This window comes from Panthera tigris, chromosome D3 (assembly GCF_018350195.1).
Source record: "Panthera tigris isolate Pti1 chromosome D3, P.tigris_Pti1_mat1.1, whole genome shotgun sequence".
NCBI classification, from domain to species: Eukaryota; Metazoa; Chordata; class Mammalia; order Carnivora; family Felidae; genus Panthera; species Panthera tigris.
This window is the reverse complement of record NC_056671.1, coordinates 5,005,232-5,115,347: the sequence shown is the minus strand read 5'-3', so window position 1 is coordinate 5,115,347 and position 110,116 is coordinate 5,005,232. Positions and strand designations below refer to the sequence as shown.

Genomic DNA, 110,116 nt, shown 5'->3' with positions numbered 1-110,116 from the left:
GTATTTTTCTGTGTGCAGGCTCTACTTCAGTAAAACTTTTCTTAAAAAATAAGAACTTAAAATATATGGCCACTAAATACGTGAAAGCTTCATCAGGAATCCAGAGAAGTGTAAGTTCAAAAATAAAACACAATTTTTCACTCTTTGGATTGGCAAAGGTTAAGTTTAGTTTTCCTGGTTATCTCAGAAAAATGGTTGGACACCGTTTGCTTTAGGCCCTTGGGTTGCATTTGGCTATTATGGCTCATGGGTGTTTTAAAATCAATAATCCTCCTTCGCTTTGTGTACCATTTAATTTATTGAAGACACCGGGTCGCTTGCCCTGTACATTCTGGATTTGACTGACTGCTTCTGCTGCCTTCTCATTTTCTCCTCCATCCCCCATATTTCCTGTAAATTGTTGGTTAGCTGTAGAGGCCAGATCCGGTTAGGGTTCAAAGTGTTCGGGCAAGAATCCATCCCAGGTGGGGCAGGTACTTCCTGCTTCTAGGGTTTGTCCCGCGTCCAGGTCTGGACAACTCGGCGCCTCCATTTTCAAGTTCCCCACCCAGCATTCACCTCTTGGTTTCAGTCTCTTGATGACCATCGCCTGGATCCATCGTGCCCCTAAGGGGCAAAATGATTTTCTAGCTCCTTGGCTCCCTCCTCATTTACCAGCTGGACTTATGTTCAGAGAACGTTCCCTCCTCCCGTTTTGCGAGGCTGAAATAGTAGGTGAGGAAAGGCAGGAGGGATGCTTGGTGCTTTCCCTTTAATTCAAAATCTCAGCATGAATGAACGGGTGGAGGAACGGTTGCCCTTGCCGTCGCCAACGGTGGCCAAGTATTGGGGATCAGTAGAAATTCAGGGACATGCATGTATCTGGTTTTCCAATCAATCGCAGTCACCATCCTTGCTGAGGCCGTTGCAAGTTTTACCAGCACAGCCTCCTTTTTACAGAAAAGTTAAAAATAACAATTACTATTTTTTTGTAAAGGTCAACCGCTCCCCCACCCCCACCCCCACCCCGTTCCAGCTCGGTGGGGGCGGGGAGACCAGGCAGCCTCCAGCCGCACCGGCCCCTCGCGGGGTGGTCGGCCGGCTCCCGGCGTCCGGGGGGCGGGGCGAGGCGTGGGCGGGGCCGTCGCGGCTTTGCGCGCGGGGCGGGGCAGGTGGCGCTGCGACAGCGGCGGCGGCTGACAGAGGCGCGGCGCGCGGCCCCCGAGCGCGCTAACGCGGTCCCCGCCGGAGCCGCGGCGTCCCCGGTGCGGCCCTCGGCCCCGCTCCCGACCCCGCATCCCGCCGGCCCCAGGATGGGCGCGCGCGCCTCGGGCGGGCCCCGGGCCCGGCCCGGGCTCCTGCTGCTCCTGCCGCTGCTGCTGCTCGGGCTCCTGGCCCCGGGCGCGCAGGGGGCGCGGGGCCGCGGCGGCGCCGAGAAGAACAGCTACCGCCGCACGGTCAACACCTTCTCGCAGAGCGTCAGCAGCCTGTTCGGCGAGGACAACGTGCGCGCCGCTCACAAGGTGGGCGCCGGGCTCCAGCCTGCGGTCACCTTGCCCGGGCCCACGCGCACCTGGCTCCCGGGGCCGGCCTGGGCCGTGCGCGGCCTCCGGGGCCGCCGGGCGGCGGGGAGAGGGGAGGCCGGCCTGCGCCCCGGGGCCTCTGCGGCCTGCGGCCCCCCGCGCGCGGCCGGGGTCGGGCCCGGCGGCCGGTGGCGGCGCACGGCGGGGGGCGGGGGGCGGGGGGCGGGCGCGGGGCCTCGGGGCGCCCTCTGCCCGGCGCCGCACTTCTCCTTGGACCTTGCCCGCGGGCGCCGCGCGGCCCCTGGGCTGCGCCCACGCCGGCCGCGCCTCTCATTCATTCATTCAGCGCGTTTGAATGAGCACCTACTGTGAGCCAGGCGCCGCGCGCGCCGCCCAGGGGGCGCCCTGCCCTCTCCCCAGCACCCCCTGCGTTTCTGCCAGCCTCGCGCCGACCCACTTCCCCCGAGCACCTTAGGCCCTCCTCCTTCTGCTGCGAAGATATCTCGGCTTTTTTTTTTTTTTTTTTTTAACTTTACAAGAAAAGAAAGGGACTGAGGCAGTCTCCTCTGTTGCTTTGGCCCAGTAACCCTCCTGAGCTCCTACTGTGTGCCGTCCCTTGATTCGGAGCGTTCTTACTTTGGAGCTGCTGTGTCGAGCGCTCAGGAGGAGCGCGGGAACGTGTGTCCGCACCCTGCGCTGCCCTCTGGAGCCCGGTGGGACAGGCTTCATTCGGGCCCGAGAAAGGGGAAGTGAATGAAAGACAGTTGCATGTGGTAACCTGGTTCCCTGAGGACAGCCCTTGCTGGTCCTCCTGTTGAAGTCTCTGCTCCGGGCTAGCCCTGGGGTTTGGGAGCTCCGGTTCAGGCTACCACTTAACGGGCTGCTCCGCTTTGGGCCACGTGTGGCTTCATTTCCCTGAGCCTCAGTTTCTTTATCCTCTAAAAGGGGCTAATAATAATATCCCCTTCATTATGCGGTTGTAATTATGAATGCTTCCTGTAATTATGGTGCTTTCCTGGCCCCGAGTAATGACTGAATCTGTGTCAACTACATCGTTTTGCTGACATTCCGGCCAAGGCACAAATCCACTTTGCTTAGCCCTGCTGGAAGGACTTTCAGGATTTAAAAAAAAAAAAAAAAAAAAAGTTTTCTGGTGCTTGAGATAAAACAAAACCCAACTCAGACTGGCATTCTTCTTGGGTCGAGATCAGAACTCTTTCTGGGGTGACCAAGGTTTGTGCCTTCCACGGGGCTAATACAAATCTGTTATTTGCTTAAAATGTGCTGAGTGCTTTTAGAGATAGAGTCACTCAATTAATTCTCAGAAAAACCCTATGAGTAGGTACTGTTCATGTTTTCATTTTGTAGATAGGGAAACTGAGGCACAGAGTGGTGATGTGAGTGGCTTCAAGTCAAACTGAGTGGCAGGGCCGGGAATTAAACCCAGGCAGCGTGGGCCTGGGGTCCACACTGGTGCCTTCATGGGTCTTTATGCCTCATGACCCTTTGTGGTCCTCCCCTCCCCCCATCAACGCAGCATCTAGAACGAGACTGACCTGACATTTCCTGCCGAGCGTCGCCCAGACTGGCCGGGCTTGGGGGAGACTGTTTTGTTAACAAAAACTAGGTATGCTGGCGACGTCGTTTTCGGCCTGCCTGGGGTTACTAAGTCGGAGCCAGACCGGCTTGGTGGGTTGTGAGGTTTGAGGGTGTTTCAAGAAACACCCCATGGTCTAAGCTAGGCCTCGTCTAAAATAAACCTGCGGGGCTCTGGTTTGGAGCATGGGCCTTGCTGTCCAACAGACAAGGATTGGACTTCCTGGCCTTCGATCCTGGGCCAGTTGACTTGACCTCTCTGTCTCCTCCCCAGAGGAGATGAATTGGAGGGCCGAATGCGACTAGGTTGTATAATACCAGGTACTGAATGATTTTTTTAGTCAATGGTGGGAGATATTTATGTAAGAAAGGGACTCTGGTAGGAAAGCGATAGACTCATTTATTCAATTAAAAATTATGAAGCGGCTTGTACATGAGTGTTCGTCGGAGTGCTTTTCACGTTAGCCAAAGGGTGGAAACAGCCCAAATGTCTATCTGCTGATGAATGAATAAACTGTGGCCTGTCCAAGCATGGAATATTATCCAGCCATAAAGAGGAGTGGAGCACTGATAGGTGATGCGCGGGTGAACCTTGAAAACAGGTGAAAGAAGCCAGACACAAAAGGCCACGTATTGTACAATGGCATTTGTGTGAAATGTTCCAGGACAAGCAAATCCGTAGAGACTGAAAGCAGATGAGTGGTTGCTAAGGGGAGGGGGTGGGGTGGGGTGGAAAGTGACTGTTTCATCGACCGGGGGTTTCTTTTCCGGGCAGAAAATGTTCCAGAACTAGGCAGAGGTGACTTGCACAGCATTGTGAATGTACCATATGGCACTGAATCGTACACTTTAAAATGGTTCAACCGGTTAATTTTGTGCTATGTGTATTTTACAACAATTTTCTTTTTTTTTTAAATATTACTTTTTTTTTTAATTTTTTTTTTAAACGTTTTATTTATTTTTGAGACAGGGAGAGACAGAGCATGAACAGGCAGGGGAGGGTCAGAGAGAGGGAGACCCAGAATCTGAAACAGGCTCCAGGCTCTGAGCTGTCAGCACAGAGCCCGACGCGGGGCTTGAACTCACGGACCGCGAGATCATGACCTGAGCCGAAGCCGGCCGCTTAACCGACTGAGCCACCCAGGCGCCCCTTTACAACAATTTTCAAAAATGTCTTAAGCACCTGCCATATGAGCACAAGCCAGACAAAATTGTCCCCTCCCGAGGACCTTTCATAGGACAGGCAATAGATAACTCAGACACTTAAAACAACATTATTTCAGAGTAGTAAGTGCCGTTACAGAGGTAAGAGAAGATGATGTGCTAATGATGATGGGTAATCTTTGTTTAAGCTTAGGATGTGCCTCGCGCTGTTCTGAGAGCCTCTCTTATCAGCCCTGTTTTACGGAGAAGGAAAGTAAGGCAATGGAAAGGTTGAACCTCTCGCCCCCAGTTCCACTAATCAGTTGGAGGGAGGACTGGGAGTGCCCACACTCGTCACCTCTGCAGAATTGGAAATGACTGGAACAGAGTGGCCAGGGAAGTGAGCTGAAACAGAAGGAGCTGGAGGGACAGAACATCCCAGGCAAAGGCAACAGTGTGAGCAAAGGCCCTGTGGTAGGAACAGGTTTGGTGTGTGAGGGCCAGAGAGGGTCCGTAGTAGGGCTGTGGCAGAGTGAACAAGGGACAGAGGGAGATCGAGACCTAGGTCACACAGGACCTAGGGTTTAACAAGACATCAATAGTGATGCCAGAAAGGCCTTGTGGAGAGCCAGGAGGAAGAGATCTGGTGCCCTGCCTGGAGGCATTGGGCAGGGGGTGGAGGAAGGGGTGTGAGTTGGGTCTGGGAAGATGGGTTGGCAGGGGAGGGAAGGGCTGAGACAAGGTTGGGGTCCGGTTCACAGGCGGCTGCGTTGGGGTGTGGATCTTGGGGAGCACAGGGGAGAAAATACAGCTGGACCCACGTGGTGGGAACATTTGAATGAGAAGCTGAGAGTTGGTGTTCTTATTAGTCCTTTGTTCCTTAGTTGTTTTGTTTTTAAGAAGATTAACATTTTTTTTTTTTTTAATAAGGCCGTAGCTGCATGCAATGCCATTTCACATAGTTCAAGAGTAAAAAAAAAATAAATCTGCTTGCCCAGTCTGACCCCATCTCCCATTTCCCTTCCTAGAGTAGCCTGGTGTTCTGAGCATCCGTACAGATCCTGCCCCTTTGTGGGTTTTCTGTTTTTCATTACGCAGGCTGTTCCACTCCCCACCTCCTCCTCCCCCTCCCCCTCCTCCCCCTCTTCCTCCTCTTCTCCTTCTTCTTCTCCTTCTTGACAAATTTTGGCAACCACATCTTATTGGTACATAAAGCTTTGCTTCCTTCCTTTTGGAGGAGTGCAGAAAGCAAACCATCATTCAGGATGTACCATAATTGAACCCACGCCTAATAGTTGACATTTTGTTAGCGTCCCCTCTTGTGCCCTCCAAATCTGGCTGCAGTAAAGGTCTTTCTATGGAGATTTTTGTGTGCAGGTTGTTAGAAATGGAGTCGCTGAGTCAAAGGGTCTGTGCGTTCACACGTGTTTATTTTTAATTTTTTTCTTTAAGTTTATTTATTTCGAGAGGGGGGTGGGGCGGACGAAGAGAGAAGCCCAAGCAGGCTCTGTGTTGTCCACGCAGAGCCCTCCCCGTGGGACTCGAGACCACACACGCGAGATCGTGACCTGAGCTGAAATCAAGAGTCGGACGCTCAAGGCAACCGCTCTCCTGACTTTTGGCAACATAAGTTAGTTTTGTGTTTACACCCTTCCCTATACGCTTTCAATACTGTGAAAGACGACCGAATTGTTTTCCAAAAATTCTGCCGGTTTCCACTCCTACCGAACGTGTGAGCTCTACCTTCCACACCTTGTCCGACGAAGTGTATCATTAAGTTTCTTATTACGTGTTTTATTGGTTTTATTACATCTTTTCACATACGCAGACTCCATCAGCCTTTTCTTGTCTGGAGACTGCCTTCTGTTTTCTTTGCCATTTTCTTTTATTGAGCTCTTTCTTTGTCTTTTGTTTTTGATTTTTTGAGATGCTGGCCCGTTTCGCTGTTTGCCGGCGAGCTTGTGGGGCAAAAATAACTCTGACGCTTTCCAGCCTTTTTTTCCCCGGCCCGTCTTAGCGGCTTTTTGGAGGTGTGACTGGCATTACGCTTCGATAGACAGCGCATATTTAAAGTGGGACAAATGTGTCCGAAAGCGTACAAGTTGATAAATTTCGATGTGTGTGCACACCCGTGTAAACACCACCACAATCAAAACGTTTCTCGTTTTCATTATGAGAAGTTTGGAAGTACGGAACAGATGAAAGTCTGGAATGAAGAACAGCTAGAAACTTTCCCACTGAACCCACATTTTCCCCAAACTGGTTTCTCCCTTTTTCTTTACACGCGCACACACACACACACACACACACACACACACACACACACACACACTGTTTTCTTCCCGGAACCATTTGAAAGTAAGTCGCACGGGTGCCTGGGTGGTTAAGTCAGTCAGTTAAGCGTCTGACTCTTGATTTTGGCTCAGGTCATGATCTCACGGTTTGTGGTCCGTGGTTTGTGAGATCGAGCCCCGTGTCAGGCTCTGATCGCACAGCACGGAGCCTCTCTCTGCCCCTCCCCTGCTCATGTGCGCACGCGCTCTCTCTCAAAATAAATAAACGTTAAAAAAAGAGTAAGTCGCAAACATCATGACACTTTCTCCTACAGAACCACAATACCATGGTCCCTCCATCCCCCCAAATTACATTTAGTACAGTAAAAACTTGTCACATACAGTCTGTATTCACATTTCCTTCATAGCTTTAAAAAAAAAAATCTAACACTTTATGAACCATGGCTCATTGCATTTGGTTTTCATGTCTCTTTAATGTCCTTTAGTCTGTCAGAGTCCCCTCACTTTTTGGGTGTGGGTGTGGAGAGCTTTTCTGACATTGACATTTTGGAATAGTGCAGACCAATTGTCTTTTTTGCTTTTCTTGTTTTGGTAACAGCTTTATTGAAAGTTCAGTAGTTTTGAGTATATTCAGACAGCTGCCCGGCCCTCACCACAGTCAATTTTATTTTTATTTGTTGATTGATTGATTGATTTAAAATATTTATTTATTTTTGAGAGAGAGAGAGCGCGCACAAGCTGAGGAGGGGCAGAGAAAGGGAGACACAGAATCTGAAACAGGCTCCAGGCTCTGAGCTGTCAGCACAGAGCCCGACTTGGGGCTTGAACTCACAAACCATGAGATCGTGACCTGAGCCGAAGTCGGACACTTAGCTGACTGAGCCACCCAGGCACCCCATTATTTGTTTTTGAGGGAGAGAGAGCAGGGGAGGGGCAGAGAGAGAATCCCAAGCAGGCTCTGTGCTGTCAGCACAGAGCCCAATGCGAGGCTCAATCTCACGAACTGTGAGATCATGATGTAAACCGAAATTGAGTCAGATGCTTAACCCACTGAGCCACCCAGTCGTCCCATCGTTGTCTTTTTGATTATAGCCCACAGGATAAGGCTGGAATGGTATCTCACTGTGGTTTTGACAGACCAATTCTTTCCTTCCTTCCTTCCTTCCTTCCTTCCTTCCTTCCTTTCTTCCTTCCTTCCTTCCTTCCTTCCTTCCTCTCTTCCTTCCTTCCTCTCTTTCTCTCTTTCTTTCTTTCTTTCTTTCTATCTTTCTATCTTTCTATCTTTCTATCTTTCTTTCTGATTTTATTTTTAAGTAATCTCTACACCCAACATAGGACTCAAACTCACAACCCCAAGACCAAGAGTCACATGCTCCGCCGACCCAGCCAGCCAGTCGCCCGCAGACCAGTCATTTCTTGAAATGTCCCATGGTGTGGTCGGATTGTTTCCTCGCGGTTAGGATGAGGGCACACGTCCGGATCTGGCAAGAATTCCCCCGAAGGGGTCTTGTGTCCCTGCCTTGTGCCCTGGAGGTGCCTTTCCCTTTTGTGACCCATTTGTGATCCGGGCGTCGGTTCCAGTATTTCCTGTTCGTGCAATCTTTGCATTTCTGGGTGTTCTTCACATGCTTGGGCAAACTCGAAACGGCAGAAACCCCACTCCTCCTCTGACTCGCTCGTCAGGACACATTTGCTGATTTTCCCTGGAGCCGATTTGCACAAGCCAGGGGGTGACGGGCGGAGGGAAGGTTGGGGCGGAGGCAGGTGCCCTCAGGAGGTGGACGTCCAGGCTTCTCTGCTACAAGAGAAGGGATAACGAAATCCAGGCTTCAGTAATTTTGTCCCTCCCACCGTGACGGCCGCCGGCCTCGAGTTAATTCACCTGAATCTCCCTTGTTTTCATATTTCATACTGAACATTGTCCAACAGGTTCAAAGGCAGAGAGAATCCTGTAATGAACCCTGGACCCACCAGCCACTGCTTCCGCTAATCAACCTTCTGCCGTTCTTTTTAAAGCTTATTTATTTATTTTGGGGGGGGGGCAGACAGAGAATCCCAAGCAGGTTCCCCGCTGTCAGCGCAGAGCCCGACACGGGGCTCCATTTTCTGAACCGTGAGATCAGGACCTGAGCCGAGATCAAGAGTCACACGCTCTATACCCACTGAGCCACCCGGGCTCCCCTCTTCCTCTGCTCTTTATGTCCACAGCGGCTTCTGTGGAGAAGTTGGGCCTTGCCCTGGAGGCAAGGCCACGTTCACGTTTGGCTGGGTGTGTTTCTCGACCCCCGCGGGCCGGTGGTGGGAGAACCGTTCCAGGCTCCGGGCCGTGTTGTGACCCCCTGTTAGTGGCTGGGGCCGCCCTCCCAGTGCCACATACTGGGCAGCTCGAACAGTAGGAATTTACTAGAAAACTGAGACCCTGGTGTCTCTCCATGGTGTGCGGGCAGCTGTCTTCTCCCTGCGTCCTCGCGGGGTCCTTCCTCTGTATGTGTCTGTGTCCCCGTCTCCTCCCCAACAGGTCCCGTTGGCTTAGGGCTCAGCCTGGTGACCCCGTTTTACATTTCTTGCCTCTCCAAAGGCTCTGTCATCAATTCCAGTCACATTCGGAGGGCCTGGCGATTAGGGCTTCGACATAGGAAATCTGCAGGCACAAGGTTCATCCCCCTGAGGGCTCCCGGATGCCCTTCACAGGGTGAAGTGGGCCAGGGTGTCACAGGGCCGTATCCAAAGCAACAGCACCAGCCCCCAGGGCCCAGGGCGAGTCTGTCCTGCTCCTGGCTAGAAGGCCAGCAGTGGGCCCTTCTCTGCTCTCAACCTCTCCTGCCCAGACCAGTTTCCGGGACGGGTCTGTTCTTTCTCCTGAGCAATGCCAGTCATGTTTGGGCCTGAGGGTTTCCCAAGGATAGCAGGTCTCCGAGCACCTACCTGGAGACCAGTGTGGGTAGGCGCTGAGACAGAAGCGTCCTTAGCCTTCTGCCGCCCGGGCTCCCGGTCTGTGCCAGCACCACGCGGAGGCCTTTACAGGTCGGAACGTCCAATCCTGTCTTTGCCCCGTTTGACAGCTGACAAAGCTGAGGCACAGAGAGGTTCAGCAACGTTGAGCGGCCGTGTCTCTTCCTTCCAAAATAGCTGTTGCCTCGCACCCCTCCTGGGGGGCTCAGTGCCATCTGAAGGACCCGATACCCTTTTCTCACAAAAGCCTTGGCGTTCCTTCCTTCTTCCTCCTTCTGAACAAATGGTAAAGCCTGCTACCTGGTTTTACTGACAAACACGCACAGATCGAACATACTTTCTGTGAGAGGACACACAGAACAGGGGTGCCCGTCAAGTGGAACGCTATCGGCCACCATAAAAAGGAATGAACTACTGAGTCCTGGTACAACAAGGGAAATGTTATTTTGAGAGAAAGAAGCCAGACGCAAGCGGTCACCTGCCGTATGATTCCGTTTGTACGGAAAGTCCAGGAAAGGCAAATCCGTGGAGACAGACAGATTAGCGGTTGCCTAGGTTGGGGAGGAGGGATGGGGGTTGGCTGCTGATGAGTACGGGTTTCTTTCTTTCTTTCTTTCTTTCTTTCTTTCTTTCTTTCTTTCTTTCTCTTTTTTTTAAGACTATTTATTTATTTTGGGAGAGAGCCATCGAGCAGGGGAGGGGCAGAGAGAGGGAGAGAGAGAATCCCAAGCAGGCTCCGCGCTGTCAGCACAGAGCCCAACGTGGGGCCCGATCCCACAAACCGTGAGATCGTGACCTGAGCCGAATTCAAGAGTCAGACGCTTAAATGACTGAGCCAGCCAGGCACCCCCTTTTTAAAAAAATTTTATTTTATTTTACTTTTTCTTTTAAGCAGGCTCCACTCGGAACGTGGGGCTCGAACTCATGACCCCAAGATCAAGAGTCGCATGCTCTACCGACTGAGCCAGCCAGACACCCTGTTGTCTTTTTGTTGTTTTTTGTTAGTTTTTTGTTTTTTTTAATTTTTTAATTTGCATCAAAGTTAGCATATAGTGCAACAATGATTTCAAGAATAGATTCCTTAATGCCTCTTACTCATTTAGCCCATTCCCCGCCCCCCCCACAACCCCTCCAGCAACCCTCTGTTTGTTCTCATGAGTGAAGTTATATGATTTTTGTCTTTCTCTGACTAATTTCACTTAGCATAATACCCCCCAGTTCCATCCACGTAGTTGCAAATGGCAAGATTTCATTCTCTTTGATTGCCGAGTAATACTCCATTGTATATATATCACATTTTTATCCATTCATCCATCGGTGGACATTTGGGCTCTTTGCATACTTTGGCTATCGTCGATAGTGCTGCTATAAACACGGGGGTGCATGTGTCCCTTCAAAACAGCACATCTGTTTCCCTTGGATAGATACCTAGTAGTGCGATTGCTGGGTCGTAGAGTGGTTCTATTTTTAATTTTTTGAGGACACTCCTCACTGTTTTCTAGAGTGGCTGCACCAGTTTGCATTCCCATCCCTGTTTTTGTTTTTGTTTTTGTTTTTAATGCCAGCTCTTCCATTGTATATGTTTTTACCCTCCCATTTCAAAATAGCTTCATCGAGGTATAATTCACGTGTTCTACAATCCACCCCCTTAAAGTGTACCGTTCGGTCCTCGTTAGTCCGACCACAGAGCTGTGCAATCACTACCACAGTCGATGTTAGGACATTTCCTCACTGCTAAAAGAAATTTTAGCTATCACAGCCCCTGGCAACCAGCAGTCGACTTTCTGCCTCTGTGGGTTTGCCTCCTCTGGACTTTTCATACAGATGGAATCGTACGATATGTGGTCTTTTGCGTCCGGCTTCTTTCCCTTAGCATCGTGTTTCAAGGTTCACTGATGTGGAAGCTCATGGTAACTCATTCCGTTTTATGGCCAAACAACATCCCACTGTGTGGATGGACCAGGCTTTGTTTCTCCACCCGTCAGCTGATGGCCACGTGGGCTTTACGTGTACAAATCCCTTTAGTGTGATGACCTAAGGAGAAAAGGATGATTCCTTGCAGGACGTGCTCTGGGGTCAGGGCTCAGTGCGAGTATGGGATGTCGGTGGGAATTTTGACCATTTACCATGTGCTCGAGGCATTTCATATGAGTATCCCGCTTAATGCTAAAATAACCAGTTGGGGTAGATACTAATACATGGATTTAGTTAGCGGGAGCTCTGATACGTATTATATATGTGTATACACACACACACGCACACACACACACACACGCAACCGTGGCTACGTAGCTAGCAGTAAGAAGCAGAGCTGGGATTTGAACCCAGGCCCTTAAACTCAGCCACACGCGCTCTCAGCCAAGCCACAGAACTAGCACGGAGGTTACTGGAGTCCTGTCTCTCCCGGTGGCTGATTCAACCCTGCTCTCTTTCCCCTTGCGCCCTGGAGCGGTGATCCAGCCCTAAGGTCTGATTCAAAATGCTGTAGCCAGGGCTCCTGGGTGGCTCAGTCGGTTAAGTGTCTGACTCTTGATTTCGGCACAGGTCACGATCCCATGGTTCGTGGGTTCGAGCCCCACGAGATTCTCTCTCTCCCTCTCTGACCCTCCCCCACTTGTGCCCTCTGTCTCTAAATAAATAAATAACTTAAAAACAATAGCCATTTCACTCCAAGGCATTGATCGAGCCAAAGTGCACAAGTACAGGGCTCCCCTGTGTCACTCCCCTTTGCTGCAATAGCGTGGGTGGGAATAGGCTAGGTGTCCATGGGTAGGGGATCGCTCAAACATCTCTAAGGAGAACAAGGCAGCTCTGTACGGTCTGAGGCAGAGTGTCACGTGAGAAAACCGTGCATAGTCACTGGCGGTTGGAGGAAGAATGTTTGTCTGCTGCTACTCCCCCGGCACATCAAAGGGAAGCCACAGAATAACGACAGAGCCTCCAGAAGGAGATTTGCATTATGGGGAGTGAGATGGGAGGGTTAGTTTTCACTGACTTCCCGTTTGCAACTTTGAGTTTTATACCATGTGTACAGAATAGCACTTATTAAAAATAATAACCGGATGGATGAGACTACACCTCATTGAGCTGTTCCTCCAGCCTGGTGTTTCTCTGGAATCCCCTGTAGAGATCAGGAAGCCCTCTGAGGACCCGGGTCCTTAAAGCCAGGTGGACGTGGGTCTCTAGGGTTTCCCTCATGCCCAGGAGATGTGATACAGCTCACATGTGAGAGCCACCGCCCTCCCACCCTTCCTGTCCCAGGAGGCAGCACCCAACGTCCAGGCGGAATGGGAGGGGGCGGAAACTCCCACCATTTAAAAATGAGAAACCAGGGGCGCCTGGGTGGCTCAGTCGGTTAAGCGTCTGCCTTCGGCTCAGGTCATGATCTCGCGGTTTGTGAGTTCGAGCCCCACACCAGGCTCTGTGCTGACGGCTCAGAGCCTGGAGCCCGCTTCCGATTCTGTGTCTCCCTCTCTCTGCCCCTCCCCCATTCGTGCTCACACACACACTCTCTCTCTCTCTCTCTCTTTCAAAAATAAACATTAAAAAAATAAATAAAAGATAAAGGTGAGAAATCAGGCAGAGAAAAGAAGGAGACCTTGAGCTTGATGTGGGCAAGAGGGCTTCAGGAGAAGTCAGAGGTGGAGTGGATCAGCTTTGTGGGGACCTCCTGTCTCCCCCTTGGCCCGTGGAGGAGGAGGCCTGACCAGATTTCGCCCAGCTCCTGGCCTACCAAGCTCATGTCTGTGCCCAGGCTACTCGGCCACTCCTGCTGTGTCCTTCATCACTGGCCGCCTCTGTTTTCCCACTAACGCGTAAACCAATGGGCCTGGCTGGACCAGGAGAAGGGCGCGTTGTCCCAGTCAGTGGTAGTGACCACTCTCTTGTTTTTGCAGTTCCTGACCAGGCTGACCGAGAGGTTCGTGCTGGGGGTGGACATGTTCATCGAAACGCTGTGGAAAGTTTGGATGGAGCTCTTGGATGTTCTTGGACTTGATGGTACGTGGTGCTGGGGGGAAGGCATTCATTGAAGGTGCTGTTTTATTCGAGTGGTTATCAAAGTGTGGACGCAGTACCCATGATGGGTGGCACACAGGACCCCTTGGTGGGAGGGTGGTAGTGAGGACACAAATGAACACTTAAAAAAATTTTTTTAAGGTTTGCTAATTTCTTTACAGACAGACAGAGACAGTGTGAGCGGGGGAGGGCCAGAGAGAGAGGGAGAGAATCCCAAGCCAGCTCTGCACTGTCAGCACAGAGCCCGATGTGGGGCTTGAACTCACGAACCGTGAGAACGTCACCTGAGCCAAAATCAAGAGTCGGATGCTTCCCTGACTGAGCCCCCCAGGTGCCCCACAAATGAACATTTTTTATTGTGATAGTTGCATAAAGAAATGGCCCGTCAAAACTGAGATTCACAGATGCTGTTTAGGGTAAGGTACGTGTGGGTAGGGCTGATTCGTCGGCCCCCAGGCAAACTGCAAAGACCAGAGGTGGGGCCTCCGGGGTGTTGGGACCCATCACAAACTCCTACCTACAGTTATTTAGGCACAAAGGGATTTCATACAGAGCTTGAGGCGGTCCCAGAGCCGTGCCTAGAACGCTGCCGAACTGGCCTGCCGTGGGAGTTGCTGCTCTGTGCGGAATCAGGAGGCTATTGCTGGAACGGTTGAATTCAAGGACTCGGCCCTGGTCCAGGCTGCCACCTCTCCCGCCAGGAAGTCTGCAGCCGCCTGTGTTGAGGCCCCAAGACCACCCCCAGGTTCGGTGAATCACCAGGAGGACTCAGGACTCAGTGTTATCGTCATGCTCACGGCTGTGATTTATTCCAGTGCAAGGACACAAAGCACCCTCAGCAAAAGGGGACAGGCCGGTGGGACCCCACAGGAAACCCTAATTCCACCAGCAGCAATTTGTGGTGACGCGTGTAAAGTCGTCATCCACCAGGGAAGCCTGTTAGAGACGCTGCGCCCAGGGTGTTTCTTAGGGGCTGGTCATGTGGGCACCTTCTGCCCGGCACCTGCCAAAATTCCCGACACCCCGCGGGAAAGCAGGTGGTCAGCATAAACCACAGAATGTGTGCAAATAGTCCAGGCACAGGGAGCCCCCGTTATCAGGGAATGGAGGGAAGCCCCCTCCACTACCTGTGTTCTTTCCACCCCCCAAGCAGATAACTCAACTCTCCGTGAGTTGACCAGGCGTCCCACGCATTGAACTGAATTCTGAGCCCGGCTACCTGGAGGTATAATGTCAGAGCGAGCCCACGGGGTCAGGGCTCATCCCGCAGGACTGCCCCTCCTCCTCTTCAGATGCCAGTTGCAAGCCCCCCCGTGCTTCTGACCAAGCAAGTGGCTCTAGATCGGAGGTTCCCCCTCCTTGGGTTTGATTAATTTGCCAGAGCGGCTCACGGAACTCCAGAACACCACTTACTAGCTTAGCAGTTTATTGCAGGAGGATGTAACTCAGGAACAGCCCGATGGAGGAGATGTTCGGGTGCGTTCTGTAGGAAGACGCACGGAGCTTTGGTGTTCCCTGAGCTCCCCATCCCAGAAGCTCCTGTCGGGTTTTTGTGGTGGCTCTGTCACACGGGCACGATTGATGAAGCCATTGGCCGTCGGTGACTGACTCAGCCTCCAGCCGCTCTCCCCTCCCTGGAGGTCAGGGGATGGGTCTGAAATTCCAACCTGCTCCTCACGATGGGTTCTCCTGGTCCCCCATCCTCAGGGCCTGTCCAGAGGTCACTGTGTCAACACATACTCAGGTGTGGCCGAAAGGACCCTGTTAAGAATTAATCCAAAGGTTCTAGGAGGAGCTCTGTGCCAGGAATGGGGACAAAGACCAAATATATATATATATATATATATATATATATATATATATATATATACACACATACACACACATACATATACTTCTTATAAATCACTGTATCACACTCCAGAAACCCAAGTTCCCAGATGTCAGCCAAGGGCCATATTAATCCTTTCTGGCACCTCTTTCTAGAGAGCAGACTCGGGCCTGCCGTGTTAACCCGTTCCTGCACACTTCCTAATTCCGTGTCCTCTCTTGGCCCCTTGTGGTTCCTTCTCAACAAACCAGCCAGGGTGATTTTAGTTTTTATTAGTTCTTTTGTTGCACAGAGTGATTAAAAAAAAAAAAAAGGATCAGTCAGGTTAAGTCGTTCACCTTAAAACTGCCCAGTGACTTCTGTTGCTCTTGGAATTGACACAGGGCTCCCACGGGGACCGTCGGCTCCAAGGATCTGCCCAGCCTCCCCACCCAGCCCCGGCCTCCGTCCTGTCCTCGGACACATGTTTGTTTCCTTTAGGTGTTCCCCACTGGGAGCAGGCCCTCAGCCCTTTGTCTGCTCAGGTCTTTCCCATCCTTGGGTCTCTGGTACATGACACCTCCTCCAGGGAGCCCATCCTGACTACCCCATGTACAGGGACCCTGTTCTCACGCCTACAATCCCTTGTCAGCTGTAATGTTCCGCAGCTTGCACACGCGTGTATATATGTTTATTGCCCACATTTCTTCCAGAATCAGCTCCTGTGAGCAGGGTTTTGCCCATCTCCCCCAGGCTGCACCCTCCACCTCACTCTGCCTCTGGTGGACAGGGTCCCGTCATTAATAAAAGTTGGAGGACTCTTGGCCCCTCTGCTTCGCTGCTGGTGGGAGTTCACTTGCGTCCCCCCAAAAGTACCCCAAAAGCTCCGGTATCTATGAATGTGACCTTATTTGGGAATGGAGTCTTTGCAGATGTGATCAAGTTAAGATGGGGTCTATCCTGGATTAGAGTGGCTCCTAAATCCCACCAGACAGTGTCTGGTGTCCTTGTAAGAAGAGGGAAATTGGGACACAGAGACAAACACACAGAGAGGAGATGGCCCTATGGACACGGAGGCAGAGACTGGAGGGACGTGGCCACAAGCCAAGGGTGCCTGGAGCCCCCAGGAGCCGCAAGAGGCAGGAGGGACTCCCTCTGAGCGCTCAGGGAGCACGGCCCTGCCCACACCTTGATTTCAGAATTCTGGCCCCCAGCGGGCAAGACGACACAGTCCCAATGCTCTAGCAATGCCATTTGCAGCCTCCTGGGAGTCGGGCTGAGCCAACACACAACCCAGATACGGCAACTGTGTGCAATCCCGCTCGGAATCCGTATTCGCCACTCGCCCAGATTGTTAAACTCTCGGTATTCCCATCCCTGGCCAACAAGGAGCCCCGGAGAAGCAAACCTGATTGCAAAAAGTTGCATGCAGCTTGGACCGGAAAGCTGCGGTAGAGACAGCCTCCTGATTACCTGGGAGGGGACCAGAGCAGAGTCATCCCGCAGAGGCCCCACATGCTTGCGTTCGTGGGGAGGGCAGCTGACACGTTCCGGAGGTGAAAGAACCCCTCCCACGTCATGTTCTCCCCTTGTGTTTGGCGCATAAACTTCAAAGCAACCAGAGGCCTTTGGGATTTTCAGCTTCTGCTTAGAAGTCTGAGCACGCAGGAGGCTTTACGGGAAATAGCGTTCCGAAGTTGGATGTTCTGGTGCAAAAGGTCTCCATGAGCACAATCCTCTAATTCCTGTCTCCAGAATCTCTTGGGGTACCGGTTAAAGTGGAGCCTCCTTAGCCAGAGCCGTCCGGTAGAAAGAGAGCGCCAGATGATGTCACATGCTCTAGTTACCATGTTAAAAAAAGTAAAAAACCGGCGACACTAACTTAATAAGGTATTTCGGTTAACCCGAGAGATTCAAACTCCTGTCATCTCAACGTGTGGGAAGCGTGTGGCATTATTAATGAGGCGTCTTTACATTTTGGGGGGGGGTGTGAGGCCTTCGTGATCCAGCCGTGTTTGACACAGCACATCCCAGTTCAGACCTGCCACGTTTCAAGCGCTCAGTGGCCACACGTGGCCGATGGCTCCCATAACGGACACCGTGGCGTTGGCCTGCTCTAGACCCGGCGGCTCAAGTCACTCTTCCGGGAAGGAGTTGGAAGGATGGACTTAAAGCCTCGTCCCTGCATCAGGCGGTTTACTCTGTCTGAAGCCTTGGGAGCCGCTTCTGACACACACACGCTCGTGAGACGCGTCAGGGTAGCGCAGTCCGAAAACCAGACTCCCTGCCTCGAGATCCCAGCTCCGCCCTGTCCTCGCTGCGGGACCCGGGGCAAGTCACGCTGTGTGCCTGAGGCCCCCCCCCCCCCCCCCGCCGCCCTCCATGTGGAAAACGCTACGTATCATCAGCACGTCGTGCGGACCAGATGACAATTTGTGCGGAGCCATCAGAGCAGCGCGTGGGCCCGCGGTAAACACCTTGTGACCCCTTCACGGCTTACGGAGGGGATCCGCTGCGAAAAGTCATTGTCAGGCCGCTGTGGGACCCACCCAGGCTCGATTCCCCACGCCGAGGGCCGTCTGTGTCCGGCTGCACACACAGCCGGCTTTCCCCTGGCTCTGAATCGGGGTGGACCCCTAATCCGGTAGGACCGGTGACCTCGCGGGGAGCTCGGACCCAGCGGCCCCGGGGAGAAGGCCACCTGAAGACCAAGGTAGAGTCAGGGGGATGCTCCCACGAGTCAAGAAGACCACGGATCGCCCACCCACCCACCCCCCCCCCCCGAGGCTGGGGAGGGGCCTGGGACGGGCCGTCCCCCGGCGGCCTCAGAAGGCGCCAGGGTCCTGCCGACGCCTTGACCTCAGACTGTGTGCGAATACGTACGTTCCCGTCGCCTAAGCCGCTCGGCCTGTGCTGCTTTGTTGTGGCAGCTCCGGGAAGCGGATTCAGGCAGGAGTGATGAGTTGCTCATGTTCTAGGTGCGATTTTTAGGGCGTCTGGCGAGGCACACTGCTCCTTACCCCCCTCGCTGGATTGCAGCGCGGGTTTCAGCGAGGTCGTGCCTGTGTCAACATTCTCGGCCCTAGTCCTAGATCCACCCCCACCGAGGGTCCTTGTCCTCGCTGGTCACCTAACTCAGCCCCTTGTTACCCTGATAATAACACGTGGTATGTAGCTTCAGATATACATAGGCTAGTCCGGTGGTTCTCAAAGTATGCTCTGAGGAACCCTGGAGGGGGTTCCTGAGGCCCCTCAGGGGAACCGTGAGGTCCCCCCTTCTCCAGCAACCTGTGTGAGGCCAGGCATTCAAGGGATCCTTCGATATATCAATTCCACGTTGATAATATGTTGCATATGTTGGGCTAAATATCTTTTTTTTTTTTTTAAGTTTATTCATTTATTTTGAGAGAGAGAGAGAGAGAGAGAGATCACACCAAGTGTGCATGTAAGTGGGGGAGGGGCAGAGAGAGAGGAGAGGCAGAATCCCAAGCAGGCTCCTCGCTGACAGCAGAAAGCCCCATGCCGGGGCTCAAAGCCACCAACTGTGAGATCGTGACCTGAGTCGAAATCAAGAGTCAGACACTTAACCAACTGAGCCACCCAGGCGCCCCTGTTGGGCTAAATATCTTAATGTTAATTTTGCCTATTTCTTTTTTGCCCTTTTTAATGTGGCTACTAGAAATATTTGTTTGTTTTGTTATTCATTCATTTATTTATTTAAAGTAGGTATTTTAAGCGTGCCTGGGTGGCTCAGTCAGTTAAGCGTCTGACTTCGGCTCAGGTCATGATCTCACTGTTCGTGAGTTCGAGCCCCGCATCAAGCTCTGTGCTGATGGTGTGACGTCGGCTTGGGATTCTGTCTCTCCTTCTCTCTGACCGTCCCCGACCTGTGCTCGCTGTCTCTCTCAAAATAAATAAATGAACTTTAAAAATAAAATAAAACAAAGATTTTATTCTTAAGTAATCTCTACACCCAACACAGGGCTCAAACTCACAGCCCCAAGATCAAGAGTTGCATACTCTATGGACTGAGCCAGCCAGGCGCCCCGAGAAATGTTTAAAATCTATCCGTGGCCCACGTTTGTGGCTGACATTCTGTTTCTGTGAATTCAAAACCAGATCTGAGGATCAAGCTCTCTCCTAACAGCCCAGATATTAAAAAAAAAAAAAAAAAAAACCAACACAAGAGTTGTAAAAATGCAGAACATCTCACTGTTTCCATCATCGGGATTTTTTGGTTCTGTTTTGGAGATCAGTTATTCTTCTCGAAAAATATATTATTTGTGTTAGCCTGTAATGGGTCCCTTGTTATTTTTTTTCCAAATTTTTATTTAAATTCTAGTTAGTTAACATATAGTCTGTAATACTGGTTTCAGGAGTAGAATTTAGTGATTCATCACGTATTATACCCAGTGCTCATTATAACAAGTACCCTCCTGGGACGCCTGGGTGGCTCAGTCGGTTGAGCCACCGACTTCGGCTCAGGTCAGGATCTCGCGGTCTGTGAGTTCAAGCCCTGTGTCGGGCTCTGTGCTGACAGCTTGGAGCCTGGAGCTGCTTCGGATTCTGTGTCTCCCTCTCTTCTGCCCCTCCCCCACTCACGCTCTGTCTCTCTCTCTCTCTGTCAAAAATAAATAAACATTGAAAAAAAATTAAAAACAAAAACAAAAACCAAGTACCCTCCTTAGTACCAATCACCCATTTAGCCCACCCCCCACCCACTTCCCTGGGTTCATTGCTATTTCTAAACGAATTAATAATAACAATGTTTAAAAATTAATTTATATTGGGGCGCCTGGGGGGCTCAGTTGGTTAAGGGTACAACTCGTGAATTTGACTCAGGTCATGATCCCAGGGTCTGGGATCAAGCCCTAAGTCGGACCCCATGCTGAGTATGGAGCTTGTCTAAGATTCTCACTCTCTCTCTCTCTCTCTCTCTCTGCCCCTCCCCCTGCACACAATGCTCTCTCTCTCTAAAATAAAAAAATAAATAAAAATAAATTAATTAATTAATTTATATCTTTCGCTTAATTTTTCCGTGAACCCAAAACCCCTCTGAAAAATTGAGACTACTTAAAAAAAGAAAATGTTTGGGGCGCCTGGGTGGCTCAGTTGGTCAGGCGACTGACTTCGGCTCAGGTCATGATCTCGCAGTTCACGAGTTCGAGCCCCGTGTCGGGTTCTGTGCTGACAGCTGAGAGCCTGGAGCCTGCTTCAGATTCTGTGTCTCCCTCTCTCTCTCTGCCCCTCCCCTGCTCACACTCTGTGTCTCTCTGTCTCTCAATAATAAATAAACATTAAAAATAATTTATAAAAAAAATTTGTTTAAGAAAAATTAGCCTGGAAGTATGAGGTATAGTTAAGTAGAAAATCATAATGAAATTTGTTGTTGTTGTTTTAATTTTTTTTTTTAGCATTTATTTATTATTGAGAGACAGAGCATGAGCAGGGGATGGGCAGAGAGAGAGGGAGACACAGAATCTAAGGCAGGCTCCAGGCTCTGAGCTGTCGGCACAGAGCCCGACGTGGGGCCCGAACTCATAAACTGTGAGATCATGACCTGAGCCAAAGTCGGACGCTTAACCGACTGAGCCACCCAGGTGCCCCATTGTTGTTTTTTTAACATTTTTAACATTTGAGAGACAGAATATGAGTGGGGGAGGGGCAGAGGGAGAGGGAGAAACAGAATCCTAAGCAGGCTCCAGGCTCCCAGCTGTCGGCACAGAGCCCGACGTGGGGCTCGAACTCATCAACTGCAAGATCACGGACTGAGCCGAAGTCGGACGCTTAACTGACTGAGCCACCCAGGCGCCCCATAGTGTTGTGACTTTGAGAAGAATGTTTATTCTTAAAACACGAGAGCCATCAGAATTGGAAAAGAAGACGTAAAATTATCTGTTTGCAGGTGGCATGATTTATCCATAGAAAATCCTAGAGACTCCACGAAAACACTGTTAGTTCTGATCAATGAATTCAGTAAAGTTGCAGGGTGCAACATTAACATACAAAAATCAGCAGTATTGTTATACCCTAACGATGAATGTATCTGAAAAAGAAATAAAATGATCCCATTTACCATAGCATCAAAAACAATAAAATACTTAGGAATAACCTTAATCAAGGAGGTGAAAGATAAATCGTAAGACATCGACGAAAGGCATCGGAGACAGCGTGAATAAATGGAAAACTATCCCATGTTCATGGATTGGAAGAATTAATGTCAAAATGTCTGTTATTTACCCAAAGCCATCTACAGATTCAGTGCAATCCCTATCAAGGTTCCAATGGCTTTTTTTTTTACAGATGTGGGGAAAAAAAATCCTAAAATTTACAGGAAACTGCAGAAGCCAAAGGAACAGCCAAAGGAATCCTGAGAAAAGAACATCACACCTCCTGATTTCAAGTTGTATTATAAGCCTTACGAACCAAAATAGTAACCAAAACAGTAACCAAAACACTATAGTGCCAGCATAAAAACTGACACGCAGACCAATGGAAGAGAATTGAGAGCCCAGAAATAAACCCCAGGGATACGTGGTCAACTAAAATTTGACAAGGGAGCCAAGAATACTCAATGGAGAAAAGACGGTCACTTTAGTAGATGGTGCTGGGAAAATTGGATATGCACGCGTAAAAGAATGAAACGAGGCCCCCTACCTTATACCACTCACAAAAATTAACTCAAAATGTATGAAAGACTTATTAAATGTAAGGCCAGAAACCATAAAACTCCATAAAGCTCTTTGACATCAGTCTTGGCAATGATTTGCTGGGTTTGACACCAAAAGCAAAAATAAACAAGTAGTACTACTCAAACCCAGAAACTTCTGCACAGCAGAAGAAACCATCACAAAATGAAAAGTACCAGGGCGCCTGGGCGGCTCAGTCGGTTACGTGTCCGACTTCAGCTCAGGTCACGATCTCGCGGTCCGTGAGTTCGAGCCCCGTGTCAGGCTCTGTGCTGACAGCTCGGAGCCCGGAGCCTGCTTCGGATTCTGGGTCTCCCTCTCCCTCTGCCCCTCCCCCACTCATGCTCTGCCTGTCTCTCTCTGTCAAAAATAAAAATAAAGTTAAAAAAAAAAAACAGCAACAACAACAACTCATGGAAAAAGAGATCAGATTTGTAGTCAGAGGTGGGTGATAGTGGGTGCGGGAACTGGAATAAGAGGGTCAAGGTACAAATTTCTAGTGATAAGATAAGTAAGCACCGGGGGTGTAATTTAGAAAGTGAGGACTGCAGTTAACTCTGCTCTATGGTATATATGAAAGTTATTAAGAGAGTAGTAGATCCTAAGAGTTCTCAGGACAAGAAAAAAAGCATTTTTTTCTCTCTCTTTTTTTTTTTGTATCCATATGAGGTGATGGATGTTCATTAAATTTATTGTGCTAATAATTTCACAATCTATGTAATGAGTCATGCTCTTGAACTTATACAGTGCTTTTTGGCAGTTATATCTCAATAAAGCTGTGTCAGTGTTCACAGGTAGGTGGTTAGGCAGGGAGGTGGCTTTGCAGCACGAGGGCCTCAGGACCGAGGCACCGTCCGTCTTATGGCTTAGGTGACTTCCCTTACCTCATGGCCCAATATAGCCGCTCCCACTCCCGCCATCGCATCTCCATCGCAGCAGGCAGAAGAAGAGAGAAAGGGCACATTCCTGCTACTTTTAGGAAAGACCCCACAAAGCCACCACAAAGTATCTCCTTGCCCAGAGCTTAGTCTCGGAGCTTCAAGGGAGGCTGGAAACGCCTTCCTCCTAGGCAGCCACGCACCCGGCCTACGCCTGGGCGTTTGCTACCATGGGAGACAGGAAGGAAGGAGATAGAGGACGGGCTTGTAAGCTCTGCCCTGCCACGAAAGGTGTTTTCAACTCAGGATGCGGCGGGTGGCCTCGGAGGGTGCCCTGCCTTCCCCCAGGGCTTCGCGTGAAGGATAAAGAGGCCGCGGACTTTACACGCGTAGGGCGGAGACCCAGCGCACCCCCGCGCCCCACTTGCAGAGAAGCCCCCGGCTCGTGCTGACCCGCCGCTGTCCCTCTTTTCTGTTCCGCAGTGTCGAACCTGTCCCAGTATTTCAGCCCGGCCTCGGTGGCCAACAGCCCGGCCCGCGCCCTCCTGCTGGTGGGCGTCGTCCTCCTGGCCTACTGGTTCCTGTCTCTGACGCTGGGCTTCACCTTCAGCCTCCTGCACGTGGTGTTCGGCCGCTTCTTCTGGATCGCCCGGGTCATCCTGTTTTCCATGTCCTGCGTCTACGTCCTGCACAAGTACGAGGGGGAGCCGGAGAACGCGGTCCTGCCCCTGTGCTTCGTGGTGGCCATCTACTTCATGACCGGGCCCATGGGCTTCTACTGGCGCAGCAGCCCCAGTGGCCCCAGCGTGGAGGAGAAGCTGGAGCACCTAGAGAACCAGGTCAGACTGCTCAACATCCGCCTCAACAAAGTGCTGGAGAGCCTCGACCGCACCAACGGCAAGTGACAATCAGCCGGCCGGCCGGGGCCCCCCGTACCAGCGCCCTGCCTCAGGAAGCAAAAAAGAAGAAGGAAGAAAAGAACAGCAAACCCCAAGCAGTCCTAATAAACATTCCCGAGCAGGAACCGGGGGCGCTTTGCGAGGGTATTTCCGGCCACGTGTCAACCCCTAGGACACGTTCCCAGAGGAATGACAGGATCGTGTATGCGGAACTACCCGCCGAGGGTCGTTAGTGGGGGAAGAGATATTTTTTAAAACAAAGGATATAACCATATTAGCTGTATGGTAAGAGTTTATCTGTGCATAGTGCATAAAGTTAATTTTTTCAAGCACTTAAATACATCTTTTGTAAGGTTTTTTAATAAAGGCAGATCGAGTCAAGTTTAATAAAACTTTACACTGAGGGGAAGAATATGCTAATCGGACATTTTAGACGAAGAGTTCCAGCGTCACTGTTTGTTGTCACGGCATAGGGATTGGTGGGTGAGGTCTGTGTGCGTTCTTCTCATGTTCCAAAACCGTGAACTTCGTTTTATGTCATTTTTGGTTGACGGTGACTTAGCTGATAGATGTCGTTGTTTCTGGATGTGGGTGGTTGGGGTCCAGGACGAAACTAAACATCTTCTGGGTCCTCGTGACCCCAGCCAGGCCCCCGTCAATTATATTTCTAAATGGAGAAAGAGATCGTTATTCATAGCAACCCTGAGATCGTTTGTTTTTGTTTTTGTTTTTGTTTTCCCTTTCTGAACTTTGATGTATTTTAACCTCCGCGTTTTGTAAGGGAAGATCCAAGGACCAAGCAAAGAAATGTCTTTGGAGTTCGATGCCGAGAGCTACCTGGGTGAGTGCCAAAACTCCCCCTGTCCGGAGTCTATCTGATGCCCCGGTATCACCATTTGCCAGCTAGACCTGTAGAGAAAAGGTACGCTCTCAAGGGTTTTTATTTGTGTCACTGTAGTGTGGGTTGACTCAGGACCTCGGAATTAAAACAAACTCTAGCAGCTAATAACATTTTCAAGTCTCTTGCTGCTTATCAGGCATTCTCAGGAGCAGTAAGCAGCAATAAACACGCCTTGGAGAAGATCCGAATTCTTTTTCCAGAAATTTTTACGACACACGTGTTATGTGCTTTCTGTGTGAAGTCTGTGGTGCCCTCATTTTCGGCGGTGCCTAGGGGCAGAGAGGGACATACCGGGCACACAGCGATGGGGGTCCTCGACAGGGGCGCCTTGCGAGGCTGGATCAGGGGTCGATGCACACGGCCCAGTGTAGGCACCCCCCCCCCCCCCAGGCCTGTTGGTAAGCATCAGGCAACACATGAACAAGGAAAGGGAGGTCTGGCCGCCACAATCCTTCCCTGCCACCTACGTGCCCCGGCGGCCCCCCGACAGAGCCTCTGTACGCAGATTTGCAGAGACCCCCCCACCCCCAGTTGGATCAGGTAGAACCAAGACTCCACGGTCCACCCATCGTTCCGGAGAAACACTCAGCTGTCTGCTAACTCCTGTGCGGTTTCCGTGAAGTTTTACTGCTGGATGCAAGTATCCGGAAAACCGGAGCGGATGTTTCTGAGAATGTTTACGAAACCTCTCTGTGTGAGGTGCACGTAACGGGACCCAACCTTTGCAGCATTCGGTTCGCTTCCTGAAACGCATACGTGTTTTCCGAGGTCTGCCCCGGGGCAAACCTTTCTCCAGGGGCATTTGGAGCCCGAAGCCGTTGCAGTCAGAATCTTGGAGGCAAATCTCTTTTAGCACAAGGGGTATAAGAAATAGCCCCCGGGGAGGCCATCCCGGCCTGCCTTCCTCTTGTGCGTTTGGCTCTCGTGCATCGGGCGTGTTGAGATCCCAAAGCATTGCTTTGCTTGTGCTGGCCAGGGCAGAACTGGCATTCTCTGCACACAGCTTGTTTAAGTCCTAAACTGTCACTGGAATATCCCCTCTGTTCCCCCGGCCGCCTTCCCCCGCGAACCCTGAAAGGCACCGTGCTGTGTTGGGGTCAAACCGTTTTCACTTCCGGTAAACCAAGGGAGGCGCATGCACCTGGGCACTGGCGCGCGGAGGCTGTAAGCAGCAGGTAGAAATCGCTGTTGGTCACATGCGCTGTTTCCACCCCATTAGCCAAGGGTTGGGCTCTCTGAGCCCAACCTTGCAGTTTCATGCACTGCGATGAAAGATGGCTTTATTTGTAATGAAAGCACCTACAGTTAAAAAGGAGCATCACTTCAGAGCAGAACATTCTTTGGAATTCTGGTAGAAACCGTGGACGTTCGGTCTGAACAACGCCTGCTTTTTAACGCATCCGTTTGACTTTTGTTTTGGGGCCTCGTCTTAACCCCGAATAGTTGGGGATTTCGTTTCCTCTCTCTCCGCTCCACGGAAGCTTGTTAGGGTACTTGGCCTTTCCCACTACTCCCCGTGTCTTTCTTTTTTCTCTCTTTTGTACATGGGAAAAAAAAAATGTATTTTTGTACCACATCTCATACCTGGAAGAGAAACCTTTTTTTAATGTCTTCCGGGTTGTAGGACCTATTAGCGCGACACTTCATATTCAGTGTGATCTAGAAAACCCTGACAGAAACGACCGTGGATGGGTTCGAATTAAGACTCTGTTTTCTAGAGATCTTAAACTCGACTAGTTTTTATTTTCCAGTGCCTCAGTAACAACCAACGCCAAGGACAGAAAAGGAAAAGACCATCTCAAAATTGCTGGACTTGAGTGGATCTTCTGGGGTCTGTGTCCAGAGGGACCTGTTCCCTGACGTGCTGGCGAAGATGCTTCCGTGGTACATCAGCCCTCCACAAAGGCATTCCCCGTACCGGTCAAGATCAGCATCCCCTGGCTTCCAGGGGTGGGGGGTGTCTTGGCCTCATGTTTCTGTGATAACCCACATCACTTCTGGGGGCAAAACACAGCAACAGAATTTCTTGAAAGCTGCTCTTGTGAATTGTGCCGGGGTCTTCATTTACGAAGGTGACCTGGGTGACAGCACGGGGGCCAATCCCATTGAGAGAAGGTTCTCGGCACGGTTCCCTAAAGCACCTGGCCGCAGCATGCCTTGCAGGGCCTCGCGAAGCCTCACACGGGGTCGGGACGCGGAGTGGGTGTGTGTCTGGACTCCGTCACCGCGGTGGGAGGAAGCAACGGGTTTGAACATGCCCTACCGGGTGCCAGGCGCGGACGTGCAGGTTGGGGGGCAGTGGTCGGGAGGGTTGTGATGTGACTTTGCACGCCCGTGAGGGCTGGCTCGGGGGGGAAGGCGTAAACCACCTTGATTGCCGGTCTGCCTCCGATTCAGCGGCCTCACGGAGAGCTTAGGAAAAACACGCCAAAGCCAACGCATCAAAAACACGGTTAATACGCCTTGTCGTTAGCGGAAATTCTGAACCGTTTCATTTCTGTGCTTCCTGGTACTCCCCAAGATGCTTTAGGTGAAGGACGTCTGGTAACTTCTCCCTGACGGGGTTCGAATTGCCCGACTGAACCCAAAAGCCAGCTCCGGCCATCCAGCTGGCTTGTGTTAGCAGGAATTCCTAAGGCCCTGAGGTGTCACCCCCTCGTCCCCAAATCAAAATAGTAATGATAATAGATCTCCATTCCGCAAAGTTTTGTTTACGGTCCTTTGAGTCTTGGACTTTTTGCCCCTCACTTGTGAGTGGTGAGCGATAGAATTATCTATTTTTTGCAGGGTCTAGCATAGTACCCTTAAAATGAGTAACGGACAGCCGTCGATATGATATACAGTCTCTGGGAGAAGCAGGCTTTGTTCAGCGTCCTGAGTTTTTTGCAGGAGACACGGCAGGACCAGTTTTTTCCCCTGTGGTGGCATAAAAAGCTGATGGTCATTTGCATCGTTTACGGGAAACCTGTGGCAGCTAACGGTGTCATCGACCCTATGTCCCCACGTCTTTTCGCAGATTTCAAGGTTTTATTGTGGTGTCAGCTTAACATTCGCATGTGTGTTCAATCTCTGGGTACCGTGCAATTCAACTGATTTCTTGTGATGGTGACGGTGATTTGTGCTCACTTAAAATCCAGCGAAGCAATCCTTTATTTCCCTCCTAACTGGAAATCATACTAGTGAGGTAACCGTGTCCATTATCGACCAGTGCGTTCGTGATTGAGTTCATCCTGTGTGTATCTGGTTATAAATTTTATGCAGCATTTGATTTCACGCTTAATCTAAACCCATCTGATTTGAATACGCTGGTGTGTGTGTGTGTCTGTGCTGTGTGCGCATTTCAGTTGCCTAAAGCCTTGGGAAACTGATTCTGTGCATGTCAAATGGAGATCTGAATGTATGAGGCTTCTTTTATTTGCAAAATGCTAAATACATTCCTCTTATTTATTAAATCACTGGCTTTAGTGTTCTGTAGAGATATTTGTAGACCGATTTCAGAACAGAATGAAAATATTGTGAAAATTGCGGCTCAATAAACGTTTATTGTAATTTCGTTGTACGGGCTTCCTAAATATATGTCATCACTCCTAACCGAGCATTTGTGGAATTTCCCCGACTTTGTGTTGGTTGATTCTGTGATTCTGTTCCCCGGTCTGGGAAATCAAATAATCTTAACGTGTTGGAGGTAGGTAGGGCCACCAGATAAAACATGGGATGCCCAGTTAAATTTGAGTTTCAGATAAACAACAAATACTTTTTAAGTATACATATATCCCAATCACTGTATGGGATATATATATATACTAAAAATTTTTTTTAATGTTTTTTTATTTTTGAGAGAGAGAGAGAGAGAGAGACAAGGCATGAGTTGGGGAGGGGCAGAGAGAGAGATGAAGACACAAACTCAGAAGCGGGCTCCAGGCTCTGAGCTGTCAGCACAGAGCCCGATGCGGGGCTCGAACCCATGAGCCATGAGATCATGACCTGAGCCGAAGTCGGACGCTTAACCACCTGAGCCACCCAGGAATATACATATACAAAAAACGTATATTTCAAATTTAACCAGGAAAACTATTTTTATTTGCTAACTGGGGCAACCCCAGGAGGGTTTTGCAACACATGTAGACCCTTCCCCCCCACCCCGAACTGAGATGCTCTCCTGGGTGCTAAAAATTATTTCCTTAGCAAATATTCAGGAGCAAATGTAACATCAGAAGAGTCCGATGAAACACACTTATGACCCAAAAGTACTGCTCCTGGGCGTGTGAGTTATTTGGAGGCCACCTGGGTGACCGGCCCCTGGGAGAGGGAGCAGGTTAAAGGTAGGGAACCCACACCACGGGGGACAGAACAGCAAGTTAGCCACAACAGCCGCGTCGGGTCAGAAAATAGGAACCACGCTGAGACAGGAAAGCCTTGTCCCTTTGAGTGAATTAAATATAAGCCATTAATCATTTTGTGAGAGCACATTAAAAAAAAACAAACAAAAAAAAACATCTCGGTGAAAAACAGCAGGTGGAAAAGGAGGGTGGAAGCAGGTCCCGGGACCAAGAAAGTGTTAAACGAAATGGGAGTGAGGCCTCGCCCGGTGAGGCTGCACCAGGCTGAGGAGTGTGACTGACAGAGCAGAGGGCACAAATACACGTCCCTGCCCCCGACCCAGCCTCCATTTACCATCTTCGCTTTCGCTGCCCTCTCTGCCAAAGCCGCCAGCTGCTTCCAGCCAGCAGGTGGTTTACCTAACACCCAGGGCAGCTACGTGGTGCATGGGCACCTCGGCACCTGTCCCCAGTCCGGACTGAGCTGTGCTGTTGGCCGCTTTTTTTTTAAATATTTTTTAAATTGTTTAATGTTTATTTATTTCGAGAGAGAGAGAGCGAGTGCACACAAGCTGGGGAAGGGCAGAGAGAGGGAGACACAGAATCCCAAGCAGGCTCCAGGCTCCGAGCTGTCAGCACAGAGCCCGACACGGGGCTCGAACCCACAAACCGCGAGATCACGACCTGAGCCAAAGTCGGACGCTCAACCAACCCGGTCACCCAGGTGCCCCCCGCTTGTTTCATTTTTAACGCCAGCTTTCCCGAAGTATAACTGACATACGGTGAACCATGCGTGTTTCAGGTGGACGGGGAACACATTGGCCGCTTCCCAAACCCTCCGTGTGCTGGCCTCTTGACCTCCCTGCTCTCCTGCTTCCAGGCAACCTCTCATCTGTACTCTGTCCCTACACATTAGACTGCGTTTTCTAGCATTTCACACAAACGGAATCAAACAGCGTGTGCTTGCTTTTCTACCGTTCCGTTGGGCTCGGCGTAATTATGCTGAAATTCACCCAGGTTGGGTGTGTCCGTAGCTCCCTCCTTTCTGTTGCCGGGTCGTGGTCCACTGCCTGAATATACCTCCCTTTGCGTATGCATTCACCTGCCGGCGGGTTGGGGCTGTTCCCAGTCTGGGGCTCTTACAAATAAAGCCACACGTAGGCACGGATCTTTGTATCCACATTGTGTTTCGTTTGTCTTACGTGAATACTTGGGAGTGCAACGGCTAGATCGTGTAACAGGCGTACGTTCAGTTTCCCGAAAAATTGTTTTCTGAGGTGGTTGTACCCACGCTTTCACCAGCTCTGTATGAGAACCCCAGTTCCTCCACGACCCCACTGACACTTCGTATGGGTGGTATTTTCTTTTTTTTTTTTTTTTAATTTTTTTAACGTTTATTTATTTTTGGGAGAGAGAGAGACAGTGTGAGCAGGAGAGGGGCAGAGAGAGGGAGACACAGAATCCCAAGCAGGCTCCAAGCTGTCAGCACAGAGCCCGACGCGGGGCTCGAACCCACAAACGGCGAGATCATGACCTGAGCTGAAATCAAGAGCCAGACACTTAACCGATGGAGCCACCCAGGCACCCTGGAAGCTGGCCATCACTAATTAAAGCATAGTCAACCAGTAATAGTAAATAGTGTTTCCCTGAGTTCGGTGAGCCTGATTCTAGCAATTTATTGACTCCAAGGAGGCAGTCATGAACCTGATTTGTCACCACGTCGGACAGAAGTGAGGGCAACCCTGGGCGGGGGGGCGAACTTGGGATTGACATCTGAAGGCCGGGGATGGTTTCGTGGGACTCAGCTCTTAACCTGTGGGGTCTGCACTGGTTCTGGGTAACTGGTCTCAGAATTGCTTAGTGAGAGGGAAAACTGTTTGCTGTCAGAGCGTTGGGAGCAGAGAAACAATTTTCCTTTAGATGAGTTTTCAGGACCAAGAGTGCCGCAGGTTGACGTGGGAGGTGAGGAGGGAGGGGTGGTGGCCGTAAGCCCCCATAAATGACAGCCATCAGTGTGAGCTAAGAGCCTTCAGTGGGTCAGCTCCCCTGTACCTGCCCCAGCTTGTTGGAATTACACAGCCACTCTGCTAAGAAGGGATTATGTGGGTCATAAAACGAGAACACCTAGGCTCGGAGAAGTTAAAGAACATCTCCCAAGGTCAAATGCTTACAGCTCGGGGAACCTGGGTGGGCGCCCAGCCTTGCAGGCTATGTCCCTTGCGTCAGAAGTCCCGTCACCCGCTTCGGGATCTCCCTGCTGGGAAGCTGTACCTCTCATGGGTATTTTTATTATTATTATTATTTTTTGAACCTGTATCAACAGAGCTATTGACGACCCTAATGAGATAATGACTACAAAGCCTGGCAATCAAAAAACTGAAATAACCACCTTTTCTATTCCAAAGGGTGACAGCCGGGAACAAGGATAAATAATATTTGTTTTACGGCTTATTGAGGTTTAAAAAAGTTAAGCCTTATGGGGCACCTGGGTGGCTCAGTTGGTTAAGTGACCGACGTCAACTCAGGTCATGATTCGCAGTTTGTGACATTGAGCCCTGCATTGGGCTCTGTGCTGACGGCTTAGAGCCTGGAGCCTGCTTCGGATTCTGTGTCTCCCTCTCTCTCTGTCCCTCCCCAGCGTGCGTTCTCTCCCTCTCTCTCTCTCTCAAAAATAAACATTATAAACAATTAATTAAGAATCTTGCTATCTTGGGGCGCCTGAGTGGCTCAGTTGCTTAAGTGTCGGACTTCAGCTCAGGTCACGATCTCGTGATTTATGAGTTTGAGCCCTACGTCGGGCTCTGTGCTGACAGCTCAGAGCCTGGAGCCTGCTTCGGATTCTGTGTGTGTGTCTCTCTCTACCCCTCCCCTGCTTGCGCTCTGTCTGTCTGTCTCTCTCTCTCAAAAATAAATAAACTAAAAAAAAAAAAAGACTGCAAAATTACCTTCCTTTGTGTTCAGATCCTTTCCCCGTATTGCTGTGTGAATTGTGTACAATTATTTGAATGTTACCCCCACATGCATATATAGATAAAGATACATCTATATAATTTTTTTTTTTTTTTTTTTTTTTTGCATGAAGGAACCCTTGGAGGCTTAGAAATGTTCTTCATTCATTTGGATAGTCCTGTGGCTCTCACGTTGTGGTCTGGGTTCCTCCAGCTACATAAAATACTATTAATAATTAGTCGTTTGCATTCTCCACTTTATTTTTCACGACTGTGCAACGGGGTTTTCCAGAGACTATGAGATACGACTTCACAACTGATGGACGGCGACACGGGCAGGAGGAACCCAGTGGTCCTTAAGTCAGATATTACAGATTAGGAGGCGCGTGGAACGCTGCCACTCTTCTCGCTAGATGTTCCCGTTTTCTGGGGCGCCTGGGTGGCTCAGTCGGTTGGGCATCTGACTTAGGCTCAGGTCGTGATCTCGCGGTTCATGGGTCTGAGTCCCGCATCAGGCCCGTTGCTGTCAGCCTCTCAGCCCAGGCCCCGTTTCCTGGTTCATGGATGACAGCCGTCTCTCTGTTTGGTGAACACCAAACCTCGCCCCTGCCCCATCTCCCCACCACCGCGGTTTCCTCCCCTAAGGGGACACCTGTGACCAGTTTCTTGTGACTCCTGCTAGGGGTAGCCAGTGTCTGCACGAAGATATATAAATACACCATTCTTTAACACAAATCACAGCATATTGTCTGAGCATTTCTGGAACCTGGTATTTGTGTGCATATAGCTGAGCCAGCTGCCCCATTCTGTGGCTATGAAAGGCCATTTTGTGGATAGGCCATAATTTATTAAACCGTTTCCGTATTGACCAACAGCCACACTTCCTAAATTGACTGACTTAGCCTAAGTCCCCATGTGTTTCTATGACTTTTTTTTTTTTGATGTTTTTTATAGTTATTTCTGAGACAGAGAGGGACAGAGCATGAGCAGGGGAGGGGCAGAGAGAGAGGGAGACACAGAATCTGAAGCAGGCTCCGGGCTCTGAGTTGTTGGCACAGAGCCCGACGCGGGGCTTGAACTCATGAGCTGTGAGATCATGACCTGAGCTGAAGTCGGACGCCCAACCGACTGAGCCACCAGGGGCCCCGTGTTTCTATGACTTTGATGCAAGTTGTTGTACTCGGCGCAAATATGATGCTATATAACATCATTATACAACACAATGTAACATATAATATCGCAGAACCTAATTACACAACATGGCACAATATAACATTATTATATAATGATACAACCTAACATCATCGTATAACATGATTATGTGATAAGACAACATAGCATTATTATGTAATAACAGTACGGCATTATTGTACAAATGACCCAGTATAACTTATAACACAAAGTAACATTATACAATGTAACATGGTATATACAATATGACATTAAGCAATCAGTTTTGCCTCTAGCTTTTTGCCTAGGAACTGGGCTACGAATTTCATTCCATCTTTCCATTAGTGTTGAAAATGTAAAACCAAACTTGTGGCGACTGAATGAAAATGGGCATTAGTCTAATGGATAAGCTCGTTTTGTCTTTTTCTTTTAATGTTTATTTTATTTTTGAGACAGAGAGAGACAGAGCATGAACGGGGGAGGGGCAGAGGGAGACAGAATCGGAAGCAGGCTCCAGGCTCTGAACCGTCAGCCCAGAGCCCGATGCGGGGCTCGAACTCACAGACCGCGAGATCATGACCTGAGCCGAAGTCGGACGCTTACCCCACTGAGCCACCCAGGTGCCCCTGTCTTTTGTTTTCCAAACACATTCTTTGTCCTAGCTGGTATTCAATCCTATGGCTCCTTAAGGGGGGGCAATTTCCTTCCGGCCTAGGGATTTGGGCTACCCTTCAGAAAGATTTTGTCTGTCTTGCGGCAAAGGTGTGTGGCCCTATTCGCTCTCAGCCAGCTACGACATGTATCCTCACCGTCTCTAAAAACGTAACGTCCAATACTTACTCCCGATCACTGCTGAATTACATTTTCGTTCTTAAATCCACACTTCAGTATTGGAAGTCTGCTATTGAGTCGACTGGAACTTGATTAAATCATAAAACATACTCCTTGGGAAACTGTAAATTATGGCCCACGGAACTGGATACTCACGGAATTAGCAAAGGAAACAGTTACGAAGTGGTTAGCTCATGATACAATGTGTGCTCCGCATCCAAACGTCAAACCAGTTGGAGTGAGACGTGGAGCCTAAAGAAAGAATCACACCGGCCTCCAGCCTAGATAAAAGTCAGAGAAACTCCCATCAGTGCCGACATGACGTTTTCATCGCCAGTGCTAAGATGTTACCTACATTATGACATTATGACAATGAATTCTGAACTCTCTCTCTCTTTTTTTTTATTTTTTCCTGTGTCAAAGTTTTTCTCAAAGTGTTTTAGTTCAATGATTGGGATGAGGGAGTGTGGGGTGGGCTGAGGGCAAAGTGCAGGCTAACAGCCCCCCGCCCCCAGCTGGGACGTGTGTGATGTTCCTCAGACACTCCTGGCTACCCAAGGACAAAGGGAAGGGGGGTACGTCCCGGCCATGGTGATGTGGGAAACTAAGGCAAATGAGAAATTACATCCCCTTACGGCCTGCAGCCCACTGACGAGTCCTGGAAACCGGCAGACTGACCTCCCTCTGGGAGCTCAGCGGTCCTGATGAGGACGCCTTGCTGGGGGCAAAGGAGAATCTTGGCTTAACATCGTCCTGACCCCCCGGGAACCCGTAAGTCTACTCTCACAGATAAAAAGTCCTTTGGAAACTTCCTTTATCTCAACGGCCCCAAGACATACGCGGACAATCATCCTCCAAGCTCATGGCCCCTGATACACATCGGAAGGGTCTCGTGACTGAGGTTTTACTAAACGACAATCATTGGCATTTGTGTAGCAACAGCTGGCCCCTCAAGGTCCTGGAAACCTTGCTTCCAAAATTCCTTAGAGACTTACTCTACCCCTGACCCCCTCCCAACCTGAGGGTACGTGATCAGTTACCCATCACGACCCCAGTCCTGCCCATGGGTCCTGTCCCCGTGCTTTCATAAAATCATGAAATCATTTGTTTTTGCACCAAACACATCTTCAAGAATTCTTTCCTGGCCATTGTCTCCAGACCACCCTGCCATCACCCCAAAACTTCATCAATTGCAGATCCCCATTGATAGGGATCGTGGGAAAATAATACCATCATTAAAAAGAGTTGGTTTGGGGGGCACCTGGCTGCCTCAGTCAGTAGAGCATGCCACTTTTGATCTCAGGGTTGTAAGTTCAAGCCCCACATTGGGAGGAAAGATTACTTAAAAATAAAAATTTATGGGGTGTCTGAGTGGCTCCATTGGTTGAGGGCCAGACTCTTGATTGCAGCTCAGGTCATGATCCCAGGCTAGTGGGATCAAGCCCTGGGTCAGGCTCCACGCTGAGGATGGAACCTGCTTGGGATTCTCTCTCTCTACCTCTGCCCCTCCCCCGCTCGCACTCTTTCTCTCTAAAACAAAACAAAAATTAAAAAATAAAAAGACTAAAACAAATCTTAATAGAGCTGTTTTTTGACAGCTGAGAATTCATACATGAACTGTACCTATTACTCTAGACACGGCTGTATGTTGAGAAAACATCTGGGTGAATAGAACGGAGAAAGTAACGTCAAAGGAAATGTAGCATTTATGCGGCCTATCCACAACCTGAAGGTTGTGATTGAACCGCAGGTTCAACTACATTTTCATTTCTAGGGTTATCTGATTGGAGCCTCCCATTCCTCTCCCGTTCTATTTTAGGGTTTCCAGTCGTAGTTAGATACTTCTTAATATTTATTTCACTTGGCTCTGGCTCCCACCCTTACAAATGTTTCAAGTGAGACGTTCAGAACTCAAGAGACTCTAAGAATGATGATCTCCCTCTCTCCATAGTTTTGAGAGATTGCACCCACCGTTCTGGGGGTTCACCATACCCATCACCCAACTTGACAACTTGAACCCTACACCCTCTGCGGTTAAGTGTGCAGTGAATTAAAACCTTTGAGAAGTCCTGAAATTTCCCTTTGCGTTTGCACAAAGCAAGGCACTGTGTACTGATTGCAACACTGTACATATTGAAATAATTGGCGTTAACTGAAAGCTTTGCCTTAGCGAATGCGAGCATTTAAAAGAAGCATTTAGAGTGCAAGCGAGTATTAGGCACGTGAGTTATCCGAGGATTTGGTTCGCCTTTCCCCATAGATTTGGTCCGGTTCCCTCCGATCCCCCACGTGCCCGAGTCTCGCAGGCTGGCGCCCCAGCACACACATCGGAATACGGCCATGCGAACATAAACGTGTGCCAGACGCTTCGCACGCGAATCTCCCGTCGGCCCCACGGCAGCGGAGCCGGAGGCTGTGAGTCGGGGGCCACTTGCGGGCCGGAGGGGAGACAAGCCGGCGGACCCCACGGACTCGCCCGGGGACCCGCCGGGTTGTCAAGGTGACAGCGGTCGGCCTTCACGGTCGAAGGGTGACTCCGCCCACCTGCCCGGCTCCGATTGGGCGCGCCCTTTTCCGGCTCTCCTTTTGGATTGGCTGAGAGGAGCAACCCATGCACCGGAGCGTCTTGCGATTGGCTGGCGCCCAGGCCGCCCCGCTGCCGCGCGGCCGCCTGGGCTGATGTGAGGCCAGCTCTCCGCCAGCCAATCAGAGTGCGTGCCGTGTGTGGTGAGGCCGGTGGCCCGGATCCTTCCGCGGGCGGGCGCGAGCCGCTGGCGCGCTGGGGGAGCGGGGCGGGGCCGGGGGCGCGCCAAGTGGGAGGGGACCGAGCAGCGCGGGGCAGCCTCGTCCGCCGGGGTTTTTCCCTTGCTTCCCGAGACCCCTCCCGTAAATACTCACTCTCCCGTGACATCCTAAAGAATACACTAAGAAGAGGGGCGCCTGGGTGGCTCCGTCGGTTAAGCGTCGGACTTCGGCTCCGGTCCTGAGCTCCAGGGTTCGAGCCCCACGTGTTGCTCTGTGCTGACAGCACAGGGCCTGGAGCCCGTTTCGGATTCTGTGTGTGTCTCTCTCTCTCTCTTTCTGCCCCTCCTCTGCTCGTGCTCGCGCTCTCTCTCTCTCAAAAAAAAAAAAAAAAAAAAAGAGAGAGAGAGAGAGAGAGAGAAAGAGCTCGAGCAGAGGAGGGGCAGAGAGAGGAAGAGAGAATCCCAAGCAGGTTCCGCGCTGTCAGTGCAGAGCCCCTTGTGGGGCTCGAACTCCCCAAGGATGAGATCACGACCTGAGCTGAAATCAAGAGTCAAACGCTTAACAGACTGAGCCCCCCCAGGCGCCCCAAAGGCAGAGCTTTTGAGTAAACTCTATGAGCTTTTGAGTAAACTCTATGCCCAACATGGGGCTTAGAACTCACGACCCTGAGATCAAGAGTTGGCCAGTTCCACCAACTGAGCCAGCCCGGTGCCCCCAAAGCTACTAAGTGTTAACACTGCCAGGAAGTCATCCCCCTTACAGAAAAATGGAGACACGACAGACAGGACCACAGGGTCCCGCTTTCCCTCCCCAGAGGTAACCACTGTTTGTAGGGTAATGAACGTCTGTATCAGTCTCCTGGGGCTGCCCTAAAAAATTACTACAAGCCTGGTAGCTGACTTGAACCCACAAACACTTATTCTCGTGCAGTTCTGGAAGCTGTGGGCAGGGCTGTGCTCCCCCTGAAGTCTCCAGGGAAGATGTCCTCCTTGGCTTGTCCGGCTCCTGGGGCTGCTAGCATTCCTTGGCTTGTGGCTAGGTCCCTCCAGTTTCCCTCCATTGTCACATGACCTCCTCCCTCGTGTCTCCTCTGTGTGTTTGTTATAAAGACACTTGTCCTTAGATTTGGGGGCTATGAGGGTAATCTAGAATGATCTCATCTCGAGATCTTTGCCTTAATTACATCTGCAAGGATGCTTTTTCCAAATAAGGTCATGTTTACAGGTTTCAGGTGGACCTTGTGGGGGGGGAGGGAGGGCATCACTCAACCCCCTACAATATCTTTCCAGTTTTTTTTTCCTACATGTACATTAATGGGTAGAAAATATATATTATTAAGTATGCCAAAGAAGAAATTTTTTTTAACACAAATGGTATTTTACATGTATTGTTCTACAGCTGTCGATATTATTCTCCAACTTGCTTTTCCTCCTGAACAATGTCTTCGAGAATGATGCTCTTTGTGGGTCAATCCTACTGCTTTTCGCTGATGTATACAGTATTGCAAGATGTGGACTGGACTGCACTTTACTGGCCTTTTTCCTGCTGACAGATTCTGAGTTTGTTTACAATTTTTCCATCCAGGCTTGGCGAAGTAAAACAGTCATTGATGTTATCAAGGTTTTAAGGCCCTGCTTTTATTTTACTTAAAAAAAAAAAACCCAATTTTTGACATTAATTTATTTTTGAGAGAGAGAGAGAGAGAGAGAGAGAGAGAGAGAGCGCATGAGCGGGGGAGGGGCAGAGAGCGAGGGAGACACAGAATCTGAAGCAGGCTCCAGGCTCTGAGCTGTCAGCACAGAGCCCGATGCGGGGCTCGAACTCACAAACCGTGAGACCGTGACCTGAGCTGAAGTCGGATGCTTAACTAACTGGGCCACCCAGGCACCCCTATTTTACTTTTTTTTTTCAGTGTCCTGGCTTTTGTTGCAAACTCGGGTAGCCCTATTTTGCTTTTAATTGGGACAAGTATGAGCGTACAAGAAGACTGAATATAGTGTGTGTGTGCAGTTTGAAGAATACTAAGTGTGCACCGTGTTCCTATGACCCAGTGTCTTGGGAGCCTCTCCCCAAATTCATCTTCTTCTCTTGGAAGAAACCAGTGCCCTGAATGTCGTACAGCCTTTCTTTGCCTTTCCTTATGTTTCTCTAACAGGTATGTGTTCCTCAGCCAGACGTTTTGGGTTTTGCTGCTTTTCCCCTTCCTGTAAAAGTCTATACGCTTCTCAGCCTTGATCTTTTTGCTCAACGTCATGTTTCGAGGTTTATTGTGCTGGCGTTTCTGTAGATCATGCCTTTTCACTGCTGCGTAGTATTCACTGGGTGACTGCCCCACCGCCTGTGTATCCCTTCTCTTGGGTTGTGGCCACCTTCCCCCCCCTCTGCTTTCTCCTGTGGCTGGAGAGGAGGCGGAGAGGTTGAACTTTGGGACACCACTTCAGGCACATTTGGCCCTTGGTAGCTGGCATCCGTCCGATTTCCACAGCCCTGTGGGTGGAGGGGGATGTTTGAGGCAACCTCACGACAGACGCCAGAAAAATAAATCCTCTAACAACCCTTTTGCCTGATGAACCCAAGGAACTCGGCTGAGTCTCCGTTTGGACTCACCCTTCACTTTTCTCCTGGACCAGCCTGGGAGAGGCTATGCTAGGGGCTGCAGGCGATGGAAATAGGTCAGCTTCTGGTCCCTTCTGGCCTTCTCTCCATCAAGTCCTACACCTCACTCCTTTGGCCACGACTTGGGGAGAGTTAATTCTATGCGACAAGTTGTTCTCAAATCGTCTGGCCCCCACGCCCTGCCACCTGATGTCTACTCCAGCACCCTATGCCCTTGGTGTATCTTCCAAAGTATCTCTATGTATCGATAAATATTTAAAGATGTATCTCAGGGTGCCCGGGTGGTGCAGTCAGTTAAACACCCAACTTCTGATTCTGGCTCGGGTCATGATCTCGGTTGTGGGATCGAGCCTCACGTTGGGCTCCGTGCTGAGTGTAGAGTCTGCTTTAGATTCTCTCTCTCTGCTTCTCCCCCTTCTTGAAAAAATGTATCTCTATCTAAGCTTATATTCACAAACAGGTATATTAACACCTCTCTCTCTCTCTCAATATATATATCTCCCCTTCTTATTATCCCCCACGCTTCCACCCTAGTTAAACCACCATGATATCCCATGTGAACCTTTGCAATATTTCCCTCTATCCCACTCCAAACTCAGCCCCACTCACTCTATTACCACACAGCAGCTAGAATAATGCTTTCAAAATATATGTCTTATCACCCTCCTACTCAAAACTTTCCAAAAGGCTTCTAATCACACTTTAAATAAAGCCCATAGTCCTCACCCTGCGGACTCCCAAGGTCCTGCATTAGTCATTCCCATTTGTGCCAAACGTGCCTCAGGGCCTTTGCACTTGCTATATCCTGTCTCTCGAAGGTTCCTCCCAAAGATCGGCCCTGGGTTGGATGCTTCACTTTTGTTTCCCTAAGGTGGGACATCTTCAGGTTGTGATAGAGGGATACTACCTTGGGGATCCGACCCATCCTAGTTGTTACTGATGGCTGCCCATCTTTGCGTCAGGCGTTCTAGGCCATCCCACGCGGGTACTGAATGTACCAAAGTGAGCAGGAACCCCTCCGGGGGGAGAGGGCAAGGGGAGTGACTTTTGGCGATCGTTAAGGTAGAATGCTTCTGGCAGCAAGCTGCGATGACTCCACTCCCCCGGGGATTAATCCGTGAGGACAGTTACTATTGATTCAGCCAGACGCCCAGGGCTAGCCACGGGCTTGCCCTGCAGCTCAGAGAGAGAACTTGGCTTTCCCCCTTTCTCTCTGCCGTCCTCTGTTAGCGGGTTTTCTTGCACCCTGGCCCTGTTTCTTGGGGTTGTGAAACACCTGTCGCAGCCCCCTGCAGAGGGACCTCGCTCCTCCCCAGGAAACTGTGTGGGAGGGCACTCCCACCCCCCCATATATGCCCCTTTGGTCTCACTGGAAGCCGGTCATATGCCTGCCCGTGAGCCAATCCGGCAAAGGAGCAGAAGGATCTCTGGGATTGGCTTAGCCGTGTGGGCACTGATGCCTGGGGGTAGACATTTACCGGGGGTGGTGGCCAGCTTCTTCTGTACAAGGAGCTGACGGATATTCAACCGCATACTTACTCAGAGAAAGTATCCGTTCTCGTAATCTCCCTAAACCCACTGGTGGTTTAGGTGACAGATGCTCACCATGAACTCATCCCAGTTCCTACCGTGGTGTCTTGCCCTGGGGAATAAACAGTAACGCGACGGCAAAACCTCCTTTAGCGAGTAAGCACCGTCCTTCCCTCTTTCTCTGGCTTAGGCTGGTCTCCCGAGGGTGAAGTTTGGCTTGGGTTGAAAGGTACTGATTGTAGAATAACCAAAGCAGTGAGATTTGTCGGCACTGATTAACTTTTTACTTTCAGATGTGTTTTTTAAATTGTTTTTGTTTATTAATTTTGAGAGAGAGAGAGAGAGAATGTGTGCTGCCTGCGTGTGGGGGAGGGGTAGCGAGAAAGGGAGGAAGAGCGAAGGCCAAGCAGGCTCCTCGGTGGACGTCGGTGCAGAGCCCCACAGCTCGATCCGACGAACTGCGAGATCATGACCTGAGCCGAAGTTGGACCCTCCACCGTCCGAGCCACCCAGGCGCCTCGTGCCCATGATGAAACTTTCTAACGTCAGCTTAGGTCAGGATTCAACCCCTTGGCTTGGGCACAGTCCTCCCAGGAGAGACTCGGGAGTTGGATTTTGTGACCTTCCCGGTAGGTGGGTAGCTGTCTGTGTCCCTGTCACGTTATTGCCCAGCTGTCCCTCTGAGGACGGACCTTTTGGGCTCTTTACCAGCTGCACCTCATCATGGCATTCTGTGTGTACAAAGAAATTTGCTTTGAGAAGAGAGGAGAAAACTGAGATCCATATCGTCAAAAGCATGTGGACGTTCGGATAAGCCTGACTTGTACCCCAGCTGTGGGGACCACTCCTCTTTTGGGAAAACTCTTTGCTAGTTCCGAATACTCACGCTTTTTCCCTTGAAGCTGCTTTCAACATATTCCAGAGGGCTCGGTGTGTTTTCATAACTTCCTACGTTAGTTAATGGTCATCTTATAATAGTGACAGTTTTGAAAGATGGAAAGCCTAACTTACTGCACAGCAGTGTGGGAGAAATAGACAGGAACTCCGACGGGCTTGTACGTGAGGGAGCAGCAGGGTCGTGGATTCGAAATATGTGGTGGGGAGGTCAGCCCTCTGATGCATCTGGCCTGGTAGGTTTCTGGATTCCGTTACAAAGCTTTGAAGAACCTAGACTAGGATGGGGAAGCACAGATCGGAAGTGTGGTGTGTGCGCAGTCCCAATCTAGATCCTTGAATCCAAAACAAGCAAAGGTACAAGGGGACGTGGGGAAGGTTACACACAGACAACAGTTTAAGGTTCTCGGTCAAGAAGCGTCCTTCTAGCCATGTGCCCATTTTAAGTGGGAAGAACTTTCTGGAACCTCTTCTTTGTCCCCCTCTCTGATTTTGTCCAGAAGGATAAGGCACAGCAAGGTGAGGCCCGAAAAGGCACCTCCAGATGTTCGTATGTCTGGAAGAATGACAAAGGGGGGACAACAAGGCACTGGTTATTTTGGCTGTACTTTACCTCTTCCTTGGGTTCCCCTACAGGTGCTGTGTCTGGTTGGGTGGGCCAGGCTGAAGGGATTAAGAATGAATCAAGTGGTTGGGGAGCCTGGGGGGGGGGTGCTCAGTCGGTTGAGCATCCGACTTGGGCTCAGGTCATGATCTCACTGCTCGTGAGTTCGAGCCCCGCGTCGGGCTCTGTGCAGACAGCTCGGAGCCTGGAGCCTGCTTTGGATTCTGTGTCCATCTCTCTGCCCCTCTCCTGCTCTCGCTCTCTCTAATTAAAAAAAAAAAAAAAGGAAAGGATGAATCAGGCAGCTGTCAGGTGTAGAAATCCAACCGTCTGCCTGCTCCGCGAGAATTGGCCAGTCCCCTGGTCAAACTCCGATTTGCATGCCCCATGAAGGTGAGTGAGGTCTTCCATAGCAGAACCCTCTTGCCTAGCCCACAGCACACACCAGGCATTTCTGAACGACTGTTTCTTGAGCCACTACTATGGATCAGGCTCCGGGACCCCAGGGAACCCCGGGGAACCAGTGAAACAAAGATTTTGCTTCTGTGGGATTTGCATTCCAGTGTCAAAGGAAAGCAACATGAATTATAGGAATCCTTCAAAGATTAACCTCCTTCGGGGTCAAGATGAACTCACGCCTTCACAAAGGGGATAATGCAAAGAGCCAGAGCTGGCCCTACAACTTGGAGGTCAGGGGAGGTGGCTAGTCCGGAAGTCATGTTTCTATAGCAAGCATCCTGTTTTATTATTATTCTTAAATGTTTATTTTTAAGAGAGAGAGACAGGGAGGGCGGGAGGGGCCGAGGGGGTGGGACAGAGGGTCTGAAGCAGGCTCCATGCTGACAGCACAGAAGCTGATATGCCGGCTTAAAACCACGAACCGCGAGATCATGACCTGAGCCAAAGCCGACGCTTAACCGACCGAGCCACCCAGGCGCCCCCGTGCACCCTGTTTTAAATTAGAACCTATGTTTCTTTGCGGTGCTTGAGAGATGCAAGCTGTTTATGATTTAGTGGTGCGGCTGCTTCATCAAGCTGCAACACTGCAAAAAAATTGTGCCCGGGGGAGGCTGACTGGGTTGCTGCGAGAATAAATTACAAGGAGTATGGTGAGGTCCCTCGCACCGTGCTAACCAGCATACAGGAAGGAGTCCAAGAAATAAACCTTCAAAGTATGTCCCAGGTCCCATCTGTCTCTCCATTTCCACACCTGCCACCTGGCTCAGTCACCATCATCTGTCTCAGCATCATCCTAACTGGTTTCCTGCCTATATACTTGCTCCCTGAAGACTAGTCTCAGCTCAGCAGCCCCTCAGCTCAACATGTCCCTCTTCCCAGCGGTCTCGTCTCACCCGTGGTAAAAGCCAGGCCTCAGTGGTCCCCAGGAGCCACCTGTGCTGCCCCCTCTCCATTGACTTTGTCTCCTACCCCAGATCTCTCAAGTCAAAGAAAAACACCGGGCACTCGAGTAGCTCTCTAACCCCACCCGGCACTCCTACCTCAGGGCCTTAGCACGTGCTGTCATCGCTGCCTGGAAACTTTCCCCCAGAGACTGAATAGCTCATTACTCCCTCACCTGCTTCAAGTCAACGGTAGTGGTCACGTTTTCAAGGGGCCCTTCCCTGACAACCCTATTTATTTATTTATTTGTTTACTTGGAGACAGAGAGCGTGATTCGGGGTGGGGCAGAGGCAGAGAGGGAGACGGAGAGAATCCCAAGCAGGCTCCACGCTGCCAGCGCAGAGCCCCACGTGGGACTCGAACCCATGAAACCGCCAGATCACGACCTGAGCGGAACCAAGAGTCCGATGCTCAACCTACCGAGCCGCCCAGGGACCCCCTGACAACCCCATTGAAATAGAAACACTCCTCCACCAGTGCTCTCCAGCCTTCCCTGCTTTGTTTCTTTCCATAGTACTTAATACTTTGTATTATACGAATAACCGTATACTTATCATCTAGATGACACTCATTGGTACACTATGTGTTCTACCGTCTACAGTATGTTATGTTTGACGTAATGTGATATATTCCCCGCCCCCCCTTCTGTTGACACAGGGCAGGAACTTTGCTCCATTCGCTGCTGTAACCGCAAAGCCCCGCTCCGTGCCTGGTGCCCAGCGGGCGCTCGGTCAATATCTGCAGGAGGAACAAATCAATAGCGACCGAACACAGAACGAGCCAGCGGCCCACGACCTCTGCCCTCCCGCGCGGCTTCAACCCCTTCCCGCCGCAGGTGAGGACTAGGAGCCCGGGGGCAACGCGCCTGCGCAGCCCCACCCACAGCACGCGCGGGTTCGAGACCCGGAGGCCGCTGGGCGTGGCGGCGCGTACTCCTTTGCGAGGCTCGGCGCCCGCGGAGGGTTACACGCGGGGGGGCGTGGCCTGCGAGGGGCGGGCCCTCCGGGGGGCGGGGCCGGCCGGGGATCCCGCAGGCGGCGGCCGCGCCGCCCTCAGTCTCGCCGCGCTCGCCGTCCTCGCCGCCGCCCGGCAGCTGCCTTCGGACCCCGCCGCCGCGCCTGCAGACCCCCCCCCCCCCCCGGCCCGGTCCCGGTGCCGCTCCGCGTCCCCGTGCCCGTCCCCGCGCAGCCCCCGCCGCAGCCATGTCCAAGCAGCCGCGAGCCGGCGGGGAGGAGATCCTGGAGTGCCAGGTGATGTGGGAGCCTGACGGCAAGAAGAACACGCAGATGGACCGCTTCCGGGCGGCCGTGGGCGCTGCCTGCGGCCTGGCGCTGGGTGAGTGCGGGCGCGCGGCCCGGGGGCTCCCCGGCCACCCCGTCCCCGGGGCCAGGGCCCTCCAGAAACCCGGCTCCCCCTCGGAGAGGGGCCCGCTCCTGGGGACCGGGGCGCCCCCTTCTCCCGGGCGTTCCTGGCAGGGCCCCTCCTAGCTGTTGGAGGGGTCTCCTGATTTCCAGTCTCCTTCTTGGGGGGCGTGGAGGAGCCCCTGGAAGTGGGGACCCCCTTTCCGGGGGGGGGGGGTGGGACTCCTGACTGTGGCATCTGCGTCCCTGGGAGGGTCCCCCAGCCCCCCGGCCTTGGAACCTGGGGGCACTGAGAGATCCCTCGTTAGGCCAGGCGCTCCCTGGGGTCTTGCACTCTGGCCTGGTGGGGGGGGGGGGGGCTTCCTTCCAGACGTAGGATGTAGGGTCTTTCTGACTTGTGGCTCTTCTCCTGGGTGTGTGGGGGTCACTCACCAGCCAGTAGCACCTGCTGTCTCGTCCTAACCCCCCCCCCACCCCCCTTACTAAAAGGCCAGTGTGGCTGGCATTCAGGCTCCTGGGAGAAGGATGGTCAGGGAGGAACCTTTGGGGTTAGGGCGGGACTCCTTCTCCGCCTGTTGGCATTCCCAGGCCCCAGCAGAACCCAGTCCCAGGCCTGCCATCCAGGCGCCACCCCGGCTCTCAGAAACCACCTGGCTGGGTTTGGGCTGGGCGCACCAGGCCCTTTTCCTGGGTCGGAAGCACTCTGGCCTGGGCCTCCCTGCAGCTCAGCTGGCTTCTGAGGCTCCTGTGTTTTTGCTGGTGGCATCACATCCGTGTTCTCAGTCCTTGTCACAGACACAGAGGCCTGCTCTGCCTAGGGGAGTCGCTGCCTCCTTACGTGCCCCCCTTTTCCTGGGGCCCTTGTTCCCTCTGCCCTGAACGTTGGCTGGGTTTCCTGCTTCCTGCTTTTCCTCCCTCCTCCCTTCGGTGCACCCTGCTTGCTTTCCCGGAGCACAGGTCTGACTTTTCACTCCTTGGCTGCGAGTTCACAACGGCCCCTTGTTGACCATGGAATTGCACACAGGGCCGCCTGGCAGCTTCGTGTCCCCCACAGCGCGATGGGTGTCCTAGCTTCCGCTGAGCCCCTGTCCTTGGCAGACCCAGCCCTGTCGCGCCCCTCTCTCCTGCACACTAGACAGGGAGCACCTTGGAGACAGATGTGGCTTATTCCTCCGGGGCCTTTCAGGGCGTAGCTGGTAAGTGACCGTGTGTCGGGCTGGGGCGAACAGACGAGGCTCCAAAGAGCTGGGGGTGGAACCTCGTTCTGCGTTCTCGCCTCCATCCCGTCGGCGTCTCCTCTGCCAGCAGTAACAAACTCTCCCGTGGCGAGCCAGCCCTGCCACCCTAGGAAACCGCCGCACATGGGTTGTGCGTGGGTGAGACCCATCTAACCTGACGGCCTGGATTCTGAACTGGCTCCACCATTTACCGGCTGCGTGATTAAGAGAAACTCACTTGATCTTCCCAAGCCTCTTTACAGACTTTCCCCGTCTGTAGAATGGGCACGATGAGAGGGCCGGCGTCAGTGGGTGGTGGTGCGAGGGTGGCAGGAGGTGATCCGGCCCCGTGGTCACTTGCACCTGGCCTGCGGGTTGCTGTGTAAACACCACCGGGCACTGGCAGCTCCCAGTTGGCCTGCTCCGGGCTGGTGGGGGGGGGGAGGGGGGTGCCCGGGGCCAGATTGGCGCCGTGGACTTAGGACTTCACTTGGGCGGCTCACACACTGGGAGACACGCAGGAAAAGCGAAATTTCCATCTTCTTTTGAAAACCTAAAGGCCTGTGTTGCCGGGCCTGTATCCCCACGTGGTGGCAACGAGCTGGCCCCGGTGGGGTTCGTCTCTTGGTCTGGGGGTGGTTTAGAGCTTGGCGTCTGTCTTTTTGTCCTCTTCTGCTCCTGATGGCTAAGCCAGCCTGCTCTTCTCGCCCTTCCAGAGGCCTGGCCCTGGACTTCTGGGCTTTAAGATTCGTCTCAGATGTTTCCTCCTCTTTGATTACTGTCATCGAGTATTTTCTCCTTCTCCGCTCTCCAGGCGCGTGTAATTTGGACTTTCATCCTGCCTCACTTTTTCATTAACTTGTGAGCATTCTAATCGCTTTAAGGACTATAGCCTTGAATTTGTATCTTCTGCGCCCCCAGTGTTTTGTGTGTAGCTGGCACGCGGTGTTGAGCAGAGTGCTGTGCCCACATGTGCAGGGAGAGCAAGGGACACATCCTCGTGGGTGGCTGCAGCTGTGCTCAGTCCCCGAGGAGGGGTGGGCGGGAGGGCGGCCTTCTCCAGCCTGGCCGCCTCTCCACGAGCCCAGCCCAGGGCTGGCGTGAGGTTGGGCGGGGCCTTGGCGGGGTCCCGTATTCTTTCCGACTCCCAGGGCCGCGGGTCGGTTGGTTCCTGTGACTGCTCCCAGCCGACCTCACCTGAGGACTCCGCACACGCCCGCGTGGACCTCGGGGTGGGGGGGGGGGTTGTAGACGTCCTGTGGACAGCCTGCGGCTGCAGCCCAGCATGTGTGCGTGTGAGAGACCCCAGGAGGCACGCCGCGGGTACCGGCCCTCCGGAAGCAGGGGAGCGACACCCGCTTTCAAGTGCGCGCTCCTTCGGTGGACCGTGCCGAGTGCCTTTCTGTGTGCCACAAGCCGCAGATCACGGCAGCCTTCGGGCGGCCGGGATGGCCTTTGCCCGCAAATGGAAGGCTTGGTCCCGACTCTCAAACCGCTCACGGGCGGCTGGGGGAGAGAGCTCGTGCAGAACGGGCGTGCCAAGGGAGCGTCAGAGTAGGGACGGCCCGCCGTCGGCTCCCGAGCGGTTCACTGTGTGCTGGGCTGTCCGGTCGTGAGCGGAGACTCGGAGGTGCAGGCTGGTCCGAGTTCTCCTGGGTGGACGGGAAGAGGGGGTGACTTTCAGAGCCGATGCCTACGCAGGGAAGGGTGATAGTCGGCTCTCAGTGGGCGTGCATCCCCTGACCTAACCCGCGGAGCCCTGGCCCGGCGGGTGCTGGTACCCATTTCCCGGGTGGGCAAACACAGGTCTTGGTCGGGATGCTGCAGCCGTGAGTGGCGGGCCTGTTGTCTGTTTCCAGAGTCATGACCATCCGCCGGGTGACGTTGCCTCTCGCGTGTGGGTGAGGGCGGGGGGTGGGGGTGGGGGGGGCAGCTGTCACCCGGCTCTGTAGCTGCTTGTCGCTATGTGGCGTGACGGTGCCTTAGGTTAGGGGCCCAGGAGAGCCAGGCAGGAGCTGCAGTGGCTGTTAGGACCCAGTCTCAGAAGTCACTCTTGGTCATTTGCATAATATCCTGTTGGTGACACAGGCCCCTGCCCCTCGTGGGGCGGGGACAGCATGGGGATGTGAGTGCCGGAGGCGGGAGCCCCTGGCCAGCCACAGCCAGCCGTTCTCGTTTCTCAGGAGAAGGCGCAAACCCCGCATTTCGTTTGAAAACTGGGATTTTAGTACGTTGGCAGCTACTTCGGCCTCTTTGTGAACGTCGTGCAGACTGAACCAGACGTGCCTGTGGTAGGCGATCTGGGCCTCGGGAGCACAGGCTGCGAGTGGGGTGTGGGTAGAAGCCACAGGGCCCGGCCTGGCTGACGACTCGTCCCTCAGGACTTGGCTGGGTCGTCCACGAGGACGAGCTCCCCCCGAGAGGCACGCATCCCCCTGCTGTCCTCTGGGGCCCTCGTCATGTTAGGGTGCCGTCGAGACCACTCGTCCCCCGCATCGGCAGGCGGGTGGCATCTTCCTCCCTCCGGATGCTGCCAGAGCCTCGCTTGCCGACGGGCTCGCTTTCGGTGCAGGCCCCGGGGTCGGGCCTCCGTCCGTCTCTTGTGTCGGCCTGGGGGAGCTCTCGGAGCTGGGAGCCTCGGCCACTGGTGAGGGCAGGCGTGACATCGAACAGAAAGGCCCGGGAGGAAATGGAACCGGGGGCCCTGCGGACTAGCCCAGCTTCCCTGCTGAGGGCAGGCGGAGGCTCCCTCTGCCAGAACCTCCCTGGGCCCGCGCTGCCCTCCTCCTGGCCCGCGAGCCCGGCGTCTCCTACTCATGAACGCGTCCCTGTGCTGGCATGGCCCTGTCCCGACATCCTAGCCCGTCCCACGCTGCCGGGTAGCCTGCCGCGTGTCCTGCTCCTGCGAGGTGACGGGCAGGGACGACGATGGCTGGCGCACCAGGTCCTTTCCCTCTGCCAAGCTGTGGTCTCTCAGTGCTTTGTGTGTTTTGACTCATTCGGTCTTCGCAGTGACCGTGACAAGTCACGGAGGACGACTTATGGAGGGGACGGTGAGGCCCAGAGAGGGTTGTTCACTTGTCTGAGCTCACACGGAAAGCGGCAGGACCTGGACCCGGATGGTTGAGCTCCGGAGCCTGTGTCTTGAAGCCAGGCTCTGTTGGTCCTCGGGGGTCATTGTTGTTATCCCCATTTTGCAGGTGAGAATGCCGAGGCTCAGAGAGGTGGCACAGCTTGCCCAGGGTCCCTGTGCAGTAAGTGGCGGGGCCGAGACTCGGACGCAGCCGTCCAGCCCAGCCCGGAGCGCAGGGTTAACTCCCCACTGTCACGGGAGGATCCGTGCTCTTCTTCAGTCAATTTCCAGGTGACCTGTAAGGACACTGAGCCCAGAGAGGCACAGTGGCCTCCCTCAGGTCCCCACGCATGGTCTCCAGAGTCAGGGCCGGCCCCAGAGTTCCAGACAGGCCATCCCTGCTGCTTTTCCCCCCACATGCCTGGTTGACCTGGTCTGTGGCCCCCGGCTTGACTCGATGGGGCGGGACTGGAGGGCAGGCCTCCCGGGGCTTGGAGGCAGGGGGCGGGTGGTGGGGGGGGGGAGGCCTCACTGCCACGAACCCGGACTGCTCTAAAGCCCCTGGTCCCTGCTCGCTGTGTGGTCTCTGTGCTGACTCTCCCCCCCTCATCCGGGGGATCCTTCTCCGCTCCGCTGCAGAGGGGACGCTGTACCACTCACTCCCTGTTCTTCGCCTGGGCTCTAGGCTTCCCCCCGGCGTCCCCAGCCTGCCCTTGCTGCCAGGGCCGCCCCCGCCTCCCGCAGCCTGCCCTGCTCTCCGGACACGTCTCTTCCTCCTGCTCCAGAGTCCCGCGTGCCCGAGGACAGTTCTGGACGCCTCAGTGGGAAGGGGCGTTGCCGACGGGCGGGGATCATTGTGTCCCCCCCTCCGTGCCCCCCCGGACTGGGAGCAGTGAAGACCCTTAGGCCTTGATGGCACTGAGAGATTTCAGCCTGGCCATTGCCTCATATGCCCCGTTTTCCTCTTCCTGATGCCTGCTGGGCACCTCTCTGTCCCAGGAGCACCAGCATGGGGACGTGTAGCCTGCTGGGAATACGTGGAGATTGAAAACGCCCAGTGAGGGCAAGGGACTTGCCCAGGGTCTCAGGATCAGAACCTGGTGGGAAGAACCTGCTTCCGTTTGCGTAGAAAAGAGAGAGGGGGATGTATCTACTCACGTACGGAGTCTCTGTTCAGACGCACACGCTTCGCCTGTTCCAAAGTCACTGTTACCCGCATGTGAGGTCATCACCGAGCTTCTGGTCGCATTTCTGGGACCTGAAATCTGTCAGATGGGGCTTTCCTCATTTCGTGTGGTATAATAGCAGGCTTAACGTAGCTCCGGCTACGTCCAAGGCCCCGTTCTAGCATCTCGTGCCTGGGTTCGTTGGAGTTCTCCCAACAGCCCCACGAAGAGGGGGTGCCGTGAACCGTCTCCACTTGACAGATGGGGAGACCGAGATACGGCGTGCTTAAGTAGCTTCCACAGGGTCGCACGGCTAGCACGTGGCCAAGGCGGGATTTGAAGTCAGGCCTTCTGGCTCCGGAGCCCATGTTCTCAGGCACTGCCAGTCAGGGTATGAAGTCAGCGCCTCATGCTTTTGTTCGTGTTAGGGGCCAGCGGTGGTAGGTTTGCTCTGGTGAAAATTAGGATACGCCGCCGCCCCCAGACCGTTTCCCATCAGCTGCCTCTGACAAACCTGTGACTCCTTAGGTGTGGCCATCTCCTTGCTGAACTGCTAAGGCTTTCGAAGCGTTACTTGAGCTATGTGCCGTTTTGTTTTCTTTTTAGAAAATTATGATGACTTATACCACTGGTCGGTTGAATCCTATTCAGACTTTTGGGCCAAGTTCTGGAAATTCAGTGGAATCATCTCCTCCCGCATGTATGATGAGGTGAGTAGACACTTTGCACACACACTGTCTTCTTGTGGTTGTGGTCCAAAATGAAGTGTTTGTTTTTGGGGACACTGAGTCCTATCTTCTTTCCAAGCCTCACACCAATGGGGAGAAAATCATTGTTCTAGAGAGTTGGCAGAAAGTTGGGTTGAGGTCACAGATGCCACGGAGAGCGTGCGTTCTAGACTCCGTGATGCGTGGACCCCAGGCCCCGTCCTGGGAACGCGGGCCACCCTACGTGGCAGGACATCGTTTCGTTTTTATTTTATTAAAAAATTTTTAACCGTGGTAAGATACACGCCACAAAATTTACCACCTTCACCATTTTAGTGCCCAGTTCGTGGTGCTATTAAATCCATTTACGCCATGAGGTTTATCGTTTCTTAAGCCTGGAGTTTAGGGACCTTTACGACTCCTTATGCTGTCAGTCAGTGAATATCTGGGGAAAGGGGGTCTCCTGTTCCTCAAAGTTTAATTTATCGGGTTTGATGGTGGGGTGAACCATCCTGAAAGATTCATCTGTCGGCACTTGGGGAGGAAAGTCGAGGTTTGAGCCCTTCGAGGAAGGAGGTGAGGGACCCAGGTCGGGGAAATTGTGGGAGGGGCAGGCGCATGCCATCGCCATCTCCTGGTTTTCCGTGTGTCTGCTCGGAGCCTGGGACATTCGGCAGGTGCCACATCTGTCTTATTCCCTTTTTGTCAGCGGCTCTCATAAAGTAGGTGCTTCGTAAGTATTTGTTGAAAGAGTACGTTACTGGGGATGCTGTTTTCCCTTTGGCATGAATTTCCTAAAAATTTTTTTTTAATGTTTATTTATTTTTGAGGGAGACAGAGTGCAAGCAGGGGAGGGGCAGAGAGAGAGGGAGATGCAGAATCTGAAGCAGGCTCCAGGCTCCGAGCCGTCAGCACAGAGCCCGACGCGGGGCTCGAACTCACAAACTGTGAGATCATGACCTGAGCCGAAGTCGGATGCTTGACCTGACTGTCCCTCTTTTTTTTTCCAACTTTATTGAGGAATAATTAACAATGAAACTGTATATATTTAAAGCATCCAGCGTGATGATTTGCTGTACGGATACATTGTGGAAATTAACACGCCCACCATCTCGCCTGCTTTCTCTTTGTGGTGAGAACGCTTAAGATTACCTCTCTTGGCAACTTTGGTGTGTAACTTCTTCCCAGTTACTTAGAGGGCGCTGATCTCTTTTCAGTTTCAAGTCTGTAGGCCAGTTCGGTGTTCAGTCCACGGAACGATTTGATGATGCTTTGGGCCGGGTTAGCGGGCTTCCTGGGAAGCAGAGTGTCTTTTGTTTATTCCCGTGTGGATCTCATCGTGCGCGTTTGCCGTCCTCTCCTGTAGGTTGTGGACACCTCAAAAGGGATCGCGGACGTCCCTGAGTGGTTCAGAGGCAGCCGGCTAAACTATGCGGAAAACCTCCTGCGCCACGAGGAGAACGACAAAGTCGCCCTCTATGCTGCGAGTGAGTCCCGACAGCGACTTGGGTTTTCCTCCTTTATTTATTTACTTATTTTAACCTATTTTATTTTTGTTTTTATTTTTATTTTTTTTTTCAATATATGAAGTTGACTGTCAAATTGGTTTCCAGGATTTTCCTCCTTTAGTGCCCTCGGGGCCACCCACCCAGAGGGCTGCGTGGTGAGAGACGCTCTGAAACATTCACAGACTGCAGCGTGTGTCTCCAGTGTCTTGGCACCTTTTTTCCTCCTCCCTTTTTTATTGTGGCAAAAAAACGCGTAACGTTAAGTGTACCATTTTAACCATTTTTAAAGAAGGATTCAGATTTATTTTTTCGTTTTGAGATAGAGAGCAGGGGAGGGGCAGAGAGAGAGCGAGAGAGAATCCTAAGCTCAAAGTCCAGCCAGGTAGTCAGGTGTGATGGGATTTCCTTCTTCTTTACGGCTGCATAATATTTCCTTGTAGGGATGCCTCACATTTTGTTTGTCCGTTGCTCTGTGAGTGGGCTCTTGGGGTGCTCCCACGTCCTGGCTGTCGGGAGGAAGGCTACAATGAACATGGGTGTGTAAATAGCTCCCCGAGGTCCCGCTTTGGATTCTCTTGGATATACATCCAGAAGTGGATCATGTGGTGATTCGGTGTTTAATTTTCTTTTTTTTAATTAAAAAATACTTTTTTAAATCTTTATTTTTGAGAAAGAGTGAGAGAGACAGAGGATGAACGGGGGAGGGTCAGAGAGAGAGAGGGAGACACAGAATCCGAAACAGGCTCCAGGCTCCGAGCCGTCAGCACAGAGCCCGACGCGGGGCTCGAACTCACAAACCGTGAGATCATGACCCGAGCCAAAGTCAGACACTTAACCGACTGAGCCACCCAGGTACAGCCCCTCCCCGCTTTTTTAAATTTTTTATGTTTATTTATTTACTTTGAGAGAGCAAGAGAGAGAGAGCACAAGTGGGAGACACAGGGACAGAGGGAAGGAGAGACAGAATCCCAGGCAGGTGCAGAGCCCGTTGCCGGGCTTGAACCCATGAGCTGTGAGATCATGACCCGAGCCGCGATCAAGAGTCAGATGCTTAACCGACCGAGCTACGCGGGCGCCCCCTATGTTTAATTTTCTGAGGAACCTCCATACTGTCTTCTGCAGTGGCCACTCTTGGCACCTTTCCGACGTCATTAAGACTTCTGTTGAGGGGCGCCTGGGTGGCCCAGTTGGTTAAGTGTCTGACTCTTGATTTTGGCCCAGGTCATGACCCAGGGACGTGGGATTGAGCCCCACGGCGGGCTCCGTGCTGAGTGTGGAGCCTGCTTGGGATTCTCTGTCTCCCCCTCTCCCCCATGTCCCCCACTTGTGTGCTCTCTCTTTAAAAAAAAAAAAAAAGACCTTTATTGACTTTTTCTTATCCCTGGGAAGGGGAGGGGACGGTCGTGTGATGATGTTTTAGGGGAGAAATTGAGACACGTAATACTAAGTAACCAGCTCAGAGTCACCTGGACAGTTGGTGAGGGAACTACAGCTACAATCTTTTTCTTTTAAAATAAAGTTAAAAAAATTTTTTTTTAATGTTTTTATTTATTTTTGAGACAGAGAGAGACAGAGCATGAACGGGGGAGGGTCAGAGAGAGGGAGACACAGAATCCGAAACAGGCTCCAGGCTCCGAGCTGTCAGCCCAGAGCCCGACGCGGGGCTCGAACTCACGGACTGTGAGATCATGACCTGAGCCGAAGTCGGACGCTCAACTGACTGAGCCACCCAGGTGCCCCACTAGGGGTTTTCTTAGTAAGGAGACACTGCGGTTAGTCTTCTAATTAATTAGGTTTTTGGTAAATCTGAATTTTGGTAAAAAGTGACATTGAATTATGTGCTATTGGTAGGGTTTGAGGTGTTTTACATAACGAATTTTCCAGGTGACTACATTTGTCTCCTTTGAGTAATTAAGCTTTATTTACCCATTTTATTTATTTTTTAAAGTTTATTTATCTTGAGAGAAAGAGAGCGTACTCATGGGGGCGAGAGAGAGTGCCAAAGCCCAGTGTGGGGCTCGAACCCACCAACCATCAGGGCCTGAGCTGAAATCAAGGGTCAAACGCTTAACTGACCGAGCCCCCCGGACGGCCCTTATTTACCCATTTTCCACACGTGTGCTGCCGTGTCGTGAGGAAATAGGGCTTCCGCACAGACTAAACGCCATTGGCCCTTTGGTGTTGGTGACTCACGGCTTCGGTTTCGAGACGGCACCGAAACCCGCTGCTCTCGAGCTGTCCGTGTGTGTGGGACGCTCGGCCCATGCCTGGGGGGGGGGGCCGGAGAGCTGCGCCCTCTGCCACCACCTGCCCCAGCCTCGTGTCCTGCTGCCTGCTCTCAGTCCCTGCGGATGCCGGCGCCCTGGCCTGTAGCAGCGTTCCTTGTTTGTAGTCAGCGGTGGTGCCCAAAGTCCGATAACCGTGCTCTGTCCGCCGTTTCAGTGCCCGAAGTAGGGGTGGGTGAGGTCTAGTGGCTGTGCGACCTTGGGCCCGCCTCTTAGCGTGTCTGGGTCTGTTTCTGCCTCTGTCATGTGGAGAGGCTGATAGCACGGCCTTCAGGAATATCGTAGGGTTGAAGCGAGCGAACACGATGCGTGGGCATACGGCAGACCTTGCCACAGGAAGCGTCAGTGGCTCTCAGTGGAGGTTGTACCTCTGAAATCCCCCCCCGCGTGGCTTTTAAAATCCTGGCTGTCCAGGGGCACCTGGGTGGCTCAGTCGGTTAAGCGTCCGACTTTGGCTCCGGTCAAGGTCTCACGGTTTGTGAGTTCGAGCCCCGCGTCGGGCTCTGTGCTGACAGCTGGGAGCCCGGAGCCTGCTTCGGATTCTGCCTCGCCTTCTCTCTGTGCCCCTCCCCCGCTTACACTCTGTCTCTCAAAAATAAATGAAAAAAAAAAATTAAAAAAAAAATTAGAATCCTGGCTGTTCCGTTCCTGCTGTGGCTTCTTAAGCACATCTCCCAGGGACGGTACCCAGGCTTCCATATGACTTTAAGCCCCCTGTCGCTTCTGATGCACGTTGTTGGATAAGAACCACAGAGCCTTGTCTTTATGTCGTCTTCGGGCTGTGCCTTTTACTCTGCTCCCTGCTCAGCCCGGATGCACTTTGGGCCGAGTGCATAGTGGCCTCAGGGAAGCTACACCAGGCCTGGCATCTCTCCCTTCGTCTTCCGGGAGGTGTTTGCGTGTCCATCCGTTCATTCTCTCGCTTGTTCTCACCTCGGTCTCAAATGTCTCCTCAGCGCAAGGTGCTGCGGACGTGGTGTTGAACGGGATGGACAGGGTCCCCTGCTCTCGAGGGGCTGACTTTCCGGGGAGGCAAACAAGAAATAAAAAACGTATAGGCGATCCCTGACAGGATGGTTCAGCTTGATAGTGTCCGACTTTGCGACGGGGTGGAAGCAGTGTACCTTCAGCAGGAATCGTGCTTGGAATATTGCCTTCGCCGTGTCCCGGGCCAGCCGTCTGTGTCCCCGTCCTCTCTCGTGATGCTGGGCAGCGGCTGCAGCTCCCGGACCGCCGCCTGCACCCACGCGGCCGTCCTGTTTGTCACTGGCGGTACAGGATTCAGTCAATTACACGCGACTGTCAACACCTCGTTATAAAACAGGCTTGGCTTTGTGGTGGGTGACTGTGCCCACCCGGAGGCTCCCGTCCGTGTTCGGAGCACGTCTAAGGCGGGCCGGGCCAGGCTGCGGTGTTCCCTAGGGTAGGCGTGTTGGACGCAGGCGGGCTCTGATAGAAAGCGGCCCGCCGGGTCCTCGCTTTCTACAAGGAATGAGGGAGGGGGCGCCTGGGTGGCTCAGTTGGTTAAACATCTGACTTCAGCTCAGGTTGTGATCTCGCGGTCCGTGGGTTCGAGCCCCGCGTCGAGCTCTATGCTGACAGCTCAGAGCCTGGAGCCTGTTTCAGATTCTGTGTGTCCCCCTCTCTCTGGCCCTACCCTGTTCATGCTCTGTCTCTCTCTGTCTCAAAAATAAATAAACATTGGGGCGCCTGGGTGGCGCAGTCGGTTGGGCGTCCGACTTCAGCCAGGTCACGATCTCGCAGTCCGTGAGTTCGAGCCCCGCGTCAGGCTCTGGGCTGATGGCTCAGAGCCTGGAGCCTGTTTCCGATTCTGTGTCTCCCTCTCTCTCTCTGCCCCTCCCCCGTTCATGCTCTGTCTCTCTCTGTCCCAAAAATAAATAAATGTTGAAAAAAAAATTAAAAAAAAAAAAATAAATAAACATTAAAAAAAAAAAAAAAAAGGAATGAGGGAGGGCGTTTGCCTGGGCCCCTTACCCTCGAGGGGAAACAGGATGTCGGTAGCGAGCCACTCGTGCGATGCGTCACAGCAGAACGCCACAGGGTTGCTGGAGGCGCTCGGTGCAGAGGGCAGCGGAGGCGGGGGGAGAGGACCTTCCTCAGGCGGGACACGAGCCACGCAAGCCGTCCCCGCCCTCACCCTCACGCCGCACGCGTTGTGGCGTTGAGCTATGCACTGCGTTGTCAGCCACCAGCCCTGTCTGAGTCCGTCCGCCCTGTCACCCCGAGGGAACCCCCGACCCAGCCCCTGGCACCCTTGGCTCTCTCCCGTGTCCACGGGTTTGCCCGTCTGGACGCTTCGCGGAGGCGGGGGTCACACACGGCGTGGCCTTTCGGGTCTGGCCTCTCCCTCGGCCTCGAGGTTTCAAAGCCCATCCTCACCGCGGCTGGCGTCAGCGACCCTTTCTCTGTCCCAGAACATTCCACCGAGCGGAGACTTCGCGTCCTGTGTGTCCTAAGAGACCCTTCGAGGGCTGTCCTGCCCCGGGTGCCGGGGTCCCTTTGTAAACACCGCTCAGCGCCTCTTACGAGCCTGAAGCCTGAGGAGTGGGAACCTGGGTCTCTCATCTTCTTTTCCTGCTCTCATTGGGTGTGTCTGTACTTTCACCCAAGGTCTCGGGCACCGCACGAGGTCCTGGTTTCCCCCTCTGGAAAGCGGGAAAGGTCAGACGTGAATCTTTTGGAAAAACAGAACCGAAGAGCAGTGAAGGTGGTGGTGAAACACGCCAGTCTTCTGGGTGGCTGGGTTTGACTGAACTGGCCGTGCACTTTCGTTCGCTCTCTCTTCCCAGCCCCCCCCCCCCCCCACGCCCCGCTCCTCTCGTGTGCACTGGCTGAACCCAGCCCCTTTTTTCTTAAGCCTAGCTCCGTGTTGAGGTGGGTTAGGGAGGCATGGTTGTAATTTTGGGTGTGCTGTGTCCGTTTCACCCTCTCCCCCACTCCCCTCTCCTGCCCACCCCCACCCCCCTCTCCTGCCCACCCCTTCCCTTTAAATACGTGAACGTCTTCCATTAAGGAGCTCCCTCTTGTATTTGCGGGGCAAACAAATGCCCTCAAGCCAGGGATCATATTTAGTTTATAAATAGGGTACCTTTGGTTTTTTTTAAGTTTATTTATCTTGAGAGAGAGAGAGACCCGCATTCGCGGGAGGGAGGGGCAAAGAGAGGGAGAGAATCCCCAGCAGGCTCTGCACCATCAGTGTGGAACCCGACGTCGGGCTCGATCCCATGAACCGTGAGCTCATGACCCGAGCTGAAACCAAGAATCAGACGCTTAACGGACGGAGCCACGCCGGCCCCCCAGTGGGGTACTTTCTTAAGCAGGGTCCTAGATCGGCTGGTTATTGGCTTGGGGATTTCAAGACAACTGTGTTTCACTTTCTGCGTGTTTTCCTGGTTTGTTCCTCCTCTGCCGGCTGCGTGCGGCTGCTCCGTGCGGGGTGGAGTTTGCTCCGGCATTCTCCGCCGAGTCCGTCCCTCCCAGGGATGGTCCCTGCCGAGGCCAGGAGGTGCCACCAAAGGCGGGCGTGCGCCGGGCCCTTGGCGCTCCAGCGAGCAGAGCGCAACAGCGTGCGTCCGTTCCGTCCGTGTTGGAGTTCCGAGAACAGCCGCGGGTGCAGCACGCTGTGTCTCCAAACAGTGGGTTTCAGGTTGCTGAGTATTTTTACAGGCTCAGAAATGATCTGGGAGGGGGGAGGGGAGCACGGGGGAGGGACTTCGAAGGGCGCCTGGCGAGGGGGGAGAAGAACCAGGGGCGGGCGTAGGTAACTTTAAGGAGATGGCAGAAGCCAGGTCGACACCAGACAGAAGTCAGGACATTTCTTCACTTTGGAAGGGAGATGCCCCGTGCGGCAGAATCGAACAGCAGTTGGCAGTCAGGAGTAACGTGTCTGCGTCAAAGATAACGGCCGGGATTCACCTCTTCCACGTGGAAAGTACAGCCAGATAGTTTTCCCACAGCCACGCAACATCGACTGTCGGCTGTGTTCATTTCCTGTCGCCGTGGAGCAAATTTCCCGAAAACCGCGGCCGCAGATGGCGAACAGAGCATCTCACGGTTTCTGTGGGTTGCACGTTCAGAAGTGGCTTCGCTGGGGGGTTCTGGCTCGGGAGCCTCTCACGAAGTTGCGGCAAGGACGTTGGCGGGTGCTGCGTCATCCGAAGGACTGACCGAGGCGGGCGGGTCCAGGTCCAAGATGGGGCACTGCCGTGGCTGCCGGCGGGAGGCCTCAGTTTCCCCCCGCGTGGGCCTCTCGGGGGCTGCCTGAGTGTCCTCACAACACGGCAGCTGGATTCCCCCAGAGGGAGCGGGGTGGGAGCGGCCGTGTCTTCTGTGACCAAGGCTCACAGGTCCCCGTTGTCTCCAGTGCCCTGTCGCTCACCCGGCTCGGAGCCCCTTCGGTGTGGGGGGACCCGCATGAGAGCACCAGCACGGGGGGCGGGGCTCACTGGGGGCCGCCGCGGAGGCCGGCGAGCACACCGTCTTCCTGTCATCACCGTCTGTTAGGTGGAAATTCATATCTCACCCTTGTCACGGACCTGTCTTCCACAGTGAGCTTGATCATTTTTCTGTCCTCCGCTGACTGCCACATGCACGTCCCGGGAAGTTGAGTAAACCTGTGTCCGTGCGACTTTTTTTTTTTTTTAAACATGATTTAAAAAAACATTTTTTTAAAATTTTAAATGCAAATTTATGTAGTTTGAGAGAAAACATTTTTTTTTTTTTAATGTTTATTTTTGAGAAAGAGAGAGCGTGTGAGCAGAAGAGGGGCAGAGAGAGAGGGAGGCACAGAATCCGAAGCAGGCTCCAGGCTCTGAGCTGTCAGCACAGAGCCCGACGCGGGGCTCGAACTCACAGACCGTGAGATCATGACCTGAGCCTAAGTCGGACGCTTGACCGACTGAGCCCCCCAGGCGCCCTGATGTGTGACACATTTCTAACCTATGTTTGGACGAGTCTACGACTCAGAACTTTTCTGTTCGGCTCGTCTCCACTGTGTGTCCCTGTTCTCTTCCCAGGGGAAGGCAAAGAGGAAATTGTGAAGGTGACTTTTGAAGAGTTGCGGCAGCAGGTGGCTTTGTTTGCAGCAGCAATGAGGAAAATGGGTGTGAAACAAGGAGACCGGGTCGTTGGTAAGTGTTTTGGGCTCTTGTGGTTTGGGGGAGAGACGAGGTGGAGTGACCAGCTTGGAAGGTTGAGGCGACTTTTGGACAATGGCAGATTGCGAGCAACCCTGTAGGACCTCAGCGATCCACGCTTGGTGGAGGACAGATGGCCAAGGAAGGTCATGGTGCCCCGAGAGGGCAGGGACAGCCTGTGCAAAGGCCCGGAGGTTCATGAGGCAGGGCACCTGCAGGGGTGACAGGAGCACGGTGGGCTGGGCGTGCACCACAGGTGGTAGGGCAGGCAGGGGCCCTCCTTCCAGAAGGAACCAAGGTTGGTGTCTCCAGAGGGCAAAGGGGGGCCTGGCTCCCTCTCCCTCCCCGGCCCCCTCCCCAGTTCCTGCCTTCCTTTGTTCTCTCTGCATCTGGCAGTGAGTCTTGATTTCCCACCGAGCACATTCAGGTGTTTTCTTACAGTTTTCCTTTCACCTTGACTCCTGGGGAAGGTTTCCGGGCCTGTATGTGGACCTGTTCTCCGCCCCAAGGACCTTTAGTTAATTTAGATGTGGGTGGGCGTGCCCCCAGGGCAAACAGGGGGAGATAAGAGGACTTATCCTCGAGCCGGCGGGGTGTCCGGGGTGCTGGTCTGCCTCCCCACCCCCATGGCCGTGGGACAGGGCCACAGGGCAGGTGGCAGTGGGAGAAGCCGCCTCTCCTGGGGGAACTCACCGCAAGTGGGCATTCAGCGTGTTTGCTAAGAGGGCGGCCTTATCATTGTAAACCGAGTAAGGGCTGTACCCCGTGTCTCCTCCCATGGCAGCTGGGCACGGAGGCCCTGCTCGCGTGTCAGTTGACTGGGAAGGAAGCAGACGGGGGCCACCGCAGCCATCGCCCCCTGTCTCGGCCCTGGATGGGCTGTACTGACCTCCGGGGTTCGCACGCTTCAGCGAGGTCCCTGCTGTCCCACGGGAAACCGTCGGCCCTTCCTGCACGCAGCCTGCTTTATGTTCCTTTGTGGTCCTCATCACCCATCTGAAATCTTGGGATCGTTTGCGTGCGTGTGCGTGTGTCCGTCTATCTGTCCTCCCGCTGGAGGACAGGGGCTGTGTCCTCTGTGCACGGCCGCGTCTCTGTCCGCAGGGCGGCCGGGGCACGGTGGGTGTGTGACGGGCTCTTGTGGGTGAGTGTGTGTGAGCGTGGGGCCCTAGTCGTAGCAGGGACGTGTGCTTGAAGCCTCCATATCTGTGGCTCTTCCCCCGGTGTAAAGCCACCCTTTCGAGGTCTAGAAAAGGAATTCGGAAGGTTCTTATTGCCTCTGGTTTTTTCTTCCCTCTAAGTGTTCCCTTTCCTCCCATTTTCGTTAAAACAAGTCTCTTTTTGAAGCAAACATTTTCCGAGAGAAGGAGAAGTGGAGACCAGGGTGTGTTGGGGAAGACGGTCGAGACCCCCTCCGGGCCGTGCTTTCGTGGGCGATGTCCCGACTGTGCAAACTCATGCGGGTGCCTGGTGACCCATGCTCGTGAGGGTCTCAGCCTGGCCACTAACTTGACCCGACCACAGTTCCAGGACTGGGGGCTGTGGTTCCCGGAAGAGGGCACCAGGGAATGACTCCTGACGGGGGAGGAGGACGCGGGAAGATGCTTGAGGGGCTTCAGACACCCGTCGGGGCTGCTCTCGTGGGTTTCTCTTGTCCGTGACGCGTGCTCACTGCCGTGGCACCAAGCCTGGGTGTGCGGCCCCCCCCGGGCGTGGGTCCTGCCCTGCCCCGGGGACATTGCAGTTTACATGGTAAACTCAGGAGACCGCAGGCCTGCCTGTGCCAGATGCTGGGCGCATCCCCGGCTGAGCCTCGCCCTTTGGGGGCGCTCCTGGCTGGCTGCCAGGGAGGTACAGCGAACTTGAAGAAGGGGAGAGTGGAGCACCTTGGGGGAGGAAGCAGGGAGAGAGCTGTACAGGCTCAGAGCCCCGGGTGCCGGGACTGCGGGGCTTCTGTGGTCGCCTGGGGGCCGTGCGGGGGCGGCATTGGGCCACGGCCCCTGCTCCCCAGTGCCTTGTGTGTCTGCTCCTTTCCTCCAGGACATTTAGGACCATCTGTCTAATTGACCGGAGTCCCTGTGGCCCCAAAGTTGCTCTGCGTCTGTTGTCATTACAGCCCAGCCTCTTGCCTCTGCTGTGTTCCTTCCAGGCTTTTCCGGGTCTCTTGACTCCTGCTCGATTCCCTTATTGCCTCTCCTTCCCCCTTCCGTCTGTCCACCTGTCTGTCTATTTATCCGTCCATCCACCAGCCAGCGCACCCATATCTCAGGGCCTTGATATGCAGGGCATGGTAAAAGGCGTTTGGTAAAGGAAAGGACAAGACAGGCAAAGTCCCTGCCCTCCTGTGGGAACCAGCTGTGAAATTGACAGTTATATTATCAGATGCAGGTGATTATCATGGTAAATTTGGTGACGGAAAAATAGAGTGTGCTTTGTGGGGACCGGCCAGGGAATCTGAGTTTATCGGGGGGCCTCGGAGAAGGCGTCTCTGAGAAAGTCTCATTTACATTAAGAGTTAAATAATGAATTTGCAGAGTCAGGAAGGCTGCTGTGTGTGAAAGAGTATTGAGGCAGAACGGACATCCTGTGCAAAGGCTCCGGGGCAGGAGGAGTTTAGAACAACTGGTGTGTGTGGAAGAGTGTTCAGGCAGACCAGAGAGCCTGTGCAAAGGCCCTGGGGCAGGAGGAGCTTAGAACAACTGGAAAACTGGAGAAGGAGGCAGAGCGGCGGAAGAGGAGGCCAGGGCCGGATCATGCAGGGCTGTGGGGATCATTCTGGTTAGTATGGGTTGGAGGGGGTGGCTGTAAGGAGTGGACAGGCTGGGGGTAAGCGGTGGGGCCGTCTGAACGGGGATGTCAGGGCAGCTGGGATGGGGTGGGGCTGGCCATGCTCCTTGGGCTGGTCAAAGCCAGCTGCTCTCCCCACTGCTTGCCTGGCTCTCAGAGGTCCCTTTTGGTAGTCCACTGCATCGCACGTACCCTGAACCCGAGGCTTTCTCCCTGTGCCCGATGACAGGTTATTTACCCAATGGTGTGCATGCCGTGGAGGCCATGCTGGCTGCAGCGAGCATCGGTGCCATCTGGAGCTCCACGTCCCCAGACTTCGGTGTGAACGTGAGTTGGGGTCCCCAGTGAGGGGCGCCCGTGTGCCCCTGAGTGCCCTGGGGGGTGCGGCCACTGGCCACGGAAACATTCCTGTGTGATTTCCCAAGGGGAGGGCTCTGCCCACCCGGCGTCTTGGGCAGGGGCGTGGGCAGCTGTGGCCCAGGACTGGCAGGCCGGGAAGGAGACGATGTCACGACGGCCTCCTGTCTCACTGGCCGGTGACACCGGAACGATGGGAGAGAAGGATCCAGAGTGAGCCGAGCCTTGGTTTTAAATCTACACACCAACGAACCCTCCTCTTTTCTGGCGTTGCTAATGTCCCGTCCTCGTGTGGCAGATGGCGCTGGGGATCTCACGGGAGGTGTCTGGTCATCTCTGCACTCGTGACCGCAGGAGACTTTCTGATGTTTCTGTTCTGCAGACCGCCATCTGGGTTTGCTCACAGAGGCTCCCCCGAGGTCTCCTGGCGCTTGGGTCTTTCCCTGCCGTTTCTGATCTCTTACTTTGGATCTGTGCTCTGCGCGGGAAGAGGGTGGGCCTCTTTATCTCTGCGGAGCCGAGGGGACCAAGGACCCAGGGTGCAAGCCGCCAGAGGGGCCCAGGCAGGGGCAGGAGGCGCGTGCTCAGCCCCGCTGTGGAGAAGGAAGTGGCGGCAGAACAGGACTTCCCCGGGGCCTCCCCTCGCCGGCCCGGGGCCTTTCCTGCTTGCAGAGCCTCGGCGATGTGGGTCCCTTGGGAGCCATGAGGACACACCCCAGTTAGGGGACACGGTGGGCATCCGGGACCCCGGCCACTCTCCATGGCATCAGGTGCTTCGCTCCTGGCCCGGCCCCTGTTCCGGGCACCGGCCAGCACAGCTTAGCGGCTGAGGCTGTCCCGACTTTGCCGACCCTGCACCCCTGGGCGAGCAGTTTACCCTCCTGTGCGAAACAGGGACGGTGGGAAGAGAGGGCCGTGGAATGAGCACAGGAGGCTGGGCCCGCGAGGCGACATTGGCGCACCTCGGCTCCGGCTTCAGCCGCTGGTGACGTTCGAGCTCGGCGCCCTGTGGTCGGGCTGGTCTCGGCCGCAGGGCTGGTTTTCGGGTACGAGCTTGGGACTCGCGTCTACCTCGAGGCCTGCTGTTCTGGTAAAGGTGGTCCAAGTAGGTCTCCTCTGCCCCATGCTGTGCGGAGGCGCGGGGGCAGTGAAGTGGCCGGCTGGGGCTGCGGCGAGGACCGGGCTCTGCCGAGTTCGGGAAGCAGGTGGCCGCCTGGACCTCCCGGCTTGGCGGTCGTTTTCCTCCTGGGGCTTTCCTGTGCCTGTGCCCGGTCGCCCCACGGGGACCGCAGAATGGATGCTTGCGTGGGGTTGGGGCCACGCTCGGCTCACCGCCCCCCGAAATCACCGCGTGTCAGCCTTTAAAAGTGATGTGGGTGTTTTGAGCCGGTCACGAAGGTGTTGGGAGAGCTGGGCGTGGCACAGGGCAGTGGTCGTGGCCTTCTGGGGCTGGAAGGAAGCCCCAGCCCGGAGACCTCACGGAGAGCAGAGCTCCTGGTGGCACCAGGCGGGTGCATTGTGCCTCCGGGTACAGGGTGGGAGGCTGGGACGCGGGCCAGCGTCCAGCCGCCTCCCACTCTGCTGTTGCCACGTCCCGTGCCACGTGTCCCCAGCAGATGGCTCTCCAGCCTGCGCTGCTGACCCTGCTGCACGCTAGATGGCAGCGTGGCTCTGCCGTCTCCGGGCTTCGGCTCGCGGCTTCTGGGAGTTCTCTCTGGCCTTGTGGCCTGAGTCTCGGGGGAGAGCCCTCCGGGGGGTCGGAAAGCGACAGGGCCAACGGCTTCCCCTGGGGCCTCTGGGTCTGTCCGTGGCCGGACCCAGACCTCTGATTCTGAAACACTGTGGTCTTCGCTGTCTGTTGGCCGTCACCGTGGCCGGGAGCTCTGTGACATGTGAGGCCCGGGTCCCTGGCGGGCTGGGTCCTTCCATCCTGAGTGTTGCGCCTCGCGCAGGGGAGAGCAGGGGAGGCGCGGGGTGTCACGGAGATGTCTCTGCTGCCTTCCGGGGCGCCCGCAGCCCGACTCCGGCAGCCCCTCCCCGACCGGAGGCCCTCCCGCGGGCCTTCCGTTCCCTGAGCGTCTCCCGAGGTGCCCTCTGCCTGGGGACAGCCTCTCCCCTCCCGCCCCGCTGTGGAACCTGCTCCTGCGGCCGCCCCCGAGGGGACCGCCTCCCGCTCCGTGGCTCCAGCCCCCGCTGCCTCTTCCTGGTCCTGCTTCAGTCGGCCCGGGACCCGGCCCTGTTCTCTGCTGCTGCCCTTTGGTTTCCTTGTCGCTCAGGCTAGTCTCTCCCAGAGGCCGCGCGTGGTTAAGAGCACCGGCCTGCAGCCCCGGCTCTGCCATTGGCCGCTCGTTACTGTGGCCCCGTTGCTCAACCTGCTTGCGCTTCCGCCAGGACATGGGCGAACAGTACTGCCTTGCTCCCGGGGCTGCGCAGGCCAGATGCGCGCATGCCTGGAGCAGGCCGGAGCGGCACCTGGCACGGTGAGCGCTCAGTGCGTGTTGGGATTTTTATTGGCAAAGCTTTTCTTCCCACATAAAGCGGCAACTCTCAGCCCCGCTTAGAATCCTGAGCTTTGAGGGGCGCCTGGGTGGCTCAGTCGGTTGAGCGTCCGACCTCGGCTCGGGTCATGATCTCACGGTTCACCGGTTCGAGCCCCGCGTCGGGCTCTGTGCCGAGAGCTCAGGGCCTGGAGCTGCTTCGGATTCTGTGTCTCCCTCTCTCTCTGCCCCTCCCCTACTTGTGCTCTGTCTCTCTCTCAAAAAAATAAACACTAAAAAAAATTTAAAAAAAGAATCCTGAGGTTTAAGAACACTCTGTATCTTGCTCTATCGAGTTTCTACATCACCACTATGCCTGTCGTCAGCCGAACGGTTTTCCTGGTGATTCTCCCGAATTCTCTGCATCACTCTTGCCGTTGCCTGTGCTGACGAACCTCCTGGCCCTTGTGCCTTTCCCTTCTGGTTCCCGCCGCCCAGCGGTGTCAGAGACCGGGATGTTCTTGGGAAATCCTGGCGTCACTGCCTGTGCCCTGGGAGTGACCCGGGTGCCGATCGTGGGGCTCTGGCCCTGGGCGGAAGCGCCGTTCCGGGCGGTGCCTCCCCAGGTGCCGTGCTTGTGGATGAAGAGGGCTCCACCGAGGTCTGGACCCGGGAGCGCTTCCCTGTCGCCCCTGGGCTCACACTCCGGTTGTAGTGAGCGTGTCTGTCCACGTCAGTGTCCCAAACGAGTCATTACCCACACGGAGGCGTGCTGCTTTCAGAGAAAGAGGTGTGCTTGCCAGGACCCGACTCCGTGCGTGGTGGGCCTGCCTTGGAAATGGGGCTTATTTACGAGGATACACGTTTGTAGGGGCGTGCGTTTGGTTGGCAGAAAGTGCCTTTTGGAGGATTCGCGCACCTCGTAACTGAAGATCAGGAGGGACCAAGGTACGGACACGCCGGCGAAGCTCGTTTCGTGTGCGCCAGGTGCCGGAGGGGCTGTATTCAGGGCTCTTTCCGCAAAGTGGGGCGTCTCCCTGGGGGTGCAGATACTCCCCCCGAAGGTTCCCCGTCTCCTACACTTGTGCTGTGCTGTCTCAGCGCGTCTGTAAGTCTACGTTGACCCTTTCCTCAAAGTGACGTTCATTTCTCAGGGGCCAGTCGTGGCTTGCTCGGTTTTCTGTATGGGCCACGGGTTGGCGGGGTCGCAGGAACGCGCCTGGTGCCCCGACGTCGCACGGTTCCTTTCCCTCGAGGCGGTCGCGTGGGTTGCTTAAGGTTTTTGCCTTTGGCGTGACTGATGGCGACGACCTTCCCTTCCCCTTCCAGGGTGTTCTGGACCGCTTCTCTCAGATCCAGCCCAAGCTCATCTTCTCCGTGGAGGCGGTCAGGTACAACGGCAAGGAGTTCAGCCACACGGAGAAGCTGCAGCAGGTGGTCAGAGGTGCGTGGCTCGGCCGAGTGGGGGCCGGCAGGGCTGGGGCGGGGTGCGGAGAGGGGAGGCACGAGGGCCCCTGGACCGCGAGCGGCCAAACCCCGGGAAGCCCCCATCTCTCGGTTGTGTCACGCTGGGCGGGAAGCACATCCGCGGCGTGTGTCGTTCAGCGAGCCTGCGCTCCCCCCCGCCCCCCGCCTCCTCCAGGACTCCCAGACTTGGAAAGGGTGGTGCTGATTCCATACCTCGCCTCAAGAGAGAAGATAGACATTTCCAAGATTCCAAATAGGTAAGCCAGCGGATCGCTGCGTCCGTGTGGAGCCTACTGGGAGTCCCCCCGGGAAGTCGATTCTGTGACTCATTCATTTTAGCAGTGCAGGTTTCAGTTAAAAATCACTTCTCGTAGGGGCATCTGGGGGGCTCTCAACTTCAAAATTAAAAAGAAAAATCACTCCTGTAGAGGGGCACCTGAGGCCCCAGAGTGAATTCCCCAAGCCACAGAGCCACGTAGGATCAGAACAGCCCCAGGAATACTTTCTCTCTGCCGTCCCTTCCCAGTGGGAGGTCAAGCCCCGCTCCCCGACTCAATGGACATGAACGTACGCGCGTGCCCGCAGGTGCATGCACACGTATATGTATGTGACTGCATCTGTACGCACACCTGAATGTGCACACATACGTAAATTTCCCTTCCGGAACCGATTTTTGTCCTTATCGCTAGGAGTGTCTTCCTCTGTTCCTCTGACATTTATAAGCTGGTGCAACACGCACCCTAAGTAGCAAATGGTATTGTGAGCGGGTTAGTTTGGACTAGGAGTTAGGAAGGGGGTCATGGGTTGTCTCCAGATTCTTGGTGCTGTACCCCTTTCCTCCTCCTTGAAACAGCTGTGGGGAGAGTTCAGCCGCCAGGTGTGTTTACCTGTATGGGCGGACCTCTCCCTCTAGCCCCGTGTGGGGCCCTGGCAGGAGCCTGGAGGGCGGCCCCTTGAGGCTGCGTGGGAAGCGTCACACAGGTGCACAGTGGGGTCCTTGTGTCCCGTGGCGGGGGACAGGGAGGGCTTTTCTTTAGAGGGGAATGAGGGGCGGAGGAGGAGGGAGAGAGAGAGAGAGACAGAGAGAGGCTCCAAGCCCAGCGCAGAGTCTGACGTGGGGCTTGATCTCATGACCCTGGGATCATGACCTGAGCAAAATCAAGAGTTGGACGCTCACCCGCCTGAAACACCTAGGCGCCCCCTGCAGGCAGGCAGATGGGCCACACCTGCAGGGAGGGTGAGCCATGACCATCGGGCCCAGTAGACATAGCCCGCTCCTTGAATGTGGGGGGGGGGGGGGGTGGGCAGGAAGTGCCCAGGGCCTGGGAGAAGGGTGTGGGATCTGGGGGAGGCGGCACCCAAGGCGACCTTGAGAGACGGGCAGGGTGCTTGTCAGCAGGGTGCCTCTTCCCTGCGGGCTGTGGTCTCAGGCCGGACCGCTCAGGTCCAGACGTCCGCTGTGTGACCCTGGGTGAGGGATTCACCTGTGTGGGCCCTGGGTTCCCCGCCTGTAGAATGAGCAGAACAGCACCTTCGTCCCGGACTTGCGAGCGTCAGATGAGTGAGTGCTGGACAGGCACGCTTGGTTGTTAGCCCTCAGCAGTGCTGTCTGTCGTGGGGAGCAGGCGACAGCCACAGGCCGCGGGGGGCTCTGTTCCGTGGAGCATCCAGGTCAGAGTGTGCAGGGCCTTACGGGCCGGCCCGGGGCTTGCACTTGTCCCTTGTGCCGCGGGAACCCTACCCGCCAGGATACATCACAGCTCGATGACAGAGCCCTGGTCCCCGTTCACACGGCAGACACAGCTCCCTGCTTTATGTTGGGGGCCATCGCGCCCAGAGGCCGGAGGAGAGCCTGGCAGGCTTTCTGGCCCCACGGTGGCCCAGCTTTTATCCCTCTGAACGTGTTCGGCAGCGATTGGTGTGAAACGAGAGCGCCCTGCAGCATCACAGCCCCCCGCCCCACCCTGGGAATCGCACCTCCCCTGCTACCCGGCTCTCGATTCCGGATCCCGCAGATAAACTGAGCACACGGACGTGCCTGTGTCGGAGACCGGGCCGGTGGGGGGCCCGCCCTGCGGGGTTTTTCATTTTTAGAAGAGCGACACAAGTAACTGCTATTTACTGTGATTTATAGACCGTTCGGAAGAAAAGGCTTTGTGCGCGGTATCCGATTAGATTGAGCGCTTTGTGTAAATGGGGTTGGGAAGGGAGGTGGAGGAGGAGTGGGGCTTTCATTGGCTGGAAAGTTCCACAGCGAATAATTTCCCGGACACCGAGGAGCAGAAGGCTTTGTTTGTTTACCGCTCAGAGTGGAATTATTCTGGATGCCCTTTGTAAACCTCCATGCCGCCCCCAGGAGACGTGCTTGTCCTCAAAGACCGCTTTAGAGTGTGTGCATTTGTGTTTCTCAGTAATTATTCTTAGCAAATCGCTGCGGGCTGAGTGTAGCTGGTTCTCCCCCTTCCCTGAAAGAGAGAAAGTTCCATCTGTCAAAACAGCGGGTTTGTTCCCCCCTCCCTTCTCCCTTTCGAGCCAGTGGAAGGATGGGCCAGGATCAATGTTCCTGCTGGTCTCAAAGTAGAGAAGGCACCTCTCCCAAGATGGCTTTGCAGCTTCAACAGCCCTGTTTCTGCTCAGAACACAGGTCTGTGCTTCCTTTGCTGGTTTTTGGCCACGTGCATTGGTTCTTTATGTCAGCTTTGGGGGTGGATTTCTTAGGCAGTAGTCAAGAGCTGGGCTTTTTTTTTTTTTTAAATTTACGTCCAAGTTAGTTAGCGTAGAGTGCAATCATGATTTCAGAAGTAGATTCCAGTCATTCATCCCCTACGTGTAACATCCAGTGCTCATCCCAGCAAGTGTCTTCCTCAATGCCCCTTGCCCATTTAGCCCATCCCCCCCCTCCCACAACCCCTCCGGCAACCCTTAATTTGTTCTCTGTATTTAAGAGTCTCTTATGTTTTGCCCCCGCCTCCCCGTTTTTATTTTATTTTTGATCACCTTCCCCATGTTCATCTGTGTTTTTTTTCATTTTTTTTCACATTTATTTATTTTTGAGAGACGGAGAGAGAGCACAAGTGGGGGAGGGTCAGAGAGAGAGGGCGACACAGAATCCGAAGCAGGCTCCAGGCTCCGAGCTGTCGCCACAGAGCCTGACGCGGGGCTCGAACCCATGAACCGCGAGATCATGACCTGAGCCGAAGTCAGATGTCCAATGGACTAAGCCCCAGGCACCCCTATGTTCATCTGTTTTGTATCTTAAATTCTACATATGAGTGAAGTCATAATATTTGTCTTTCTCTGACTAATTTCGCTTAGCATAATACTCTGTAGTTCCATGCACGTAGTTGCAAATGGCAAGATTTCATTCTTTTTGATTGCCGAGTAATACTCCATTTGCGTGTGTGTGTGTGTGTGTGTGTGTGTGTGTGTGTGTATGTGTGTATACACACATACATACCACATCTTCTTTATTCATTCATCCATCGGCGGACATTTGGGATACTTTGGGTATTGTTGATAGCGCTGCTGTGAACGTTGGGGTGCGTGTGCCCCTTCGAAACAGCACAACTGTATCCCTTGGATAAATGCCTGGTAGTGCAATTGCTGAGTCGTAGGGCAGTTTGGGATTCTTTTTTTTTTTTTTAAGTTTATTTATTTTGAGAGAGAAAGAAAGAGGGAAGGAACCAGGGGAGGGGCGGAGAAAGAGGGAGAGAGAGAGGATCCCAGGCAGGTTCCGTGTTGTCAGCCCAGAGCCCGAGGCGGGGCTCGAACCCACGAACTGCGAGATCATGACCTGAGCCGAAGTCAGATGCTTAACCGACTGAGCCCCCCCGGGCGCCCCTGCCTAAAAGTGTTTCTGTCTCAGAAACTGTAGTTTTCAGATCTTGGCCCCACCTTCTTGCTCTTGACCGTCTGTGGAGAAGCTCGGGAATCTGGTGTCTCCTCTCCCTGCTCCTTGCTGGGGCGGCCGGGTGTCAGAGTCACTTCCCCTGAGTTTGCACATAGACAGGATGCGTTAATTGTGAGTGGTCCTTCTCCACATGCTTGCTAAAGCACTTAGCAGGTTCTCAGACGAGACCCCCCTGGGCCCTGGGAGTGTGCTGATAAAGCAACGTGGAATTTTCACTCTGTCAGCTTTCCTTCAATTAGCGTGGATCCCTCAGGTGGGTGGGACTTCTGCAAACAAGGTTAGTTTTCCCAGGAAATCCTTCCCGGAAGCAGTAGAGGGCAGCGAGCGGCCAGGTCTAGCCTGGGAGGCCTCGGGATACAACCCAGCGTTCTGGAACGTTCACCGTTTGCGTCTGTGTGTTTTGCCCCCAGTGTGTTTCTGGACGATTTTCTTGCCACCGGGAGGGGCGAGCAGGCCCCACAGCTGGAGTTCGAGCAGCTGCCCTTCGGCCACCCACTCTTCATCATGTTTTCGTCGGGCACGACCGGAGCGCCCAAGTGCATGGTGCATTCCGCGGGGGTACGTCTCTCCAACCGTCTCTGCTCTCCCGGGGGCTCGGCTGGCGGAGGTGGGCGTCCGGCTCTGCGCCCCGCACCGCCGCCCCAGCCAGACGGCGCCCCCTCCCCAGAGGCTGCGGCACGCGGCCCCCCTTCGAGTTGGGGGGCGGCGTGGAGATCGGAGCTGCTGCCCCAGGCGCTGCCGTGGCGCCCGTCACCACAGTGACCGGTGCGGAGGCCCCGCGGTGCGTCCGAGGCAGGGCGTGCCCCGGGTGAGCCCTGACTTCCGCGCCGTGGGCCCGTTTCAGGAGGGGCGAAGCAGCGCAGGGGAGAAGAGCGCGCGCGTGCGTGTGCTCGGTGGTGTGGTGAAACAGCGCCGACCGCGGGCTGTGGTCCGGCACGGAGAGCCGCTGGGTTAGGTCCTGAAGTGCACTTAGGAAGCTGTCCCAGCACGGCTCCAGCACTGTGGTCGTCGTCTCGGGCTGCCGTGACCGAGGACCACGGGCCGGGGGCTCGAGCAGGAGACATGCCCTTCTTTCTCACAGTTCCGGGGCTGGAGTCAGATCGAGGGGTCCGCGGTTGGACCCGAGGCCTGTCGCCTTGGCTTGCAGAGGCCGCCGTCTCACTCGGAAGTCCTCCCTCGGTCTTCCCCCTGTGCAGGCGTCCCTGGGGGCTCGCTTTTGCCCACATTTCCTCTTTTTGTAAAAAAAAAAAAATCCACCAGACTGCGTTAGGACCCGCTGCGGTGGTCTCTCTACCTTCTCCACCGATTCCAAGGCCCCGTCTCCAGATGGAGTCACCCTCCAAGGTCCTGGGCCCTAGGGCCTCACAGTGTGGCTCTGGGGACACACAGTTCAGCCCAGAACACATACTTCTCGTCTTCCTGTTTATTTCATCGAAAGTCCAACCACATTCAAGCACCTGAAATGACGCTTTCCCACTAAGCGTGAGATTTTATCCATAGACGTTAGTGACTTCAACCGTTCACTCTTGGAACAGTTCCAAGCCCGTGGAACAGGTGCAGGGGTAGGGAGCGCAGCGGGCACGTCAGCGAGACTCCGCCATCGTTAACGTCCTCAGCGTCCGTTCTTAATGTTTCCTTGAAAGACTCTTCCTTTGCTTCTCTCTCTCTGAACACACACACACACACACACGTTGTTATTCTTTAGCTTTTTGCTGACCCCTCGAGGACAAATTGGGGAGTCCCGGCCCTTCTCCCTGAGTGCTTCAGTGCATACCTCCCGAGAACGAGAACGTTCTCTCACAAAACCCTGGTGTCGTCGTGGCGTTCAGGAAAGTCCGTGTGGATGTGATACCATCACCACTCGGGTGCTTCCACTCTCCGCATGACATCCTTCGCAGCCGCCTGCTGTCGCGCCTCTGGTGTCCTTCCCCTGCCTTCACCTTTCACGACCTTGGCATTTTTGGATTCCCAGCCTCTGGTCCGGCAGAATGGCTGTCTGGGTTCGGTCGATGTTTCCTGCGGGTTAGATTGGGGCGATGCCTTTTGGAAGTGATGTTCAGGAGGCCCCTGATGTCAGTTTATTTCATGATGGTCATCTAAATGGGTCACTCTCCCGAGGTACAGTTCCTTGTCTGTGACTGTGAGCCCTCCTGGCCTCATCTCCTCCTGCCCCGCCTCTGGCCTTGATGGGAGAGCTTCTTTTTGACTCTGGCACAGTCGGTCCCCTCCTGGAACTCAGACCCCTCCTGGGCTGGTCTCGGGGGGCACAGGGGCTCCGTGCCTGGTGCTCCTTCCCGCAGCCTGGGCTTCTTGCCTGGTCCGTTCCACAGCTTGTCTCTGGACCCTCTTCCTGGCTTCTCCCTCAGTTGGCTTGGCCTGTAGGGAGGAGAAGAGCCTGCGGTCTCTTGGTCAAACCTTGTTGTGGCCGCCTCTTCTCCTGCTGCTCAGAAGAAGGGGGTTATTCGAGAGGACAAACGTCCTGTTCGCAGACCGCTTTCCAGCCTTTGCTCGACAAGATGGTGCTATTTGAAAATTAAATATAAAGTTTCTCTTCTAGCGCATTTGGCTTTTACAGATGTTCCCCCTGCCTCGAAGCAGTTTGAATCCCTTCTGTACAAAGGGAACATTTACATTTGAATCATTTTAAAGCCTTCTGCAGCTTTTCACAGAGTGCTTTCATCAGAATGGGGAAAGGAGTTAGCAGTGGCTTCATTATTACCTGGTTTTGGATTCGCTGGAGGTCTGATCGCAGGTTATGACGTAGAGCCTCCAGATAAACACCGAGAGCCCCTGGTGACTTCGCAGGAAACCACAGGGCAGGAGGGAGGGGGGAGTCCGGGGGCCCAAGGCTTTATTTCTAGAAGTGACGCTGGCCAGAGTTGAGTCGCGTTTTTGTGAGAGTGAGTTGACCCTGTTGTTCAAACCTTCCTAGTTTATTAAATCAAGTCGGGAGATGTCATTTGCTGTGGTTGCTGGAATCACATCCTCCCTGGAGAGGAGAGCCCTGGTCCGCCTGGTCACGGGCCCGTTAACGAGCTATAGAGGGGAGCATTTTTAGAAACCTTGTAGACAAGGGTGGGGTCTGCGTGGCAAAACAGCAGACACTTAAGGAAAAACCAAAATGTCTCACTGTGCTTTTATTTTTAGTGCTTTTTGCATGGCGAATGTCACTTTTTTAGGAGAGGAACATAAAAATGTATTTGATATAATGTAGCTTGCTCATAAAATCATCACGCCTGGTATATTTAGAGTGTGGAAAAGTCAGGAAAAATTACACTCCTTCTCTCTCCACCGGGCTGTCGCATCTCCAGAGAAGTGACGAGGCGTCTTGCCTGTTGTCAGCGTTGTCTCCGCTGGGGGCTTGGAGGCAGCCGGGCGGAGGGCCGCGGCGTGGGGACCGCTGGCCGTGCCCCGGGCGCGCGGCGGTGCCGGGCCATGCGGGGTCTGCAGGCTGTGTTTTCTACGTCCGCAAGAGGTGTCAGAAAGCAGCTTCCCTCTTCTTCCTGTGATATGTTGTTTGTCCTCCCCCTCAGACTCACCCATAAATATTTAAAAATTAAGAGCAGAACCGTTGCTGTGAATTAAGATTCATTCAGAGAGATTCTCGAGTGGGAAGCAAAGCCTGGCGTGTTTTGTGCCACCTGAGAGGAGGACGAGGCCCCGGCAAGCCCGTGTGGGGTTATACACAGGCCAGGCTTGGAGCAGACCGCGGGGCGAACATACAGGTCTGAACTGAACGCCGGTTTTGTTTTGTTTTGTTTTATTTTATTTTATTAAAAAATTTTTTTTTTTAACGTTTATTTATTTTTGAGACAGAGAGAGACAGAGCATGAACAGGGGAGGGGCAGAGAGAGAGAGGGAGACACAGAATCCGAAGCAGGCTCCAGGCTCCAGGCTCCGAGCGGTCAGCACAGAGCCCCATGCGGGGCTCGAACCCACGGACCGCGAGATCGTGACCTGAGCCGAAGTCGGCCGCTTAACCGACTGAGCCACCCAGGCGCCCCTATTTTATTTTTTGAAAAGAATTTTTTTTAACTTTTTTTTTTTTTTTGAAAGAGAGGGAGCACGAGTGGGGGAGGGACAGAACGAGAGAGAGGGAGACACGGAATCCGAAGCAGGCTCCAGGCTCCGAGCTGTTAGCACAGAGCCCGACGCGGGGCTCGAACTCACGAACTGTGAGATCATGACCTGAACTGAAATCAAGAGTCGGATGCTCAACTGACAGCCACCTAGGTGCCCCTAAATGCCCATTTTAAGTAAATGGGAGGGGGATTTGCCACAGGCTGCTGTTGTCAGGGAGCCCCTGGCCCTGTCTGTGGATTTGCCGTGGGGATGTTTTGTGCTGACTGAGAGAGTTCTGAAGTGATTGTTGTCCCCTAGTAGGTGCCCACCCACTCTGAGGGAGAACAGTGCACAGAACTTTGCACAGAAGCTCCTGACCCCGGGGTAGGGGGCTGTCCCCGAGCCCCGTGATGCATGCTCGATAAAGCCATGGGAGGCCCACTCCAGGAATCTGCAGGTGGCCTTGGGGACCTTCAGAAAGGACCTGTCCCCCCCCACCCAGCGGAAGTCCTTGTGCTGCGGTCTGCCCGGCCCCCAAGTGGCTCAGGTCCCTGCTGCTCGTCAAGGGCCTGGCGAAGGGCGCCTCTCTGGACACGCTCTGGAATGGGAGCTCTGACTCTTGAGCTGGAGAACTTGTTGGGCAGGAGGGTTTCCGTTGAGCTTCGAGAGGGATCTTCTTTCCCTCCTGGCTCGTTTTTACTTCTCTTGGATACAAAGAGGGTCAGTCGTCAAGGCTGCTCGTGATAAGGGGTCCTCGCTTCAGCCCCGATAGTCCCTAAACAATGGGGGCCCACTGACGTCGGCTAGGTGCTCCCGTCCGCGGACCAGAGTGAAGTGTGGGGCCAGCCCTCTTCAGGGGCTTCCGAGGGGCAGCGCCCCGTGTGGCCTCGGGATCGTGTGTGAGATCCATGCAGAATGGGAGCACTGAGGCCGGGAGAGAGAAGGGGCTGGTGCAGGGCCCCTGCTTGGCCGTCCGCCCGGTGCTCCCTTTCCTGAGGCTCACAGCAGGACAGGCAGAGCAAGTTGGGAACGAGGGGGCATGGGCACTGGAGTGTTACAGAGCTGAACATCAGACGCGAGGAAGCTCCGTGCCCCGAGAAGGAGCCCCAGGGCACGTTACGTGGAAAAAGCAAAGGGCAGGGCAGTGCGTCCGGATAAGAAAACCAGCATGAAGGAACCTACAGGGTCCCTGGCCATAGACACAGGGAGGAGCCGCCCAGAGACCTGGGGCCGGGGAGGGGGCCCGTCGTGGCCTGTGCCTCAGAGCGCTGGGCCCGGTGCACGTCCTGCCTCTTAAACGTTCACGGAGAGAAATAATGGACCGGGCGTGGAGGTCGGGAGGTCTGACTGGGCCTTTGGGCTGGAAGCAGGGCCTCGTGCTCTCCCTCGGCCAAGGGTCGCACGAGCTCTGGTCTGAGACTCGCAAAGCATCCCAGTGCCGCCCGGCTGGCGCCCGCCCTGGAGGTGCATGTTGCCACGTGGGCTTCTGTTCGGTTTTCTCGTATCTCTGACTTTGCCTCTCCTGCTTTCTGCCTGGGGTTGGGGTCCCACGGTGCTCCCCGTCTCTCTGGCACCCGGAGCTCACAGGCCGGTCCGAGGCTGCCCCCACCGGCCCCCGGAGACCCCCGGGTCAGCTGGCAGAGCATCCAGGCCCGGCTTGCTAGGCGGTCTGCTTCCTCCGGGCGAGGGACGGGAGGTCGGCTTCTCCCCGGGGCTCTGCGCCTGTGCCCCCTGTGCCGTCTGCGCAGGGGCACCCCGCTCACGCCGTGTCCCCCGCCTCTCCCCAGGGCACCCTCATCCAGCACCTGAAGGAACACGTTCTCCACGGCAACATGGACAGCAGCGACACCCTCCTGTATTACACCACGGTGAGTCGAGCGTGCGTGTCCGGGGGGTGCCTCCTGCCCTCTGCGTCCCTCCCGTCGCTCGCTTTGCTTCCTTCAGGGTGGATGCGGTTCAGCCGGGGGTTTTGTGCCGGGGCCTTCACTTGCGCTAGCCGGGCGGGCCTGCCGGGAGCACAAGGGTCCTTGTAAGAGGGAGGTGGACGGGTCAGTGTCGGAGAAGGAGCTGTTCTGAGGGATGCAGAGGTCAGAGTGATGTGGGCTTAGGAGCCAAGGGATGTGCGTGACCTTTGGAAGCTGGTAGACGCCGAGAAAGAGATTCTCCCCGGAGGTTTCCAGGAGGAATGCGGTCCTGCAGACACCTTGACTTTGGGCTTTGGACCTGCAGAACTCGGAGATAGTAAATCGGTGGCGTTTGAGGCCACTAAGTCCCGTGGTGGTAATAGGAAGTGTTTCCAGGTGGCAATGACTGTGACAGCTGGGGGTCCGGTGCGGAGGCCAGGCTGGGCCTGAGAGAGGCCACCCTGGGGACCAGAGCCGCCTGCCAGCCCAGAACCTGGCCAGGAGGCCCCTGTCCCTGCCCCGGGAGTGGGCGTGCGGCTCAGGCAGCCTCCACGCCAAGCCCAGGCACTGGCTGCCGCTGCCCTCACGGAAGTTCTTTTCTGCCCCAAGTCCTTGCCAGTGCGTTTTGTGGCTGAACCCAGGGCACCTGCCCCAGCTGCCCCGGAAGCTGGCAGTTAGATGCTTGGTCGCCTCGCTCCTCACTGTGATTTGGGTCTCTGTCAGCTGCAGGCATGTATCCCAGAGCCCTGCTCACCCCGTCCCCACAGGCGGGCCCGTGGTGCCAGGCAGTGCCAGCCTCCGGGCCCTTTCCACGCGGAAGCCCAGCCCAGCAGGGTTGACGGGCGTCGTGTTTGAATGGCACAAAGACCCCCGCAGCCCCGACCACGTCCAACTCAGCGGCCTCCCGGGGCCACGTGGTTTCAAATGACAGGGTTTTGGATCGAGGGAAGTGCCCGGAACGTGGCAGATCTGGAGCGGTCCTCCCGGAGGCTTTTCACTTTCCCCGGCAGCGTCCTGCCCACGAAGGACAGGCGGTTGGCTTGTCCTGTGGAGCCAGGCCTGCTCTGTGTCACTTAGTGACCCACTTTAGCAGCTTTTTTTTTTTTTTTAAATGTTTATTTTTGAGACAGAGAGAGACAGAGCATGAACGGGGGAGGGTCAGAGAGAGGGAGACACAGAATCCGAAACAGGCTCCAGGCTCCAAGCTGTCAGCATAAAGCCCGACGCGGGGCTCGAACTCACGGACCGTGAGATCATGACCTGAGCCGAAGTCAGACGTTTAACCGACTGAGCCACCCAGGTGCCCCTTTAGCAGCTTTTTTGGACAGCGGGTCGGCCGGGCCGCGAGCTGTGTGGGCTGCCGTGCTGATTTCTGGAGACGAGTTCTTTAGTAAAAGAAACTCAGCTAGGGATATTAAGGCAGCTCACCTAACTTGAGATTTTTGTGCGACCCTGGTGGTGCCGAGGGGAAGGACAGGGGGCTCCGGGGGCCGCCGGGTTCTTGACGGCAGGGGACTTGCCGAGGCTGGTTCAGGCCGCAGGGGACTTGCCGAGGCCGTGTGCCAGTCGTGTCTTCTAAGCCGTCGTCTGGGCTTCTCTGTCGGGCTGTGCCCGCAGGCGGCCTGGGGCGCCTTGTGGCCACCCGGTCCCCCCTTGGGATCTGCCGCAGGGGTGCCGGGCGAGGCCGTCTTGCCGGTGGGGTGTCCTCCTGGCCCTCGGTGCGGGCAGATTCCTGCCGGAGCTTCCCTCTGGCTGCCCTGCTCTGGAACCGCCCACAGATCCCCTGCGTGGACGGGAAAGCTGTTGTCAGTGGGTTTGCCAGCACCTTTGTGCCTTAAACTTTGTTCGTAGATAACAGAAAAGGCACTTCTTGCGTGTGGGAACCCTTTCACACAGCACGCCCGAGTGCACGTGAGATGTCGGCATCCTCCGGGGTCCAGGGCAGCCGTGGCGGTCGTTCTCACACGCATCGTGCGTGCCCCGTGGGCCTCTGGGTTTGTGCACCGCCCCCCCCCCCGGTGTGGATGGGGTCATGCCGCGTGCCCTCTGCTGGCGTGTTTCACACTTAAGCTCGTCTCAGACACCTGTCCGCATCCACTCAGACCTCGTTCCTGTCGGCGGCCGCGGCGGGCGGCCATCCGGGTGCAGACGTCGGACGCGGGTTCACGGACTCGGTGTGTGGTGTTCCGTAGTCTGTGCCCGTGTGGGACCACGTTTGCGTTGGCGGGCGTCTCGCTGCCGTCCGTCTCCCGTTGTGCCCGGGAAGGCCGCGGCGGACGTTCTTCGACCCCTCTTAGCGCGCGTGTGTGCGTGGATCTGATGTGCGCGGTCGGCTCTTGGCGTGAAATTCCTGGGGCGAAGCCTCGTGCATCTGAGAGGGGCGGTTCGCAGCAGCCGTTGGCTCGGCTTCGGGAGGATTTCTAGGGACGTGAGGAGCCGAACGGTGGAGGTGAGGGCGGCTGGCCCGGCGCTCGGTTGGCACTGTGCTCCTTCTGTTCCAGGTCGGCTGGATGATGTGGAACTGGATGGTGTCCGCTCTGGCCACGGGAGCGGCCCTGGTCTTGTACGACGGCTCCCCCTTGGTGCCCACGCCCAACGTGCTCTGGGACCTGGTTGACCGGCTGGGGTAGGTACCCGAGACAGCACGCTGGGCCACAGAGCCACCCTGCGGTCGGCTGCCGTAGAGGAGGTACCTTCTCCGGGGTGCGTGGTGCCCCTCGGGGGCGAGGGGGGGTGTGGGAGGTTGAAGTCGCCAAGGGAGGTGCGAAGGGGCAGGCAGTCCCGACTGGAGCCCACCAAGGAGATGGGGAGTCTTCGTGTAGAGTTGGGGGGCCACCCCCCAGGGCCGGGAGTGGGTCTGAAACAATCAGGATATCAGGAGAGGGAACGTGATCCTGTTTCTAGGACTCTGGAATCCAAGAACTGGCGGGAAAGCTCAGGAGGAAGGGAGACAGGGCCACGGGGCCAGCGAGGGTTCTGTCTCACGCAGGGCTCCTCCGGCTCAAGGCTGAGGTGGGGTGTGAAACAGGCGGCTCGGGGGACGGTGTGGACGCGTACGGGAAGGGGGCGGGCGCCGAGCCCAGCACTGGGGCGTTCGCAGGGTCTGGGCTTCCCACGGCTGGCCTTCTGGGCCCGATGGCGAGAGGGGAGTCCTGCCTTTGCCAGCCGTCCCGCGGTGCTGGCCTGCTGCCCCCTGGGTCTCCTCGAGCCCGTCCGGAGATTGCTCCACGATGCTGCCGCAGACGCTGTGTGAGGGGGTCTGTCCTCCGTGCGGTCCTGGCTCGTTCCTTGATCGAGTGATACGCGGGAATCCTGAGGAGCAGAGGCAGAACACGGGGAAGGACGCGGGGCCCCCTCTCCTAAATCCCCTCCTCCTCATCACTGTGGGAAATGGCCAGGAGACCGACCGCGTGGGAGTGCTTTCTCTGCTAATGAGTTAATCGTAACCGACCGAGGTGTCCTCACCACTGTGCTGCGCGGTCACTGTTGGCCTAATGATCGTGGTTCCAGGAGTGAGAATATAGAACCAGCAGACCCTGGGGGCCCAGAAGCAGCCGTGCTCTGAAATGTGCTCGTTACTTTAAGTCTGAATCCGTTCACGGTGGGGAAACAGAAGGAGCCAGTAACGTTTTTACATCCCTGGCCGTTAATATTTCAAATATAGCTTTGCCTGGCCTGGGTAATATTTAAATCCTGACATTTGGCTCCCGATATTGGTGAGGAAGGTTAGTTCCTAATGAGACTGTTTTCCAACGAAAGGTTAATCGAATCTCTGGGAACGTAGATGGCTTTAAGAGCTTTACCCTTAATACCTGTGAACCAGGCTCCAGGTGGGGACACTTTCTGGTGTGTGTGTGTGTGTGTGTGTGTGTGTGTGTGTGTGTGTGAGACAGGCAGGGGGTCAGAAAATGTGCATTATTGGGGTTCGATGCTAAAGAATTTGAAGGATGAAGAGCCCCAGGAAAACCCAGCTCTGTGTGTGTCTGTGTACGTGCACGTGTGTATGTGTGTGCACGTGTGCACAAGGGTGAGCGACCGTGTGTAAGTGTGCGTGAGCAAGAGTGAGTGCATATGTGGGTGTGCCTGCGTGTGCGTGTAGGTGTGGGTGTGCGTGCACGTGGGTGTGTGTCTGACACAGGTCTGTGCTCTGGGCCCATGTGGTAGGCACGTCCTGAGCCCTGGTTGGCTCGTGCCCCAGATGTTGCCAGAGACGTGGCCTTGGCCGCCCCGGACCCGGCCGGGAGAGCCTGCCCGCCGGGTTCGCGGAGGCTGGTGCGGCTGCACGGCCCGGGCGGGAGCCGAGGGGAGGGGAGCGTGCAAGGGCCTCAGGCCTCCGCCGCCTGCTCCCACTGCCAACGGCGATCGAAGGGGGGGTGCGTGTCAGGTGAGGCGAAAATTAAAAACTGAGTCGCGTGTGGTCACGTCAGATCCCGCCGGTTTGTAGCACGAGCTGCGGCCCTTGCGAGCGGCTGAACGGCAGGGATCTTGTGGGGCCGTTTCAGGGCGTCTGGTTTTTAAAATAACGTCGATAAATGTAGGAATGAAATCCTCGCCGACTGATAGCGTGCCAGCGCACGGACTCGCCCCCTCGGTTGGTGACTGGGCGTTTGCTGTGTCGGCACAGATGAGGTTCTTTCAAAGGACTGGCTTTCTTCATCATCTGGGGTGTATTTCTGGGCTCTGGGAGCCCGGCTCGGGGAATACTCGGGTGAGGGCTGGGGCCAGAAGTCTGGGGTCTTCTGTGTGGGCTGCGTCAGTAACTGGGCCTGCATCAAAGCCCCCCGGATTACCCCGTGTCGCCTGTCTCTGAGTGCGAGAGTTCTCGGTGGAGCCTGGTGGCGGGCCCACAAGCTCACCTTGCAAAGTGCACTTGCGGGACGGCCCTTTGCCGGTATCATTTGCGCACCCGCCTGCGCGTATCTGGGTGTGCGCTCTGTGCCGCGTCCCCCGCCGGGCCCCGGGGCATGCACGGTGGTGGAGGGGGACAGTCCCTGTCCTCGAGGGGCTGGCACCCGAATGGGGAAAGGAGAGAAAGAAGTGCCATTGGTGCCCTGGGGTCAGGGACACCCTTGGAGGCAAGGGCACTGGGGCTGGGACTTGAACCTCCAGACCTGGGGAGGGGCCATGACACGTTCAGGCAGAGGGAATATGAGAGCCCAGGCCCTGAGCGGGACTGAGATAGGTGTGCCGGGGAAGGAGACCCTTGTGGCCTGAGCGCGAAATCGATGTGGGGCCGGCTGAGGGGTCTTGATTTTATGGCTTCCTTTGGCCGAAAAAGAGAAAATATCCCGTAATCGGGAGGATAGTGGGTTGTCGTGTGGGTCGTTATCTTCCACGGAGCCTCATGGTCCGGGGACCCAGGGTTCTGGGCATGTTAAGAGTCAGCGTGCAGACCTGTCCCTGCTGTACCCGGACTTACGGTAAACACAGTGTCGTGACTCACTCTGAACTCAATAGCGAGCATCAATTCAGCCCGGGAAAGTGACGTGTCTTGGATTTTGCAGACTTGTCAGCGATGAGTCACTAATCTTAGAAGGCTTCGGTGCATGGCCTGTGCAGGAGCCCGAGAGTTTGTCTTCTTTCCCTCCCGTGCCCTTAGCATCACCATCCTTGGAACGGGTGCCAAGTGGCTGGCTGTGCTCGAAGAGAAAGACCTGAAGCCAAGTGAGTAAAGCGTGCCTCTCGCAGCACCTGGCCCGTTCCCCGTCTTGCCAGCCAGGCAATTCAGAGCTGCTCCGTTACCTGTTTCCTGCACGCAGGCCAGGCTACAGGTGTCGGATTTAGTTTTAATCTTTCCGTGGTCCTTCGCCCTAGTGGAAACCCACAGTCTCCAGACGCTTCATACGGTCCTGTCCACCGGCTCCCCGCTGAAAGCCCAAAGCTACGACTATGTCTACAGGTGCATTAAGAGCAGCATCCTTCTGGGTTCCATCTCAGGTACGCTCCCCTCTGTGTGCTTGTGGGGAGGGGGTGCTGGAGGAATCGGGACACGGGACACGACCGGGCCGGTCCCCCCCAGCGCGCACAGCCTCTGACCCACACGCCTCTGTGCACGTTGGCTCTTGTCCCTGGTAGTCAGGTTCGAGAAAGTCGCCGAGTTGGCAGATGCTGAACCGTGGCTCCTGGGGGAGATAATGCACCTACGTGTCTCACGTCAGTTACGATCTCATGTCCTGGAAACGGCTTTTTCTGGTAGATTCTGTTTCCTTCATTTTACAAAAGGGAAAACAAGGTTCAGGAGTGTTGACCGACTTGCTGGAGATGCCCCACTAACGGGGCGCGGTGGAGGGATTCAAACCCAGCGCAGCCGCCCCGGAGCCTGAGCTCCTCCCCTCGCGGTCCTCCGGTCCTCGCGGTGACGGGAGCTGGAGCCAGAGGGCAGGGCTCTCCGCCTTGTTGGACCTCAGCCGGGAACGTGCGTGTTGGGCATCTCGAGATTTTCACCGCTTGGTTCTCGGGTCACGTTCTCAGACGACCTTGAAAGCACCCTGAGTGTCGATTTTGGGGTTACAAAGTTAGCGAGTAGGAGAATTTGCAACTACGGAATCTGTAAATACTAAGAATCGGCTGTGTATAAGAACAGTCGTTGCAACGTTGCGTATGTTCATTGAAAGCCGGAAATGACCTGTGTGCCCAGTAGAAGGGGATTGATGGAATCATTTATGGTGCATCCTTCGTTTTTGCAGCTGTTAGAAGGGAGACGATGACGATTTTTATTTAGATGGAAACTTACTTACTATAATTGAGAGAGGGTTGTGATGTGTTCAGAAAAGCAGACTCCAGAGTTATCAAGTGTGGTCACCTTTGTAGATTGAAGAAAGGCACGTGTGCAGGTGCGTGGACACCCGCGTGTGCGTATGCGCGTTGGGATTTCAAGTGGCTTTTTTCCCCCTTACTTTTTTCCTAACATAAAGTTGTGTGAAGATAATTTGTATATTCAGAATCCAAAAGGAAATAGGGTGGTGACCCCGCCCCCCCCCCCCCATCCTCCTTCCCCAAGGAAGCCCGTGCCGGTTTCTGTCAGAGGCCGTCTGTCTGTGCGTAGGTGGCACAGCAGTGTTGGGGGGGGGGGCATTTGACGTAGGGTTCCCGCTGTCCCACGTTTCCCCCTTAACGGTGCGACCTGGGCTTCGTTCTCCCGCAGCTCATCAAAATCTTTAGATGACTGTATTCTTCTGAAAGCACATCTTTAAAAGACGCCATTTGATTTGCTGGAAGCCTGAGGCTGAGGACGCCCCCGCCAGCCCTCCTCCTTCCAGCTGGACCTTTGGCCCGAGGCTGGGGGTCTTGGGCCGTTGGGGCGAGCAGGGATCCCGCCAACGTCCGAGAGTGGTCTTGGGACCTCCCTTTCCCCTCTGGGCCTCAGTTTTCCCTCACGAGGAGTGGATTGTAGCGTGGGATCGCCAGGGGCCGAGTGGGTGGGCACGCCGGGGCTCCGGTCCCTTATTTCGTGGAGTCATTGGCCTCACGATAGGCGACATCCGTACATATCTGCTGCCCGCGTACCACTCGGTGGGGTGCCGTGAAGCCCTGAGACATAACAGCTGTGTGTCCTGAGACAAGACGGTCCTCGGGAGAAGCAGGAATAGGGTTAAGGAGCTCCTGTCTGTATGAGCAGGTTGTCTGCGTGGAGGGTCTCTGGCCGCTGGGAGGAGAGCCAGGTGTCGGGAGACTCACGTCCGCTCCTTACCCTCCTGAGAGTTGTGGGCCTTGAGCCACCCACGTTCCCTGCCCCAAATGCTGGTTTGTAGAAGCTTCGGGAAGTGGATTTCCACGGTACTGCTGGGCGATTCGGTGACATTCTAACAGCGGGCCGTTTCGGCTCAGAGCCTCTCGGCACCGGGCCAGTGCTGTGTGTGTCACAGCGTCCCCTGAGAGCATCTGGTGCTCATCTGGGGGCCGTGCTGGCACCCCCCCTGGGGCCCGGGGCGCTGAGATGAGCGTGATCCTCGTTTTCATGGGGAGGGGAGCAAGGGGACAGTTGTCGGCAGCGGTGGGTCCGGCTTCGGGGGTTCCTGCCGCTCCTGTCTCCGTGGCTCTTGGGATTGGACTCCCTTTCGAGTTCCTTCCTGAAACTGGAGTGTTTCCCATCCCGCACTGCCTCATGTGGGAGGCCCTCGCTGCACGGACCTCGGGGTTTCTGCTCTCCCAGCGGCCGCGTGCGTGCACACGCCAGCAAAGGGCCTCCGTGCGTGACCGTCTGCGAGACGGTGCCCGTGCCGTAGATCTAACGGGCGAAGCTTCCGTTTTCCCTGAGCCCGTGTCTTGAATTTCGAGGTGACCACGAGAGGTCATCTGTTTTGTGCGTCCTGCGGCAGGAAGCCTTGGTCACAGAATAAACCCCCCAGACACGGGCGGTTTGCTGCAATTCCGTTTCTTCCTCTAGAAGCCGGAACCATCCGGGGGTTTTTCTGTATTTATCTCGAGAAAGAGTGGGACTAGCTGTCCTTTGGGGTCTCCCCCGTGGGGTGTTCCCCAGTAATAAACTCGGCCGTTTGTCCCCGTCTTCTGAATGTGGATCTCCTTTTGTCGTGTCTGCAGGTGGCACCGACATCATCTCCTGCTTCATGGGCCAGAACTTCTCTGTTCCTGTGTACCGAGGGGAGATTCAGGCCCGGAACCTGGGCATGGCCGTGGAAGCCTGGAACGAGGAAGGTGACGGCTTCACTGACCACTTTTCTTTCCATGCCCGGGCGTGACCTGGATGCTTGGTGTCAGTTCTGCAGAACCTCCCGGAGCGGGGAGGCCCTGCTCGCCTGCAGAGTGATGCAGCTTCTCGCCCGGCCCGGCCCCAACCCCCTTCAGCCTGCCCACCTGGGAAGTCGGTGTTGGGCCGGATCACAGTGGAGAGCTGTGTGTTCAGGAATAGCAGGAAGGCGGCCGTTCCCCCGGCATCCAAACGTCGGAGATGCTGCTGAGGCTGCCGTACTGCCTTGCTAGTCCGACACCCTGACCTTGACGAGGACCCAGTGAGGGAGCTGGGGGTTGGCCTCTCTGGGTTGCTTTGTAACCTGTTAGCAGCCACTGGCTATAAATCAGCAAAGCCTGTTTGTGTCTCCAGCACCAAACAGGGCCTGGCGTGTGGTGTGTGCACTGCACAAATTTGCACTGCAGCCACCATTATTTCGACCTGGCGGAGTGCACGGGGAGGTTGTGCCCGCTCCCGTTTGCACGAGGGAGAGGGAGAGATAGCAGCAGTCGTGGCCACACCGGGCTGCGAGCCTGGGGAGTGCAGGAAGGGTCTCTCCTGAAGTTCACAGAGAGTGTTGCCAGAGACCTTTCTGGAAATCCGTTCTTATCTTCAGAAGAAGGCTTTTCCCTGGTGCTGCCTGGGGTCATTGCTCAGAAAAGTTCTTGGTTCCGTACGTCTGTTTTCCTCCCCACCGTCCAACCATTTCTCTTGGCTCTGGCTGCCGCCGCGTTCGGTAGCCTGCTCGGGAGGAGATGCTCCTGGCAGAGAGAAACAGACGCTTCCAGAGGCACACGGTTACCTGTCTGCCCGTCTTCTGTCTTGGGGCTTCGGTGGGATGGCATGAGCTAGGAGAGGTGACGGACACGCGATAACCCGGGAGCCTCCGTGGATGCATGGGGGGTGATGGCTTCTCAGTGCAAGTCCCGCCCTGCTGCACTGTGGAAGGTGCTGGATAGACGGGCACCAGCCGGCTTTCCACAGGCCCACTCAGTGGGAGTGGGAGGGACGCGGTCTGGCCCTGTCTCCGTGGCCTCCATGGCCTGTGCTGTGCCTGGGGCTGGAATCCAGGCTGCCCTTGTGGCAGCACGTGTGCCTCAGTGCCACCTGTTGAGCTCACAATGTGGTGATGGAGAGAGAGGGTGAAGGTGGGTACCCCGTGATGCCTCAATTCTACCCCTGGAGAAGCATTTGCACCTGTGAGCAAGGAGACCTGTGTGAGGGTGCTCCCCGTGGTTTGTGCGCAGGTGCCCCCCGTGGTGTGCGTGCGGGGGCTCCCCCTGGTGTGGCGTGGGGGCTCCCCCTGGTGCGTGTAGGTGCTCCCCATAGTGTGTGCGCGGGTGCTCCCCCTGGTGGGGGTGCGGGTTCTCCGCGTGGTGTGGGTGCTCCCCCTGGTGTGGGCGCGGGTGCTCCCCTTGATGTGTGCGTGCTCCCCATGGTGTGCCTGTGAGTGCTCTGAGTGGTGTGCACACGAGTGCTCTCACTAGTGTGGGCGCGGGTGCTCCCCCTGGGGTGTGCGCGAGTGCTCCCCCTGGTGTGGGCGAGGGTGCTCCCCGTAGTGTGCGTGTAAGTGCTCCCCCTGGGGTATGTGCAGGTGCTCCCCGTGGTGTGCGTGGGGGTGCTCCCCGTGGTGTGCGTGGGGGTGCTCCCCGTGGTGTGCGTGGAAGTGCTCCCCATGGTGTGCGTGGGGGTGCTCCCCGTGGTGTGAGCGCGGGTGCTCCCCCCAGGGTGCGTGCGAGTGCTCCACGTGGTGTGCACTCAAGTGCTCCCCCTGGTGTGGGTACAGGTACTCCCTCTGGGGTGGGCGAGGGTGCTCCCCGTGATGTGCGCGTGCTCCCCGTGGTGTGCGTGTGGGTGCTCCCCGTGGTGTGTGCGCGGGTGGTCCCGCTCCCCGTGGTGTGCGTGTAAGTGCTCCCCGTGGTGTGCGTGTAAGTGCTCCCCATGGTGTGCGTGGGAGTGCTCCCCGTGGTGTGAGCGCAGGTGCTTCCCCCCCCCCCCCAGGGTGCGTGCGAGTGCTCCGCGTGGTGTGCACGCAAGTGCTCCCCCTGGTGTGGGTACAGGTACTCCCCCTGGGGTGGGCGCGAGTGCTCCCCGTGATGTGCGTGTGCTCCCCATGGTGTGCGTGGGGGTGCTCCCCGTAGTGTGCGTGTAGGTGCTCCCCCTGGGGTATGTGCGGGTGCTCCCCGTGGTGTGCGTGGGGGTGATCCCTGTGGTGTGTGCGCGGGTGCTCCCCGCGATGTGTGCGCGCTCCCCGTGGTGTGCGTGGAAGTGCTCCCCATGGTGTGCGTGGGGGTGCTCCCCGTGGTGTGCGTGGAAGTGCTCCCCATGGTGTGCGTGGGGGTGCTCCCTGTGGTGTGTGTGCGGGTGCTCCCCGTGATGTGTGCGCGCTCCCCGTGGTGTGCGTGGGGGTGCTCCCTGTGGTGTGTGTGCGGGTGCTCCCCGTGGTGTGTGTGCGCTAGGGAGCAGAGCTGGGAACGACAGAGAGGTGCGTCTCCGGAGGAATAAATGCTCGTGATTGCACACGGGAAATCACGAGCCCCGAGCGACCCGATTGGAACACCACGTAGTAGATGAGCGAGTCCCCCCGGTGCCACACTGGGAGCGGCGCTGGACACGCGCCGCGCGAGGCCGTGTACGTGGTTCGGAAACACACAGGACGGTGTCGGTGGAGTGGAAGTATTGACCCCCGTGTGGGAAAAACAAATCACGTATCGAAGGGAGGTGCGGGGGGAACGCGCCGGGAGGCAAGGCCTTCAGGGGAGGAGCGCGCGCGGCTGCAGGGGCGCTGTCGTGACCAGGGGCGCGCTGTGCCTTCACGTGGGTCCCACGCACGGCGCGGCGCGTAAGGGGGGGGGGAGGGGGGCTGGCGAGGGGGCGGGGAGAACCCCAGGGGGCGTGGCTGCCGTGGGTGCTGAGGTTATTCTGAATTCTTCCCAAACCAGGAAAGGCGGTGTGGGGAGAGAGCGGGGAGCTGGTGTGCACCAAGCCGATCCCCTGCCAGCCCACGCACTTCTGGAACGACGAGAACGGGAGCAAGTACAGGAAGGCCTATTTCTCCAGGTTCCCAGGTACGTGGGCTGCGGGTGCAGACTCGGCCTGGCCGGGCCCGCGGCCTCTGCTTCCGGATGTGCCCCCTCCGCCCGCGCGCGGGGAGCGGCCCACAGCCCCTTCCGCCAGAGGGGCGATGGTGAGCGGCTGCTCAGATTCTTGTCACCTTCAGCTCGAAGCCGTCACGGGAAACCGGCGTCCGGGTTTAACTTACCCTTAACCGGCCCGTGTGCGCAGAGCCCCTGCGCCCCAGTCGCTGCTGCCGGGAGCCGGCGCGAGCCAGTGGTTTGCCCGCGGGAGGGCTGCGGACGCGCGCGCTTACTCAGGACTGTGCGGCCCGTTCGGGGCGGAAAGGGCGTGTGCAAGCGGATTCTGGCCCGGACTCTTCCTTCCTGCCCCACGCACCCTCAGCCGGTCCTCACCGAGGGGCTGGACGGTGGGGTGGTTTACGACCCGCTGGTCACTCTGGCGCAGCCTGACGCCCTCCCGGTTCGTGTTCTGAGCGACGCCTCGTCCCAGAGCCCCTGCCCCCTCCTACCTTGTCTCAGAAGCACCGCTGAGTTTCCGCAGCTGCGCCATTCACAGTTCGGCAAGCCCTCTGTCCCAGGGCGGTTTGGTCCAAGTACTTGCTTCGGTGTCTAGAGAGTGATCCGATTTTGCATTAACCACGTGTGGACGGTCTGAGAAGAGCAGGTGACCGTTGGTGGCGGAATTTGCCGCGGACCTCTCCCATTTCCCGCTTGGCCTTGCGTGTTTGCACAGCCTGCGTAGGACCACCGTCCTGGCACCACACCTCCCACTCGGGAGTCGCCGTTGCGTTTCCATTTTTGCCTTGGCTGCCAGGAAAATCGGAGTTGAAATCATTGCTTGATCATAGGATTCCGCTTATCCCCAGGACAGAATTTCTGATTCTCCTTAAGGAATCTCATCATATAGTCAGTTTTGTAAGTAGATGCCTCAAGTATTTCCTGCGAGTAGGTGCAGTATAGGAACCAGTATGCACACAGGAAGGCAGTGAAGACAGTGGGACTCTGAAGCTGTTGGTCATGGACTGGGTGAACACGGGTTGAACCTGACCGTCTGTCCACTCCCCAGCACTGGGAGATGCTTACACTGAATTGGAATTGATGGTTAAAGAAAATAGTTGGAAGGCAAGGTTGTCCTTGCTGTAGCAGGAAGGAGACTCCCAGACACCCTTAGGCCGGGCGAGAATGTAAGCAGGCAGTGATATCCAAGAAAAATCAGTGAGCGAAGAGCAGAAGTTCAGCACAGAGGGCGTAGTATCTCTTTTGTGTTTGGAAAGGAAGTCTGTGTGTGTAAGTCTGAATAAATGCACGACAAAGGGTTGTCTGAGTGGGGGAATTATGAACCGTTTTGGTTTTCTTCATGACATCTTACTGTTTTTAAAAGCCTAGTAAAAACTTAAAGAGAAATGAAAAACAGAGCGAAGAAAGATTCAGACCGTTCTGACTCTACAGAGCAATGACTTCAGCTCTGAGTTTCCTGGCAGCCAAGGCAAAAATGGAAACAAAATGGGCACAGGGAAGTGTAGAGAACACGGGACACTAGGCCTGCCCACGAGCTGCCAGGGTGTTGGGCTTGATGACATGGAGACGGCCAGTGTCCCTCAGCCCTCGTCAGCAAGAGTCCAAAGCGGACGGAGGTCCCGCGTCCAGTAAGAGAAGCGTGTGACTGTGCGATTTATCTGTGATGGCGCGTCTGTGTACGTGGAACGCTGTGCCACTCTTCTTTAATGTACAAAAGTACGTGCTCACCGTAAGAGGTTCCCTGCGCTGGATCTCCAGGGGGGAAAGCAGGAGAAGGCCAGGTCTCCCCCTTCACGCTGGCATGCTCGTCCCCAGGCACCATCAGTCCCGGGGCGGGGGGGGGGGGGGCGCAGAAACAGAGCCAGTCTGCCGTGGACACAGTGGGAGCTGCAGGCCTGCGGAAGCCCACGAGGAAGCCTCTGACAGCCTGGCCCCAGAGCCACCAGCCCCTTGTGAATTCCTCCTCCCGACTTTGTTTTGTACGAGGCGGAACCATTTCGTTGTCACAAATGACCGCTCCTTCAGGGTGCATTTGCGTCTTCCGTTTGATCTCCACTTCCGGGGCCGTGCGTTAATTATCAAACTCCTGGGACACCGGGCTGCGCATAAACCAGACCGTGTGCCAGCACGGGCGCCCGAGTCCCCACGTGAGCAGGACAGGCCCTGCTGCTGTGTCTGCGGCTTTCTGTGTCCCGGGACTGCGCGTGCAAAGCCGGTCTCCTGTGTTCCTGCCCACACCCCACACGTAGCACCTGCAGTCCCGGGAAGTTTTCCCTGTTTGTGGGGGTGAATCTTTTGCAAGTGCGGTCAGGGAGGGGGGGTTCATTCTTCAGCTTGGGGAGGAGGGAGGAAGGACCTTGAGGCCTACGGTCCTCTTCTGCGTCAGAATAAGTGAGCTCAGGGGTCCTTTGGTCTCAAACCGCCTCCCAGGGACCACCCTCCCTGCGGACGGACGGACGGACGGACGGACAGGCGCCCTGACTTCCCTCTCAACGGGCCTTAATCCACGCTCCTGGCGGCGTGTGGCCGTGACGGTGAACGAGCGGCAGCAGAGCGTGTTGTTGGGGTGGTGCCTCCCGGATGGTCGTGAGCTGATTGGGTTAGCCCCTCGGGTCCGGAAGCTTCTGTAGGATTGGAGAGGGAGGGGTGCTCTCGGTGGAGACGCCACGGCTGGTTTTAGTTGGCATTTTCCCTTCCGGGCCGCAGGGGCCCCCTCGTTTCGGGAGGCGAGGCTGCCCCTGGTGGCTGCAGGGAGCGTCTCCTCCGTTTGTGTGGCTGGTGGGGGGTCACCGCATCTGCCGGCGGGAGGAGGCCTTTGGCTGGTTCAGCCGCTCCCTTGGCAATCGCCTCGGCGGCGTGGGGGGAGGGCGTGGCCGAGGCTGGGGCCGTGACCCCTTGGGATATTAGCTTTGCTGCACCCCAGGGCGAGGGCCAGCCCGGGACCCTGTCACACAGGGGGAGGTAGCTGCCTGGTCTCAGGGTCACCTCTGATCCGCCCGCCCCCACCGCCTTGCACGTCCCCTGGGTTTCACCAGCTACTCAGCTCTGTCCACACGGCTGGTGCCTTAGCTCAGGCCTCCGTTGCTAAGACTGTCGCAGTTTTCTCCCACTGCTCGTGCTGCCTCTGTTCTTCTCATTGAAGAGCGGTCCGGACCCCTCCGGACCGTCTTTCTCGCTGTCCCAGACCACCCCGTCCTCCTAAAGCGTGGCCTGTGCTTCCTACCGTTCAGTCAGAGGGCCTTCCCCCGAAGCTCCCACTGACCTTCCCCGGCCCCTCCGGCATCCTCGCTGCTGGGGTCGGCGCCCCTGACTTCCCAGGGTCCCTGTCGGGCGGGCCCTGCAGGAGTGGTGTTTCTTGCCTGCTGGTGCGGGTCAGGGCCGGGTGCACGGGGCCCCCACTGGAAGGGGTGCTCCTGGGGCGGGCACTGTCTAGGTCACATCTACCCCTGGCTCCCCAGAGCCACCCCTCTTCCTGGTTTCTGAGCCTCAGCCGCGTCTGCAGACGGGAATTAACGTTGCGGAATCATGCGAATCGTGTTGCCGTCAGGCCTGCGTGGGCGTCTGTCCGGGCAGCCAGTCGGGACCCCTTCTCCTCGGGGTGACGGAGCACGTCTGCCTCCCTGCAGGTGTCTGGGCGCACGGTGACTACTGCAGAATCAACCCCAAGACCGGGGGCATCGTCATGCTGGGCCGGAGGTGAGGGGTCTTCCCGAGGCATCGAGGCAGGGACAGGAGGCAGCCTGCGTCTGCTCCCCGAGGGCCGGGGCCGGGGCCGGGGCCGGGCCCGATCCACGTTTCCGTGCCCCAGGGTGGGGTGGGAGGCCTGTGGCCAAGGCCCAGCCAGCGTCCGTCCACAGTAGCAGCCGCCCTTTCAGACCTGGGATGTGTGGGTATTGGGCACATGCCACACCTGTGCATGTGGGAAGGGACAGTGAAGGGACAGGTGTTTCCACACAAAGGGGACTCCCTTGTTGTCTGGCTTTTGGTTGAGAGAGAGAGAGAGAGAGAGAGAGAGAGAGAGAGAGAGAGAGAGAGAAGGTGGCTGGTGGGGATAAAGAGCAGGGGAGGGAGCCTTCGTGACAGGGCCCGGTGTTGCCATGTGGCAAGGCGGTGGTGGCCCCCACCCCCGATCCCCGTGCGACGTGCCTCACTCAGGAGCTCCTGTGTTTGTGACCGTGTCTCTCTTTCCAGTGACGGCACGCTCAACCCCAACGGAGTGCGATTCGGCAGTTCGGAAATCTATAACATTGGTACGCATTTTCCCTTGCTCCTGAAATTGTTCTTAGGTCATCCCGGAGGGGGGCAGCCTATCCTAGCAGGGAGCCCGGGAGCCCGTTTTACAAAGACCCCGCCTTTTGGCATAACTCTAGCCCATTTGCCTCAGCCGTGGGAATGGACATTTGTGAACTTACCTGGTCCACGTTGCTTGTAGCTGTAAGATCCCAGAGCGGTCGGTATTCTTGAGGTCACAGGGTCCCATCCCTGCTCTGTTACCTGTCATTTTCACAGCGAGCTTCCTTGGGTTGCTTAGTTGTGTCTGCTTTTTATGGGTGAAAAAGCAGCACAGAGAGGTGGTGTGATTCCTGGAGGTCACACAGCAGCATTCAGCACACTAAATAAGGACAGCTGCACAGTCATCCGTGGGCCTTTAAAATGCCCACCGAGGCCATAAAATCAGCCTTCCGAGGAGGTGGCTTCCTGCTGCTGTCACATCAAGGTTGTTTGCGCAGCCGGGACGGAGAAGTCCTGATCTGTCTGCTCCCAGCCTTTGTTCCCCCCACCAGTGGAGCCCCCACCACGGGCATTTGCTTCCTTTTTATTTTTAAATTCATTTGTAATTAAGTAAGTCAGGCCTGAGTTTGGCTTCTTGGAACCATTCAGCTCAAGCTGCAGCTGTGCCTCTCACCGGCGATGGGCGCCGTTCTGCTTGTCCCCCTGGGGGGCTCTTCCCCCCGGGGAGGGGGGAGGGGGGCCGGTGCGAGCGTGTGGCCCCTTGCCCTGTCTCTGCAGTGGAGGCCTTCGAGGAGGTGATGGACAGCCTCTGTGTCCCCCAGTACAACAAGGACGGGGAGGAGAGGGTGCTTCTGTTCCTGAAGATGGCGTCCGGCCACGCCTTCGGGCCCGACCTGGTGAAGAGTATCCGCAACGCCATCCGCCGCGGCCTCTCCGCGCGGCACGTGCCCAGCGTCATCCTGGAGACCAAGGGCATCCCGGTAGGTGCCCCGCCGGGCTCCGCCCCGCCCCCGCCCCCGCAGCCGCCACCCGGGCGCCCCCCACGCCGCCCGGCCTCTCCCGAGGAGCGAGCTCACGCTCTGTGTGTCGTTTGTCCGCGTTGCCTGGCAACGGCATCTTTCTTTTCTGTCCCACCGTCTCTCTCTCTCTCTCTCTTTTTAACCCTTCCCGACTTGCCTTTCGAGTGACTTGTGCTAAATGCCTGTGTTGGGAGGGTAGGCGGGCCCGGCCCTGCGCATCCACCTGGCTCCCCCCCCCCCCCCTCCCCGGGGCGGGCTCGGTGCGTTCTCGGAATTATTAACGAGAAAATGAATTTTGACGGTACGAAGGGCCGCTGGCGGCTGCTGTCCTTGCCTTTGCATTTTGAGTTCTGCCCGTGGAAAGAAGACCCGAGTCTATTTAGAGGCTCGTCCCCCCCTTGCACTTTGCTTAGGCTCTGGGTGGGGGAGGAGGCGTGCCCAGATGGGATCTCAGCATTCACTCGGACCGCCGACGCGGCGAACGTGTCCGTCAGCCCACGGCGGAAACTGCCGAGTGCGTGCGCCCGCGCGTGTGCACGGAGCCCGCCGATCGCACCGAGCCGGCCCGTCTCCGAGGCCTGCGGAGTAGCTGTCCGCTGAGGGGGTGGGGCTGGGGGTGGGGGGCAGCTGGAGCAGGGCCCTGATGTTGCCCCGAGCAGGGGTGCATACGCGGGGTGCGGGCAGGGCCGGGACTTGCTACACCGTCCGTGCAGTTCTGTCACATTTTGGTTAAGGCACAGCTCGGGAGTTCTGTCTGTCTGTCTGTCTGTCTCTCCTGGTCGGTGACTCCTGATGACTCCGGAGACGGTGGCTCTCTCAGGGAGGGAGGGACACTTACTGCCTTCTCCCGATGAGGGCCTAAGGCTTTCCTTCGGTGAACCGGTTCTGTGTGCTTCCGGCACATTCTGAGTGACTAGAGTTTGATCTTCCCCTTGGCTTTCTCTGGTTGAGACGGAAAGTGTGTCCTTTGCTGCCGGGAGGGTTATTCCCCAGCCGTGTCCGCTCACGGGGATTCAGTGGAGACACGGGTCGTGGTGACCGTCTTTTGTCCTCAGCCTGGCGCCCGGGTCCCTGTCAGCCCAGCTCTGCCTCTGCTCGCTCTCCCCGGGTGCTGTCCCCTCTGGTTGGGCTGGGGAGTCATTTCAGGGGTTCCTCGAGGTTTTTCAAGGCCCCGTGTTTTCCGGTCCTCGTGCTCTGCCCTGACGGACCGGGTTGGCCCTGTGCGTTGCCGAGCTGGGGAGGGGCGGCCCAGCCAAGGAGACCCGGGGCCCTGGGGGCACGGCGAGGCTGGCGGGTGCCAGGCGGCCGCCCTCGGTGGAGAAGCCTGGCCCGTCCCGATGGGAGGCAGATGACGGTTGTCTCTCGGGGAGGCCCGAGCTGGAGCTGGGCACTTTCTGCCTCCCTGCCACCCTTCTCGCCAGAGGAAACAGCAGCGGGATTTCTCCCGAAACGAGGCCTTCTTGGTTTTGTCAGCTCATGGAGGGTATAAATCATTAGCTCCCCGAGTCGTTCTCGGACCTGTCGTGGAAAGCTTACACGCACACGAAGCAGGTGAGACTCCTGCTTTTCGGGGCGAGCGGGGCTGACGCCCAAGTGACAGGCAGTCCCCCGGAAGCCAGCGCTTACATCCTTAATTAGTTCACACGTCGCCTGAGTCTTTCGAGTGCATGAATTTTAATTACATCTCAGGTTTACAAAAGTGGTGCCCGTGGAGGAGAGTTGAGGGCACCGGCGGTGTTACTCACGGGCTCTGTCCCGCCGTCTCCTGGCCTGACGCCCGCACTGCCACCAGAAGCCTGTTGGGACCACGGGCCGGGCCCACGAGGCGTGGGTTCGAGAGGGAGCTTTGAACGTTTGGGAGGCTTCTGACTGCGAGGAAAGAAGCGCCCCGGCCGGCCCGGACGAGGGTTCCGAGGAGGGATCTGGGGAGGTGTCGGGAGGCTCCCGGACGAGCTCCCTGGTGAGGGGATCGGTGACGAGGGGCAGGGATCCGCCCGCCGCTTGCACGGAAGTGACGGCTGGGTCGGACGACACAGGGAGGTGTCGTGACGTCAGGAAAAGTAACCGAATAGAAATAGTCTAGTGGCGAGCGCCGAGAACCCCCGACTTCACGCCCGAGGGGACAGACCCGGGTTGAGGATCGGCCCTCAGCCCCCCAGACGCCGGCCGTGGTGGAAAGCCGCCTTCCTGGGCACGCCTGCCCGGCTGCCGGGTCGCCCTCCGTCTGGCTGCCGGTGGAGGCCATTCGGTCTTGGTCGGGACACCCGGACGTCGGAGCCCGAGGGGTCTTTTCCTCTGAGGGCTCAGGTCCCTTTCTGTCTGTTTTCTCTGCCCGCCCTGGCAGTACACCCTCAACGGCAAGAAGGTGGAAGCGGCGGTGAAGCAGGTCATTGCTGGAAAGGCCGTGGAGCACCGAGGGGCCTTCTCGAACCCCGACACCCTGGATTTGTACAGGGACATCCCCGAGCTGCGGGACTTCTGAGTCGGACCGGCTCGAACCACACTCGGCCACACGTGTCTGTGCTGTGACTTCCGTGGCTTCCAGAAAGCGCTTAGACACGTACAGCCCTTGGGAAGGCAAGCGTCTGCGGGCTTGGGGAAGATCGTCTCTGATCTGCAGCTGCATCGGGCGGGGGCCCGAGTCTCCCCGGACCAGAGGCCGAGAGGGAGGAGCGTTTGGTTGTGTGTGTGGCAAGACTTCGAGGGTGTGTGTGTCTTCCCACGTGTGCCCTGGCACGCGCTGCCGGGCGCCGGGGCTTGCCCGTGTGGGGGCGGTCACGGCCGACGGCCTCGGCCACGGCCACGCTCCGGGCACCGGCTGGCTTTCTGGCGACGGCACACCCCCGCTGCAGCCTTGCACCTGTTGCTCTCTTTTGCTCTCTTTTGCTCTCTTAACGTGTGAAGCTGTGTGTTCTCCTGGCTCAGGGCCCGTCCGTCTGCTGTCGCCCGTGAACTGCCCCCCGCGGCCGACCACCCCTGCGCGTCTGTGTCTGTGTGCAACGCACCGGGTCCCCGCGGTTCCTGGCGGGGCCGTGTGCTCTGACCCGCAGGTGGAATCTCCTTTTGGAGGACACGGGGGTTTTGTGCTTTAACGGGGTCCCTTTATCTCGCGGACTTTGAATGGTTTCAGAACGTTTTAACGTCCGTTGTCTGCCGTGCGGGGGCGTTCGCGGAACTGGCCGTGCGCCCTGCGGGGTGGCGGTGCTCTCGGGGAGTTGGCGGGCCGCCCGGGCGGCCGTCACGGGGTCCTCCCCAGACGGAGCTGCCTGGCCTCGGGGGACACGGCCTCGCCGCGCCCTCCACCCGGAGCCCTGGGAGCCTCAAGTCGCAGCTGCGATACCCGCACTTGTGAATCGAGTCCCGGGTGCCGCAGCCGGTGGCTGGTACGCACTTTGGGCTCAGCGTGTTGATTCCTGTAATCCTAATGTTTGTTTCTGTACTTGTGAAAACGGAGCGCAACGAAAACCCTTCTCGAATCCCTTTTCTTCTGGATGACAAAAACTCGGGGAAAAAGCGCCATGAAGAATTTATACAATAAACATATGCACACACGCGCATATACACGTGCGTGCACACATCTGTTCACGTGCGGCGGGCCGGTACGTTTTCTCTGGAGGGGGTGACTGGATCCGAGGTCCTGATGCTGCCTGTGCTGCAGAACCAGCCGGGAGCCCTGCCTTGGGGGAGACGTTTGGCCACGTGGTTGGAGCCTTCCCGGGCCCCTGGTATTTAGCACCCGTCCGGGGTGACCAGATGGCCAGCGAGGACTTCTCTGCGTGGAGCCGGCACCCCAGAGGAGGGCGCTGTCCTTACCCTGGACTCCCCCACGGTTCCAGGAAGCCAGGTGTCTGGACAACAGCCCTTGTCATCGCAGGAGCTGTGGGTCTGGCCGCGTGTCACCGAATCTGGGCTCAGCCCAGCAGGGCTTCCTTTTCTCCTGTCCCGGGAAGCTGGAGGCAGGTGTGTGCCCGGGGCCGTGCGGTAGCTGCCGGATGGCCAGCGCGCGTCTGTGCCCTGCCCGCCCTCTGTCTCCGCCTGCCTCCCAGCTCCCATCGTGTTCCAGGCAGGAAGGAGGAAGTGACGGCAGGGCTGGGTGAGGGGCAGAAACCAACCCCCCACCCCCAGCCTGTCCCCTTTCAATCGGCCAGACGGTGGGTTTTCTGGAAAACCCACCCCTTGCACATCTGCTTGTGCCTGAGTGACCAGAGGTGGGCCATACATGGCCACCCCTCGCTGCAGGGGAGTCTGGAGGTCTGAGCATTTTAAACAGGACCTGTTACCTTTTTCCTATTCGTTTCCTGTTGCTGCTGTAACAAATTACCACAAAGCCAGTGGCTTAAAACTCAAATGTATTACAGTTCTGGAGGTCAGAAGCCCGACGCAGGTGTCACTGAGGGAAAGTCAAGGTGCGTGCAGGCTGCGTTCCTTCTGGAGGCTCTAGGAGACACTCCCTTCCTTGCCTTTTCCAACCGCCAGAGGCGCCCTCGTTCTTGGCCGGTGGCTCATCCCTCTGTCCCCAGAGCCTGTGGCGGCTCCTGCCTCCCTCTGCCACACAGGAGACCTCTGAGATACGGTGGCTCCACTCGAATAATCCAGGATAATCCCCCTACTGTAACATCTACTGATTAGCAAAGCCTAATTCCATGTGCAGCCTTAACGCCCCTGACCACGGAACCTCACGTTTCCACCCGGCACGTCTGGGGCCTCGTCCTGCCTGCCTCACTTTGCCCGCCTGGCCGGGTCCCGCCGCTGAGGAAGACGGCGAGCGGTCCCCGGGCGGTGTGGGCCGTCGGGAGCCCTGGCGGTTGACTGACCCCAGCTGGGCGCATCCTCCCTGTGGGACCGGCCTGCCGGCCCCCTCCCTCCCAGGACTCGGGCCTGACCCTTCAGACCGACTGTGCCTGAGGAGTGGTGAGAGCTTACCTGCTGTGCCCTTTGAGTTCCAGCACGACCCCCCAGGCTGGCTGAGCCCACGCGTCCTCATTAACAAGCCACGCTGGACAGCTTCATTAATGAGAGACGGATGGTCTGAACGACAGCCATCGAGCGCCCATGGGGCGCAACCCTCCCCTGAGGTGCCTTGGCCTGGGCGTCGCCCTGCGAGCACCTGCCGGCCAGCTGCCTCTGCCTTTGCCACCCTGCCAGCCAGCGGCCCCTCCCTCCTCCTCCTTGATCCCCACCGTGCTCGTCCCCACCCCTCCAGAAGCACGGGGTCTGCAGCGTGGCCTGGCTGGGGTGGGGTGGGGGGTTCCCACGGCCTGTGGGCCCCCAAGCAGCTGTCCCTTCTCTGGGTCTGTCTTCCCACCTCCGGGAACCTTCTGTTGGGGGACGGCCCCTTCCCACTCACACCGTGCCCACCCCCGCCTCCTGGCCTGTGCAGACGATCCTAGAGATGTTGGAACACCGTGTCGGGGTCACTTGATCCCTGACCCGTCCCCCTTTTGTGCCGTGCTTCCTCTGCACTGGCCCCAAAATGACCCCTCTAGCTGCGGGCACCTGCCTGCTGGCCCACCTCCCTGCGTATGAGCCCTGGGGGACCCCAGATTTGCTGCCTCATCTGGATCCCCGGCCCCTGGCGAGCCCCTGGCAAATGGCTGAACCCACCAAGGCTTGGGAAAGGTGTCTCCCTGGCCTTCTCACCCGCCATCACTGTGGACGTGTGTGGCCAGGAGAGACCCTCCCCTCCCCTCGGGCTTCGAGGTCCCAGGGCAACGTCTCATGGGGAATAAACTCCCTTTGAGGGCCCAGCCGTGTCCCCTAGCCCCGGGCTCCGCCTTCACAGGGACAGTCGCGCACACGTGTACCGGGGAGAAGTTGTGTCGTTGGGGTACAGGCTCATCTGCTCTGATGAGCGCCCCCAAATCTGGCTCGGTCGGAAAGAGTTTTTCCCCTACGACAGCTTTGAAGTAAACGGGTGGGGTGGGGGTGGGGGGCTGGGTAGGTGGCTTTGCTCCGCAGGGTCACCCAAGGGACCCGAGTTTCTTCCGTCTGGTTGCTGGGCCCTCCCCCGCACGGCAGTCCCGTGCACGTGACCGGCACTGGCTCGCTCCACTCACACCGCAGCCCCATCCGCTCTGCTTCCGGCCCAGCGGCCCCTTCAGCCCGCAGGTGCACGCAGCGGGGCTGGGCAGGTGCGCTTCAGCTGGGCCACACCTGGCCTGCAGCTGGAGGGTCAGCCTGGGATAGAGCGCGTGTGTGCTGCTTGTGTTTCTGTCTCTGCATCTCGAAGCTAGACCGTGAGGTTCATGAGACAGACTTGGCTTTTATCGACATTCTGGCCGTGTGTGTGCACGTTTGTGGGTGTGCAAACGTCCGCGTGTGCGGGAAGGCGTGTATTTACGTGTCAACACGTGTATGTGGTGAATGTGCAGGTGTGCGTGTGCTGACCTCACACCCTTGTCAAAACCCAGAAGAGCAGGGCAGGCAACACGTCAGGTATTTCTGCTTAACGGTTTTTTAAAAATGTTTATTTAGTTTTGAGATAGAGACAGAGCACGAGCACGGGCGGGGCAGAGAGAGAGAGGGAGACACAGAATCCAAATCAGGCTCCAGGCTCTGAGCTGTCAGCACAGAGCCGGGATGCGGGGCTTGAACTCACGAACTTGAGGTCATGACCTGAGCCCAAGTCAGATGCTTAACCGTCCGAGCCCCCCCGGCGCCCCGGGTATTTCTGTTCTAATCCAGGGTGAGGGACGCAAGCCTAGCGCCCGCTCGTGGGCGGGCCAGCGGGAATCTTCCCCCGTCGCACCTGCCTCATCCGACTGTGGCTGCTCACGGCCCCACCGCCTCAGCCTCAGCCCTGAACAGATTCCAGTTAGGGGACAGTTTTCTCTGTGTGCAGGCCGAGCGGCTTTCCCTGGGTATTCCGCAGAGCCAGGTACCAGGCACTGAGCTTCTCTCAACCGGTGCCCCTGTGTTTGTCCCCGGGGCCGGTGGTCACCAAGGGTGGTGAGCCTCTGGTGCCACGGAGTGAGCGTGTCCGGCAGGGCCCGTGGTCAGCAAGGAAGGGAGAGGTGGTCTGACCGGACACCACGGTCGAGGCCTGTCCCGGCACACGGCGCCGAGCACGGCCTCGGAGGGAAGATGCCACCACGAGGAGATGGGGGGCGGCCCGTGGGCGGAGGAGAGCGAGCCTGCGTCCAGGTCCCGAGAAGGGAACGGACGGACCCGGGGCAACAGGGGGGGGTGGTTTGGAGAAGGTAGGGTACAGAGCCAAGCAGGGGAGGGGCCGCGGTGCAGCATGTGGGGCGCAGGTCGGGTCCCGAGAGCCACGAGGAAGCCGTGACGGTGTTGAGCCCAGCAGTGACACCGGCGGACGTGCATTCAGAGGGCGGGGGGGGGGGGCAGCGGGAAGGGCGCCCGGTGGCGAGACTTCTTCCCAGCTTCCTCTCGCCTCCTCTCTCCTCTCGCTACGGCCCCGGCACCGCTTGTGCGCAAAACACGAGAACCCTTCCGGTCCAGCAAGCCAGTCGGTGTCGGACACACAGCCGGGACAGGCAGGATTCGTGTTGGCTCCGGCTTTGACGAGCCGCCGTTCTTGCTCTCCGAGCCACGGCTGCCTTTTACGTCCGTTCTAGAAGCCTGCTGCCGTCGCGTCCCCAAGTCTTCGAGACGGTCGTAAGCAAGTAAGTAAAGGCCTGTTACGACGATGCTGAAAATACATCACGAGCTAAGCACCGACTCCGCTGCCACGGGGGGTCGTGTTGGAGCGCACCCTTGACCGTCACGGCGGTGAGCGGATGGCCTCATGATTTCATTAGACGGCTTCCAGGGGAGAAACAGTTGTTAGCGGACTCACGTGCTGGAGGGGATGCCTTCCTGTTCTTCCTGCGACTTCCTTCTTTCCTTGACCCCAACGGCTAAATCACAAGTCAGGGTGGGTTTGAGGAGAGCGAACAGGGGTGGTGGTCCAGCGGCACCACACGGCCTGGACCTGGGTTCCGTTTTCCGGGCTCTGACTTTATCATTCTCGCATTGCCGCTGACCATTTACCTGCTTGGCGTGGTCCCCTTCTTTGCGGTCTCCGCGTCCTTTCTCGAACCGTGACTCGGGATTTTGTTGGCTACAAGTAACGGAAACCCCACCCCAGACTGGCTCCAGCAGACAAAAAGCACGAGTTTGAAAACTGCAGTGCTAGGAGCAGCTTCAGGTGTGGCTGGATCCAGGGGCTCTGGCGTGGTCGGGGTTCCCTGTCTCCGTGCGTCAGCTTCGCCTTCCCCTGTGTTGACTGCATTCTCGGATGGCTTCTCCCCTCACAATGGCAGCCTGGATACTTACGGCTCCAGGATGGTGTCCTCTCAGCGCTGGGAGGGGAGAGAGATCTGCTCCCTGGTGCTTCCAACCTGAGTTCCCATGTTGAAGGTCATTGGACCATTTAGATCAGGAGGAGAGCACGTGCTGATTGGCCAGGCCTGGGTCACGTGATCCCTCCTAGGCGTGGAAGCGGCTCTCCTTGGTTGCTGGGGCGGGTTGGGTGGGGGGTCCGGGAGGAGCGCGTGGGTTTCTTTTGGGGAGTGGGGGGCAGCGACCAGCCCCTCTCTTTCTTCTCATCTGTTCACAGGTGCTGGCCCGTCCTCCTCCCTCCCTTGCTCCTCTCTGACACCCTCTGTCTCTCTGCTCCCCAGCCCCAGCCCAGCTACAAGCCGTGGCCTGGTGACTTGAGAAAACCAGGGCGGGAGGGAAGCACTCTGTTTTTCCGTGACACAAACTCTGGAAGGCAAAGCCTTGAAATCCCACTTGGCTTTCAAAAGTCTGCGAGACTCCGGATGAACGTTTAGCTGCCCCCGCCCTCCACAGCTGCAGCCCCCCGTGCTGGGCCAGGACTGGCTGGACAGAAGGGCTCCTGCGGGGGGGAGGGGGGGCTTGCTCCTCCCCCCCCCCCATCACCTCTCTCCTCCTTCCCCTCTCCTTCCCCCTTCACGCCTCACCCGCTGCTCACCACCAGTCCGTCAGAGCTGGGCTCACATCCTTTCTCCCTGGGACACCTGTTGTGCCAATCTGGACTGACTTGTTCCCATCTGTGGTGGATACATCCTACGGTGGCCCCCATAATTCCTGCTCTTAGCACCCACAGTTTTGCAGTACTCCCTGCTCTTGGATGGGGGTGGGACCTGTGGCCTGCTTCCGACCAACAGAAGATGGCCAAGGTGAAGAGATTTTGCAGATGCAGTTAAGGTCCCTAATCAGTTGACTTTGCATTGATCAAAAGGAAGGCTATGCTGGTGGGCCTGACCTAATCAGGCGAGTCCTCTATATGAGGCTCTGGGCCTTCCCTGAAATCAAACAGCAGAGACTCACGGCTTTGAAGAAGCAAGCTACCGTGACTTCTATAGCCTCAAGGAAGTGAGTTCTGCCATAAACCTGAAGAAGTTTGGCAGGGGATCCTTCCCGAGTCGGGCCTCCAGATGAGAACACAGCCTGACCTTCACCTTGATTGAGCCTGTGAGATCCTGAGCTGGGCACGAGCTAGGCCATGCGTAGCCTCCTGGCCCACAGAGGTAATACACAAGTGTTGTTTGAGCTACTGCGTTTGTGATAATTTATTATAGCTTATTATGCAGCAGTGGAAAGTGCGTAGCCAGTCGCAGTCGTCCGGGCCTCAGCACGTAGGATCACGCTCCACTTAGCCCCTTTCTGTGTTTGAGTCCTGTCTCCTTTGTCCTGCCCAGGTCCTTGAGGATTGGGCTCTTCCTCCTTCACCTCTTTCCTGTCTCTCTACCCCTTGGTCCCCACCGTAGTCAAGGCCTCATTTCGGCTGGACCTGACACTGTGACAGGAAGCCATCTCTTAACGGTGGCTTCAGGCTTAGCGGGACCCAGGGGCTGAGACCATATCATCACGATTCGGTATCTGTCCTGGAATCTCTAAGGGCAGTGGAGTGTGGTGGTTAGGGGTGTGGACTCTGGAATTGGGTTGCCAGGTGAAATGAAGGATGTTCAGGGGGCGCCTGGCTGGCTCAGTCGGTTGAGCGTCTGACTCTGGCTCTCAACTCAGGTCTTGATCTCAGGGTCGTGAGTTCAAGTCCCTGCATTGGGCTCCGTGCCGGGCATGAAGCCTACTTCACAAAATAAATACGTAAAAATAAAATACGTTAAAAAATATAGGATGTTCAGTTAAATTTGAATTTTTTCAGGCCGTGAATAGCTTTTTAGTGTAATAGATCCCAAATACTACCTGGGACATAATTACACCAAAAAAAAAAAAAAAAAAAAAAAAAAAAGCGTTCACTGTTTATCTGAAATTCAAACTTAGCTGTCCTGTAGTTTTGCTAAACCCGGCAACCCTATGCTGAACCCAGGTACTTGGATCTGGAGTATGGTTGTCTGTGTGACCATAGAGAAGTTCCTTAACCTCTCTGAGCCTCATTTTCCTCACTATAAAAGTGGCGGTTAAAAGACTGCATCTTAAAGGGCTGTGATGAGGGTGAAGTCATCCCATGGCCTAGGAATAGAGGCAGGCATCTGGTAGATGCTGAATAAACATTCGCTAGTTACCTTACAGCCCCTAGTCCGTCCTTCTGTGTAAGCTTCAGTCTCAGGTTTGGTTTTTTTTTGTTTTTGTTTTTCCTTCCCCTAAGGCCTGGGGAGGAATCCCATTGGCCTGGCCAAGGTCATGTACCCATCTCAGACCCAATCACTTTGACCAGGGGAACGAGAAGTTCTGATTGGCCACAGCCAGGTCATGTGACCGCCCCTGCAGGTGGCCTGTGGGCCCGCCCCCCTGCCAGCCTCTGCAGTGAGAGTGGGGGGTGGGGGGGAGGTCCCTTCCAGGTGATTCAGGGAGCCTGCTGACGGCAGAGGGGGTCTGCAAGGACTGGTTCCCAAGGCCGCGGGCTCCTCGGCACCGTTTGGGGGCATCCGTGAAACGGCGGGATGGTGGTGGTTCAACGGTGGTGTTGAACTTGGGGCCTAGGGTACGGCCTTCTCCCCACCTCACCGGCTCCACCTTGGGCGATGGTGCCCCGTGAAGGCCCCTGGAGGCCTTGTTTCGGGAGGGAGCGGGGAGGGAGCATGGCCTGGATCTTGCCCGCAAGAGTTCCCCAACAGAATTCCTGAAGAAAATTGGTTTTTCTGGTTCTGGACGTTCGCGTGTAACGAACGCAAGTGAGCCTCGCACGCGCAGACCGCAAATGCAGACTTGGGTTTTGAGGATCAGCCAGATTTAACCCGAGACGGGTCCCCTTCTGAGGGGCAGCAGCTCCATCTGGGGTAACCCTCTCTCTCAAAATTGTGGGGTTGTCGCAGCTAGCATTGCCTCTGGGAGGAGCAGTGCCTCGCGGTGGCGGCGGCGGCGGCTGAAGGAAACCGGCAGGGCAGTTTTTGACAGGCGTTCTGGTGGGGAGGGGTGTGTCTGTGTCCCCTCTGCTTGAACCTGGGTGGGCCGGTGACTGGTTCGATCTACAGGGTAGGACAGGTGGTGCCCGTGGTTTCATAGGCTTGGCCGGGAAAGCCCTGGAGCTCGGCCTCGTCCCTTTGGGGTTGCCCGCTCCGGGGGGTGGGGGGGAGCCCCTGGCCACGTGAGAGGTCTGGGCATACAGGCAAAGAAGATGAGAACAGGATCTCAAAGAGTTGCTTGCATTCCTGTGTTCAGTGCAGCGTTAGTCACAACTACCGAGGTACGGAAGGCACCTCCGTGTCCATCAGTGCGTGCGTGGATGAAGGTGTTTTATATCTGTGTCTGTGTTTCTACCTACCTCTGAAATGTACCCACTGTTACGTGTAAATTATACCAGAAACAAAAAAAAAAGCCTGGCTGCCTTTGAGGTCACCAGGCTGGAGCAGCCACATGGGGGCGCTCTGGTCCAAAGCTCCCGTGGGGCCCAGCCTTCCAGCCATCCCTGCCGAGGTCCCCGGCACACGAGTGGGGCCATCTCTGACCCTCCAGACCAGCCGTCTCTGCCAGCTGAATATCATTGAGCGACCTCAGCTGACGCTACATAGAACAGAAGAATTACCCAGTTGGGCTCTGCCTGAATTTCTAACTGTGGAATCCATGAAATATAATAAAATTATTTTCGTCTGTGCTGCTAAGTTTGGGTTAGTTATGTAGCAATAGTCTTCAGAACGCGGCTCCTTTAGGGCCGAGCTGGTGGCGTAATAGTAGGAGAAGGTCGGGTGCAGCCTGGGGAAGCGTGGGGACAGCAGGAGCCTGCTCTGTGTCCAGGCGACAGCCATTATTGGGACGCACAGGCATAGGAGGCTGTGAATCTGAAGCAGACGCTCGGGTCCAAGTCCGGCCTCGGCCAGCGGGGTCCCAATGGGTGTGGGTTTCTCAACCACGCGGCCTCAGCTCTCCCGTCTGTAAAATGGGGTTTCTGCGAACTGCAAATTTGACAATAAGGAAGAGCTGTCTCCAGCCGATGGCCAGGGGTTCGACTCTAGCCTGCGAGCGTGTCTGTCTAGACTCCACTTGTTTTATTATTTGGATCCAGTATAGACACTGGGAGATTTCACAAGCTTCTCTTGCAGTCACGTGGTCATGACAGCTGGCATAGTGTGACCGCCTGGCACAGGCTGGACACCATTCCGCGGCTTTGCACACGCGATTCCTCTGACCTCTGTCTCATCGTCATCCTCCCCGGGACTCTGCCAGAAGTGATCCAGCGAGCAAGGGGGCCGCCCAAGCGGGAGCCACGGCGGGAGAGAGGACCATGAGAAGACGTTCCCTCCGGCCCCTGCCCGGATTTAGGCACAGCCCTGGGGGGAGGGGGGACCCCCACACGTGACTGACGTCGATGTCGTGTCCCCAGGAGAGGGGGGTTCGCGGGACACCTTCCTCTGGGTAACGGAAGAATGAAGTCGGTTTCTGCCAAGCCGAGCGTGTGTGGGCTGAGCCTGAACAGAAGCTGCCGGTTGAGCGCGCCCTCCCGGAGCGCCCAGGCCGGTGGCGACGCCTGAGCGGGCAACTCGTTGATTCCTCCCAGGTCCGCACGGAGAAGATGCCGAAACGGTCCCTGTTTTCACAGAAGGGAGACCGAGGTGTTAGACTTGCCTGGGGCCACGCGTTAGCATGCGGGACGCAACTGGCATTAGGCCCCAGGCAGTCTGGCTGCCGTGCTGCCTGTGTGTCCCCCCCGCCGTGGCCCCCTTCCCGGGAGGGCCGGACCGGTGTCCTCTGTGGCCCAGACAGCGGGGCCCCGTGCAGAAAGGAAGCCCGGGGCGGCCCGGCGCGTGGCTCTCTGCCTGCAGTCGGTGCTTAAGCACCGCCGGTGGGGACCAGAGACAGAAAAGGCGTCTGTGGGAGGGAGCTGACGGCTGCGCTGTCCCACCCAGCCTGGGCTGCAGGAGCTGACCCGCGTCACACAGCCTCGGGCTGGCCGCGGTCCCTGGGTTTCGGTGATGACTGCCAGGTCCCCTCTGGGCACTGACTGCTGGGCCAGGTGCCACTTGCTGAAGGCGGCAAGCTCGTTTGTGTCAGCGGGGGCTGTCCTGGGAGCCGGGGATCGTGGCTGCCACTGGGGGGCCTGCCGGACCTTCCTTCTACCGTGGGCAGGCTCAGGACCGCAGGCCGCAGGGGCTGGCGCCAGTCGTCCGGGCCCGAGGCTGGCTGGAGCGAATGACAGCCAACATGGCCGTGGCACTCGCAGCGTGCCGGACGTCGTGCTGAGGCTCGTCCTGACGACAAGCCTAGGACAGACACGCCATCGTTATCCCCATTTCGCAGATGCGGACTGAGGCGCCAGGTTCAAGGAACTGGCCACGAGGGGGCACAGATGCGTGGGTTCCGGATGCCGGCCTTGACCTGCCGAACCTGTCAGGCGTCGCTCCCAGAAGGACGGAGACGATCCCCGTTTTGATAAGCCTCATTGTGTGGTCCCGTTTTGGGGTGGTTCTTGAATGTCTAGGTTGATTAAAAAAAAAAAAATGACGCCCCAGTGAAAAAGATCAATTGCCGTGTATGGTTTCCAAGTCACTTGGATGCCGTCAAAAACCCTCTCATACGTTGGAGCCTCTAATTAGATTTGGAGGGGAATGAATTCAAGTGTCATGAAATTTTAAAAGAAAGCGTTCCATGAATGGTATTTCCCATTATTCCAGCTTGATTGAAATTGTGGGTTTTTAAGAGGATGCTATTTATACTCTTAAGACAATGGAGCTTTCAAAAGGATTGGATTCCTAGGTCTTCATATGTGATTTCTAGGGAAGTGGAAATTTTCAAATTTTCATAATGAATGTGTTTTTGCGGTTTCCCTTCTTTTCTTTCTTTTTCTTTCTTTTTTTTTTTTTTTTTGGTTTTGTTTTTTTAAATACCTGGAGTAGGCAGTGTCTCTCTCCCCCTGATGGGAACCTCAGGTTCTTGCCAAAGTGTGTATCACATAATTGCTTTCGTGTTCAGACCCGGCAAGAGCACGTTGTAAATGGCTGAGACACAGATGTGACAATTCTATTAGGCCTGGGTTCTTGCATGGTTGACCTTGCAAATTGAATTCGGGGAGGTCAGCCCTACCTCCTGGCTGCTAGATTTCACGTCCACAGTTTGGGGAGAGGCCTGGCAGGTGCAGGCTGAGATGTTCACAGTTTGGGGAAAGGCCAGGCGGCCACTCTGACCCTTCCCATCCCACATCCCCCGCCTCACGTCCTGGGGTCTTCCTCTGCTCCCCAAACAGAAGGCGGTGACCGGTGATCAATGGGCTTGTGCCCGCCGTGGCATCATCAGCCACTCCGTCAAAGTGACAGTGTCATTTTTAATATTGCCTCTTCAGACCTGAGGTTTATTTTTAAGTTGGGAGTCAGCCAGCCTTTCCAGAGAGAGAACCACAAAAAGTTTAGGGCACAGTCCCTGACCCTGGATGCTGGGGAGCTTTTACACAATACCCATGCCCATAAAGATGCCTTCGGGGTGCAGGAAGTGTTCCATATTTTGATCCATGGGGTGGTTGCTTGAGCTTATACATGTGTCCCAAAAGTTGAGCTTCGGTGAGGATGTGGGGAAATCAAGCCTTTTGCCTTGCTGGTGGGGATATGACATGTGTGGCTGCCGTCGAAATAGTTTGGCAGGTCCTCAAAAAGGTAAGTGCAGGGGCGCCTGGGAGGTTCATCAGTTGAGCGTCTGGCTTCGGCTCAGGCCATGAACCTAAGGCTCGTGAGTTCGAGCCCCGCGTCGGGCTCTGGGCTGACGGCTCGGGGCCTGGAGCCCGCAGCCCGCCTCGGATTCTGGGTCTCCCTCTGTCTCTGCCCCTTCCCCGCTCATGCTCTGTCTCTCTCTGTCTCTCAAAAATAAATGAACATTAAGAAAAAAAAAAAAAGGTAACTGTAGGTGTACCGTGTGACCCGGTGAGTCCAGTCCTAGCTATATTTTCCAAAAGACTTGAAATTGGGAACTTACACAGACATTTGCACGCGTGTTCAGAGTAGTACCACTCAGAGCAGCCGCGAGGGGGAAACAGCCCGCGTGGCCATCGGCAGATGCCGGGAAGAGCAGGTTGTGGTCCGTCCACACACTGGAGTACGATTCAGCCGTAAAAGGAAGTGAAACTGACCCACACTACAGCGTGGACGCACGTTGAAAACACGCTAAGTGAGAGAGGCCAGACGTCGTAGGATGCCGCTCGCAGGAGACACGCGAATTCAGGGGACAAAGCAGAACAGAGCTCACTGGGGGCTGGAGGAAAGGGCAGGGGGAGTGAGTGTTAACATGAGACTCTGTTGGGGAGGATGAGAAGTTCTGCAGGCGGACGGTGGCGATGGCCGCACGGCAGCGCGGCCGCGGTGCCAGCGAACTGTGCGCTTGTACGGGGTTGAGGTGGAAAACTCTGCGTTACGTGTATTTTCCCACAGTAAGATATAACTGAGATCTGGATGCTGGAGGGGCGCCTGGGGGGCTCGGTCAGTTAAGCCTCTGACTTCGGCTCAGGTCACCGTCTCGCTGTTAGTGAGTTTGAGTCTCACATTGGGCTCCCTGCTCT

At 55.9% G+C, this 110,116-nt stretch overlaps 2 protein-coding genes across 5 annotated transcripts; both read left to right on the top strand.

The window, feature by feature from the left end:
- The first annotated feature begins 1,215 nt into the window (after positions 1-1,215).
- On the top strand, positions 1,216-28,296 carry LOC102962214 (BRI3 binding protein). The gene is made up of 3 exons (XM_042962439.1): positions 1,216-1,502; positions 13,384-13,486; positions 23,365-28,296. The coding sequence occupies exons 1-3, from the start codon at positions 1,293-1,295 to the stop codon at positions 23,784-23,786; spliced, it is 735 nt and encodes a 244-aa protein (XP_042818373.1). The 5' UTR covers positions 1,216-1,292; the 3' UTR covers positions 23,787-28,296.
- Positions 28,297-44,886: 16,590 nt separating this feature from the next.
- On the top strand, positions 44,887-108,106 carry AACS (acetoacetyl-CoA synthetase). 4 transcript variants are annotated; one of them, XM_042962027.1, is made up of 18 exons: positions 44,887-45,074; positions 51,163-51,266; positions 52,630-52,750; positions 60,093-60,206; positions 63,229-63,326; positions 67,163-67,277; positions 67,476-67,557; positions 71,621-71,768; positions 77,060-77,140; positions 79,678-79,802; positions 82,776-82,840; positions 82,991-83,113; positions 85,718-85,831; positions 88,808-88,933; positions 92,587-92,656; positions 93,152-93,210; positions 93,971-94,173; positions 107,875-108,106. In XM_042962027.1, exons 1-18 carry the CDS (start codon positions 44,942-44,944, stop codon positions 108,058-108,060), a joined length of 2,067 nt encoding a protein of 688 aa, XP_042817961.1. In that variant the 5' UTR covers positions 44,887-44,941; the 3' UTR covers positions 108,061-108,106. The 4 variants fall into 4 exon arrangements, with proteins under 4 accessions (XP_042817961.1, XP_042817965.1, XP_042817962.1 ...); XM_042962031.1 differs by having other exon boundaries at positions 94,015-94,173; positions 107,875-107,956; XM_042962028.1 differs by lacking the exon at positions 107,875-108,106 and adding an exon at positions 96,557-97,901 and having other exon boundaries at positions 94,015-94,173.
- Positions 108,107-110,116: the final 2,010 nt, after the last annotated feature.

Bases quoted from the DNA above. Each gene is read 5' to 3' on its own strand.
- LOC102962214 (XM_042962439.1), top strand. From the start codon at position 1,293: ATGGGCGCGCGCGCCTCGGGCGGGCCCCGGGCCCGGCCCGGGCTCCTG. The intron at 1,503-13,383 runs GTGGGCGCCGGG...TTGTTTTTGCAG, and splicing joins ACGTGCGCGCCGCTCACAAG to TTCCTGACCAGGCTGACCGA. The intron at 13,487-23,364 runs GTACGTGGTGCT...TCTGTTCCGCAG, and splicing joins GGATGTTCTTGGACTTGATG to TGTCGAACCTGTCCCAGTAT.
- AACS (XM_042962027.1), top strand. From the start codon at position 44,942: ATGTCCAAGCAGCCGCGAGCCGGCGGGGAGGAGATCCTGGAGTGCCAG. The intron at 82,841-82,990 runs GTGAGTAAAGCG...CCTTCGCCCTAG, and splicing joins AGAGAAAGACCTGAAGCCAA to TGGAAACCCACAGTCTCCAG. The intron at 83,114-85,717 runs GTACGCTCCCCT...TCGTGTCTGCAG, and splicing joins CCTTCTGGGTTCCATCTCAG to GTGGCACCGACATCATCTCC.